This window comes from Syngnathus acus, chromosome 10 (assembly GCF_901709675.1).
Source record: "Syngnathus acus chromosome 10, fSynAcu1.2, whole genome shotgun sequence".
In the NCBI taxonomy this organism is placed as follows: Eukaryota; Metazoa; Chordata; class Actinopteri; order Syngnathiformes; family Syngnathidae; genus Syngnathus; species Syngnathus acus.
Window position 1 is genome coordinate 23,652,578 of NC_051095.1, and position 121,896 is coordinate 23,774,473.

The window sequence follows — 121,896 nt, forward strand, 5'->3', positions numbered from 1 at the left end:
TGAGCAATTCTGTTGGATCGTTCCATCACAATCTTAGATAAATGGGGTCTGTGAAATTTCAGAACAATGTTGGAATTCTAAAAGCTGTGAAAGTGTCGTCTAATTTTCCAAGTATGTTGGAGTCGGTTCCTGCCATTTTTTTCATATGAAAGGCCACTTTCAATGAAATGTATTATGCTTCCCTCCTAAATGTTTGTCGTAAATCTTGCCAAATGAATGACTAAAATTAATCTGGAATGCTATTAATGAAGCTTGAGTCAAAAGGAAAAACTCCCCAGCTTTCTGAATGAAACGTTTTTACAAAAAGGCCTGCTGACTTCTGTCTTTTCGTTTGGAAAAACAAATGTATTTTCAAGGGCTTCCGTTCTGCAGCATTCCTCTCTGCTTTCTCTGATGTTCAAGCTGATTTTGATTTTCACTTTTGCTTGCTCATTCTTTTTTCGTCTTCCTTTGAGCCAGCTATTTTCTGGTGGTAGATTGTGAAACAACAAGAATGTGTTTTAATCTCGTGTGGTCTGAGCCGGCACATTTGCTTTCAATTTGATTTGATTTTGGAAAAGACATCCATGGGAGAGTGAATGATGGCTGCATGATGGTTCACATGTAAAATCTTGAACCAAGGCCAGGTCATGTAGTCCCTGTTGTTCAGAGGCTTTCTGCTTTATTTCCTTCACATCCACTCCTCTTCTGGTTCTGTCCAAACAAAGTCACCTGGCTGTGTATTGTGGGAGATTGTAAAGTTTTCATTGAGCCCATGTGGAAGTGATTTAGCCGTAATCTCCAGTAATTGTGACTGTAACACAGAAACAGGCTGGAACACATGGGCCTCCTATTTTTCTTCAGGGTCACGACAGGCTTATCTCAATATTTAGCGTTTTGCCTGATTGAGTTATCATATCACATTTGCTGTTAAGAGCTGAGTGATGTCAACAAATGTAACCAGAGAGCATGAAATGTTGCTTTAAATCAGGTTGCCGTTTGAAGGGAGCGCACACAGCCATGTCAGTACGTCCCCAGTGAGTCTCAACTTTTTAAAATGCATGATATTTAAGGCCGCTGTGGAGATGTTTGACTAAAACACTTATGAAAAAAAGCCCTCACCATTAGTCTGTGACCTATCCTAGATTTCAACTCAGTGTTACCCCTGACACGCACACACGCACGGACAGAAAAGGGACACTCTGCTGAGGTGCAAATGGTTTGTCTCTACGCATCAATGAAGCAACATTGCTCCCTCACCTTCTCTCTACCCTGCCTGCTCCTTCTTGACTCTGTCCATCAAAACTCCACCTCAGTCACCTCTGTCTCCTTATAGCGTTGTCTTTTCCTCACTTTAACAGCGGTTCATCATGGGCAGGGCAAAGGGGTTGTAGGATTTCAAAAGAAGAAATAAATATGCTGTTGGAGTTAAGCAGAAACGGTCGTAATAAAAACACCTTTTTAGGAGTCCTTGTGAGTCAAATTGTTTGCTATGAGGTTTCCAAGGCTGATTGCATGGCTATTTTAGACACCAAACCCTGTTTATCAAAGGGATACATTCCAGAGCCACATATACAGGTAAAAGCAGCCACACATATGTAAGACTACCACATACTGTATGCGGAATTAGCAGCATTTGTAAAGCACATTTTTTAATTGTACAAGCTGGGAAATAAAAGGTTCAAACTGATAACATTTTGTGTTACAGTAACACTCCATTATGAAGAAGCCATGCTACCCATGTAGCAGCCGTTTACAGTGCACGTTATGTGGAGTGCACAGTGAGCGGCCGTGGTTTTGTTCAGAGACTCTGAGAGGGGATGGATTAGTGAAGTGAGACTATATTCAAGTTTTGCTAGCAGTTGTAAAACTGCAAACACAAAAAGCAGCAACACATATTGTACATTTATAGGTGTTGCTGCAACTTCTTTGCTGTTTAGCACTCCAAATTGCCCGTAGGTGTGATTGTGAGTGTAAATGGCTATTTGTCTATGTGTGCCCTGCGATTAGCTGGCGACCAATACAAGGTGTACCCCGCCCAATGCCCAAAAGACTGTTGGGAGAGGCTCCAGCATGCCCGCGACCTTCGTGAGGATGATGAATGAATGAACGACGTGCATTCTGTCTGCTCTGCGGGAACAATGACTCTTATTGGAGCTTATGATATTCTGAGATATCTGACTCTTTTATGGCTCCTAATTTTGCTGTAACTCTTCCATTAGAGATCAGCGCTAGCTGGTATGTTGCAGCACAACTTGGTACTGCACTCAAGACGTGCAACTCCAAATTCTGTCACTGCCTGTCACTTTTGACAGGGGATACATTCCATGATCCCCTTCAGTCAGTGAATTCCCATGAAGTAATTTACACACAACTTTAACTTTTAGACCCTTACTCTTAGTAGATTGACGCCTGTGCGCTGATATAAAAATTCTACAGTGTAAAGTGCTTTGTTCGTGCCTTTCTGGCTGTTCCGGCACACGACGTTGCCTCGCCCCAGACTCATTTGACTGTTAACAGCAAGTGGTCTGCGCTCAATGTAAAAAACGTCATTTTTTTGGCCAGGACAATACTTTAGTTTGGCATATTTGTGAATTTTTGCCTCACTGCGAGTTCCTGCCGCATCTGCAAATTGCTTACAAAAAGTAGACTAGATATTAGACTCCATCAGAGCAGATATAACTAGTGGCGCAGCTGGTGGGGCACCCCATCAAGTCTGTTTTTATAATGTCAAACTCGGGTGCACTGTGCACCGACCACCCTGATTTTGATGCAAATGAGGGATGCCCCTAGGATTGGAAGGGAAAAGACAACTTCCGTCCCACAATAATGTACAAAACCGCAAATGTCAGGCTATGCCCAATCCTACAGGTGCAAAGGCTAGCAAAATTCCTTAAGAAAGAAAACTCTACCCATGCGCACAGTTTGCACTTTGTGTTAGATTTGTGCTGGGAATATAAAATAGGGGCTTGAAAATGCAAAATACATTAACACATTGACCATCTTTTCTGCAATATAGCAAGAGCAAAACGATGATGTCACTGTATTCCATTTAAAATTGTCATTGACATTATATTTCTATTAACAAACGTGATGTGATATCGTAACTGCCTTTGGTGAGAGGTGGCGACACCTGGGAAAATGGCCAGTAAAATACTGCAGGGATCACAGGTTATGGAGCTCAAATACTTAATGCCACTGTTCTTGAACAGTGCATCATGTTTTCCATTTTTTCATGAGCCCTGTGGCCCTCACACGTTCTCTCACATGTGCTGATGAATGCATAATCTTGTTGCATAGCGTGCAGTCATCCTTGTCCATGTTTGATAATGACTCTTTTGATTCTTCCATTCCAGTGCTGTGGCGAATGACAAGGACATGGAGCTTGAAGCCATGCAGTTATCATATAAAACACATCAAGTGCGAAGCCACAAAGCCTACAAGTGATTAAAACCTGTCAACTCAGGGTTACTTCATCACAATCATTAGTCTTTTCTTGTCCTACCTTCTGGCTGTAAAAACCCACAGAGCCTTACCCCTCCCTGCGTGTTAATAATATTCACTCTGCCTCTGATACATTAGCCAGTGAATGATAGGGCAAAGCCCCGGCCTAATTGCTTTCTTCTTGTAAAGTCTCAATTCATTTTTGCTGAGGAGACACGGCGATGTGTGCCTGTGCGCATACACACACACAAGCACGCACACAGACATGCGCACACACACATAGACACACACACAATACATGCACATGTGCAGTCTTCTGGCCTCCCCCCACCATCCCATGCATCCTCAGCCCCATCCATCATAAAACAGCATTGGGGAAGGTGGGGCTACGTGTGTGTAAGTGTAAGTGTGCGTGAGATTGGTGTGTGTGTATGCGTGTATGTGTGTGTGTGTGTGTGTGTGTGTGTGTGTGTGTGTGTGTGTGTGTGTGTGTGTGTGTGTGTGTGTGTGTGTGTGTGTGTGTGTGCTGCGTAAGTGCGCGTGTGTGCGTGCGTGTGAGTGCGTGTGTGTGTGCGTGCATGCGTGCGCGTGTGTGTGTGTTGGCTGGAAAAAGAGAAAGAAGCTGAGAGCAGAGGAGCTCTGATTAACGACACAGAGAAGGGGTCCCAGTGGAGCATGGCTGGGGAGGGGGGGGCAAAACTATCTATGGCCAGTTGAGAGAGTAAGAGAAAGAGAGAGGGAGGGGGGGAGCAAGGATGGGAGGGAATCTGTTTTCTTTTCATATGTTTCATTAAGGGAATTCGCAGTCGCATGAAACTTGTCGTATCCATCATTCCATTCATCACTAGTGCAGTAAGGCCTCTCCTCTCTTAGCTGCACTATCGTCATTCTGTATTTGACACACACACGTCTGATGAAATCCTCTCCTCTACCCTGCCTTATGATTGTGGCGGAGCGGCAGGCCCGAGGCTTGTATCCATAGTTTTGTCAGCAGAGGAAAGAGTGTTGCCAGAGCGTCGGCCATCACCTCTCCCTGATTGCACATGAGAGTAAAGGTAATGGAGGTGTAATAGCGCCTTAAGTACCCTGCTCTCACTGACACTGCCTGTATAGCATTACCCCTTTAAACTAGATGTGCGAATGAGAGGATGTGGGCATTGGCATATGTCCATGTTAAATTTGTGTGTGTGTTTGTGTGTGTGTGCGTGTGTGTGTGTGTGCGTGTGTGCGTGCGTGCGTACACGTGTGCATGCGTGCGTGCATGCGTGTGTCTACTGTGCAGTGAATCAGAAAAGAGTTTCCGTGCCTGTGTGTGTTTGAGCGCACACATGTGTGTGTGTAAGTGCGTGTGAGTGTCTGTGCTCAAAGACATTTGACGGAGGTTTGTTTTGTTATCCCAGCGGGTCGCCTGAGCGGCGGCGATCAAAGAGAAAGATGGAGGTTAACTGACCAGACCTGAGAAGCTCCACAGAGGGACCTGAGGGACTCGCCTCTGTTAGCCCAGGTAGCAATCATCTGACACACACGCACAATCAGCACAGCAAGGGAGGGTGACCCAGGGGAGTTTGAAGATCTGTTCGGTCCAAACTAACTTTGTCATTTCATTCACAAAGCCATAGCCTTTCACACAGGAGACGCGCACCACAAAATAAATTTGTCGCATCTCCTGCCGCAAAAAAAATATTCGCAATTCCTATAAAGTAAGTATGAATTCAATTTTGACGGTCCCTGGAGACCAAGCCAATGAGTAGTATTTTGGTTAAAAAACTAGACGCTATTCCGGTGTCTATCTCAAAGTAACGACACATGCACGCCCGAGGACAGAGTGCCGCATTTCTTTCTGGAAGTTAAGCTGGAAGTTATCAAAAAAGAATGCAAGGGGAAAAGAAAGTGTGTGCAAGTGTTTGAGTTGCAGGAGTGTGTGTGTGTTTGTATTTGTGAGTGTGTGTGTGTGTCTGTGTGTGTGCGTGCGTGCGTGCGTGCGTGTGTGTGTGTGTGTTTGAAAATGAATGAGAGATAACCATCAGAGGCAGCTGCTGTGGTGAAGAGAGACAGCAACCACCAGCTAGAAGTTTCCTTACAAACGACATTGACGACTTGTTGATTCAACGGATGCTTGAATATACCACATATAGTAGAAGTGGGATCAAAGCTTTGTAAGAGCTTTCATGCAATTATATGAATGAAAAGCAGGTAGTAAATCTGATAAATTAAATTGTTGTCTTAAAAAGAGCTAGATAGGGTCTCTCAAATGTTTTGCAACCAATCTTGTCACAATTTATATTGTGCTGCATTATACTATATGATACAGAGTGCGAATAGCATTCATTGTAAAATGGTACACCTCTTTACTCCATATAGTATGTAACATTATGATTATTGATAAGATATTTCATTAAGTCTACATTATGCCCTAGTTTTTTAAATGATGATGATAATATCAAATGAAGATAAAATTTGTTGTTGCTTTCGTGAGTGAGTAACTAGGTAGTTCGTAGCTTGTTGTTATTACAAGTGTATTACAACAAGTTACTGCACCTATGTATATGGCCTCCATAGATTATCTTTTTATCAAATCCTAAATGGTCTTTAATGACACTTATAGTGGACTGCCATTTATAACAAGGTATAACTTCCAGACTCGCGCGCAATAGGTGATCATGTGAATAAAACATGTGATATGGTTTTAGCCAAGTCACTGATGTGTAGGTTCAGTTCCCACTCAGTGATGATGTGTGTCAAGAAAAGCAAGGCTGCTATAGGCAACCACTTTCAAATACAGGCAAGAAGATGCGCCCTGCTCTGAGGTGAACACCAAAAAAATCAAGTGCAGTGTGAAAGGGCCTTTCAAATTATTAAAACAAAGTTAAACTCCTTCAAAAGCAAGCCTGGGTAAAGTACATCTCTGGGTCCACATCAGGCCTATTCACAGTCGCTGATTGGCCTTAAATGTGACCACAATGTCAGAATGAAAAATAAACTATGCAATGCTTTGAAAGTTGTACTTTTGTATTATGTGCACATGTGGGTACGCTGGTACAAGCAAGGTAGCGAGCAAGAGCTACAATGTGTGTTGCCAACTTTTCGCTATATTTCATGACTTTTCCGACCTCTCCCGCAACTAATTTTCCAAAACAGAGACTAGCATAAATTACAACAGTGGTCCTAATGTTAGCAATGGAAGGAAGAGACCTGACAACACTGTACGCAAATCTGCAGTTTCATAAACCTTATGTATTGGGTGTATTAAAAGTCATGATTGTTTCATCAATGTCAATAAAATTTTACTTCCCACTTCTCTGTATATTTGGTAGTCCTGATGAGTTCTCACTATCTCGAAGTGTCTTGGAAAACATTTGACGTGAATGACAGGAGCATGCTTGTGATTGGGAGTTAGTGTTATTGTTTGTTCCCGAGTCTTTGTTGTGGTAAAGTTGTGTTTGGTCAAAATGTGTCGTGGTGGTGTATGTGAGTCCACACTAAGCAGAAGGGGGAAGAAGGAGGTAACAGAGCGATGGAGAGACTCGAGTGCATATGAGCATTGCTATAAAGTTAGCATCTAAGGCAGGGGTGTCAAACTCATTTTTTTCGCGGGCCGCATTGCAGTCATAGCTTCTTTTGGAGGGCCATTATGACTGTCAACCCAAATAAATGTATGAGCACCTCATTATATACAGTAAAAGCTACAAAACAAACTGACAAATAACTCGTTTTCAAATCAGATGAGTAAAAACTGGTCAAATATTTAAAAAAAAGAGATTTTTAAAAGTGAAGACAATTTTCAATTCTAGTAATGACACACGAATTTGATGCACAATTTGTCTTCACGGGGCACATAAAATGATGTGGTGGGCCGTATCTGGCCCCCGGGCCTTGCGTTTGACACCTGTGATCTAAAGTGAAAGAAGGGAGCTTGAAATATAACTGTACAATGTAAATGCATTTTCAAGTTAATAGGCAGGAAGGGTGCAGACTTTTAAAATGAAACTTTCATATTGGGGCGGTGACATGAACAACCTGCATTAGGCATATGCCGACTTAAAGTTGACAAGCAAAGACAAGCAACAGAATTGTTGTTAATGAACCCACAAGTGTTTCTACCGCAAATGTTGCTGCTCCTGCAAAACTTCAACAATACACACGATTATTAAACAGTTTTGGTGGTCTTTGTGTTTGTATTTTAACGTTAATTATTCACAGCATTCCGTGTGTAAATTAATAAAGCGATGTAAATAATATATTGATATACTGTCTTCGACATGGTATTTTTTAAAATGACTAATTCATTTTGCACTAATTGGGTAAATAAATGAATTGGAGCAACGAAAATAAGCGAGGAGCCATTTGGGAGCTGGTTCTTTTTAGAGCGCATAACTGAAAGAACAGTCTCATGAAAAACTGTTGTAATTGATGTCACCTTTCTCTGGCTCGCACAATTCAAGTGAAGTTTTCTGTTAAACTGACACATCAGACAAAATAGAATTAAACATTGGATAGAGTTTGTTGACTAACACCAAAATGTCCAACTAAACTCCATAAAAGGAGTAACTATGTTATAACCATGTCATGTTTTCCGCCTCTTCTGCTTGACGACACTGCATCACTTTTTCATTAGACCTCGATGTGGCCGGCATGTTCCAGCACAGCGTGGTCCACTAAAGGCACACAATTCTATTTTAATTTTGATTTGAATAGCAATATTAAAAAACAGTCGTATACAAAAAATTGATGTGTTAATACATCCAAAAAGGTAATAAAAATCTTTAGAGGGGAATGCTCTGTTTTTATTGATTACGATTTTATGGAAGAATGTAAAAGAAAATGTGACGATGGGGTTTAGCTGGGACACTAATAACTGCATTACAGCACTCATTTGTCATTGAAGGTAAAAGTGTTCTTATTTTGTTTTGGTTTGATACTATTAATGGTGTTAAATTTATTTTTAACTTCAGAGTTAAGAATGTTACTTTGGTGGGACTCAACGAAGGGAACACAGTTGCAAGTTGACACTGCAGCGTGTCTGCGCATTACTTTTGGCAATATCAATCTAACTTCGTACCAAATAAAGAGCATATAGTTCATCCTCACGGTGTCAAAGGATGTCAGATTGACCACACTTTTTAAGATCCTCAAGTGTGAATGCAAAACATATTTAGCTCAACAACAAGTATCCCCTTACTCTTTAGTTAAATCTGATACTCTGACATTGAGAGACAGGTTGTTTGAGAATAGGTTCGAGTGTGTGCGCGTGTGTGTGTGCGCGCGCGTGTGTGTGTGTGTGTGTGTGTGTGTGTGTGTGTGTGTGTGTGTGTGTGTGTGTGTGTGTGTGTGTGTGCGCGCGTGTGTCTGTGTGTAGCCCGCGATGCCGCTGCTGGGTAACATCTCTGTCAGGATGGCTTTGGTCCATCACCACCCCACTTTTACAAGCACACACACACCCACACACTCCATCAGCACCCGCTCAAGGCTCATCAGTCGCAATGGAGCACATGTGGCCGGAGTATTCTAAACAAAGCTTTATAAAGAGCTCAGCTAAGACAGTCAAATGTGACAGTCAGGCTACTAATGATGTCTAGAGACCGCTAAATACGACAGTGACAGACCAACGACTGGCACGCCATGCACACAAACATCTCACTCAAACACATGCGCGCGTGTTTTCCTTTTGGCATGCATGGACAAACATTCACAATCACTGTGGAGGGGCGGAACACATGACCACTGGGACAAACACATACACACCTTGTGCCCAAGGGCATCTGTCCGCAGCCTAAGAGCTCCCAACTGTCGGAGAAAAAAAAAAAACAGCTCAATTAGCTCGGTGGAGGAACCAGCGAAATACATCCATAGACACATACACCGCCCACACACACACTCAGAAGTGCATTGATCCTTCCCAAGTCTGGGGCTCTAATTGGTGTGTAGATGATACTGTGAGAGTGTGGGATCCTTCAGGCAAGCAGAATGACTTCCACTGCTTTATTTCTCATTTTAAAGTTGAAATACACCCACAAATGTTCCCAGTCGCACTGTACCCTACCTGATATTCCTTTGGAGAGTCTTATCTTATCTCCCTGAGTTTCATCATTTTTCCTGTGCAAAGCAAACGGCGGAGACTTAAAATCTGAAATATTCCAATGCCATAAATATGTAATAGCTTGATAACTTTGCTGAAGAGAATTGAAAATATCAAGATTCCTAATAAGCGCATGTCCATTGCTCACAGTGGGGAGTGAATTCGAACAAGTACACACACACACACACACACACACACACACACACACACACACACACACACAACCTCCCCCACAAACACGTACAGTAAGAGCAGGTCGTTAGAGGCCGTTATCGAGAGCAAATGGAGTCGAGTTATTTCCACAAAGGGTCTCAGCGGGTCTTGTGGATCTCGACTCTCGCCGACTGGGAGCGATTTAGAGAAAGGCACACTGGTATATTAGTAACTGAAGACGTCTGGGGACAAAGCTGCTCTCTAAAATCCTGCGCCTGCACTGTGACCTCTACTGGGATTAGGACGTGCTCTCCATCCTTTTTTTTCATTCACTGACCACCAACTTTGTTCTTTTCCCTTTGACTTTCTAGGCCTTTTTTTCCACGCGCTAGGTCATTTCTCTTCTAGCGTTTTTGTTCCTCCTTTCACTCAATTGCGCTCATATTCTATCCTATTTTTCTCTCACTCCACTTCTCCGTCTTACATCCATCCCCCTCCCTCACTGGCCCCAGGGACGGACTGCTGATAGACTGTGTACACCAGCTGCCCAGGGGCTATTTTTAAGGAGCATTTGTCCTTCTCCTTCCCTCTGGAGAATGACTCAACCCAGCAACATCTCGTCCGCGCGCATTCACATACACACACAAACACACATTGGCATTAACACGTGCACTCATTAGCCCATGAGCATGCACACCCCATGCACGCTTTTTCTCACAGGCAGGCACACACTCCGTCCAAGGGCATTCTGTAAATGCGGGGGCAGCTTGTAGGGCCACAGCCAACTGCTTAACTACACAGGAGCCCTGGCGCTCCCTGGTCGGCCTCAGAGGGCTCATAAAGCCGGCCCTCCTCCTCCCAGGTAGCAAGCTAATACTCTCCCTTGTTCTACTGATGCTTTACGATAGTTTGTAAAACAATACTGTAAAACACTGTTGCAAAGTATTGCGTCAGACTGCTTTCATCTCTAAAGCCGCAGCAGCCAATAGTGCATTCTGGAAGTGACAAGATCCCCTGTCTTATTTAAATCTACCCCTCCGACATGTCAGGGTATCAAAAATGTTGTCGTGAAAAACGAGACACAAAAATAAACGATACAATTTGTCTTCGGTGAGGACATTTTCAAAACGTGACAAAAATTGGACCCTCACTTGTAACCTTGGAAGTGATAAGAAGGAGAATTTGTTTTGTTTTTTTATGTTAAATTCAAAGTCTCAAAATCTGGGTTGCGTCTGTGGCGCTCTCAACAACGGCTGCTGCTCAAAGCACATATAAGGCATAAAATGAATCCTAAAACAACTGCTCCGGAAACCTCGTTAAGGCATTATTTACTTTCATCGTTAGCCAAGGAAGAGGACACTAAAAATCTGTCAGCAGCCTGAAACGCCTGCTCAAGTGTCTCAGCGCTGCTTAATTGTGCCATTTATCAGCCAAAAAAGCCTACACGCTCATAAATAAACACAATGCCTGTGCAAAGGAATTATAAAAATGTCAGGGCTAATCCACAAGTGAGGCCAGCGTTGATGCATATTAAGCGATTTAGTCAGTGAAGAAGTGAAGCAAAAAAATATGATGGTTAATTTAAGAGTCATTAAAATTGCATGGATGTGCATTGCGCTTGCTTGGAGTGGGATTTTCTCTGATCGCTAGAGAAGAGGGAGAAAGAGCAATACAAGCTGCCACACATTGTGGGCTATAAGCTCACTGATTGATCACACCGGAGCCCAGCAAGCCTGAGAGGGAATCCAAATCAATGTTTCTGATACTGTGGAGCTAATGTATGTGACACACGTGTGTGTGTGTTTGTGTATGTGTGTGTGTGTGTGGGTGTGGATGTGCGTGCGTGCATGCGTGTGTGTCCATATGTGTTTATCATATTTTATCTGCACGCGTTTACAACCTGGTTTGTTTCATGCATATTGAAGTGCATGTGTTTGTGTCTCCCTCATTTGAGGAGAGACAATGTTGTACATTCCACAGGGGAACACAATCATTACCGAAGCAGGAACCCAATCCCGGAGGCCACGGCTCTGCCTGTAGCGTGAATAGATCGAGCTTCTTTCTCACCGAGACGTGCTATGAACACACAGTCCACTATTACCGGTGGCCTGCAGGTCAAACCTAACTGTCACCTCATTTCATCTGGGGGTAAACACTTAAGGACGACAAAAACAAAGTTATCACACCATGGCAGTCTGGCAGTGATGAACCGAACTTTGCCTCACGCACAAACCGCACCAGCCCTTCAATTATACTGAAATTAAGCAGCAGAAAAGGTTGAGTGGGTTTCTTCTGCGAGGTGACATTTACAGTAATTCCAGATAGTTTAGTTCAAACCCAAGTTTTCAAACTGTCCTCTAAGGGCCAATTCAGCTCAAAAGCTCTCTGCTGCCCTCTGTTGGTTATTACAACGCACCACTCATTCCCACGCATGGCAGCCAGGTACCAACATATGGCAGCTGTCTATCTCACCAAATAACAGGTGTTGGTAAGCGATTCCCCTCTTTCCCACCATGCCCATTCTCTTTTGTCAATTTCCCTACTGGCATAAAGCAGACAAAGTATGGCTGGGTTAATTTCCCCTGTTGCGCTTCCCCCAGCACCCACCCCACCCGGAAACACAAGAACACACTCACACACACCCATGTCGTTAGCATGTCCCACAGGAAACTATTGTTCCATCATAATAGATGGCAATCAGAGGTGATGCCAGCTGTCACCTGATACTATTTGTTTATCACACTCTTAGCTTTCCGTATGCAGTTGTGATGCAGGACCGGACTGTGCTTAAATCCTAGGACACCATTGCTAATTTATTATATATTGCTCGACACGGTCGCTTTTGACCTCATATTAAGGTGTCGTGCATGGGTCTTTAAATTATGGAGAGAATCTGATTAAAGGTGGACGTGTGGGAATTTGTTTTCACCATTCGAGTAATCGTATATTCATTATATCCTCCATCAACCAGTAGCTAGCTTGCTATAATTGTTTCCATTTTTTGTTAGCAGTTTGGCTAAGGTATCAACATATGCTCATTGGGGCAATGCAAGAAGAACAAATAAGACTTTTGCAGCATACTGTGAATTTCCTACGCAATGTGGTTATTTCTCTTGTCCCCCCAGCCACTAAATTAAGCATGACATATCTGGGTTGCGATAGCCCTGTACACAGAATAATGCTACACCACTGATTAGACAAATCTGCACATCCACACACTCACCAGCTTTAATAAACGCAAAGATATGTCTTTAATAACCTCCGTCTGTGCAAAGAATGTTCTTCCTATTGCTTCATGCATCCTTGGTACTACCTCATTCAGTCATTTTACACATATTTCTCTTGGTCCGGATTCCTTTCAGATTTATTGCCAGTGTGTTTCCAGGGCTTGAAGTCATAAAAATTGTTCCAGCGTGCTCTCAGTATGACACAATAGAGTTGATTTTGATTGACACCACTGGTGGGGTCTCAAAAATATGAATATTTACACTATTAGTATTAGTCATAGTCAAAATTCCAGTCACATCACATACATACGCTTAAACCACCCTTGATCTATAAACAGACTGAGAAGGGGAGGCCTTGATTGGCTGGGAGGATGATTGACAGTTGAACGAGTGGAACCTTTGAATGTAAAACTCAAAGGAAAGATGGGAAGCGTGTTTGTGCGGGTCCCAAGGGGGGAAATGCCTGGGTTTTACACACGTGCACACGCGTACACGTGCGCGCGCGCGTACACACCCCCTCTCACACACTTACACGAGCGCGCGCACACGTACACACAGTCTTGCTCTACTTTGAGCCGTGCTCCACTTGAAAGCATCAATGCGCCCCGTTGTTTGAGACTAGCTGAGTGTTGCACTGCAAAGGAACATACAGGTCTTTATATTCTTGTAGATGGACAGGTGTGTGACGAAATCCAACCAGGCGCCCTTCCATCATGGCCACTTTCTTACTAGTCTGCTTCATTCGCCAATTTTCCCCGTGCTGCCTTCTGTTTATCAATGTTGTGTTTTAATCTCCTCTTTTGTTGTTTTTATTCTCATCCCTAGAGATGGGAATGAATGCGTTTCATTCACGTCGTAAGCTTCAGGTAAAGCCCAGACCAGCAAATGATTTCCCATTCACTTTTCAATGCGCATTTTGTTTTGTGTATCATTCATATATAAGGAGGCGCTTTATCCAATCACACTAATAGTGATACATAGTCAAATCAAAATAAGAAAATACTGCTAATGCCGCATGCTTCACAATTGTGAAGGCACTGTGCCCTTGACTATCCCCCTGCTGAAAGTAAGTCTTAGCCAATTAACAGTGTCTTCCACTCGGGCTGCGTGCACACGCAAACACCCATGCGTGTGCACTCACACACGCTGAAATCCTCGCAGCTCATGGGACTAAACCTCATTAACTGCTCTCAGACAGACACTCGCTCTTTAATCAATCCTTTTCTAAGACTCCACGCACATGGAGGAGAAGATGCACGTGTATATGCATGTGTGTTGTATTGTCATATGACAATACAACACACATGCACGTACACGCGCGCGCAAACGTGGGGAGAGGTGTATCTACGTTCACACAGAGATCTCCCAGAGAGAAAAACACGGTCATTTGCCAGGTTGATTCAACTCTAAAACACCCTAATTACATCGACAAAGCCACTTTGTTTTGGTGCTGGATGAAATGTGAATGATTTAGCATATTATTATTATGCCTCTAAAATATTAACCAACCTCCAGGGAGTTGATCTGCTCGTTTAAATATATGCAAATGATTTTATTTTGGTTTGGTTTGTTTCCAGTGACTTTTGTGAATTGTGTTTGGATAATTAAATGAGCGCATGCAGATGTAGAATTGTAAACGGGGCCTGCGCAATGATCGACCAGATTAGCATACAAATTAGGAACAGCGCACCTCGACTGATAATCGACTAACTTTTGTTTTCGCTTCAACCTTGACCTATTTGAAACATCCACCAAGTGACTGGCCTTGGAGTGGAAATGTAAACATAGGCTTTTAATTGATAAGCTGAATTTGATATTGTCCTTCAATAACACTTCCTCTTGTGTCAGGCTCTTTCAGTTGTCCTCCTCTGCTTTCCGCTGTCTTTTCTTTCACCAGCTACCACTGGATTGATGTTCCGGGGTTTCTATCTACAATAGCAATTCTGCAATTATTTAGCTGCCCACCTGGATTAGTACAGTTGTTGAAGCATGACAGGTACAATTTTATCAATACGTGTCTTACTTTATTGATTGCCATGTCAGTGAGTTCTCCTTTTTACATTCTTTTTGTAAACTTGGTGTGTGATTCTATTAATGTAATAATTGTGTAAAGCTATGCAGGATTGTGAGGGCGCTGGAGCCTATCCGAGCTGACATGACACAGTCACACTCACATTCACACCTTTGGGCAATTTAGAATTTTCAATTAACCTAACATGCCTCTTTTCGGGCTGTGTGAGGAAGATGAAGTACCCACCCAAGTAGAAGGAGAACATGGAAACTCCAGAACCTGTGTCAATGCACATCGAAATCTGAAACTTCCTTTCTGAAGCTGTAACCACTCCGCCATTGGACTGTCCTATTGGTCTCATTACTGTTTACCTACACCCAAATGTCTTTTAAAGTACAATGGAGAGCTTTAAAACAACAAAGGTAGTGTGAGTCTTATACACAGTGGGTTATTTTTAATTATTCATGATTTTCTTTTCTCAGAATATTTTGGGGACGTGTTTTGTGAATAAATAGTGTCTTGCATAATGTTTAAAAAGGTATTTAAGAAAATCGTGTGTGCACCACCACCAACCCATTTCAGAAAGTATTTATTTGAATGGCAAGTATTTTTCAGCATTTCAGTAAACATTCCTTTTTATGCCAACGAAGATGAAATCCACTTGTATTCCTTCGATGCCCTCTGAAGCCGCGCACTCTGTCCAATTTGTGCCATTTCCCCCATTGCCTCGGGTCCTGCTTTGACACCTCTGCCATGGTAATGGACCAATAAGAGACACTGTCCTTGAGAATCTCACTTTGGCTCATTTTCATACCCCCCTTCCTCTTGCTCAGATTTATAACCTCTACTCCTTACAGCTCCAGATGTTTTGTTCTGCTTTTTACTCTCTGTAATTGCTAATTCAATCTGGTAGTAAAGGAGCAGATGCTCACTGGATTTGAGCGTACCTGCGTGGCTTGATGTCTCGGCAACGTTCAAGGGAACGGGATTTAGTCTAACATCGCGACTCGTAAATATAAGCTTTCAACATTACAACGAGCTCATTTCCGCATGTTGGAAAACACACAAATCCGCCCAGGTATCAGCTTTCATGATACAATACATAAGTGTCCCCTTTAAATCATAGTTGCTGAGCTTTGCCAGTTTAGTTCTCGCGGCTGACTTTGGAAACCCAAACTGTGGTGGGAGCCGCTCTCTGCACTGTTTTTTTTACTATTATCATCTCTCATCCTTTTTCTCACCAGAAAAAGTGGCAGTCAAGTCTAGTTTAAAGAGAAAAACAAACAGACTGGTTATCCACAGGAATGGGAATGCTGCTTTTGTCCCATTAGGAACATCTGTGTGTGCGGTTTAGGATCACAGCAGGATGTGTGCGCTCTTTGTGTGTGTGTGCGTGTGTGTGCGTGCGTGTGTGTGCGTGTGTGTGTGTGCGTGTGTGACTTTGAGCATGTCACAATTGGACTGATTTCTAAGGCACATTCAATTTTCGCATACTCAGCTATCTTCTAGCATAATTGGGCATATATCTGTGTGAAGCACAATAGTAATTTACAATGTAAACAAATTTGCGCACATACACACACACAAGCACACACACACAAGCACACACACGTACACGTACACACACAGTGGACCTGTCATGTGTCATGGAGACAGGGGTCAGATACTGCTTGATGTGTGGGGGTTATATCGCTTGGGAAAAGGACCAAAGATCTAACCGAGGCTGCAAACGGGCCAACAAAAACAGCACAGAATACAACACTGGAGAAAAGATACTCACATGGACAAAGGGGAAGTGGAGCCTCACAGAGTGACTCCACAGAAACACAGTTGTTGAATTATAGGTAATGTGGGGGAAACAGTATGCATTGTTATGAAATGTTAATAAAGAAATACAATAGTCACAAAAGTGCAATTTCCCTTCACATTCCAGAGGTGAGTTGATTCTAAGCACAAGTTTCTCGTCACATTTATTATTGGAAGTTTGGACATTTGAAGGCACAGCCTCGACTTTTAACCCTGACTGGCATTTACACTTCGATATGCTCACACAAACCATCGGAATGAATCTGCTCACAGTGCTCAGGAAAATGATGTCGGTTTTGGAAACGTCTGAGCGCCCCCTAGCTGCTAGAGTTATAATTACATATTTGTTTAAATTTGGGAAGCATGAAGGTGGCATTTGAGGTTAAACGAGAGGCAAAAAGTTTTATTTTCATTTTTACCAACATGTAACTAATAGCCAGTTCAATACCAATACAATTAAGAATGTTTTTCTACATGCAGCAATGCCAGCCCTACATCAGTGGACAGATTTCTGATCTTCCAAGACACATGGGCTTTTCAATCAAATCTTTGATTGAATACTTTGCTCTCCTCAGCATTCACACAATCTAAAAAACACACACATTGTTGATAGAGAGTGTCTCGAGCAACATCATTTACCACTTAGGCCCCTCCCAGAGGAGCAAGCCATGCCTAATGCGTGGCAGATAGCTTGATAGCCCGAGCTTGTGTCGAGAAGTGCACGTCAATCAACAGCTCGCGTCAACGTCACAGAGGCAAAGTGTTCCTGAAAGATCTTTTTACTGAGTGCCTTTCTATCCATCGTCTAACACACATTCACACATGCACAATCACACACGGCCATTTCCATCTCAGCAATCACTTCTCCTAGAGTTCTGCTCTTCGGACGTGTAACAGTAATTGAGGTTGCTCCCGTGGGTGCAGTGGATTCTGGGCCGTTAAGTGCTGTTTCTTGTTGTTCTTCTTCTCTCTAAAGGCTTGTATTTTGGCTATTGTGTTGTTTCCTCCTGCTCCCCCGTAGATGTCTAAGTCACAGGCCGATTTACGCGTATCATTAGAGCGTCCTCTTGGATGCTGGCCTTCTATCTTGATGCCGTATTAATCAATATGACAAAAAGGTTTTAGCTGTTTTTTGGATACGCACGCAAGTCACTTGAGAATCGGATGTGTATTTAAAAACATGACCAAACATCTACTGCCAGTCTTTTTATTCTCCTTCCTCTTCATGAACTTCTTCTCTATCCAAGCTGACACTCAAGTCAGTCAAGTGTTCACATGCCACGCTGACCTCACTCGTCGCCACATCAGGCCTAGCTTCAGTGCACCCCTATGACCTTTGTGTGTGTTGATGACGTCGACCGTCCAGAAGAGGGAGTGATTGATCTGGATTGACACAAACAGCCAGTACCCTAGCTGGCCTGTCACATAGCATCACTGGGTCATTGCATGCCTGAATGCCAGATGAGGAGGGAGTGAGAGAACACAGCGGCGATGACCTGCTCACTTTCATGTGGTTGGAGCACATTTGGACACAAATGAAAGGTTTTGGTTTGACGTTGGAGCGTGAGAAGTTTGTCGAGATGCTACAAAAACACACTGAAAACTACTCAATTAAGAGTGCACACCTCCAACAAGAACAGTCACTCAACCTGTTTGTTGTGGCATCCGCTCTAACTGCCTCAATGTGTCCACTTAAACTAAGAAATAAAACTCACCGTAAGCATCCGTTTCTCCTTCATAAAAAATACACCGTTGCTCATGAAGTGAAAATAAATGTCTTTTGCACCTTGCACTAAACAAATGGCCGTGACACATAATGTATTTATTATGGCCAAAAGTAATTACTGATGCATTTGAATAGGAAAAAAATCAAAAGAAAAAATATTCTAACTTTATGGGTTACAGTGTGAATAAATTTGAACAGGTGATGACGCAATGTAGCTGTGTCATTTTAACCACATGTTCAGCCAGCGGTAGAGTTTAGTTTGGTACAGCCCACCCTGATCTGGTAACAGGTTCAACTGCAAATGTTATTTATATGTATTATCTATCTATCTATCTATCTATCTATCTATCTATCTATCTATCTATCTATCTATCTATCTATCTATCTATCTATCTATCTATCTATCTATCTATCCCTCCATCCGTATCTATCTATCTATCTATCTATCTATCTATCTATCTATCTATCTATCTATCTATCTATCTATCTATCTATCTATCTATCTATCTATCTATCTATCTATATACATATATGGATCTATATATATATATATACATATATGGATCGATGTATATATATATATATATATATATATATCCATTATATATATATATATAAATATATATATATATATATTAGGGGTGTAACGATTCATCGATACACATCGATTAATCGATATAATGCTCTACGATTTATTGGCATCGATGCTAAACGTAAACATCGATTTATATCGCCGTGTTTGACCTCGGACATTAGACGCGACTTTATTTTGAAATCCAGTTCATTGTTGCTTGCTTCCTCTTTCCGGGAGCAGTACGCGGCGTGTTGTGTTGTGAGCAGAGCAGGCACGTGAAAGGGGAGCCGACAACTACGCGGCTCCTGGGCTGGTGCTATGGCTAGTGTCCAAGAAGACGAGGAAATTCGCTCCCCTTTGGGCTTCAAGTCATTCGTTTGGAAGCACTTTGGATTCCAAAGAAAAGATGGCTCAACAGACAATTAAAATTATTGTAAATAAATAGTTCAGTAATGCACTTTAAAGTTAATGGTATTACAAAAAAAAGAAAGAATATTCATTTTTCTTTACTTATATGAGAAAAAATATAGGAATTCGATAAAGTTCAATGTTAAAATAAGCACTTTGTATACTACAATACTCTTGTAATTTCCTAAATAAAGAGTTTGCAGTACCTTGTTGATTTTGCGTATGAATTGTTATAAATCAGGATATTGTTCTATATTTTTTATTTAAAAAATAAAAATATCGATCGTGGAGTACTATATCGTTATGTATCGTGAATGAATCACAGCAGGCTTTAAGATATTGGCAAATATCGTATCATGTTTCTTTGTATCGATAAGATATCGTATCGTGACAAAACCCGCGATTTACACCCCTAATATATATATATACACACACATACACACGCACACACACATATATGTAAAGTGCTTTGTTACGGCGAAAGCTGTTCTGAAAACACTAAATAGGCTAGATAAATGTACGGTGTGGTGTTGTACCTTTTTCATTAAAGGTATTCATTCATTTAGGGTGGAAGTAACTCCTTCACAGTTGAGTTACTTCCACCCTAAATGAATGAAGAGTTGGGGTTTAAAACTCCGCAACTACATGGAGAAATGCTCGGGCTGCTTTCTGACGACTGTTGATGTGTCCTTCAGCAATCTACCTTTTTCAAAAGTTACAGCACAGCATGCCCCTTGCACTGTGACAACGCTCACTACAAATATGTTTATTTGCTGTTGCTCTGGTTATTTGTCATCTAAACGTAATAGGTCAATAATAATGAGGGAGACTAAGTATGTTGTCTTTATGATCACATTTTGGGTCATAAGTTTAAGGCTGTGTGAGGTCAGTTGGTCGGTTTATTTGTCTTTTCACACTATTTGCATCCTCGATTCTACGAATGCACGTAAAAATGACTTCGTGGATTATTTGAAGCGGTTCCACCTTGCAGTAGTATTTGAGATGTTTGTGTTAAATGACATGCAGTTGCGAATTTCCTGACTGCCGGGTGGTGCTTTTTGCGCCTCCTATCTTGACCGAGAGGTGGAACGGCACTTTACTTTTCCCATTTCGAGGTTTGGTATCGGTGTTGGGCTCCACGAAAGCGTTTTAGCGAGGCGGAGAGTTCCTCATCACAAAGCCAAGATGCTGAACATGTGGAAGGTTCGGGAGCTGGTTGACAAAGCGTGAGTATCCCGCAGCTCTTTCGCCTGGTTTGTGTACGGAGTTTACCGGTTTGAAAGAGACACGTATCAAAAACTTTGACGTCACATCGCTCGGACAAGTTAGCTAGCTTGTACGCTGCTAACCATGGACGGCAGATAACATGCAGTAGTTCAACATATACCATTTATATGTAGGTGTTGCTTTTGTGGCGGTTGGTATATGACCCAGCCTGTGCCGTCACGGCATTTATGTGATTTGTTGGTGTATTTTCCTGGCGGGTCAAGCGAATAAACTTAGCCAACAAGCTAATTTCTTAGCGTACTGGCTAGGTGGCTAATTGACCAGGCTAGCCAGCTAAGCTAGTTTGACAGCTCTCATATTGAAGTAAAAACATTGGCATGGCACAAAATGGACGCCTAGTTTGAAAAGATATTATTTCAATGCATGAATTTACAATGTGACGCGTCAGTTATGATCATTGTTAAGTTCAAGTTTTACTTTAGCAACACTGTATGTACAGTATGTAAGCATATCATGCCGAGCAAGCCTGAATCGGGAAATCTTAGAACCCAATGACTATTCAATGATTCGAGGAATTCTGTCACACCAACACATATTTTCTCATAATATGGCACGAAAGACGTTATACTCGAGGTCCCGGGTTAGCCCACTAAGTCCCAAGTTTGGCGAAAATAAAAATGGCACAACCAAATAATATATGATAAGGAAATAGAGGAGCGTTATGTTTGTATAATCTAAGTTGTTGGCTTGTCCAACAATTTCAAAAGCCATTTGTGCTAACAAGATGTTGATATTCTCAGTATTATTCAGTTTAAGCAAGCCAGGTATAATTGCAGAGATTACAAGAGAAATGACTTGACAAGCAGATGCTAATAATTCCGCTTCACTCTTTGATTTTTCTGTCTGTCCATTATAATGTCAGTTATGTTTGGTGGCAAGCACAAACTAAAGGTAAATATTTATACTAGCTATGAATGGTTGTGTTTTTCCATTTTTCATTCATCGTACATTTTCCAGACAGATATTTTTGGTCTCAAAGTTTGCGTATTAGCTTGTATACAGGGTCTACATAGGAGAAAATGTTATTTTGAAATTATTTTTTAAAAATGGTCTTGGGTGAGTACTGTAATTTTTGGACTATAAATCGTGGTTTTTTTTCATAGTTTGGGTGGGGGGGTGACTTATATGTGAATTCTTTTAAAGATTTTCAAAAAAAAAAAGTGAAACCGCGATAAACAAACCGCGATGTAGCAAGGGATTACTGTAATTTGAATTTTAAGTGACGTCAGCAGCGCGGCGTGACGCGGCGGTTGTTTACAAAAAGGACAAAGATTGATCACAGGATGACGAAGATGACGAAGGGCCCCACGTACTACCGGCATCATTAGCGGCTTTGTTTCTAAGTGACACGGAGGACGAAGGGTTTGAAGGATTTAAGGATTTGCAGTGACACGGAAGGTTTGAAAAACTATTATGGCTTTTACGCACGCCCGGTCCTACTCTACGGAGCTCTCTTTCACCTCCGTGGATAGAAGTCGGGGGCCGGCGCTCGGCCGGGTGGCTGTCCGTGGACGGTGGATGGGGCTCAGTCATGGCTTTTACGCACGCCCGGTCCTATTCTATGGATGTCTCTTCCACCTCCGTGGCTGGAAGTCCACGCCGCCACACGCCTGGAAGTTTGTTTTGTTAAAAAAAGAGCCGTTTACCAAACCCACGTCTTTCCTTGTACTTTGTTAACGCTACAATATAGTTATATACTAGATCTGTGGAATAACGACGAGGCTGACGTCAGGGCGCACGCGCGGCGTTGACAAAGGACGAGGAATTTGATCGATGGATTTAATGATTTAGAGTGCACAGATGGTTTGATAATATTATTGGTTATATAATAGTTATTTGATATATAATTTATATATCGTTATATGGGCCTGTGGAACATTTTGAAGTGCAAGCGCGCACCCATTGTTGACAAAGGACGATTAATGGATTTAATGAATTGGAGTGACACAGATGGTTTTATAAACGTGTTATTTATGTAATAGTTTTTTTTAATAACTCTGAATGTTACGTCAGGCCCGTTCTCAGCTCTTCGTTTGTGTTTATGTCACGTTAGCATACCTATCGTTTAGCCTGTTGTTGCTCGTTCATGTCTGTTCTTGGTGTTGGATTTTGTCGAATAAATTCCCCCCCAAAATGCGATTTATACTCCGGAGCAACTCATATATGTTTTTTTTCCACATTATTGTGCATTTTATGGCTAATGCGACCTATATTCCGGAGCGACTTTTAGTCCGAAAATTACGGTAAATGTTCTTAGAAGTGTAATTTGATATTTTTTCAATATTAACACTGGTTTGTTGTGTGTCATTCACAGCGAGTTAATAGCTCACGTAACTTTTTGAATGTGTGCTTCCGTTAGAATAGAAGATAGAATAGATCTTTATTGTCATTGTCACACAAGTACAACGAAATTTAAAAAGTGCCAACCGATCAGTGCATAAAATAAAAAATAAATAGAATAAATAGAATAAAAAGATAAAAAAATACAAGCTAAAAACCCACAGAAGAACATACACAGACATAATCATCCCTTTTTAGCGGCATTCAATGTGACTACCGCTGTAGGGTAAAAACTGTTGGCGAATCTGCTAGTCCTTGACCTAATTGATCTGTAGCGTCTGCCTGATGGTTTAGCTTTTGTTTGTTTAGCTTTTTACATGTGGCTGGCTGTGTGAATAATAAAACACTTAGGTTCATGAAAATCTACAAACTTACGACAGTGCATCACTGTCAGAAGCGCAACTTCTACTTTATCGCTAATATCAAGGCACCGAGAATAAAGTATTGCATCACCACATCCTTTCTGAGTGCCTCTGTAAGAGAATGTAAGAATGTTGTGCAGTATTCGAACGGACCTCACAGGCCTGATCGTAGAACATACAGTACAAAGAAGTTGAATTGATGAATTGTCATAAAGATAATCAAGGAAACAATTGACAAATGGGGACTTCAAGTTCTTTCCAATAAAGGAAAACAAAAAAAAAAAAAAAAAAAACTTGACATAGCAGTCATGATGGCACTACAGTATTTTGTCGCCCTTCCAAGAACATTACGTCCTCCACGCGTTACCATCCTGTGCTGTTGGACATAGTCTGCACAACCACAGCAAAGGGTGTATCCCGCCCGGTTTGACTACCAGTTTAATTTTTTCTCTCCCTGTTGTAGCATTAAAATAATTCAGTCACCATTTTAAAACATTTGTTTTGCTGACAGGCAGTAGTTGAAGTAACGTTAAGTGTAAAAAGAAGTTAACGGTTGAGGAATGAAAATGAATAAAAGCACCCACACTTTGAAATGTTACTAAACATGTGACTTTTGAGACATTGCTTTCTGAGGACCTTGGGGGGGGGTTACTGTGTTTAATACAGGATGTCCCCATAATCTGTTTTTGCAAGTGTTTGATGTTTGGTGGTTTAATCTCTATGTACTCATCTGTCATTTTGTGACTCTTGAATGAGGTCACATTCTAACCAGAAACTGAAGTTGCATCATGTTGTGCTGAGGGCTCAAGTGGATAAATGCAACAAGTGGCGGCGTTAGTTTGTATTGTCATCACAATTTAACAACCAATGAACTATTTAACCCAAACAAAAGCTCACACTCACTCTTGCGCTCCAAGGGGGGTGCCTTTGCTTGCATCCCTGTACTGATCAGTGTCAAAGACCTTTTCATGTTCTATGCTGGAACCCAATTTGCTTTTACTCGTTCAGCGTCATGTTATTTTATTTTGAATGCTGGGTTCATCAAGCGAGTTCACTCCCCTTTGTCCCACTGTCCAGACAGCCAGAAAGAACAAGTGTTTGTGGGTCTGGGATTATTAAAGTCTTCTTTTTTATTGCCCAGTGTTTAAACAGTGAATTTGTTATTTGTATATTTGAATAAGGAACATGTTTTTCCACTGTACTTAAGCAACATTTCATGTGCATGTTTTGCATATTTTCTCTCTCGCTCTTTGCTGTCACTTTTTCACTCTCTCACTCTTGCTCCCTCACAGAACCAATGTGGTGATGAACTACTCAGAGGTGGAATCTAAAGTCAGAGAGGCCACCAATGATGACCCCTGGGGACCATCAGGACAACTGATGAGTGAAATTTCAAGGTTAGCCCAGCAATCACTATTTTAAAGATTTGCTGTGTTTGTTATTTTGCTTGTCTCTCTTACTTTGGAACAGCATAATAGTAAATTATTCCATTTTCATGTACTGTTGCCTGCTCTATTTGTCTCCTCCCGTATACTGCAGCCAATTATACAGCCCTAAGAAACATAGATTATATCAATTTTATATGCAAGTCAGTTAAATAGACTCATTGGAGGAGCTAGCTTTACTTCACCACCCGTCACTGCAGTTTAATAGTGGCTGTCTGGGCTGCACGAGACATCCGGGTTTGGTTGGTGTTGTATTCTCAAGAATCAGTCTTGTATTTCATAGCAAATTCAGACATTATACATTACACAATACATTCTTTCAATCAAGTACTCTGACAAACAAAAGGCTTTGAAAATGATGAGGCTTGCTTTGAGTATATAAACCCTCACGCCCCATAGCACAGAGATGTCCAACTTCAGTTCATCAGCTCGTCAGCAAGCTCTTCAGAAGCTTGATAACGATCCTGCTCATTTGAATCAGGTTCGTTGGAAGAGGAAAACATTTAAAGCATGCAGGATAGCAGCCCTTGAGGTCTGGGTTTGGACACCCCTGTCCTAGCATGATGCAGCATTTTCCATCTTTGTAACTACTGTATTTCATTTACTCGTATTGTCATTTCCTCTATATTTGTTCGTCTTTACCGTCTTCTATTTGTATTGATTGGTAAAAGTGGAAAAGAACGACCAAGACACCACAGGTGACTGAAATGGTGCCTTTAACGATAAGACAATCTTGTGTTGCGAAAACTGTTGTTTAGGACTTTTTCTTGGCACAGGATATTTGTCTTTTATCTTCTTTTTATTTTGGGGGAATTTCAATGCGTGTTCTATACAATGTAATATATTTTATGAAGAAATGAAATAAAGATATTAAAAAGATGCGACATAAAATGTTGGATATGACGCATTCTAGATCAATCAATGTTACTTATTTCTTGCCCCCTGTCAATGTGTCAATGTGCAGAGCGACCTTCATGTACGAGCAGTTCCCAGAGGTGATGAACATGCTTTGGACCCGCATGCTGAGAGATAACAAGAAAAACTGGAGGAGAGTCTACAAGGTCTGCTGGCCATGCACCACAAGCTCTTTGCATACATACAGTACAGCATGTAAAACAAGGTCAATGACCCATAGTCACATCTGATAGACCCTTTTAGTACCTTACTACTCATTAACACACCTATGATATGGTTAGAAAGCAAAGTTTCAGGCTGTTCAACATTTTTGCCATTCTGCTAATTTTGGGTAGTATGCTACCATATGTTTGTTCAGAATTAACTTCACGCTTGTGACAAAAATGATGTGTCCTGCCTTGCAGTCCCTACTGCTGCTTGCTCATCTAATCAGGAATGGATCAGAGCGGGTTGTCACTAGTGCCAGGGAACATCTCTATGACCTGAGATCATTAGAAAGTTACCACTTTGTTGGTAAGTGTTTTTCTTTGCAGATTGCAAAAGTTTGGTGCATACACCAGCATTTCAACTCGCCGCAACTCATTGTCACTTTAATTCAAAAGTTCTGCTTTGATAATAAGAGGCTTTCTTTGAACAGAATGTCAATTAACAAAAGCTTTAGTGTGGGCTATGCTGAAAGGTTTACTTACTCCACAATTACTCACATACACATTCACACAGTCCCCTAAAGCTGCTTTCATTATTTTCAACCAAGTGTGTATTTTCTGCTCAGCGATGGTTACATATAGAGAGAGCACTTCAAATTAATTTTTTTTTTCATCAATTCATGTTTCAATGCTACATATGTTTACTGTTTCTAGACGAGCATGGGAAAGACCAAGGAGTGAATGTGCGCCAGAAGGTGAAGGAGATGGTGGAGTTTGTCCAGGATGATGAAAGGCTGAGGGAAGAACGGAAAAAAGCCAAGAAAAACAAAGATAAATTTGTTGGTGTGTCCTCCGATAGTCGAGGATACAGAGGTTACTGTAAGTCCGTTCTTGGCAAATCTAAACAAATCTCAGTCCCTTCAACAAAAAAAGTCTTTCAATTTTCTGACCTAATCCCACTGATGTGATCTCCTCCAGCGGGGGACAGGTATGACACCAGTGAAACCCGTCACCGGTGGGATGATGATTGGGAGAGTAACAAAGGGCAGTTCCCTTTCAGCGATAAATTGGGAGAGATCAGTGACAAGATTGGAAGCACTATTGACGATACCATCAACAAGTTTAGGAAGAAGGAAAGAGACGACTCACCGGACCGATTTAGGTAGGGGGAGTGAGTGGCAATGTCCCAAATATCAACAATCGTCAAATATATCTACATATACCCACACCCCACTTACACCAGTAAGTGATTTTAACTCCCGAAAAAATTGTATATATCTTATTATTTCTATTCATTTTATTGCCCACAATAGTGTAAATGACTCTGGGCATGAAGTGGACAGCATTACAGTTTGAAAGATCTTTAGTTTGAACAAGATATAAGATCTGATGTATTAACTTTCTATTTTATCATATCAGCCGCTAGAAAATAGAAATCACAATTTGGAGTTTGGAAATTGGAGTTGGAGCTGGAATGTGCTTCTGTCTTCTGTTACATTGCCACATTTTGTTTTATTTTTTGAGATCATTTAGTCAGGTGTTTTGGCTTGTCCCATCAGATGTGGCCACAGCAAGTCTCTTGTAAATTAGCAAAAGCACGCTGAGCATACAAGTTTCAAATAAATAGAATTATTTAATACACTTCTAATGATATATCAATGAATGAATACTAGTTATAAAACTGCAATATCTTAGGTTTTTTTAATTAAGAAAAACAACACATCACATAAACTTTATATCAGAGATTTAGCAGCTAAATTATAAAAACAATTTGTATAAATGTAGTCATGTGAAAAACGACTACATTGGTGGATTGAAACTTCACAGTACAATTGAGGAAAATCAAGTTGCATATAAAACACTGCAAATTTTAAGGACGGAACAAAATAAAGCCAAGTGTTACATTTATCTATTCAGTTGTTCTGAATAGTTTTTTAGTGATGTGAATTTGACCTCATATACAGCGGGACAAAAAAGTATTTAGTCAGCCACCAATTGTGCACGTTCTCCCACTTGAAAGATGAGAGATGCCTGTAATTTTAATCATAGGTACAGTTCAACTAACAGACAAAATAAAAAAAAAAGTCCAGAAAATCACGTTCTGATTTTTGAAGAATTTATTTGCAAATTATGGTGGGAAATAAATATTTGGTCGATCTGGGGCTCCACGCAAGATCTCAGCCCGTGGGGTCGAAATGATCACAAGAACGGTGAACAAAAATCCCAGAACCAGAGGGGGGGGGGGGCTTAGTGAATGACCTGCAGAGAGCTGGGACCAAGGTAACAAAGACTACCTGAAATTCTGGAGTGCCAGACGTGTCCCCCTGCTTCAGCCATTAAATGTCCAGGCCCGTCTGAAGTTTGCTGGAGAGCATTTGGATGATCCAGAAGAGGATTGGGAGAATATCATATGGAATGTCGAACTTCAGACGGGCCTGGACATGTATATGTAAACATGTAAGTACTTATTTCCCACCATAATTTGCAAATGAATTCTTTAAAAATCTGACTGTGATTTTCTGGATTTTTTTTTTTTTATTTTGTCTCTCACGGTTGAAGTGTACCTATGATGAAAATTACAGGCATCTCTCATCTTTGAGGTGGGAGAACTTGCACAATTGGTGGCTGACTAAATACTTTTTTGCCCCACTCTAAATGCTGATGAGAATGTAGACACTAAACCACAAAAGAACAAATACAAGGAAGAATGAAGGGCTGTTTTGTCATGTACATTGATTGTGTTAAGATGTTCAAAGAAAATATATTGCGCAATTAACCCAAAATTTAAACAGTTTTTAATGTTTTTCTAAAGTCCAAGCTGTGGCACGCAAATTTACACTTGGGCAGATCCATTCCTGTGGCGCTTTCAGACAAAAACAAGTGCCTCTGGCACAAAAAAAAAAAAAAATTTCCTCGCACCCAGCGGATTTGTTTGTCATCACTTGCATAAAGGCTAACAGACTTTAAGCCAGTAGTAAAAATGTGAAGATAGCACAAGCAAAGCGCATTAGGCATTGGCTTTTTCTAATTTGTTCATTTGGCCTTGACCAGTGACGAGGAGGAGCGAAGCCGCTCATCTCAGAATGGCAAAGTGGGCAAAGAGTTTAAAGATGAAGAAGAGACCGTTACCACCAAGAGCGTACAAATAGTCCAAGCAACAGAGACTACAGCCACCCGCAAGAGAGGAGGAGTTCCATCTAAGAAAGTGGACTTGGGGGCGGCGGCCCAGTACACAGGAGAAGCCAGCCCCACCGCTTCCACCAAACAGGTTGTGTGTGAATACACTTAAGATAGGCTGACTTAGTGTGTTGTGGATGCAAGTGCCATATGTACCTCTTCTGATCTATCTGTATTCTGTATTGCAGCCACAATCCGCAGCAACGAAGGCCTCAAGTAGCGGACTAGCTGACCTACTAATGGTGGACTCAACACCTTCAAAGCCTCCTTCCACTGGTATAATTTTCCGGCACTTGGGGTAATGGTGGTTTAGAGGAGGTACTGTTAGTTTAGTTCAGCTAGTTGTGTGTAGTTGTCACCAACTGACCCTACCATTTATAAAATAAGTATAGATGCCGTTTGTAAAAAAGAGGTGTGGTCAGGCACATTGCTTATCGAGATTTAACCAAACTGCGTGCTTCAACTAGCAAAATGCTGTCACGTGCACCTAAAAAAAACACAGCGTTAAAGATCCGATTTACAAGCAGTTCGAACGCCATCAGAATAAGCAAAGCTTCACTGCTATTAAATACCTTCGACTAATAACCCAGTGTCGGATAACTTAGTTTGTAACATGCAGTGTGTCTGTTTGGGATGTTCTTTTTCCCTCACACGCGCACATTGCCACCCAATCCACCCAGGTCTATACAGTGAGGTTGATTTGTTGAGTCTGTGCACCTGGCTTTTCAAGGCAATGGGGAATGCTGATCTGATGGCCTAACAAGCTAGCTGTCAAGCTAGCTTGCTTCAAAGCGACAGTTGTGCACTTGTCACAATGTGCAGCTGCTGGCGCTAGCATCAGATTTTGGGGACAGTTGGAGGAGGGAGCTAATGTATAGGAACTAAGTGCACCAGATGTTTTTGGGAGTAGTCCCCGGTGAGTGAAGAGGGCGGGAGGACTGAACAGATGTCACCACCCCTCCTTTCTGCCAAACACTCCCGAGCACACTGAAGGAATGCTAACTGTCAGCTCAACACCTGGAGCTCTTCTCTAAAACGGACATCTTTATGACTCGTTCTCATTGCAGACTTAATGAGTGGATTTGCCAACTTTGCTTCACCCGCTGCTTCTGCCGGCCTTTCCCAAGTATCTGGTAGGATTCAAGACTTTCTTTTAAGTGTGTGTTGTGCCATTGTAGCTATTCCAGCATACTACTAGAATATTCAGAAGGAAAGCTGGCCATATGGCGCATGCTACCTGCTCTGCATAACAAGAACAGACACACATCAGCTCCAGTTATGGATGACAAGGAGACAGGGACAGAGGAAGACGGGGCGGGGGGTGAATGGGGGTGTAGTGGAAGTTGAGATGGAGAGACAACAAGCGGAATCAATTCAATTAAATTTTAAAATGTGGCGTCAGTTATCACTGAGAATACATTCATCAGAGTGGACTGAGCCGACTCAACTGTTGATTTGTTTGCAGTACGTCAGTTATTTATACTCCCATTTAGAGCAATATCACAGCAACCTTTGCTCAAATAACTTTTTTTGTGTTGCTTTCTATCCTGCAGCCGGACCAGTCTCCAGCAACAACGGAGACTTTGGCGAGTGGAATGCGTTCCCTGGTGGCCAGATGCCAGCATCTGCTCAGCCTGTTGACATCGGTGGAAATGACCTTTTTGGAGCTCCTGCCCCCGCCCCTGCTCCAGTTACTGCGGCGGGCTCCAGTTCATCATCAGCAGATCTATTTGACCTGATGGGGCCGGCTCAGTCGTTTACTTCCTCTCAGAGCCTCAACTTCAGCATGAACAGTACGCAGAGCATGAGCACCACAGGCCTGCCTCAGTCGAGATCACAGGTATGCATGGTTGCACTCATACATCAATGCATCTGTTCTTAATAATTGATCAATATGCTTAGCTTTACATGACATCAGTTTCATGCTTCGATTTTGGGGAAATTGCATTTGACAAATTTGGAGTGCTGATGATCAGTTAATGTGCTTGACTGACGATTCAAAATAGACTCCAGCGCATACATGATATCATCTCTTTGCCAGTGAGAGCATCACTCGGCATTTGTATAGTAATCTATATATAACCTGATCAATGTGACCATGTGACAGCAAAGCGTTTTGTGATTTGTTTTTTACCTTCAGAAAAAAACAAGTTTAACAAAAACGAAATAATCACAAGTACAACCAATGGGGACTCAAAGGTTTGATGTAATGAAACATGAAATACAACATATTGACTCAGGAGGCTAATTTGAAAGCAGCAAACCTTCTCTCACACTTCTTTAATGAGCTTGGTGTTGTACAAATAAATTAGTCATTGCAAAACCTAAGCAGAGACGACTGCTATTCTGCATTAAGTACGAGGACAGGAGACATGACCTTTTGTGACATCTGTTGTCGGAATTGCTAAAACAATGTTGCCTCTGGAGACGCATCATTTTTCAGCTATTTTTTTTCAACTGCAAAACCAAAAGAGAGAACATGATCAAGAGAATATGACAGTAGAGAAACAAAAGACATTAATTACGTCAACGCAGTCACATGATCAAAGCTGATTAGTGTGCATAATACACAGTCTCCCAACAAGAAAATAAATGAGGTCTTAGAAAATAAATACATTAATTGGAAAAATAGTAACGCCCATGCTACTTTTTACTAAATTATAATATTGAAACTTATTTCTAAAAAAAAAGATTCCTTCTATGTCAATTGAGCTATACTTTTTTTTCTTGTTGCTTGTGTGCAAAATATTACTTGTAGTTGGTAATATCAAATCAAATATACAGTATACTAATTGTCACACGACCGCACCCATTTATATGGCTCTGCAGCTAAACTGGGCAATATAAGCAAATCTTCCACTGAAACCACTAAGGCATAAACATAGCTGCTTTGCTGACGAAGATTAGCCTTTGCCAACTGTCATATCACCATTCCAATACAATACATCTTTATTTATATAGCGTCTTCACAACAGCTATTTTTTTTATATTGGGCACATTCTTGAATCCTGATAACACACACGCACAGACGCGCGCACACACACATGCACACGCACACACACACACACACACACACACACACGCACACACCAATAGCTTGCTCTCAATAGCTGCGGACGTGTCCACTGAATAAGCTGGAAACACACCCTTCTTGACTCTTACCTGCCACACAAATAGTACGTTCTCACTGAAGGTACTCAAACGTCTGTTGTCACATACAATATGGCCTCAGTTTACTGCTGTTTAATATACACTTAACTTTTCCTGAAGTTTCCTTGTTGTGTGGACCCACAAACCAACAACATCGAGCAAGGTGCTGACGTATTAGACGACTGACGCCAGGTGGTAAAATCCACCCGTTTTAATCCAGTTCAGGGGCGGCCATTTTGTCAAGGCTCGGGTAATGACCAATGACGTGCCATCTTACAAATATCACATGACCAAAATATGAAAATTAATGATCTGTGATTGGTTGTAACCTTAGACCTGGCAACTGTGATATCATTTTCAGCGAGTGGTAAAGTTGCCGCCACCTGAGATGATTAAAATCGAATGGCTTCGGCTGCCTAATTCATTTTCCACAAACTCAACGTTATTCGTAATACCACGTATAGACTACGGGGGCCATAGAGAACGCTTTGTGTTAAAGAAAAATTTTGACTCAACAAAAAGAGACAATCACCTCACCTTTAAAATTATGATCAGAACTTGGACTTACAGAACTTCATCTATTAGTACTGTAGAGCATTTTACTGTGATTGTAGCATATACTATTTCCCTCACGGATTATTATTTTCCCTGCCAAGAAAAATACCTGAAGATTCATTATATCAAATTAATATTGCTTACATAGTCTCAAGTTTAAGATTGCTTTAGTATTTTAAAAACATGATATTTACTCATATCTTGGCATAGGACTTTGTGGTGATAACTGCACTTTTAAGGTATGTTTTTATTTATGAATTCACCAGCCCCTCCAGAACATAGGGGCACCTCTACAACCGCAGACTGCTCAGCAGGGAGTCGTTTCTCAGGGTGCTGCAGCCAAAGCGTCGCTGCCCTCCACCTGGTCAGACCCCTCGGTGAACATCAGCCTCGACTCGCTGGGACCCGGCATGCAGGCGCCCAAGCAGAGTCAACCCTCCCTCAACACACTTCAGCAAGGTAACAGAAAGATGTCCACATAAATTCGAACTCTGCGCCCCGGCTGCTTTTCAAGGAACCCGTCAATAATACAGTGCAGGATATGATAGCATTCAACAAGGAATTCATTTGCATCTTTGTTGGCGTAACCACATGGTTCAACCTCAACATGAAAGGCTTATATTCTCGCAAGTAGGCTAACTAGGAAGAGGCTCATAAATAAACAATCATTAGCATCATTAAGAATTTTGTCAATCTGGCAATCTTTTGGCAATGTTGTCCCCCTAATGAATGTGGCAGCAAACACCCCAGCCAGGCTTGCACTTGATTTTATTTCATCTACCGTGGAACCTCTAATCCATTCCAGAGCGAAACAAAAATAATGCAACATTAGTAGCAGTACTACACGTGTAAAAATATGAAACCCCTGCTATTAACAAAATGTACAAATGTAATGGGTCACCGATGCGGCTCATGCATTCTCAGGCCGGGCAAACACAAAAACAATCGGGCTCTTTTTGTTCTGATTTGCCTGATCCAGACCAAGGATGGCAAATGCCTGACTATCTTTTATGTTTTAAAGTTATGTCTGACTGTGTGAGGTGTGCTAATACAATACATTATTTTTTTATTTATATAGCGCTTTCACAACAAGAGGTGAATTGTCTCGATAATACGCTCCAAAAACAAAGTCAGGCCGACAATCAGAACGAACGGGTTATATATTTACGATCACAAATCTTCCTTTGTGTGTGGGGGAAGACGAAGTCTCCCGAGTCATTTGACTCCGTGGACTGTGACATAAATGGAATGTTGCCAAGCATAGAAGCGAACGAGGAAGCAGTGGTAAATAAAACAAAATATGTTCTACTCATCGTCGTTTTTTGTGTATAAAAGCGTGTTTCCAGAGACACCAAGAAATATTCGTCGTCGTTTTACAACACTGCACCTATGGTCCTTTTTGGAAACGCTAGCTAACAATAGCACAAATCTGGGAGCCTCTCTTTATTCTTTTTGAGAGCCTCATGTTTGTAATAATAACTTAGATTTTTATTTTCACAATCTTAGGAACCCAAGGAACTTATTTTTCAATGAAAATGTTGATTGAATTTCGGGACTTTCGACATGCAGTATTTTGCTAGGTAATGAAATGAAGCTTAGTGAGCCCCGCCTATTGCATTGGGTCACAACGCGCCATCAACGTCTCAGTCATTACCTGCTGCTACATTCCTGATGGCTATCAAGTGAACTTAGCGGCCAAGATTGAGTCATGTTGAAAGATTCATTACCAATAATTTGCTCTTAAACAGTACTTCCATACAGTCAAACCTCAGAACCTCCCAAATTAGTTTTATGGACAAGGTAATTTCTAATAAAGGCCTGTGTCCTGAAATGAAACGTGACTTGTTGAATACGTTGCAGGCAACCAGGCCAGTGGAAACATGCTGTCACAAGGATTCTCTGCAATGAGCCTCGGACCCTCGGCAGCGAGACCGCCTGTCACTGTAATGATGCACCCCGGTGCTGGAATGGGAATGGCGCCCAACGCTGGCATGATGGCAATGGGGATGCCCCCAAACCAGGCAATGATGGGGATGTCTATGGCTTCCAACCAGGGCATGATGGGGATGGGCATGGGTATGAACATGGGAGGGGTGACGATGGCGATGCCCGGTGCCATGGGAATGGGGATGAACCCGGCAATGGTTCAGCAGGCCAAACATGACGCCTTCGCCGACTTTGGTAACTTTGGGAAGTGATGAAGAAGAGGTGAGCCGAGGGGTCATTGGTGAAGGATTGTTCCGAGCTTCAAACAAAGAGTACTTGAAAAATGTCAACTCTCACAATACCAACGCCCTGCAATCTCCTTATTTTAAACAAATAATGCTGTGTAATGAATGACATGGATCGAAATGGATTTGTGCGAGCGTGCGTATGCATGTGTGTGTAGTTTGAACCAATGATCGGTGCGGTCTTCAGACAGCTACTGTAAATTGTGTGCCTTGCCGGTCATGAATGTCAGGTGTGTGTGCTTTTATAATCTCAATCAAACGGAATCAGCAGAATAGCAAAAATGTATATACTTATATATCGCTAGATATTTTTGAGATGCCTCCTATTGAATGGTGAGTTTGGAGAACGTGATCAGCCATTTTAACTTTCTAATATATCAAATTACCTCTCATTTTGTCCTCTGTCTTCCTTTAGCTTGGAAATAGAAATCTACATCTCTTTGCTCTTGCTAGAACTTTCATCTGCAGTTGCGGAGGAAGAGCACATTGTTACCTTCTCCACATGCTGCCATCACTATTGGCCAACAAGAGCCGTTTTCCACGGCCAGACCATCTTTCAGTCGTGGTACAATATCATGGCTCTTCTTGTTTGCATTTAAAGAAGATAATCAGTTCTGGGGAAAGTCCTCCTCCCTCCCAAGTACAAGCCAGAGTGCCTGCAAGATCTTTGCCTTTTCTGTTAACTTCCATAAAGAAGACAATGTGACCATGCAGTGTTGAAGGCAGCAACCACACCATGTACAAATAATCCGTTTGTACTCGTGCCTCAAGCCAAGTAAACTGTCAGTACACAATATGGCAGTTTAGTCTTAATTAGTTCTTTCATGCTGTTTATCTCAAACAACTTTACTTCCTCTCGTTAGTTGTGTAATCCTGTTGGCGCAGACTGTTTGACGATTGCATCACATTGTGTTTAAATTCTTATTTTCACATTTCCAACCGCTCGTGTGCAGTATTTGTCAGCTAGCGTGTCCCTTACGACTAAGCAGGCGAGAGGACCGACCGTGGTGCTGATCTGTTGGGTGTAGAAGAAAAAGAAAGCACTGCTCCTTGTTGGAGACCAAGTGCCTCCTGACCCTTGTAACTGTAATATTACATCAATCTTGGGTGCCTGGAATTCCCTCAGCCACCCCCAGTTTGCCAACGATGTTATTAATAATTCACACGCCAGAGTATAAGGAAGTGGATCCTGCAGCCTTGTGGGCCTCGGGAGGTCTTGCACACTGATACATTGTAGCCTTTTATTGAAGTCTGGAACATTACAATGACCAAAATCTGTTTTCTTACATTAGTTTGTGTTTTGCAGCTTTTCTTTTTTTTCTACTTTTGATCTCCTGTAAGTAGAAATGGGGTTGTTACTGAAACACTAGTATATGCAAATATCAAAAAGAAAGTCCTATGAAGAAATTTTGCATTCCCATTTTGATTTACACAGCAATATAGCTTACAACATTAAACCGTTGATTGAAATGATTTAATGGTGTGTGTTATTTGGTGAGTTGAGTCATTAGCGTCATTCGAAAGGACTTCAAGCAGCAAAATCTTATTCAACATGCAAATTACTTCCAGTTGATGTAAATGGTCTCTAAGCTGTACGGTGCTTTTCCACTTGTTAAGTGTTAAGGGCTTAACACTGAATTCATCATTCACCTTCTGGCAGTATCTTGTACCGATACTTCGATAAGGTAACACAATTGCTGAGGATCGAACCCCGAGCCTCTTGAGTTGGGAGCCTATCACTGAGCCACGTTGCCCCCTTCTACTGACCTACTTTCATTGCACTCCATATAAAATTAGAAAAATACACAAAAACACAATGAGCAACCTCTGCCATTTAAAAAGAAAAAAACTTCCACGAGCTGCAGTAAATTGTGCTTTTATGGGTAATGTGCCCATTAAAGAGTAAAAGCAATCCAAGACGTCAAGACAAATGACAGCTTTTGAGTGCCATCTGCAATCTCGAGCATCGCAAACTCAATTATTCATAATGCATTTATGAAGTCCGCTGAGACCGCGCTGTCATTCCTGTTCAAACTAACTGGAAAAGCAACATCAAGAGACAGGCAGGAAACGACGGCCCCGCCGGAAGCATCGGGTGAGTGCTGACACCTGCTGGATGGCCCAGGATGGACGTACATTCTACGTGTTTTACCATCAAACAAATTTCTGGAAACATTACACAAAAGTTGCTTGGAGGAATTTAGGCCCAAAAAAAATCTGGTATTTTTTTTATTTTGAATATTGACAAATAAAGGTCAGGAAGTTTGTAAATGTAATAAACATCTGTAGAATTAAACCATCATTTCATCACGTAAACGTTACATTTACTATTTCATTTTATTTACAACAAATCAAAATATTTTACATTGTACATGTTTCCCCCCCCCCAATAAATGAATAGTAAAACAGGAATATGTTAGTTTTAACAAATTTGAATGGGAAATGGTCAAGTTAAACCAACAGGCCCAGACAAAGAATCAAGTGTCAATGTGAAGAGCCTCTTGTGTTGGGAGGGGGTAGGGTCAGTCAATCAGTACCTTGCTCATGGGCAGGAAGCAGACTAGCTTCTCTGGAACAGCTAATGGCCGCTTTTGCATTTCTCTCAACGGGATTTGAACAGTGAGCCCTTCGGTCCTGTCGGCGCATTACAGAATTCCCATGTGAGAGAACAGGCGATTCTTAAACAGCAAGGTGATTTGTGTGGAACACGATGCAAATCTGACATCAACATATGTCCATCTCTCGGTTGTTCTCACCAGTAAAACCAGAGCTCTCCCCCAGTTCTTCAGCAACATACAACGTCTCTCAATGTAGATGGTAAAGTGCAAGATGAAGTAGCACATAAAACACCCACACAAATGCAGTCAGGGACTGTCAGAGTGGTTGAGGGTTGACCAGGAGAACATTCTCTCCCCTGATAAATAGCTGATTGATGTGGCGAGTGTGGACCTTGCCATACGCTCTGCACTCTTTCTCCTGACCTGCCTTGGTGCCCTTTGGTACCTCTGATGACTTGTCGTCACTTCGGTGCCTGGCAGGGCCGCTTTCTACCTGGACGCGGTGTTTTGTTGTTGCTCCTTCACCTCCTGAGCTCTCCTGCAGCTTCAGCTTCTCAAAGAGCTGTGCAACAAAGGTGTTAATAGAGCATACAGTCAATCACAAAGGAGTAAATGGTATACCCGTGAAATAGTGAGGGCCTTCTCATGGTACAACGCCTTTCCGAGAAGAGGCTCTCTGTACGTCTCATCAACGTCCACCATGGCCTGACGACGAGATGACAATGATCGACTGTCTCCAATCAGAAGCGCATCCCAATCACTCACCAAATTCCAGAACTTGTCAAAGGCCACAACAAAGCCAGAGCACACACCCCTCAGTCCTTTGAAGGTCCTGATGTGAACTTTGACTCTTATTCTCTGCTCCACACATCTATGCAGTTCTCCCAAAGGACTGCCTTTGCATACTGTAAACAAAAGAGATATCGCGTCGGCTCCAGCAGTAATACTTTGGATTTAGACACTGGACAGCAGGTGGGCATGTTCTGAGATAAGTCAAAATAAATGTCATGGATGTCCAGACATCCAGTGGTTGGCTGTATGTACGTATATCTATTGAAATACATACAGATGATAATGTATAGAGAATAAAATTAAAATAAAGATTGATTTGATATAACTAATAGTATGTGATTGTTGCTAGTCCAATACAAAAGTAACAATGATATAAGGAGTCTTTTTTTTTTTTTATTCCTCAGGCTATTAGTACTATATTAGTTCCAGTCATTTTGCACTAGCTAATGTACTGTAATCATTATAATTATAAAGTTAGGGACATTCAAATGAAATTTGATCAGGATGAACGTAAAACGTACTTTATGGAGTTCGGTTGGGGCCAAAAGTTTGGTAAACATGAACTGACCAATTTACTTCCTAGTATGTCCACTTTGCCTTTCAGTGACTCTTCAAGTCCTCTGTTGCAACCTGCTAAAGCCGATATGTCACTGAGCCGCCAGGGTTAGCACACGTAGCAAATGTTGGAATTTAGCCAGGGTTCCTAAAAGGTGGAATCAGTTCCAAACGGTGGTAAAAAAAAAAAAAAAAAAGTTTTCTTGTCACGCAGATATTTTGTCCAAAATTTCTCTGCGACAAGAAAAACAGTTGAAGACTATTCAAACTGTTGGCGACTGTTTGCAAACAAGCATGAATGAACCCTAACAACAACAGCTAAAATCAACATTCAGGACATGCACAAACACTTGCTACTCTGTGAGATGTAAGCTTGGTGATACTACTTAACATCTCGGTACTTGTTGATAGTTGTGAGATGTCTTGTTTTCATAATGTGAATTAACTGCGTGATGAAGAGGATGAATTCTAATTATGGAAATGAAGAGAGACGCAGTTTGCCGTGCAGGTCTCAGTCAGGGAAAAAGTTGTGCTTTACAATACAGTGCTTGTGTGTTGTCACGATGGTGAAGTAGCTTTTACTAATTGTGCATTGAACCTACACGTCATCCTAGTCAGCACATTTTTCTGAGGCTTGCGTCTCCGTGACTGCTGCGCGCGGCTGCTGCTGCTGCTTCCTCCCTCCTCCTCCTCCTCCTCCTCCTCCAATGACTTCTTGTTCACCATGAGCTTCTTGAGCCTCTCTATGCGCTCCGGGTCTGCGACTCCTCTCAGTGCCTTAATCCGCCTTTTCTCCACATTCTCGGGCTTGGCTCTACCACGGCCCCCCTTCAGGAAACTTTCGTACTCGGCGATGTTGTTGAAACATTTTATGTTTGGAAACGGTAGCGGCACCGTGGTCGAGTATAAGGCCAAAAGGGGGTCAAACCTTTCAGAACAAACGTCTATTTTTAACGTGTCATCATCCCGTGGACCCGATGAGGCACCAGAGTTGGAAGCGGAGTCTTTTTCTTGACGATGTAATGTCCTACTTCGTCTGTCTCTCTCTTTTTCCTCCATGTTTGTTTAAAACAACCGCAGGCACGGGCTTACACTTCTCAAAGCATTATGGGAAATGGATGGACTCTTAAGTTAAGGGAGCACACTCCACAACGGTCATTCATTGATTGTCGGGATAGTTTAAACCTGTTATGTGTGTTTTGAAATTTATAATAGAATGATTATGATAATAGCTAGCATAATGTAGTACAAAAAATGCCATCCGTATCGACACTTCAAATGCAAACTTTTATGCTGATGAGCTAAATAGACGATCTTTGCTTCCCTCGAGAAAACGTTATACGTTTAGTTGAATATCAAATGGGTCTTGTTACTTAAGCAAAATGTTAGAACGATTATAACGCATTTTATTCTAAATTTGTATAACACGCGGTGGAAGTGTTGTCTTGTATGAGGTTTTGGTAATCCGGAACCAAGTGCAATCATGTTCGAGTTATCAGTCGGACGAGCATAGTGCTGAACCAAGTAGATCCGGCGTCACATCATGTTCTTCGTAGTTTCTTACTTTTTATTTTATTTTAAGAAGACAAATTAGACTGACAATATAATACAACAACCAGAAGGCCGTTTTAACGTAACTGTTTTGCTTATAATTGGTCTGATTATTTTCCATCGTTTCTAGTGCGGTAAGCCTGATTCCCTTTAAGAAGACTGATGTAATGCTGATTAATGACTGTATTAATTAAAACATGATTGTCATTTTTGTCTTTTATTGTGTTGTCGGCTTGATAGATTAAACGCTCATACACAAATGACAGTGACTGTTTATGTCATAGATATTTTAAGATTAGTTAGTGGTTATTGGCATAATCATTGAGTGCCGTACAGGGCAGAAATAACACTAGGTGGCGAAATATACACTGCGTACAGTTTAACACTAACACTGGATGTTAGCATTGTTAGCATTTTTTTCCCAGGTTACCACTTGTAAACTGGTTGAACAAATGTTGAACCAATTGTTGATCAACCGTATTTGTCAATCTTGTATTTGCAGCAACAGACTGATGCAAATTATAAATGTCTGCAGACTTTGCTACGGTATCAAGTCTTGTGTTGTCAGACCCCTGGCCTGTTTATTTATTTCCACTTGTACCATGGCCAAGAGCAAGTTTGAATATGTGCGTAACTTTGAAGTAGATGACACCTGTCTGAGAAACTGCTACATTGTTGTGAGACTGGATGGCCGGAACTTCCACAAGTTAGTCTGCTTTTTTCGAATGCACATCTGTGATGTTTATCATTTTATGGTGCTATTGTTCAGAGTTAACAGTGTCATCGTTGCGTTTTAGGTTTTCAGAGCAGCACAAGTTCACCAAACCCAATGACAACAGGGCCCTGGGCCTCATGGCCCGCAGTGCCCGCTCAGTCATGGAGGAGCTTGAAGATATTATCATTGCCTATGGACAAAGTGATGAGTTTAGTTTTGTTTTCAAGAGGACCACCAACTGGTTCAAGAGGAGAGCTAGGTAAACATAAGTGAGATCATATGTTGTTGTTGTTGTTATTGCTGATGTTTGTCTGACTTTATTTCTCCTTGCAGCAAGCTGATGACCCACGTGACCTCACAGTTCTCGTCCTCTTATGTCTTTTACTGGAAAGAGTTTTTTGAAGAGCAACCTCTCCTCTATCCACCAGGATTTGATGGGCGGGTGGTACTGTATCCTAGCAACCGCAACCTGAAAGACTATCTGAGCTGGAGGCAAGCAGACTGTAAGCATGTTGTTACAACTGTCATTGCACTGTTGATGGTGATGATGAAAGTGTCCGACTCTTTTTGTCATTTTTTCCAGGTCACATAAATAATTTGTACAACACAGTCTTTTGGACCCTTGTACAGAAAGGTGAACTAACCACAGTTCAAGCAGAAGATCGCTTAAAGGTGACTATTCAACAAGCAATATAGCTATTCAAATATAGGTTGTCATCCAAAACTTTTTTTAAAATTTGTATTAATAAGTACACTATATGGAATAAGGGCGTCATCAGGTCATCAGGTTCCTCTCTTACCAATTTGGCAATCCCAATGCACTTGTTAAGTCATGATTACAGTAAATATTTGAATGAAACTTACGTTTAGGTCTTAAAAGTAATCGATTCAAAAGCAGTTACAAAATAGAAACAAAAAATACATACTTCTACTAGTGTTATTTCAATTTCAAATTGTCACCTGTAATGAATAAAAACATTGAGATTTTGCAAGATTTTTTCAATACCCTTTTCCAATAACCCTCTAGTGCTGTGCACGAATCAGGGGTAAACTGTTAATTCAAATTGAGTCGCGAGTTGGCCATAAAAAGTGAACGCCGAATTATTTTAATGGATACTTGTTGCCACGATGCATTTGCTTAAAAAGAAAATCCAAAACATTCTCTTGCTTGTCTGGCTGTACTTGAGTGTCGAAAAGCGGAGCGATGCGACGTTTCCCATGCACAAATAAACCTGATGGGTTAATTTCTCTCTTAAGGGAAAAAAACTATCATGGCTTTTGCGGCATTTGTAATTTGTGTGGACTTTTAAATAATTACATTGGACTTTTCATTAATTGGTCTACAACAGTGGTTCCCAAAGTGGGCGGTACCGCCCCCCTGGGGGCGGTGGAAGGATCTGGGGGGGCGGTGAGGAAGAAAGGGGCGGTAGGGGGGCGGTAGGGGGGCGGCAGTCGATTTGTACACAACACGCCGCTCTGGCCCAGTCAGATCCGACAGCATAGACTACAAAAGCAAAAGCTCAGGTTTGTAATTTCAAGCTTGTAATGTTCAGAATTTTATCTTATAATAAAAACCGCATTCTGGCGGTCAACATCATCTTGAGTTCAAGTCAACATGAAATTGGGGACTCGCCAGAACGCGCCGTGTTGTGTTGTGTTGAGCTGGTTAGGGCAGTGGTCCCCAACCACCGGGCCGCGGACCGGTACCGGTCCGTGGGTCACTTGGTACCGGGCCGCCAAGCCGCACAGAATTTTTTTTTATCGACGATCAATTAATTCAGGTCAAGACACTCGTCCCGGTCACGTGACATGTTTCCCCAGTCGAGCCCGCAAAGCTAATATGTGGCGACAGGCTAACTAACCAGGCAGTGAAGCATTCAAAACTGCTTCAACACATGGAGACCAAGCATCCTGCAATAAAAGACAAACCTTAAATCACTTCGGGTGTCATTGTCTCCGATTACGTCTAGATGGGACCGGCTCGTTTCTGAGAAACAAACTCAGTGCTCCCACTAATTCAACGTAATGGTAATGATATTATAAATGTATTATTTATTTATTTATATAAATGTATTATTTATTTATATAAATGCCGGTCCTTTGGGGGGGGGGGGGCGCTAGGAATTCACTGGGGAGCCAAAGGGGGCGCCAGCCTGCAAAAGTTTGGGAACCACTGCTCTACAACATGACACGTTTCAATGTAAAAACAAAAAAGGGAAAGCCGTAGCAACAAACTGGCCCCCGACAAAAATGTATTTGACATTCCCTGCTGTAAAGCAAGGTGTCCGACCCACTGCATTTTCGCTGCATCCGCACACTTACTGCATATCATTTTTCTCAACGCATGAAGGACATATATTGGTGGTATGAATAGTTCTATTGTTTTTGGGAAGCTATATAACAAAAACATACTCAATGCTTCTTCTCTGTAGTGGTTAGAAGTTGTTAGCCTGGTCCTGCCATCAAATTTATTTACATTCCTTTACCGATCTGTGAGTTACAATGCAGTGAGTTACCATTGGTAAATAACAGTGCATGTAAGAGTTGACAACAGGTGAGACAACATGCTTAAACATCTTAAACGTGGTAGAAAAAGACATTTTTGATGGTTATGCATTAAACATTTTTTTCTTCATCCTTTTCACATTTGTACAGCTCTACTTTTAAAATTTGAAGTTTGTAGTTATGCATTAAAAATGAACTTCCCGTTCACCTAATTTGATTTATTTTACACACACGATATCACATTTGTGTACTCATACAGGGAACGTTAGCTGCTGCCAAAAATGAAATCCTGTTCTCCGAGTTTGACATCAACTACAACAAAGAACCGGCTCTCCATAGGAAAGGCACCACTCTCATCTGGGAAAAGGTCAGATGATTTGAGACTCATTTATTTATTTCTGCTTGCGATATTGACAATTTGGCTGTTTACATGTTAAGATACATCCCTAACATTGAACAAAAATTTGGTCACAATTTGTTCATTGACTGCAAAGAAAAAAAAATAGAGGCTTAAACTGGAAACCTTTATTTATTCTATAGCAGTGGTTCTTAACCTTGTTGGAGGTACCGAACCCCGCCAGTTTCATATAGGCATTCACTAAACCTCTCTTTAATGAAAAACAAAATATTTTTTTCAAATTCAAGACATAGATGTTTTTTATTGATGCACAAAATGAGCCATGAATGAAAATCACCTTGTACAAAGAACAAAACCAACTCAATACAGAACTCACAACAAATTAAATACTCGCAAATCAGTGTGAATTCTGCCTTTGCCTTTTTGAAACCAGTTCAGATATGCGTCATCACAGATTTCCACGATAAATCAGGTGTGTTCGGACCTCCGCAATGGAGGCTCTGCCGAACCCCTGAGACCGACTCACCGAACCCCTAGGGTTCGATCGAACCCAGGTTAAGAACCACTGTTCTATAGTATACAATAGGGCTGAATGATTTGTCGTTTTGGGACATCAAAGCGACGATTTATTTAAGGGCTATTATCCTCCACACTCACCAATCAACAACATGCTAGTGTGGACAAGTCATATTTAAAAGCGCCACAAAAAAAAAGAAAAAAACTTGCATCTATGTCCAATAAGTGTTTTCTGCTTGGCAATGCTACTTCTTGGCTCTAAGATAGTTTACGCAGCTGCAACATGGATTTTATGATATCACATGTAGTAAATCGTAAACAAGTCACAGTTTTACCCAAGAGGCAGACGTGTACGCTCATTGCTAAAATAAAAGAAAAATTCCTCAGTCTTAACCATCCATCCATCCATCCATTTTCTGTACCACTTTGTCCCCACGGGGGTCGCAGGCGTGCTGGAGCCTATCCCAGCTGTCATCGGCAGTAGGCGGGGGACACCCTGAACTGGTTGCCAGCCAATTGTAGGGCACACAGAGACAAACAACCATCCGCACTTGCACTCACACCTAGGGGAAATTTGGAGTGCTCAATTGGCCTACCAAGCATGTTTTTTGGGATGTGGGAGGAAACCAAAGTGCCCGGAGAAAACCCACGCGGACTCGGGGAGAACATGCAAACTGCACACAGGGAGGGCCAGAATCGCCGGAGTCTCCTAACTGTGAGGCGGACGTGCTAACCAGTGCACCGCCAGTCTTAACCAACTCTGGCATAATATAAAAATAAAGCTCATAATAAGTGTTGGCGCCTGTGCTGAGGACACTTCTTTGTCGATGCACCTCGGTAATAAGTGTCGAAAATGAATCACGGGAAGAGAAACAATTGTTCTGAGTTAAGCCTTTGATGCTCATTGTGTGACATGCTTATGACAGACATGATGTTTTGAACTATGAGGCATATTTTGGTCCAATTCTTGCGTCTACACCCTGGGGAAGACCAAATGCTTTGTAAAGCAAGTTTCTTTAATGAAAGAAGACATAATGTGCAACCCCCTACACGCACGTTACAAAAGCTTTTACGAGCATGTCCGTGACATGCTTTTGTCAACATACTTCAAGAATTATAGGACACTTTACATGTAGTGTTTCTTGTATTGCTTAAAATAGCCAGTTTTTGGTCATCAGTCCTGTCTCATATGCATGAGCATGTCACGTCTCCGCTCTGCTCTCGCCCTTCTGGCTGGCTGCCACGCCCCCCGCGCTTGTCCTCGAGAGCGCACTGCTAATACGGAACTGCGTGCGCCAATCAGCGCCGATCACCACCACCTGTGCCCTTTTTACAGGCTTGTTAGAACATGTATATAGACGCCCGTCAGTTCTGGCGCACGCCTGGCACCTGTCCCTGCTCTGTTCCTTAATGCCTGTTTACCTGACTCGCTCGGTGGCAAGATCCCTGCTCTGATCCGCTGCGTAGCGGTATGCCTGGCTGCCTTGACACGCGCATGCCTGCTTCCCGACCCGCTGTGTAGCGAGATGCCTGTACTGTGTTTGGCCCGACCTTCTGCCTCTCCCCAACCACAAGCTTGCTTGGCCCCTGTCTGCTTCGACAACACGCATCCGCTGACCGGCTCGTTGCACTTGGTTGTCCTGGCTCGTTGGTGGCGGAGCAACTGTATAAGTTGGCCAATGGCCCTTTCGTTAAAAGGGTAGCCACCCCTCTACCACCCTCTTGCTGTACACCTCACTAATACTCACTAAACATTGGGCTTCCAAGGGGAGAGACGGTTGGGCGTGGTCCAGCTAAACTGCAACTTAATTTCGATACAATGACAAGCTATGCTAACTCACCAAATTTTATGCTAATAAATCACTCACCTGAAAATCAATACAAAGATGCCCACAATCGCAACAATTCCAACTCACTATGGATGCGTGTATGAAACTGACCTACATTTATGCCCCACAGTAGCAGAGTGACCGTGTCAAGATTTTGGAAGTGACGTCAAGATACCCTGCTAGTGAAATCAGAGGATAGAAAGCCAAATTCCCATGCAGTGCAGTGTTTAGTCTCAAGATGGCATCACACAGAATGTTTTTGCCCCAAATTCAAAAGCTTTCAACAAACATGCACTAAAATGTCAAAATAATGACCAGGACATGTAGAGAGCACGAGTAGGCACCTGTTAATGCAGTTTATCTGCAAAAAATGTGTTGCGTTAATAGCATTTTTACCCATGATCCATGACCAAAACACACACACACACACACACACACACACACACATTCACCACTTAGAGCATATAAACACACTTGCGCCTGCACACACACGTAGGGATTAGTGTCATGCTAATGATCTGACAGCGTGGCCGAGTCAGCTTCATAAGCTGCTGATGCAGAATGAAATGCAGCAAAACACTCACACTCGCACACATCCACCTAACAATCAACTTCCATGTGCCACGTATCTGAACCTAATGCTTATTAACACAGCAAAAGTGTGCATCCAACTAAACTGCGTTTATGCATTGAAATGTTGCATGGGTGTCACACCAGTCAGGTGTCTGGGTGTTTTTCAATGATAGCGTTTCAGTCAAAAAACAATGTTTATAGTATGTAGAGGACAAAGCTTTTTAACTTGTCTTTATCATTTCTTATTTACCAGCATGATGAAAGTCTCTTCAAACAAACAAAAGGAGTGAATGACGAGAGGAAGGATGTGCATGTGACTCGGAGCAGAAGGAGTGTGCAGGCCTACCACTGTGACATTATAGGAGAAGAGTTTTGGCAGCAACACGCAAACATTCTGGAAGATGACGGCTGCTAGTGTTATATATATATAATAATAAACACATATCATGGTGAATGTGAGAGTGGACATTCAATTTGTTTACCTAACGCAAGCAACATCATGTACAGTGGTGGCCCTTACAAACATGTTTCATATCACAATGATTTATTATGAACTCATCAAAGTGAGCCAAGGAATAGTTTGTGTTAGCATGCTGGGAGTCTGACAACCAAATCCACCCACAGTTCCTCTGTGCCCCTTGCACGTATGTCACACATTTTTATTTTTTTTTTACCAGCAAAGGATTTTGTTGCAGTGGTGTGCCAAATTATTTTAAGTAATCATTATTTGTGTTTTGATACTGGTCTTCACTTGACCCCAAAAAGTCCACTAACTGCACGTTTGTGCGTATATACAAAAGGTCAAACCATCATAGAAGGGCAAAGCTAAGTGATTACCTCAACCCATGGTATCATGCACTCACATCTTATCATATCAAAACTAAAAGATCTCTTAAAGCATGTGTTTGGGCCGCCGATATTTGCATATGACATTCTAAATTGTGTCACATACCTCCCACAGTGTGTTTCAAGTAGACACTAAAATGCTTGGCACAAGCGCTCAGTCTTGTATCACTGCCAGAATGCCATTTAGAGAAGTGAATGGATTTGTGGGCCATCAGTGCTAAGAATACCTCCACACACCCCGAGTACACTCGATCCCCCTGACATGTGTGTGGCATATTTATCATTGCACTTCCGAATGACCGTCTCAATATGAATGGCTGCTGCGGATCAACCCGGCTGGATTTCATTTCTGTTGTAGGCTCACTCAGTGCTTAACTTTGGGGTGGGGCAAGCTCTTTCAAGATACTGTAACCCACAACTGTTTCAGATCTGTAAGACCAGTGAATTAATGTTGCATTGCTTAATGCACTTCTATGCTTACTATCCTAAGAAAAGAAAAAATGCAGCTGCGTTCAGATGTTTCACTTGGCACACAGCCAAACTCGACAGTTTCTGGCAAGTGGATCACTTATTTAAAGGCACTATGCGGTTACATTTGAGCTCGCAGGTTGAAACTTGTTCGTAATATCATATTTACTTCCCGATGTAGTGGCCGGAGATGTTACTAATCCGTGAGTACCAGGTGTCCACTAGGTGTATGAAATAATATTGTGCAATTACAGTTTTGGAGTTATAATGAATAAAGGTACATGTTTTACCATCAACAAAATATGTTCCATTGTACTGTTAGAGGTGCAGTGATCTTTTTTTGTACTTGGACACCACAAAATAATAATTCAGCTAATTTAATACCTGATCTTACTTCTAATTTCTGATGTGTCAAAGACACATTTAATTGTTGATATTATTTTGAGGGATAACAGTTAAACCGATAAAAGTTCAATTTGATAATCCCGACTGCCAGTAAAGAAGAGCTTTATAAGAGCTGCATAATTTAATTTAAACTTTACAACTACAGTACGTATAAGTACTGTAGAAATGACTTCAAGAGCAAAAAAGAAGACCACAGATTCTCTAAGCAGGGGTCGTAAAACGAGGTGGCCTGTTCTAAAAAGATCTCCGCGGTGATGGGACGTTATGATTTTCTAGCAGTGTTGAAAAAGTGGTCATTTTAAAATGTAAACACTGGCAATGATATGTATTAATGAAGTTGTATTAATAGAGTTGCACTTTTTTTCAAATTATTGTGTGGAAATATTGCTGGAAAACCACTTCAAAAGTAAACAGTATCGTTTTTTATCATTCGGATTTCTACCCGTCGTGATGTCTTGTTGAACGCTAAATACAGCGATGTCTTGTCTTGGTTGGACGCGCGCATGCGTGTCAACGCGCGTGCACTTGAAGGGGAGGGCTCAAGCAGAATGTCCATCATCCCCCAGAGGAGCGGCACCTCGTCATGTCACACCGACGGAGAATCTCCTTGGGTCGGATGTGAGCAATCTCAGCCAGCGAGTACATTGATGTCTCTCCCGTCCGAGTCGACTTGGAGCCTCTTGCGTTTAGGATGCGTCCTCCTCCTCCGCGTCCTCTCCATGGCGCGCCATCCTCTCTCTTGTGCTTCTGCCTCCTAGCGCTCCTCCACTGGGTTCAGTCGGCGGCGCAAGCCGCTGTTGGCCGACGTGAGTCTCTCTTGTTTACATCCATAAATTGAATTATCGAAGGTGCGTTCACTCTTCATTGCATTTGACGCTCATAATAATATAAAGGAAGCAATAGACTGTGACTTCTATGTAGCCTTAAACAGTTAAATGCATTAAAGAGGTAGGGTATTTATAAAAGTTGCATGAGGAAAATTGCTGCTTGTACACTCAGTGGTCTTAAGATAATATCGCTTTTGACAAAAGTGGCAGCATGCCCTCGCTATGTGCAATCTACAATCTAATCCTACATAGTGCAAAGTCAACTGGTTTTGGATATAGCATCATTCCTGTGGTGCTTCCAGAAATATCCCAGCAATGTACTAGTAGTACCACAATAGACAAGTGGTGTGCTATTACATCAGCTGTTAATGTAAATAATGCACGTGCCTTGCCATTAAAGCAGTAGAACACAGCTCTCAAAGTCAAGGTCCGGGGGCCAGATACGGCCCGCCACATACTTTTATGTGGCCCGCGAAGACAAACTGTGCATCAAATTCGTGTCATTACTAGAATTGCAAATTGTCTTCATTTTTAATAATATATTTCTTTTTATATATTTGACCAGTTTTTACACGTCTGATTTGAAAACGAGTTATTTGTCAGTTTGTTTTGTAGCTTTTACTGTATATAATATGAGGTGCTCATACATTTATTTGGGTTGACAGTCATAAGGGCCCTCCGAAAGAAGCTATGACTGCAACGCGGCCCGCGAAAAAAAAGAGTTTGACACCCCTGCACAGAGGCGTAGCCAAGCCGGGGCGAGCCGGGGCGGCGCCCCGGTTAGGACTCCCTGCGCCCCGGTTGAAAAAAAAAAAAAAAATCGAGCTTTTTCGATTCTTCATTTTCATGCCGTTTTTTTCTTTCGGTCTTGCGCGAATGTGCTTGCGCTATTCTATGTGCGCGATGTTATCCATTCACCGTTTGCCTCCCGGACTCGGATGTTGTTTTAGCGATCAGCGAACGGCGTGGGTGATGTTCGATTTTTTTTTCCTGTGGGCGCGCGCCCCTACTGGAAAAATTCCTGGCTACGCCTCTGCCCCTGCAGTAGAACCATGTAGTATCACCGAAACAATAAACAGGAACAACAGCAAGATTTTTCTTTTGTTTGCGTTTATGTGCCTATTAATTGGCCGGCGTCTGCCACAATGTACCCTGCCTCTTGGCCAGTCAGCTGAGAGGTGAGAATAAGCGTTAAAGAATATAGCTGGATACATCCCAAAGAGGAACCACTTTTCTAATTTGTGTCCTGAGCTACAAAGGAGAGACCTTTGCATTAATTAACTAAAATAAAGTGGTTAGGGTGTATATATATATTAAGGCAGGGCTATTTAGTAATTACTACTAATTCATCCATCCACCCACTGCAAACAGCAAGGTAAAAATATAGTGAACTCAAATGGTATTCATCTCTAATAGACCCTTTGACAGCATTCATCTAACCAGTGTGTACACTATGCAGCCATGTGAAGCTCCAACTTTTTGCAGGAGAAAGCGCTGCGGTGGAGAGCTATGAGATCACCTATCCCGTTTGGCTGCATCCTCGCAGGCACAGCAGGTCTGCCAACAGAGAGGTGAGGCACTCTCACTTTCTTAACGTCACAAGGTGATTAAAGACACAATGACATGTTTTTTTCATAGCTCTGAGTTGCTTCTATTTCTTTTCCAGCATCCTCCCGAGGCTGAAGTTGACATCTCAGTGGAGGGCCAGGACCTTCGGCTGCACCTGGAGAGAAATCAGTGAGTCTTTTGGACACGGGTATTTTTGCAGGCATTTATAGAGATGCTTGCGATTAGCTTGTTTGTTTGACCAGATTTTATTTGACGCTTTGACACCTGGATGATGTCAGGGCCTCCACTTTGCACAAATGGAGATGACCGGTGATGTGTTTGGACGACAGAGTGTTGTATTGACACCAGATCTGTTTGCTTTTTGGCTAACAGGAAGTCAGGCTGTGCCTTTAACATCTCACAATCTGTTGGTCTTGAGTGCTTCCTGTCCAATCAGAGTGATATTTTTCGACTGATAAGACAGTTTTATTTAATGGACAGTGTGGTAGTTTGGCAAGTTTTCATTTATCGCTCTTAAGATGTGTGCAGTAACAAACAAACACGCACAAGCAATCGGAGGTTTCACTGAACATTAGAAGAACCACTAATGTAAGCCCTTCATTCCTTCACCGTACCTCACACACACACTAATGTAAGCCCTTCATTCCTTCACCGTACCTCACACACACACACATACAAATACAATTAACAAGTCATGACTCCAGTCTGTCTGACTGACTTGCCCTTGGGGAATTACCCCCTAATGTGCTCCCTTCCCAGCAGGTGGTCATTCTCTTATATTTCCTTCTGGGCAGGGATGCTTCATCAATCACTCACTAGTGTAGCTATTGGATGGGGAGGAAAACACGCAAAAAAAGAGAGCATGTCTCAATGTCTTACATTAGTCAATTACTGCCCAGAAATGTTTTGAAACTATTTTTGAGCAACTTCTTGGTTTCTCGGCACATAAACCTTTTCAACATTTTACGAGCTTCAATTTAATTAACTGAAACTGGGGTGAAGTCAATAGTCGAGAAGTCATGTGAAGAATATGTTATGATTGTATCCGGAACACGGGTTTAATGCAGAACAGAGGTCTCTGTGTTGGGTCACATTAAAATTGGCTGTGTGCTGGGCAACATCAAGTTTTATAGCAGTTTGCGTCTGTCAGAGAGCTGTTTCTGATAGTTAAAATAATGTATTCAGACACATGAGAAGGGTTAAATTGTTTCTACAGCTCTTTAGGGGTGGACAGCGTCAAGACTAAATTTATTTATTATCTTCCTTTTTTCATTTGTTTGTGCATCTGCCTGAGCTTATATCTTAATGAACGGATGTGATTTGGTTAACGGCCAGCTATGGACTGGTTTGCTGACTCAAAGAGTAGGAAAAGTACTGTAAAAAAAGGAAAATGTAATATTTATACTAATATTACTAATTATGTAATAAAACATAATAATAATGTTACACATGGCAGCAAGGATTTCCTTGAGTGAGTTTAGCTATTTACAGCAGCATATAGCGTCCAGCAACTGTTTTTTTTAAAATCATTTTTAGGTGGTACCAAATGCTGAATCGAAATAATCCACACTTTGAACTAAATAGCAGACGTTTTTATTATTTATTGGATTATTTATTTAAATTGTCCTTTATAATTTGATCAATGCGTTCCATTGTCGATCACAAAACACGATCATCGACAGCTCATTATGTGATCCCCTTCATCCCCCCATTCCTTACAGCCAAAGCTGCAACTCAATCATAATATACTATGTTTGTGCATTTTAAACGCTGTCAATTTGAAATGATGTCCTGTCTTTATTTAACAAACGAAGGGAGATTTGGAAAGACTGTTTTGTTTTTTAATCAACAACAAAAAAATATTAATCAATCATTAAAACAATCAGTCAGCAGCTCTCAAATGGAAAAGCGGGCTGCCAAGCCATGTGATGGGTCCTGAAATCTGTATCGGTGAATCTCATTGATGGATGATCGGTATTGTAATCGGCAGTATAAAACCAATAACGGAAGACACCTACTTGAAGCAAATGCTCCCTTTCATCAGATGCGGCAATCATTGTCCCCTTTCCCATCCTGCCGACTTCACCTCGTACAAAAAAGGGGCAGCCCATCCGCCTCTCTTTTTCTCTCCTCTGACATTCCCCAGAGCTCTGGTGTCACGCTCTGTGACCATACACAAACAAAGCTAATGCTCACAGAATACACAAACAAGGCTCATAGCCTGGACCTGGTGGATTACTGGGGTTAGGGATCAGAAAGTAGGAGATGTCTTTGCTTGTCCCTGGTTCACTTTATGTTTAGTCTGCTCAAACGTCAGCCTGCAGACGTCTGCGCTTGGTCATGACTAACGCACGGGCCGAACGATTTGGCGTGCGGTCAAAGCTTATAAATCGTTCACTGCTAAGCATCGGCCTCCTGCCTCCCTGTCCTTGTGTGCGGTGATGTCATCTGATACGATGAGAGAATGCGACCCACTGACCCTAATGCATTAGCCCACACCGCCTTCCCTTCTCTTCACCCCCCCCCCCCCCTTTCACTATCTCAAAAGTACTTTCACATTGCTTCCCGCCTTCCCGACAGAAGCTGAACCGAGTCTTTGTCTCACTGAGAGACCAGGCAGCAATGTGCTCCTCACTCACAGCATCTGTCCTCATCCTGGACCACATCCAAACTCTGCAAAGTCCCCTAAGGCTTGCACATTTATTCACCCATTTGTTAAATAGTCTTCATTAGAGGGCTCGCGTCATTTAGCAGCATAGAATTAAATTGAAAGGCTTTTAGATTCAGACCCAGAAGTGAATTGGCATTTGTGCTGCGTGCAATATAAAGTGTTATAGAGCAAGTGAGCCTCAGCTCAAGGGGTTTGGTAAGATAAAGGAAAATGAAGAAATACGCGTTAAGTAACCTTTTTTTACCCAACTGGCTTTCTTAATCTTTCTCGTCACCGTACAATACAGGTAGTTTGGTTTTCATACTTGTGTTGTTGATTCTTGTGTACTAATTCGACCGATCCTTAGTTGAGCTTCAAGTTGAACCTATTTCTATTTTTCTGTGTATAAATATAGTTAAAAAAGAATATTATTTAAAATAATATTATTTTCTGTGTATAGATATAGTTGAAAGAAAAGTAATCTGGATGCTAAACTTAAATACACACATTTCCTTATACAAGTATTGAATAAGCCTCAACTTAATTTCGCTCAAATTTACTTTATTTGATGGGTGAGTACATTTTAGTTAAAAATGACAAAAAAATTATTCAAACGTCAATTTAAGAGATTTTAAAAAGTATTCATATCCCTGAAAAATTTTAGAAGATTTTCCGAGCAATTCGTGGAAACACCTAGAATCTGATTTTTCTATCCATCAATAAATTTTCTATTCACCAAATAAGAATGACATATGATAAATAACAATGAATATTTAAAAAATAATGCATATGTACATTGATAAATCTTCAGGGAATCAAGTTAAAAATGAGTCATGACCATTTTTAAACGATATGTTTAATTTTATTGTGTTTCTGTGAATTATTGTTTCATATTATTTTCATATCGTTTAGAACAGATAATTTCAAAGACCATTTTTTATGCCTTAGCTTTTACAGCAATACATAATTTAAATTGCAACCAAACATCAGTTAAATATTTGTAATGCAGCAAATACACGATTTCCTCATTTTAATTCGTATGTTAATTCAATAGTTTTTCTCAAGGAGTGAGTATATAATTTTATTAAAGGCATGTTATGCCTGTACGTCATGAGTTAGCAGTTTTAACAGCCCGCACTCCCAAAGGAGCAGTATAGGATAATAAATTTAGAGCGCAAGAGATCATCCATCCTGTGTGATTATGAAAACAGCACCGAGCTAAAACCCAGTCAATCATCCTTCGATTTATGTGTAATTCTGCCACCATGAGCGATGGTGAATATTACATGTGAGCTGAGAGCATGTTGGGAATATTTCGGGGGAACCAAAGGAAGTGTTAATGAGCTAGACTGGGACAGTGACATCATTGAGCTTCATTACTACCAAACCTTTTAAGTTCTCTCATTGGCCAGGTTTTTTGGAAACGTCTATTACCGTAATTTTCGGACTATAAGTCGCGTTTCTTTTAATAGTTTGGGTGGGGGGGCGACTTATACTCAGGAGCGACTTATATATGTTTTTTTTCACAAATCTTTACTTGATCATTAACACATTACTTACAAGTATAGTTGACCACTTCACATGTTATTTTTAGTATAGTTGATCACTTCACATGCTTTGATATCTTTATCTTGAACATATTCAAAACATGAAAAATAGAGAGAAAAAATCAAATAAAGTAACACTTTAAAGCGCCATATCCTCTGGACATCTCCTCTGTCACCAGGATGACATAAAGAACGAGAAATTTGATCGATGGATTTAATGATTTGGAGTGACACAAATGGTTTGATAATATTGTTGTTTATGTGATAGTTATTTAAAATATAGTTTATATATCGTTGTATGGGCCTGTGGAATAATTTGAACTGCGGCGCGGCACACGGCATTGTTGACAAAGGACGATCGATGGATTTAATGAATTGGAGTGACACAGATGGTTTTATAAACGTGTTATTTATGTAATAGTTTTTTTTAAATAACTGAATGTTACGTCAGGCCCGTTCTCAGCTCCTCGTTTGTGTTTGTCACGTTAGCATACGGTATCGTTTAGCCTGTTGTTGCTCGTTCATGTCTGTTCTTGGTGTTGGATTTTGTCGAATAAATTGCCCCCCAAAATGCGACTTATACTCCGGAGCGACTTATATATGTTTTTTTTCACATTTTTGGGCATTTTATGGCTGGTGCGACTTATACTCCGGTGCGACTTATAGTCCGAAAATTACGGTACTCGCTTTGTGATTACATCAACAGACAACCATTGTTTCAAGTGGCATTTCTTTTTGAAATCCTGATGGGAGGATAAAGAAAAATCCCGTAGTTCACATTCTTTCTTTTATTAGTGACTAAAATGATTTTCGGGAGAACGCAGAAGAACCTCTGAAGTTGAATAACCCTATGTATGTGTTTTTGATTGGCTCTGCTGTGATACACTCCAACTCAACCATGACCCTAATATAGGGAAATTAAAGGATGGACGGTTAAAAATGTTCCCCTGACATGAGGAAGAAGTCAATCTTAGGTTGCGACTCAGTCAGATGTAGTATGTGACGCCTCTTATACAGTGGTGAAGACGTAGAATGAGAGCTAAAATTCCTAAAACGTTCATCTCTGGCGCTCTACTACTTTTCATCCGGCAGAGCAGGAAAAGGAATATAATGATATTTAAGGAGATATCCCCCTGCAAAGCTTCCGACTGTGAAAGAAGCATAAAGAGAAATCCAAAATAAAAAGGAAGAGCAGCACCGTGGATGTGTTCCATATGTGCTTGAGACCCCAGTCTAATCCAGCATCTCTTCTTTGTCTATTCTCATTGCGTCATAGCTCCAGATGGTTTGATGGATATTAGCAAAACTATATGATAGAAGGAATAAGAAGTGAGCTATTTGGAGAGAGAGAAAAACAGCTGTTGAGCAGGGAAAGTTTGTGAATGAAAACAGGAAGGATGGGTTGATTGAGACAGGGAGGAAGACTGCATACAAACATCTGGATAAGTATAACGCTCTTTGTGTAAACCTTTGACATGTTCTGTTTTAGTATGCGCACAGCTCATCATACGTAAACAGTGCGTACTGCAGATGGTTTGATTACTGACCGTGTGGCAGTACACGATTCATTTTCTGCCCCTCCACCCATTCTATGTACTGCTTGTGGATGCGCCGAAGCCTCTTCCAGATGGCTGAATTGTTCGCCAGTTGGTGGCAGCAGGGCATATTCATTTATTTATGTTGCAGTTTATTCATAGTGAGTTGCATTCTTATTGGTGCATACCATTACAATTACTACCACTACTTGCACTTCTATTACTAATACAAATTCAATCCCATGCACTCCCTATCGACAGATGGCTGCTCCATCAATGAATTAAGATTTTTCTTTTAAAAGACCATTGTCAAAATAATACATTCTCTAAGCTCTCTTTATAGATTTAAGAGTTTTGCTCAAATTGTATGGAGCTTACATAGCATCTGAACCTCTTCACATTTTAAAATTGCCGATATTCGGGGACGTACCGGGACCAAAATTCAGCCCAGTAAGATTTGTGTACAGCAGGGAGTGGGGTTGTTGACACGTATCAAAAATATTTGTTGACTTGAGGGAGAAGATTTCCGGGATAAAGATCGTCCATTTGCAAAAATCAAGACATTTTCCTGAAATTCCCGCCACACTTCTACCTATATTATTAGATTAACCCTAATTATCTGGAAACAATTTAAAGTCAACATACCAAATTAGGAATGTTCTTAAAAAAATGACACACTGCAGGTAAGAGTGTTGCCGATAGGCCATACAATCTGAATGAATAAAAATTTGCCTGGGATATACAATTAGGCTCCAAAAATCATGAAAAATAGAGCCCTCCTTCCAGTTGTTGGACATGGCATTTCCACTTAATGTGCTGAAAACATCTTCCGCAGAACTTTTTACATGTCACTCAACGACATTCTTACAGTATGTGCTCAATTGTCAATCCGTTTTAGCCACAGCTGTGGTTCTGCATATAATAAAGTTACTTTTCCTTTAGAAAAAAACTCTGAACTAATTTGTTGCAAAACAGTATTCAACTCCACCCCCATTTCAGTTGATATTTTGGGACGTACTGTAGCTAAAACCAAGCTTGGGCTTTCAGATGACCTCAGCCCGCTAGCTAGCTAGTCAGCAGACCAGTATCAGTCATTCAGTAAATCAACACCTCAACCAGTTTTGTGTGTTGTGTGTGTCTACATAACACAGCTGACCAGTAAGCTAGCAAGCTAGTGGGACAACAGGCTAACAAGCTAGCATGCTAAAATTAGATATGCATCTGTTTCGTCTGTAAACGTGGCACTCCGAATCATACCAGAAAGGTCTTGGTTTTTAACTGCAGCATGTCCCCAAAAATCTGGACAACTGAAACGGAAAAAAGACATTAATGCCGTTTTGCAATAATTCAGTACAGAATTGTTCTGAGTCATTGGATGTTTTCAGCATCTATCTTCAAACATTTTAGCAATGTTTTAGAATCAAATCACGGTCTTTAACATCATAGCTTCTGCAGAGTTTTTTCATAGATACTCTTTTGTTGTTGACAATGTATCGCAAGTGACTATTTATCTTTAGTTGTGCAGCTAGCGGTTATCAACAGATCAGCTGCATCAATATGGAATGATGTTTGAAATTATTCATTGCAAGACTGATAGTGGAGGTGTTATTCCATCCATTAATTGTGATGGTTCAATGAGTTTTGGAACTAAAAAAACTATGGTCCAGCACTGTGCTCTGGACCATTTGCTGCATCATCTTTAAGTGTGTCCTACCCTGCTTTCTCTGACATCAATCCTATTAATGAAATTGGTTCAACAGAAAAAAAATGCATGGAGAGTTTCTGAATAAGCATGAGTTGACTGATCCTATTGTACAAAGTGCTGAGAAATGCAGTACTATAAAATCCTTCAATAAAATGAATGTCTGTTCGAATATTTACTCTCATGAAATGTCTTTCTTCAGGCAGCTGTTGACCCCCGGATATCAGCAAATATGGTATACTCGGGACGGAAGTCGCAGGTCCTTCTCCCCCGTCAACATGGTAAGTTGTGAAACACTTTGGAGATCCTTCATGGCAGCGAGGACATGAAAATAATCCTGTCATAAGTGACACGGAATGTTTCAGTTATGTGGATGACAATGAGGATTAACCAAGTATGGGGACGGTTGTACATTAATGAGCTGAATGTTTATATTCTTTTTTTTTTTTTGCTGTTCCAGAATCACTGTCTGTACCACGGAGAGGTTGTGGGTGTAGACGGTTCCAGTGTGGCGGTCAGCACATGCTCAGGTCTGAGGTAAGAAAAACCTTCTTTCAATTCATCACAGGAGGGGCCTACATGGCAGAAGCATAAACTGGCTCAATTGTACAATTGTACTGGTACATTTGTAAGAAACTGCAAAAAGAGCTCCACTTGCAGCTGATGTAAAGTTGGCCTCTGTGAAGTTGGCCCTTGCAGATGGTCTTCCAACCGCGATTGTGCGGCTGTGTGTGAGACTTGCGTGATTGATCGTGCCTACACAGTAACCCATGCCACTCATGCCATGGGCACTAACACACCCCCAATACCAATCATGACATGACATGGTAAAATGAAGCCTCATGAACCATTGAGGCTTTCCAGCCAATCGGTTTGCACGTGTGTGCATTCCTGAACATTCCCAGACTCTTGATGCCTCAGTCCCAGCCTTTTGTGGAGAGTGTTGCAGGCATCAATTTCAAAATGAGAGAATACACACAACATTCATCAGTTTGAACATGAAACATTAAATATTAACTTTAAATATTAACTGTATTGTTTATCCATCCATCCATCCATCCATCCATCCATCCATCCATCCATCCATCCATCCATCCATCCATCCATCCATCCATCCATCCATTTTCTGAACTGTTTTATCTTCACAAGTGTCGCGTCTTGTTGGAGCCGACCCCACCTGACTTCGGGCAGCAGGCATCGGATACCCTGAACTGCTGCCAGCCACTCACTGGGCACAAATAGACAAACAACCATCCGCACTCACATTCACACCTACGGGCATTTTGGAGTGGTCAGTCAGCCTCCCATGCATGTTTTGGAAATGTGGGAGGGGACCAGAGTACCGAGAGAAAATACACATCTAGAACATATTCAAACCCCAGACAGAAAGGCCAGAGTTCAGATTTGACCTCTGCATTGTGTATTGTGTGCATGTGTGTGCGTGCGTGTGTGTGTGGGTGTGTGTGCGTGCGTGTGTGTGTGTGTGTGTGTGTGTGTGTGTGTGTGTGTGTGTGTGCACGAACATGTGTGTGATTGTGTTTTCATCCTGTTGCTCTCCATTTACATGAATTCTAATAAAGCTTCTCAGGCGTGGATGGGCGCACGGGTGGGTGTCAGACCTCTCCAGATGTTTAGTGCAGCTGCTTGAGCTGCTTTTGTCTACAGTTTGTACCTGACCCCATTAAAATGTTTTTTGCCTCTAAACTCTTGTCAGATATGATCTAAGCATACATTTGGTTACAATTAAAATAAACGATTGAATTTTTTAAATTATGACTACCGAGAACAAAACGTTTTCCCACGTTTCTTTATTTATTGAAATGTTATACCACCGAAAACCCCCCAGCTTACACTTTCGACACTCTCTCAGTGCCAATAAATAGATGAGAAACAAAGAAAGATAGGACCGATGTTACAATAATGGGTATAAATTATGCTAGAGTCTTTTTTCCCCCGATTATTTGTAAAAGAATGGATTAGCAATGCACATCCATGTTGATTTGCAACTGCTGATTGGGACTGTGAGCAGACTTTTTATTTCCCTCAGGGGTCTAATTTCTCTAAACGCAAGCGTCAGCTACCTCATTGAGCCCGTCTCTACGGCAATGCCTCAGCACGCCGTTTTCCGAGCCGAGAGTCTCCATCTACCTCCTAGAAACTGTCTGCAGCGCCATAGTAACGAAGAGGCTCTTGGCACCTTCCTCCATGGGATGACATCAGCACAGAGCTTAAGGGTGAGTGTCAGCTGGAGAAATACAGTGCAGACTGAAACCAGAGATTTATTTTCTAACTATGATATCAATCAATTAAAGGAACGAAGAGACTTGAGTCTGAATATGAAATACGTGGAGCTGCTGTTGGTGGCAGACAAGGCTGAGGTATGAATAATGTCATTATTTTAGATGTGCATGTTTATAGCCAAACACTTGAGAAGATTTCATGAGAACACTAGATATTTCTTTTATTGCTGACTGTAATTATTTCAAGACATTTATAGTCGAATTCAAATATGATTCTTGAGAACTTGGTCACTTGTGTGAAATTGATTGTTGAGGGTCGGGAGGAGACTGGATCTTATATTATGTTTTGTATATGATTATTATTTGATGACAATATCGGTCAAGCCACAAATTAAGGTCACCCTGTATTTCATACGCACAGGTGCATCTCAATATAAACTAAACTATTGTAGAAAACTCAATTTGTTTCAGTAGTTCAATTCAGAATCGGGAACTATGCAAAATAATTTTCGTATCAGAATTAGGTAGTAATTGGCCTTCTGAAAAGTGTTTGTAATTTTGTATGTCTTTAACGAATGAATTTGTATAATAAGAGTTTCACTCTTGGGATTGAATTATTGAAATACATGAACATTTCTGTAAAGTTTAATTGTTTGAGCATAACCTGTATATTAGTATAAAGCTAGCATTGTGTCATGCTGAGAACTATTTCTAGTTTTTTGTATCGTTCTAATAAAGCTGTGCAATGAAGTTCTATTTACACCATTACAAAAAAGATATATTTAGAATGATAAACATTAAACATACTATTTGGGGCTCAAGTTTTTTTCATTCGAAAAATGAAGAATAATGTATGGGTGTGTCGTATTTGCTGTTAACCATATGTGGCTTTCAGTTTGACAAACATGGGAGTAGTCTCGAGAAGACCCAACTGAAATTACTGGAAGCTGCCAACTTAGTTGACAAGGTAACCTTTCTGTGTGAAGTCTACACACTACAAGTACTATTAGTATATTTATTAACATTTCTCTTAATGTCAATACACTGTATATATACACACACACACACGCACAGTACTACAAAGCTTTGAGCATCCGCGTGGCGCTGATCGGTCTTGAGGTGTGGACCAGCCAGGACATGATCAACGTGTCCGACAACCCGCACAGCACCCTGGCGGCGTTCCTCTCCTGGAGACGCAAACAGCTTCACACGCTCCACAATGACAACGCTCAGCTCATCACGTCAGTGTCCACCCGCTCAATGTTAACTTGATTTATGATCATGACAGTTAGAATTGGATGATGACAACAGGAAGTTGTTCTTGCGAGATACTTCAATATATCACACGCAGGAGTTTCAAGTTTGTTAGGTAGTAAGTTTTGAAGTTTTCAATCCAATCTGGAACTCTCGAACTATTGTGCACTTTGTGTCTGCAGGGGAAAGTCATTCCTGGGCACCACCATCGGGTTAGCGCCTCTCAGAGCCATGTGCTCTGAATACCAGTCTGGAGGAGTGAACACGGTGAGAAACAGATAGCCGATCACAATTTAGGTTAATTTAGGTAATAAAGGTTACGCACATTCAATGGAAACATTTTCTGCGCTTGTCTACGCTCTAAATACAGTGGATATAAAAAGTCTAAATATCCCTGTTAAAATACCACATTTTAGATCGGGTGTGCACTTAGGTGCTGAAGGGCCACGTTTAAGTTTTAAAACATACAGGCGGGCCGGGTCATTCGTAGATGAGGTAAAACAAAGTTAAATCTGTGTATGAAATAGTTTATTTACTATTAAACTAATTAATTGTCATCTTTTTTTTTTTTGATATTTTCAAGACATGGAATTTTAGCATACAGTTAAGTGTCATGAGGAGACTGCGCATCAGTTCAAATCATCAACGTTGAAATGTGTCTCTGCACCTGTGATTGTGGAAAAGGACCATTCGGAGTCAGCTGTTGGCGTCGCCGCCACCATGGCGCATGAGATGGGCCATAACTTCGGCATGAGTCATGACAGCGCTGGCTGCTGCCAGGCCAAAGCTGAGGACGGAGGTTGCATCATGGCAGCTGCTACAGGGTAACACTGGCTTTTTTTTTCGAGTGGTGGATTATAAACTACAATGAAGTGTCATACAAAAGTTTTGAGTTAATTATATAGCGACCATATTTAACTTAAATGCTTCGCAGTAGAGCGCTGATCATGAAATAACATTTCTTACACATTTCAGTGTTTCTTCAATTATGTCAACATTTTGATTTGTTGCTCTGTTCAGATCTCCAACAAGGCAGAACTGGCCTTTACAGCAGCATGTTTGCAACAAATAAAAAATAATAATGGAAAATTATACACACGGTTCTGTAAATACAGTATTAATTCAAAACTGAGCATTAATATCTTTTAAGGGCCAAATATTTGATATTCCTCTTACAGTCCATCTCATTTGATTGCACAGGTGTACCTAATAAAATGTCCTATTAGCATGCAATTGTTTTCATTTATAGCCTACTGTACGTCTCGCAGGCACCCATTTCCACGAGTGTTTAACACGTGTAACATGCGGGAGCTCAAGAGCTACTTGAGCTCCGGAGGTGGAAAGTGTCTCTTCAACGAGCCAAACACCAAAGCCATGTATGGAGGACAGCGCTGTGGCAACGGCTACCTGGAAGATGGGGAGGAATGTGACTGTGGAGAGGAAGAGGTCAGTTCGTTGGTATCAGTGCACTATTAGTTTTGATGATGAAAGGACTCACGATCATTTTCTTTTCAGGAGTGTACCAGTCCCTGCTGTAATGCAAACAACTGCACTTTAAAAGCTGGAGCCGAGTGCGCTCATGGTGTCTGTTGTCATAACTGCAAGGTACGAACCTTGTAAACATTGTGACAGCCATGTGACCAGTGCATTACATCCAATCTCCCCTACCTGTTAAGCTGAAGAGCCCAGGAGTGCTGTGTCGAGCCCCATCAGGCCAGTGTGACTTGGCCGAGTACTGCGATGGCAAGACTGAGTCTTGCCCTGCTAACTTCTACCTGGTGGATGGCACATCATGTGCAGATGGGAAGGCCTACTGCTACACTGGCATGTGCCTCACACTGGAGCAACAGTGCCGCTCACTTTGGGGTCGAGGTGGGTTACCCGTTCGCCCATTGACATGAATCATATTATGTACCATAAAGAATCTTTTGACAAGTCATTTATCAGAGGTACCTTTTATTTTTCTGAAAGTTCAAGTAGTCCATGGGAAACGATCAAGTCCCGAGCTTGTAGTGCTACATTAGCTCCCTCTTGTGGTTGATTCTAGCACTACTTGGAGTCTTTCCAAACACGCTGGACTGCAAAATATGTGGTGCCGGTCCAACCTGTTGAGAACCAAAACAAATTTGGGGAATGAGTAAAATACTATTATTATTATTATTATTATTATTGTTCTTATTTAATCCAGCACAGTGACCTAGTGGTAGAGTGTCCGCCCTGAGACTGGAAGGTTGTGGGTTCAAACCCCGGCTGGGTCATACCAAAAGACTATAAAAATGGGACCCATTGCCTCCCTGCTTGGCACTCAGCATTAAGGGTTGGAATTGGGGGGTTAGATCACCAAATGATTCCCGAGCGCGGCACCGCTGCTGCTCACTGCTCCCCTCTCCCCCAGGGGATGGATCAAAATCACACGGGGATGGGTTAAATGCAGAGGACAAATTTCACCACACCCAGATGTGTGTGTGACGATCATTGGGACTTTAACTTTAACTTTCAATGCTGCTTATTCTCTTTAGGGTCACAGAGCCTATCCCAGCTTTGTGCAAAAGGCAGAGTACCGTGGACTGTCAGGCAATCAATCACAGGGCACAGGCAACCATTACTTTACGTTTTCTGTACTTTAGCTGCACGGTGAAAGAAAAAATACATGAGCTCAATCAAGCCTCTTAAGGTTTAGTTAAATATGAAAAGATATTTATGGTTTATAAACTGAAAAAGGTTTTTGTTGAATTTACTCCATTTTATTTCCTCAAGTGGTTGCAAAAATTATAATCTGCATCCAGATATAATTTTTAAGGAGACTTAACAGCGACAGCTAAAAAAAAGTGGAGCCAGGATTTTTTTTAGGTCGACTATACATCCACTTCAAAATACATCTGGATCAAGGTGATTTTATTTTGTGCAACCACTCAATGAAATAAAATTGAGTAAGTTCAACATTTTTTTTTTTCAATGTAGACAAATTATTTTTGAGTACTACATGAAGTGCTTGAAGGTTGCAGCAGAGGTCAGATGTTCCCATCACTGGCAGAGCCTCAGGATTTGTTGTTGGCTGGTGTCCAAGTTCACACCGACTCCCCCGGGGCGTCTTTGTTGTATCACAGGAGTCCCACGCAGAACAGTGAGGGATGCCATCTGCTTTCCATCACTTAGCCAAATATCTCGCTGTGTGTGTCCTTTACAGATGGCCGTCCGGCCCACGACGTGTGCTTTAAGAAGGTCAATGAAGCTGGCGACATGTATGGCAACTGTGGCAAAGATCTGTTTGGGAAATACAGGAGCTGTAAGGAAAGGTGAAATACACATTATGCATATTTGACAACTACACGGGTCGCAATTGTATCATTTAATTGAAATCAAACAATATTTTCTATCCTATGCCAACTCACGATTTACATTAAACCTTTTCTTTGTTTTGTGTCAGAGATGCTAAATGCGGAAAGATTCAGTGTTTATCTTCAGCATCCAAGCCAATAGAGAGCAACGCAGTGCGCATCGAGACTACAGTGAGTGTGGGCAACAAGATGGTGCAGTGCATGGGAACACACGTTTACAAGCTTGGGCAGAGAGACGAGGAGGTGCAGGGAGACACTCTGGACCCAGGCCTCGTTATGACCGGCACCAAATGTGGAGATGACTCAGTGAGACTACAATATTATCAAATCACTATGCAGTGTCTGTGTTTTCACACCAATATTTGAGTTTAGAATGCAAAAGCCCATCCATAATGGTCATATGTCATTTTCAATAGATTTGCTTCAATGGCGAATGCCGTAATGCATCTTTCCTCAAAGCTGATGACTGCCATTCCAAATGTAATGGACATGGGGTGAGTTTTTTGTGAAACGCACTTTGGAGGTGAATTACCGTATTTTCCGGACTATAAGGCGCACCTAAAAACCTAAAATTTTCTCAAAAGCCGACAGTGCGCCTTATAGTCCGGTGCGCCTTATATATGGACCAAATTCTTAAATTTAAACTGGCCCGAAGCATTGTGTCATGAAATCAATCATAAGTGGCCCGCTGAAGACTATGAATCATGAATCAAAAAGACTATGGATCATTATTTTGTGATTATAAAGTAATTTGTTGCGTCTGAAGTTGAAATAAAAAAGATAAACTGGAGAATGATTTGATTTGGATGAAAAATCTGACATGATGCATTAATGGTGCGCCTTATAGTCCGGTGCGCCTTATATATGGCCAAAGTTTTAAAATGGGCCATTCATTGAAGGTGCGCCTTATAGTCCGGTGCGCCTTATAGTCCGGAAAATACGGTAATCAATTATTACACTCCCCGATTAAAAAACTGGCCTAATCATAAAAAAAGGATTTATATGCATTAACAGTGAATTCAATATGTTTGTTTATACGAGGAAACCATATTTGACAAACTTCCTTTTGGTACTATCGTGTGGCCCAATAATTGGCTTCTGGAGACCTAAGATGTTGTACAACTGCAAGATTCGGAGAGGAAATTGTTTTGCAAAAACTTGTCTCTTCATCTCTTGCCAGTTGTGTAACAACAACCACAACTGTCACTGTGAGAGTGGCTGGGCCCCACCACTGTGTAACCAGAGGGGCCCGGGCGGGAGTGTGGACAGCGGACCGGTCATCACTCACAGTGAGACGACATCTTTCAGCGTACGAATAGTATTTAATCGGAACGTCGCTCCTTTCATACTCTGTATTCCAACAGGCAAGCTCCTTCTAGTCCTACTGGTCCTTCCTGTCCTTTTCTTTGTTGTTTTGGCTGTTGGATTGTGGTGTTGCTATAAACATAAACTCCAGCCACTTAAAACATCAACTCCAACACCAGTACCGAGGTATCTAGAGCTGAATTTGTACTACTTTACTTGACTTGTCCAAACATTTTGTGGACGTGCCTGTGTTTGGCCCTCCAGTTGTTCAGTCCCAGTCGAAGCCAAGCCTCCGCATGCGGGCGGTCATGTGAATGGTCACACCAACCCAACATTCTTGCTCAAGAAACAAAACTCGGACCAACAGGTAACGAATCACACCAGAAGTGACTTTTGAAAGTTATTGTATAAACATACGTAATTCTGGATCAAGTTCCCTGTTAGGCATCATGGTGATTTACATGCGTAAGCACACAAATGAGCGGCACACTGTCCAATGAATTATGAAGCACAAACTGTTTAACTTGTTAGTTTCGCATAAATTATGATTCATTACCTTTTCATAATGTAAAATACCACAGGATGCTATCTTTCTTATAAAAAAAAATACAATGTTTATTGGTGTTTTTAGAAGCGCTGAAACGTATTAATTTCTATTCAATTCAATGGGAAAAGATGATTTGATATTCAGAATTAGTTTTTTGCTTACAAACATGGTCGTGGTTACGATGAATTCAACTTCAGTCAAGGCACCACTGTAAGGTGAAGCTCAACTGGACCCAACCACGAATTGCAAAAATACTTTGACGCCAGCCCAAAAAGATTTGGAATGGTTTAAAGCTTTTCAAAAAATGGAGGTAACACTCTCAGGCAAGGCCTTGCTGACTCAATGGCGCCAGAAAGACATGGCTTTAGCACACAAAACAGTGAATAGGTAAGATTTTCAGCAAATAACAGAGGACAGGTTAAAGACCAAGATACTTTTTTTTTTTTTTTACGAGATCCACCTGCCAAAATTATCAGCAACCACCAGTCGTTTTACATTATAAAATGCGTTTTTTGTTTTTTTTTTCCACAGGGAAAAGTCTCTCCTCCTCTCAGCCAGGCGTATCCAACCCGGCCCAAATATGGTGTCGTGCGTCCTACCGTGAAGCCCCCACCTGTGCCGGTGTTGGTTGTACAGCAGAGTGAGTCTCAGAGTCTTATCCAGAGACAGCCTTTGCACACTCCCTTTAAACCTGAGCTGAGGAAAAAGCAGGCTCCTATGCCACCTTCATCAGCACTTTCACCCTCCACACCTCGACCCGAGCCACCCAACAGGCCTCCGCCGACTTGTCCTGACAGCAGATCGGCAGCGGTGAATAGTATTTTGTGGATTTACACAAAGCCTTGTCTAAATCATGAACAGCATGTCTTTTTGTTGTGACTTACAGCACCAATCAAGAGGCCAACTGGTCACCGCTGATGCGCTGCTGATGGGAAAGGCTGCTTTGGCTCCATCTGTTGGATGTAAAAAGCCAAACAGGTAACTGCTGACGTTTTAGGCTGCGTTTACATTACGTGCCTCAAGTGAACCAATTCTGATTTTATTCTCTCTTAAATGGCACAATTTGTTTTTGCGTCATGGCAGCATAAATGCAAAATATTCATGGAATCAAATATCTTCAGATGCACATCAGATATCTGCCAATGAGAGTTTAATGTGAACAGACGGAGCAGATGATGAGGTGACGTGAGCCCAAAACACAAAATTAAATACATTAAAAGAACATTTAAAAAACCTCCCTCTGCAAATCTAAAAGTTTCACTATTTTCATAGTTTGGCCGGTCCTTCGACTAGCACTCAGGTTTGACTTGGATACGGTAGATTAAAATTAAATCACAGTTTTGAAACTCAACTCCTAACTAGGACTGCTCTGTTATGAAAAAAATATTTAGCATGATTATTATGTAATAATCGAAACCATGATTATTGAAACAATCATTGATTTTTTGGGAATATTGTAAAACAAGATCATGTTAAAACATGATAAATATTTAGACACACGTTTCTATATGAGTTACTTTCAGACCAAACCATTTTAAAAAACAAAAAATGGGTACAATAAATAAGTTCAAGCATGGATGCATAAATAAACACTGCATTGGACATGTTAAAAATCATTTTTTTTTTACAATTATGTCAATTTGTAATCGCTGAATGTTATAATCTTAATCGTAATTGAATTTTGATTAATTGCACAGCCAAATATATTAGAATGATGTGGTGGAATGTAAAATCCTAATAATGAACATGTTAAATGAATGACCATGTCTGTCAAAAAGATTTTTATGGTTGTGAAGACCTGATTTTCAATACACCTCTTACAGATCTTGAACTTCAGGGAGATGTTAAGGATCAATCTGATCATGTAAACCAAGATACTTGACAACCTGAACCTGTGGGCTACGTTGTAGTATGTGTGTGGTGGACAAGTGGAAAGAAATGTGAATGACTTCATATCTCAGCAGTGTAAAGTTTCCGGAGTATTTATTCCCAAAACAAATAGAAAAACATGAATGTTTACAGTAGCGATGGAACTTGGTGCCTCTGATAAAGCATCGAATATCTTACATTAAGAAAATACGCCAGTGCTGAAGTGCTTATGGTTTTTTTTTTTGGGTGGACGATATTGGAATTTGAACTGGACTCAAGGGGACCAGTCCGACACCTTTCAGAAGAGTTGCATGTCAATTGAATGAGAGTCATGTGTCGTAATTTTTTTTTTATGTCATTTTTAAGGCCATTCTTATATTTTCTGGGATTTTTTATAGCTTTATTGTAAGACTTTTGTACATACTGTAAACATTCTGTAGAACATTGTCATCTTTACCCTTTGCTGTAGTGATATTTTTGTTTTACCCAAAACCTTGCTGCTTACCTATAGAGTTTTATTTTTCATGTCTGCTAAACCTTCTTGAATTGCACCATTATTTTACTTCATTCAAATATGGACTCTGTCTAAATGAAGATTATAGGTCGCTTGATCTTTATGTGTATATTATTGTTGACGGGAAGCATTGCAACAGGGAAGTGTCATGATTAAGGTACTATTAAAGACTTTGGGAAATAACTGTGTTGTAACACAGATGCCATATTGTGTCTTCTCCAAAGATCTATGCAAACTCAGGCACTGCAACATCGAATTTTCAACTGGAATTCAATAAAGTATTTCATGTTTCACATTAGTGTTACCTTTTTGAAATTTGCTTGTTGACATTTGAACAGAACACTTCAACAAATGTTTTTAAAAAAATGAATCAAACACACATTAACAAATTATTGTAAGTGAATTTACACTCATATTCTGTTTTACTCATAAATAATTGGGAAATACTGTTACATAGCACTTTGAGTGTGTTGGAAAAAAGCACCATCTACTGTAAATGTGATTATTGTTATTATTCTCATAAAATAGTAATTTTAATATCAAAACTGTAATTTACTGTAAGTATACAGTACACAGTTATCCTACTCCCATGTACTGTATACTCTTAAGATCAACTACCGCAGGTGCATATTGTAAAATAATAGTAAGATAGTGGACAGTAAAATCCGTAGGTTAAAAACAAACAAAAACCTGATGTGCCAAAAAATGCTTTCTTTTTGTAAACAGCGTCAAAAATCAATTTAGACACACATAAAGCCATCTCTGATTAAAATTTGCCATTGACCAGTTTATTTAAATTGTATTAATTTATTTCATTTGTTTAAAGTAGCACCAGTGAATAAAATAGGTTCATGTGGATAAATCAATCTTGCTGCAGCAACATATTTTAAAAGGATACATTTTTCATTGAGCCATTTTCAGTTAAAATGTGTTCTAATAATTTGGTAACATGACTTCATTATTTTCCATGTACACTTAATACTGTACCTTTTGGCACTTGCTGTTAACTGAAAATGACATCACTGCTGCTCAGAGCTCAGACCAATCTCGGCTCACCTGTTTGGATCTGTGGTGTTTGCTCGTTGAGCCGTGATTGGTCGTTACCTGAGCCCAGAAAACACGAGGTTATTCTCAGACAACAGTAAGTAGATTCCGGCCATCCGGAATTTCAGAAGATTGCCTGCGTTTTCCCGAAAAGCCAATCTATATCCGGGCTGGTCAAACCATGTGATAGACACGGCCACCCCACCCTTTAGTCCAGGGGCATCAACCTAATTTCTTTCGTGGGCCGCATTGTAGTCATAGCTTCTTTTGGAGGGCCATTATGACTGTCAACCCAAATAAATGTATGAGCACCTCATATTATATACAGTAAAAACTACAAAACAAACTGACAAATAACTCGTTTTCAAATCAGATGAGTAGAAATTGGTCAAATATTTAAAAAAAAAAGACATTATTAAAAGTGAAGACAATTTGCAATTCTAGTAATGACACGAATTTGATGCACAATTTGTCTTCGCGGGCCACATAAAATGATGTGGCGGGCCGTATCTGGCCCCCGGGCCTTAGGTTTGACACCTGTGCTTTAGTCCTAGTACGTTCTTGGTCCAAATAATGAAGTTATCAAATTCATTGTAGACCAAATATTAACTTTTTATTGCTGAAAAATAATAAGTATCCTTTTATAGGTGTCTTTTACTGGTCTGTTCTTTCGTGTATTCTAATCAAAAGCCTCCTAAATGCCAGGCGCAGACCACACGCACACACGCACCTGCACGCACACACACACACATACACACAAGCACACACACGCACACACACATTTCTACATGGAAATGTGCACTCAAGATCCTTAATAGAAGCTATGCAACATATGAAGGACACTTGTCTGCTAATGCAGACAAGTTTAATCGCAAGGGCCCTCTCCCGCTGAGCACAATTAGTCTGACGAGCGTGTCACTTCCTGCAGTGATTCATTCATAAGAGATGATAATTGGCTGAGGGATGAAACAACCCCGCCCTTTTCTCACAGCAGGGGAGGGGGCACAGCCAGAGGTAAGTAAAGAGGCAACCAAACTAATTACATTTTTGCCACTTTCTATGTTGATTATTTCAACCTTTTGAAAAACATTTTCTCTCTGATTAAAGCTTGATTGTTTTTTTCATTCCTATCCCTATTATCAGCCTCACATCTGCGCCTGTATTATAAACAAATGGGCTGCAGACGCTTGCACTATGGATCCCAATTGTACTGTTGTATTATTACCCGTTGGACATCAGGGATTCTGGCCAACATAGAAAGCCCTCAGTGTTTATGGCCAAGTCTCCACTCCAGGGACTGAAGGTGGCTTACCTACTATATATACTGTAGTTAAGTTGCTCCCATTGAAGCACTTGCTTCAGGCAAAGAAAGGTCAACATCAATGATTAATGAGAAGGGAAATGTCACAAGCAGGCGAGGCCGCAGAAATACGTATTCAGGGTGAACTTTTCCATCCAACGTTTCAAATCATGTGGAAAACATTTTGCTGGGAGCATAATTTGAAAAATAAATTGTTATCCATCACAGATCAACAACCCAAGACAGTTTTCTTTCATATTGTTTATGACTTTGAGTGACATCTCATGACCTATCAGCTATGTGCAGATCAATGAGGAGCAGAGTCCATTGAACGGACTCCATCTGAGTTCAGAGGAAAAGCCCCAATTAAAAGCACTAATTAGAGATGCCCTTATGGAAATATATTTAATAAATTGATGTCAGCAGGGGATCGTCTGCTGATTTATGACCTGGCGTGTGTCATCTAAAGTTTGACAGACATGACCTATAAGACTCACTCATTAGGGATGACTTTATTGTAAACATGGGTGACTTGCACATACTACATGAATGCAAAAATACCTGGCTGGAATCACAGACGTCCACAAGCATTGCAATGTACTGACATTTAAACGAAACCAAGCAAGGCAATATCCAAGAGAACTAACTAACTAACTAACATGTTTCTCTGTGCATGTACTTCACAAAAGCTGCACTTTACTAATACCATTCATTGCAGGCAAATTACATGCTATGTCTATTGTACAGTTAAGCCCTGAATCAATATTTGAAAGGCGTTGGACACATGAAAGTGGCAAAAGACTACGTTGAGTTTAAACAGAACCTGGATTGGAAGATTGTTGGCTAATATCTACTGTCTGTGTTTACATTTTTCAAACAATAACCAATGTCTTACTATGTTCCATTTAGTTGTCTCCAAAAGATGAGCACAGGATTATACAGAACTCAGTGAATTTGCAGTGCAGTCCAATTCATGAAGAGAACAAAAATGTTGCCGAGATCATTCAGAGGATTCGCTGGTAGTTAATTTCTCTCCTGGTGGTCCTGATGCTCCCACGGCACCGGGTCATTTTCATCCAAATGTGAGCCGGACTCCCTCTCGTGCCAGAACTGTTCCACATCTGGCAAGACGAGGCCGTCTTTGTCGACGTCGCCTCCTCTAGCGGCGTCGTGGTCGAGCTGGGCATCTCCGCTGCTTCCCGGCTGGGCGCTTAATGTTTCAAGGCTCCTCTCGTCCCTCTGCTGGCCGGACATCTCCGGTCTGGGACAAGGCGACTGGAGCGAGGTGGGTTTGTGCGGTCCGGGTTTGGAAGGAGGTTGCTTGCGCAGGGTGAGGCGCCTCCACAGCCCGCGGTAGCCCTCCCGGAATTCTTCGGAGAGGGAGAGCACGATGAGAGGGTTGACGAGCGACAGCGACAAGGTAAGCATCTGAGCCGAGAGGGCGATGAGAAGAGGAGGGGATGAGACAAAGCTCTGCGATCCCCCCTCTGCCGAGTGGTGCTCCCAAATCCACACCACCCATTGCGGCAGCCAGAGGATGGCGGTGGCCACGGTGAGATTGAAGAGCATCAAGGTGAGCTTTCTGGACCTGATCTGTGTGCGCAGGTTCTGAGTCTTACTGGAGCGGCGCTGGCATTGGCCGTAAGCCTTCCAGAAGTATATGAGGGAAAAGCTGAGGGGGGCGCAGTAGACCCCCAGCGGGTAAGCCTTTATGTACACAGACATGAACTCCCATGCTTCAGGGGGGACCCACAGCACACACATGAGCCCGTGGAGCCCCCGTTGCAGCGTGGCAAAAAGCCACTGAGGGATGGGGACCACACAAGCCGACAGCCAGATGAAGAACAGCGCCACCAGGATGGAGCCCAGGTGGATGCTCACCTGCTTGGTCGGGTTGGACACATAGCGGTAGCAGGCTTTGGCCATGATGGCCACCGAGAAGCTCTTGGCCGCCATGCACGAGTGGAGGAACCAGTCGGACGTCTTGCACACGACCCAGCCCAGCGTCCAGCTGGCCTTGGAATAGGAGGCGGCCCGGAAGGGCACGCTGAAGAGCAGCACCAGGCCGTCAGCAAATATCAGGTTGAAGATGAGCGAGTTGATGAGGGACAGTTTGCCCTTGTGGGCACTGGACAACAAGATTGCCATGGCGGTCAAATTGCAAGCCAAGCCCAAGATGCAAATAATGCCCAGGACCGCCGGCACAAGAACCCTCAGTTCGCCAGGGTCCAAATGTTGGAAGGAGCCACCATCGTTGACTGACCACTTGCTGAGGGAGCTGTTCATCACCGTCGAATTGTTTCCGGACAGTTTATTCATCTCTCCCCAAAAAAACAATGAGACGAATTGAAAATTGTTTCAAATGACAAAAACAAAAGCCAGGACAACAATTTCCCCTTCTGAATGTTGTACTGATCGCCAGTCTGTGATCTCAGGGGAGCGGCTGTCTGTCTGTGGATTTATTCCAAGACACGACTCCGCAGCTTGGGTGGCACCTTATAAAGATGCTGTTTGATTGACAGCTCGGGCTCCCAGCTGACAAAAGGCGGTATAGATGCGTATCTCATGGGGCCAATTAAGGAGCCCACACAGTGATGGGGACCATTTCACGTGACTTAACTCGTAGTACTGAGAATTATGTCTGCGCTACATCAATTACAGGTCCGTTTTTATTGTATGTATTTCTATTTCAAAACCAGTAAACAACTAATAACACTTTATTGTTGTGTGGAAATAGTAACAACCTCCATTCTTTTAAGTGTCAGCAAGACGGTCTCTTTTTTGCTCAGTAAATGTCGTTAAACGTTTGCAGATGCCATAAAATTTATTTGTAAAGTCAATAGTACGATTAGATAATATTTTATCAAAATTCCCCAGCTACGTATATTGTACTTCTCCCCACCCACCCCAAAAAGGGACACCGGTTTTCTTTTTGCAATTAAAAGAATGAAGTTCATTTTGTTCTGTATTTTTTATCACAAGAATAATTATATATCCAAATATAATCATACTTTGATGATCTAATACTTTTGCACAATTCTGAAGGATTCTGAAAACTATGATAATCACCCCCATTATGAGCGATATTAACAATAATGTAGCGTTTTGTCCACGTGGAGGCGCCCTCACTCTAAATGCTGTTTGATAGAAATAATGACACGTTTGGTTTGAACTTGCACATGTTTATTACGGTTTTGTTTTTTTGTTTTTTATCAAAGAAAAGTCCAGTAAGCATAAAGACTGCATGGTCATTCGTATTACATTCTGAGCTATAAAAGTTTCACAAATCAAGGTCGTTTTGTTGAAAGGAAGCATATGTACATTATGAATTCCCTGATTTCACAGAGTTTTGCTTAGACCTTTTGATTTAGTGCTCACCTCATTGGACGCTGGCTCTTAACACAAAACCTCCAGCAGGTGCTAAAATCCAACCTGCAACGTGAGACCACACTCCACCAACAAGCATGGACAAAATTCAAGATTCAAGCAATCCGAGATTAAAAACATGACTTGAGAAAGCAACTATGATCTCAGAGAGTGCTTCAGAGACGGTCTGTCGAAGTTCAATTATTAAAATGTCCTCAGATTTCGCGTATCGCATGCAACACTTTTTCAATTGTAAATTGGTGTAACGGGGACATACAATAATAAGGTAAATTGACTTAAAAACAGCCTGATTTCAGCAAGACAGAAAATAGGGGGTAAAATGTGTGCTATAAGTCTTGACTTGCAGTATTTTGACTAAAGTCGATGTTATTTGGTCAGCAGGGAACTGCTTTATGAAAAAAATGCATATTATGTCTACTTGGAGGGAAAACTCCAAATTTGTCTTTCTTTGTCCATTTTTCCAAAACGGTGCTTTAATTTTAAGCAGGGATATGAGGTGGCTTTCCCCATGTCACTTGTAAACGGATCCCACATTGCCGGCAATTTTGTTTGTGTATTTACATTGTACGCAGCATAGTGTTAAAGCCACTGATGTCATCATCATTCTCATTGCCTTAAACATTGCTTTGCTTTAAATTAATTTTTGTTCAGATGGGAAAGACAACCAAACCTTTAGGTCACAACATTTACACTCCTGCCTCAAATCCCCCGCCCCCACCCGATCCTCGCCCTCTACATTGAACACCCACATACCAAAAGAAGGCACCACAGCAGCTAAACACACCCATCGACTGGTATTAAATAAAACCATTACAAAGCGCCTCATTCACATCACAGACTACAGTAGAAAGAGTGACTACGTGTCACGCATGGGCAGAAAACAGTCTCTCCTCCTGCCCTTTCAATTGAAGCAGCAGGTTGTGCAGTCCCAAATGATGCCTCACTTGCACTACAGCAGATTGATAGAGAAGGGGCGCTCTTGCTACATTATAATGAGTCACCATCACACATGCTCCCCCACCTTTTGTCTCCAGGGTCTTGCTACATCTTGCTGCTCATGCAGCTGTAATCGTGTTGCGCAGGATTCCCTTTTGTCCAAGCGCGCATGGCTAAATAAAGTAAAATGATCGGAAACCCCTGTTAAGATTTCTGATCTGTACGTCCACTTCCAGAAGGATGCTGCACGTTCTCAGCGCAAATCAGGTTAGCAGCGACAAGCTCCAGGGAGGTGCTGGATGTGTACATCAGGACTCCTGTTTCGATAAACACACCCAACGTGTCTGCACGTTTTAGTTGACTTTGTCCTGGAAGATGTAAAGGTTGTTGGTGGCTGCTACGGCAATGATGTTCTCGTGCGGGTGCCACGTCGTGTGAAGGATCTTCTTGCTGAAGTCTAAGCTGTCCACGCTAATCTCATCCTTTCGGCGTTTGCCGCCCACGCACACCTGTTGGAGAGCACAGCCAATGAGGAGGAGGAGTTTGAAGGCCTATACATACAGATACCAAGCACAATATGATTTGATACAAAACAGAGTAGGCTCAAATACAGTGAACAGGAACCACCCACAAAAAACAAAAATCTGCAAAGTAGAAACAATATATGCATACTTAGTCATTTAAATACCAACGTATTGAAATTCCCAACATATAGTGTTTCTTGTTGGCCGCTAGAGGGAATGGGTGTATTGTAGGTTAATTAGGAGTATAGCTTACCTTGCAAAGCAATGCAAATTCTCCATCTTCAGAACCTACACTAACCCGGGGGACATCATGCATAGCGAAACCAAAGTGAGTCACGGTTGCGCATGAATCTCTTCTAGCATTGTGGTCCAATAAACAATATTAAAGCTTTTTAAACCCTCCCCAATCCTTTCATAAAGCTTTCTTATTCCCTTATTAAGCATTCCCACACTATTCTGTGCATGTATTGCACATTTACAGTAAATAAAAGAACAAACACGTAATATTGTCATGTCCCGACTCCTTCTGCACCGGTTGGTGCATGTGGCCGGCTGTCACCTCCTCTGCTTGAATCAATCACCTCCACAATGATGCACATTGCTCAGAGGCACACCCCGCGCTATCAGCGCGTATTCAAATGCCGTTCTCCCATCACTTATATTCCCGGGAAGTAACACATTTGCGAAAGGTGAAGCGCGAAGTGGCGAGGGATCACTGTATTTGCTATTAAAAATATCTGCAAACAGTGAAAATCCGCAATATAAAATAGAGAACAAATTAAACAAATAAAAAAATGAATACAAATTCCGAGACGGCAGCAATTCCCATGATATGTTATTTTGCGTAGCCCGTCGTTATGTTGTAAAACATAGCTCGAATTAGAATTTTAGATTAAAATTTGAAATACAAAGTATGTAAACACAAAGTATGCCTGTTTTTTTTTTTTTATTTGATCCAGAACTGCTCATGTTTTACTCACTTTTTACTTTTTACTAACTTTTGCGAATGTTTACAAGGGTAAAGGATATTGATTTTTGGTCAGGGTTCATTCAAGGTCGCAAAGATGTTCACCAGACGTTCGGCAACAATTTTAATGGTTGTTAACAGGAAAAGATAAGAAACAAGAAACAACAAGAAACACTATATGCTGGGAATTTTAATACGCTGGTATTTAAATTACTAACTATGCATATATCGTTTCTACTTTCTACTACTACTACGATTTTTGTTTTTCGTGGGTGGTTCCTGTTCACTGTATTTGATCCTATTCTGTTTTGTATGTATGTATGTATGTATGTATTGTCACAAGGAAATTTTGAATGTTAACCTGACATTAACCCAGACAAGAAAAACAGTTTAATGGTTGCCGACATTTTTTCTTGTCACAAGGAAATTTTGAATCTCTAACTTACAGTAACCCAGACAAGAAAATTCCTTAAAACTATTGGCAAGGTCAAAAACCAAAATTGAATACTCAGTCTTCAATCCCTTAGGCAGCACTGCATTAAAAAAAAATCAGCACACAACACAACAGTGAACAATAGCTCAGTGGCCTAGTGGTAGAGTGTCCGCCCTGAGACTGGAAGGTTGTGGGTTCAAACCCCGGCCGGGTCATACCAAAGACTATAAAAATGGGACCCATTGCCTCCCTGCTTGGCACTCAGCATTAAGGGTTGGAATTGGGGGGTTAGATCACCAACTGATTCCCGAGCGCGGCACCGCTGCTGCTCACTGCTCCCCTCTCCCCCAGGGGATGGATTAAAATCACACGGGGATGGGTTAAATGCAGAGGACAAATTTCACCAGACCCAGGTGTGTGTGTGACGATCATTGGGACTTTAATCTTAATCTTTTTTAAACATTGTGGCTTTGTAGTAAAAGAGCACATTATGAAGCATCAAATATGAGAAAGTAGACCTCGGACTGTTGAGCAGCTGAAGCTGCATAACAGTCTGAGCTCTACTTCTAGGATGGGAAATAATTCCACAAGTTCCCAAACGGTTATTAGATGTTGTTGAAAGCAAAGGTGTTGTAACAGTGGTATACATGACCCTGTCCCAGTGATTTTTTTAAGGCTGCTTGCATCAAATTCTACATGAATATTTGCCCCCCAAAAAAACTGAGTTTATCAGCTTGAGCATTATAGGATTTGAAAATCATTGTAGTTTGTTTTTATTGGAATTTGGAATTATGGCTTGTTGAACTGAGAAATGTAAGGGTTATCCACATTTGAGTCCATAAGGCGTTTGTACCTTGCGAGGCTTGAGAATGGCTCTCGGTTTGCTGTTCTCTCTGGAGGCTTCCAGCGTGACATCCCGTTTAGTGTTACGGTCAAACATTCGGAAGAAGTTGTTATACGAGCCGGTCATTATGACGCTGAGTAGGAAAGAGAGAAGTATGTGAGTGGGATTTACGGTCCGATGGGTGGTGAATGTTTGGATGGGTCATGGAGGGAATCTCACCTGTCTGATCCATTCCAGACACACTCAAACTTGTCAAAGATGCAGTCGTTCTCATAAAGGGAGCAAAGTTTGCCTCGTAAGTAGTCATGAACCTAGAAAATAAACACAACAATTTAAATTTTACGACTATCAAAGAATACTCCCATATCACTTGATATGACTACATACAATGAAGATATTCAGTACTCTAAGGTGATGTGTGATATAACCGGAACAGCCATTCTGTTCATACGGTCACTGTTAGCGCCACTCGTCATCTGTTAACTTGTGCGGCAAATGGCAGTTGAAGGGAAAACCTACTTCCTATTAAGAAATCCTGCTTCATACTAATGTAGCAAGCAGCACGATCAGCCTTTGACGCAGTTACGACAGCCACCAAAGGGAATTTGATGACTTGTTGAATGCCGCCAGAGCAAGCCGGTTAGCTTTGCGCGAACTAGCAAATAGAATGACACCAGCATAAATTTAAATGGGGCCAAAAAAATTACCACTTCAGGAAATGGATTGAGGGTTAAATCAAACCACCCTGGGATTTGCTGCAATCCAGTGTATGGTGAGGGATTATGGAGATTAAAGCAAGTTATTTTAACCTAAAACTAATACGTACAATTGAGGCAGGCGGTTGCCAGTGTAGACATCAATGCATTGTGCTTTTACTGCGATGGTATCTTTGTTAAAGGCCTGATTATAAAATGACACATTTGGCTTATGTCATAGCTTCATGCGAATCTGCGTCGCTAAATAATTCACTCAGTTGTTTTAATGAACAAAGCCAAACACAAACACGAGTTATTGTACAGCTATGGCCTTCTTTGTGACCTTCTTTGACTTCTTCTTCATTTTCTTCTCTGTCTTCTTTAGATCAGCCACAAAGAATATGAACCACTAAAGACATCACTATTTAGCAACATCAACATGTTGCCGACACGGATTCGACCGTAATGTAAGCCATTTGGAATTAAAATTAAAAAAAAAAAAACGTAGTCAGAATATAAGAGCAGCAATTTGTTTAATGATTCAATTAATACGTTTTCAATAAATAATATATTTCCAAATAATTGAATGTCTGGCTTTTTAAAACGTTTTGGGTAATGTATGGTGTAAATAAAGCGCTGTATAAGTCTTCTGTAATTACTACCGTATTGCATTGAAATAAGACAGTGGAGGTCGTCTTACATTCGGGGTCTAGACATTATACCTATTCACAACGCTAGATGGCGCCAGATATCTTTAAAGCGAATGCTGAACTTAACTCCCCAGGCCAAAGCGAACCCCTGCCACGAAGAATAAAAATAAAAATAGCGGTAGCACGAAGAAGAAAAAGAAAAAATAGCAGTAAGAAAGAAAAGAGAAGAAAATAAGAGAAGAGATAACAGAAAATGGAGAAACTGTTAGAAAGGTTCCTATGTTGATGTTAAAATGTTGGACAGTTACGTCACCGCGCCTTAAGTCTCACGTGAGTTACATTATTGGAGCTTGTGCGCAGCGGTAAGTTAAAAGTTGCTGGTATCGACTGAGTGTGTTGCTGTGATCGTGTGCGTCTTTGACACAAAGTGAGTATATACATTTCAGTGTCACTACTGTCTACTGTTGTGCCGTTTGTCTGAACGCGGTTTGTTTCGTGTGTGCGCCGTTTGATTGATAGCTTTGGCGTGCTCCTTTAAGTTTGCCTCGCATCGTACGAGTAGCCGTTACGCAGCGCCACGTCAACTAACGGTCGCCAGCAAATGTATTTTGTTGTCTCAATGACTTATGTTTGGTGTGTTGCCGAGAGTATTTCATTTATGGTTATTTAGTATAGCGGAACCGTTACGCACAGTTAGTTGTGTAATGTGTGCCGTCTACTAGTGTTGTGTGACGTCAGAAGTTGAGCGTTGACTTACGTGCTGTATTTCTGTCTGTTGCAGAATCACACACACACACCCCACAAACCACACACACCCTTCACACGATTCACACAAGAATCACACACACAAGAATCACATTCACACACCCAAACACTCACCCATGTACACTACACACACCTGCTCTCACATTTTTACGACCAAACGTGTGCCTATACCCTTTTGCCAGTTTGCCTGTATGCCCCTATGAGCCACAGTGCCTGTTACTTTTTTGCCAATAATTCAGTAAAGCGATCAAAACTGAACCACGTTTTCCCTCCTGTGTTCTGACTGACACCCAGGGTGAAAAGAGCATAACTATCCGAGCCAACCCCCTATACAGTCCTCAGGCTCCCCAACAGAAACAGTAGGTTTATTTACATTTCAAAAACCAGAAGCCATTCATTTACAAATGTGATTGCACTTTAGTTTACATATTTAAATGTTCAGATATTAAGATGTGATAGACAGTTTTTGCATGATTTGAATGAGGCAAAATAACATGCTTTTTCTCTCGAATATATTGTTATAATCATTTGTTTCAGATGTACTGTAATTATTTTCTGTATAAAAATTTAATTTGGTGTTCAAAAAGTCTTTTTTCAAACTTGAGTCTTGAAAAAGAGGGGGTCGTCTTATAATCAGGGTCGTCTTATATTCGGGCCAATACGGTATTTAGGAAAATTTTTATTTATTTTGCAGGAAAAACTGCATAGGAGACATAAAGGAAAAAAGTGTTTTAATATACCGTATTTTCCGGATTATAAGTCACAGTTTTTTTCATAGTTTGGTTGGGGGTGCGACTTATACTCAGGAGCGACTTATGTGTAAAATTATTAACACATTATATCATTTCACATGTTATTTTCACAATAAACCGCATGAGGGCGCTCTAGGCCTGTGGAATAATTGGAACTGCAACTGACAGAGTCTGACGTAAGCCACTTAGAAGAGGAAGCACTGCATCTTCTACTGTTTATACTGTTTATATGTGACACCGAGGGTGAAGATTTTGTTGGATGTAATGATTTGGAGTGACACAGATGGTTCAATAAATTTGTTAGCATGTTATTTATTCTATAGTTATTCTATAACTCTTAATATGTTACGTCAGGCACATTCTCAGTTCCTTGTTTATGTAACGTTAGCATACCGTACCGTTCAGCCTGTTGCCTTTTCAATTTTTATTTTAAATTGCCTTTCAAGATGACATGTCTGTTCTTGGTGTTGGATTTTATCAAATAAATTTCCCCCAAAAATACGACTTATACTCCAGTGCGACTTGTATATGTCTTTTTCTTCTTTATTATGCATTTTACAGCTGGTGCGACTTATACTCGGTGCGACTTATAGTCCGGAAAATACGGTAAGTTTAAATCTGTTTAAGGCGTACATGTAAATCTACCGTTTCACTACAGATGACTTGGAAATGTTCTATGTGCCGTAACTCCTGTCACACTAACACAACTGAAGATTTTTACTCAAGATATTGGGAAAGTAAAAAAGATTTGGGTCAGTCAAATGTCTCTGTCAAATAGCTTTATTTTTTTTGGGCTACATGCACATGAAGGTGCACTTCCTTTATTTGTAATGCTACTGTTACTCTCCTCTCTCGCTCTCTCTCCCTGTCTTATTACTTACAACACAAGTGACAGTTTTGAATTTCTTTTCACCAATTTAGATGGTTGAAAAGGCACTAGGGACAAAACAGCTGGTCAGTTTACTTTTGTCCACAAGTTTCCACTGTTCTGGAACAAATAACAAAAGACATTGAAAGTTCAGTTTTCAACGAGTACTTCAAAAGCTTATAGTATGAAGCCAACTGGAATTCAATTTAAAGCCTAGTGAATATAAATGAGTCAGTCTTGAAAAGCTACAATGTTTTTATGTTCACGTCAACTTGCTGAAGTATAGCCACACTTTTGCACAGCGCTGCTTCCCAAGAAGACAACCAAGCACCCATAAACTGCAAGTCCACACGCTCAACTCCAAATAATCCCCCCATATCTGTTGAGGAGGGCGATACGGGCAGCAGGTGGAAAGGGAATTGAACTGAATCATCCCTGGAGCCCTGCAGACCTGATCAATCATGATCTGCCCTCAGATAGCTTCTCCTTGATCAGGCAGTGTGGATGTGACCCAAGTGACCCGCCACAGTGGGAGGTTTTGCCCTTTAGGTTGAATCAGTAGCATCGCTATCTGTCTTCTCACAGGACGGCAGCTCAATAAACACTCCCGGCTTGATTGCTAAATATGGTGCAGTCATTGCATGACAGTGAAACAGGATTATGTTGAGCCATCGGCCCAAAATCAATACGTGGTGATTGCATTTCACAGCAATATTGACATGGTTGTGCGCATGCATACCTGGTACGTCTCAAGCGGCTTGTTTTCCATTTGCAGGTCCCACACCTTAACAGTGAGGTAGTCCCTCGTCATCAAGTAGCGGCCGTTGTGGCTGAACTTCACGTCTGAGATGGACGAGATGATTTCGGAGAAAAAGGAACGTGTGGCGGGATCCTCCGGCTCCTCAAAGTCTAAACAAGACCCAGGAAAAAAAAAAACAATATTTGACATTGAAGACATTGAGATTTCACTGCGGAGGAGTCAGATGCTGACAATAAGCGCACGACAATGCCGGGGTATTCTGCAGCAGCTGCATCCCCTCAGACTATGTACGCGCGCGCGCGCGTGTGTGTGCATGTGTGCGTGTGTGTGCGTGTGCATAGGGAGACAGCCAAGGGTCAACATGATGTAAATATTGGTTATGATTCATATTGATTTTGGCAGCAGCTCATCGGCACGCAGGGGATGAGATCCAGACATTCCACTGTGAGCTGTCAAGTTATTGTTATTCGCTCTTCTTCCTCCTCTTCTTTTGCACTCCCATGTTTCCTCACCTCTCTCTTTTTGATCCCCCCCCCCCCCCCGCCCCACCACCACCATTATGATCCACCTCCCGTCTCCCTTTATACTACGATGTGCCAGTGGGGAGTCTAATGAAGGATGCGGAGTGAGAGATAGAAAAATGATCGGGTGAAGGGGGGCTTAGAAGGGGATAAAAATAAGAAAAAACAAATCAATGTCTAAGTGTTGGACCATTCGAGCCCCACTGGATTTACGCGTGTGTCAGTGATGCATGTTTGTATGCATGTGTGTGCGTCCCTTCCGCCTGGCGCCCCCCTCTAGGGGCACATAATGGGCTTCCAGGGGAGTTGGTAGGGAGGGGGCTGGTGACCCCCCTTATTTCAGTACTGAGGCTCACTATCTTTGGCATTTGCTTCTCCCTCTGTTCATCCTTCCATTCATCTTTTGGCTAACACTGATTAATTTCACCTCAGTGAGTTACGGCCGTGCGTATGTGAACGTGAGCACATTATGATTAATATGCTTTTTTATTTGCCATACTTGGAAAATTATTGCATGGAAATATGGCATTCATGAGGCTACATATGGATTTTTATCATAGGGTCAATGTTACTAGTCCTGGCCTGAGGCTAACACCCACCTACAATGCATGTGTGTGGATGCTATTTGTGGCGCACAGTCACTCCATGATCCTCACAATTCCAACATTTCCTACTGAACAGAAAAGCACCGTGCATCCCAACAGGCCATGTTAGTTAACGCATGCTCCAGTCAATCCATCGGAGGAAACGACGGACATGATTGGACAATAAGGTGTCCACGAAGGCTAAATGTGGTTCCTCTCAAGCTATCGATTCTTCCGCCCGCTTAAAATGTCAATGTATTCATTATTTATTCAATTTAGGTGCTTGCATGTGATGTTAAGCCTCAGAGGCTTGGCCATCCATTGTTGGAGACACACACTGGGATTCATTGATGGGTTATCAGTGGTGGCATATTGAACAGAGGAACGGCTGCGTGTCAGTCACACAAAGCCGAGCTGAAAAAATGGACTGTCAGAGTGCGTGCTTTTCTCCACTCACTTCCAGCTTTTTATTTAGCAGTACACAATAACTTGCAACAATATGACGCCACACACACAATAATGTATGTGGCTCACTCATTTCACACAGTATTTCCTGTGTCTTAGCTGAATCAACCAATTCCCTACTGTACGCTCTTCTAATGAGTCTGTGCTTTCTATCTCCTTGCTTATTGTTTGTGTATCTTCCAGCACTGTTTTTTTCCTTCTTCTATTCTTTCCAGCGGACATTTTTTTGTTATTGGGCTTGTATCTCTTGTCTTGAGTTATTCTCTGTTCAAAGTAAACAAACTGTTTTGACCATTGAGGCTGCATTGGTTGTTGTTGTTTTGCCTCTCTGCCCCGACACTAGAGGATTTGATTTTACAGCTGTCAACCACCTCTTTGGGGAGGGAGTCCAAGTTTTTGGCATGTTGAAAATCGACACTGTGGTAATTTAAATGTGCTGAATGTTTTCTATTTCAAATGTGAAAGTTGTTGGGAATCTGTTTTGTTGAATGTGTCATTGGGAATGAAAAGGGAACGTTTTTGTGGGGATTTTGGTTGTGAAAATGTTGATTTTGGCGACAGTGGGAAATTGTTCCAAAAGTAAACTGAATAAGCTGAGTGCTTAAATTTCAAATGGGAACAATGCAAATATTTTAGTTGAACGGCCCAAATTTTGGGGGGGAATTTTTCATGTGAATATTGAATTTTGGGAAAACTGAGAAAAATAAGAGCCTGTAGCCATGAATGGTTTGGAATATGTTGAAACAGCAATTATGTGAATGGATGGATAATGTGGATGTAGAAGCATGTCAAACAATGAGTGGACAAAAAAATGTAATAACACTTAAATGGCGAAAGCATTCACGCATTTTATACAACACTGCATTGGATGACAATATTACAACAAATTCATGTCAGATTATCTTGACATTGTGAAAACATATCCGTTCAACAGTATATTTATTATTATAGCTTGGAACTTACTGCATTGCTCCCTGAGAGGTGTTTGAAAAGAAATATGCCGCGTCATAAAATATCAAACGAAATACCTGACAATTAAAGTCAAGCCTTAGTGTATTCAGCATGATTATATTTAATCCAATTTGTGAACTGTATCTCTCTGCTGGTACTCACATTTGCAGTGCTTGTCACAGAGTGCAGCTTGCCTCATGTCGCAAAGTCTTATTGAGCCTTTGCTGCTGCTGTATGCAAAAGTGTGACAGTGTTGGGGATGAAACTCTGCTGAGGTGATCACTTCAGTCAGCTCCTCCATATTAGCTGGTTTTATGTCCACAATGTCTGAAAAGGAAGATCTAAGGAAGAACTGCAATTGCTAAGCGAGAGCTTTTGTATAGTATTAAGTTACGAAGCTGAACGAAAGCCAGCATTCGAAACTTAGCGAGCAAAGAGGATACTGAAGCTGCGGTCAGTGATCTCCAGATTCCACAGGTTCACTCGGAGGTCATCGGTGGAGATGAACGTCTGGAGGTCAGAGTTCACAGAGATGGAGTTGATGTGGTAGGTGTGGGCGTTGCTGAACACTCGCCTGGCTGTGGCTTCAACCATCAGATCCATCGGTTGCAGCACCGGCACCTGGAAAGATGGAGAAACAAAAAAATAACGGAAAAGACATGTTATGAAGGCTAACGTGTGGTCAGTATCACTGATCGGTCATGTTCTCTGAAGCTAGCTTTGCTGGAGGTCTGATCTGTGTTTTTTCTTTTCTTTTTCGAATTGCAGACGACGCGTGCAAGTGTGTGTGTGTGTGTGTGTGTGAACCCCAACCTTGTGTTTGCATGTGACATTTAATGACGGGCAGGGAGCCATGCACGCGCTGGAGGCAACTATTTGATGAACTGTATTTATCAGATCTATCAGATTTATCAAATATAATAATCTCCTATGATTTATGTGTGCACGAGGAAATAAAGGGTGCAACGTTAGAAGAGAGAGATACCCGAAGGGTGTCAATAAGTGCCGCTGAGGAATGACAACTGAAAAATAACGCTCATGCAACCACAATCACACACATACTTTGTAGTACACAAACACGCTATGCATATAAACAGTTGCTGCTTTAAAGCTTCAAAGATTCCCCAGCCCATGTGTGAAGACAGCCCCCCTTGGCCAGATAAAACCCAAACAAAGAAAGAGGGTAGGGGAGCGAGCGGGTAGAACAAATCGACAGCTTCTTCCCTCCTTTTCTCTTGTCCGACGCTAGCACTGACAGAGAGGCGCGCCACCTCAGCGGGCTGCTGCATCTCCACGGCCGTCACTTCATTTCCATGTCTTTCACTGGCTGTCCAGAGAGACGTGGGCCACATTAACCCACAGACACCCTACGCTGACACTTACACTGTGCTCAGCTGGCCCGTACCACTTCTCAATAAACTTCCTCCTCATAGAAGACTACATGCAAGATTTTGCAGTTTGCTCAATACAGCATCACATCACTTGGAAGTGTATTTGTATATTTTTAAGCACTGTATGCTCATATTTCCCAAATATATGGTATGAAATTCCAGCTACACTCTACCGCCAATGCCTCTGCACATGCAAACAAGATTTCCACAGTCGCAGCCTGTCCTCCATGATCCCCTAGCAAGCCAGACAAAGAGGTACAGACACAGCACTAATCTACAATGACACACACTGTCCTACGTGAGTTCCCTCTCATGATGAGAAAGGCAGCAGGGCAGATTACAAGAGCGGTGGTGAAAAGGTGATTCCTCCATGGTCTTCTTCAATGCACATATCGATCATTCATTTCTTGTCTTTTCACTGTCTGTGACCAGAAAAAGGTAAAGTGTAAAACTAAAAAGTAGGGATAAGATTAGATCAGATCATACTATGTTATAAGAATATGACAGGGAGTCAAGAGTACACAAAGAACCCCCCTGCAAGCACAGAGAGAACATGCAAACTCCACACAGAGCCAAGATCCGAACCCAAACGGTCACAACTGCAGGGCAAATGTGCGAACCACTTGTCCATCATGGCGCCACAAAAGCCAGATCATCAAATAAAGACAATAATGTGGCAAATGGATCAAATTACCCAATATAATTTGCCCTTAATTCTTTGACATTTTGGTGTAGATGTAGAAAGAGTGGATTAACCGGAATGTAGAAATGTCGACTAAAACAAACAAACAAACAAACAAACAAACAAACAAACAAACAAACAAACAAACAAACAAACAAACAAACAAACAGGTGAGCATTCAGATCTTCCCGCACGTGCTTACTCGTAGTGATGTGATGGTGGACGGGTCTCTGATGCGCCCGTCGTCATCCTTTAGGTTGTAGCCCTCTGGCCGTTTGTCTCGTTCACTGATTTTCCACAGCTTCACCGTTTTATCTGAGAAATGAAAAAAAAAAATTGCTTCAAATCACACGGTCGCACGATACAGTCAATCTTGTATCCAAGACGGATGTGCGGGGGTTGGGGAATCCAATCTGGCATGTAGTGCAGGATGATGAATGGTGGCGTGGAATGTGATGTCACTGATAGCAATCTACAAGTTGACGACATCCCCCGCCCTAAAAGAGCCATCTGGTCGCATTCCAATTTTGCATTCCAAACATCAGTTACATCTCATCTTCTCGGTCCAGTGAGGAAGATGGTGGCAGCGCAGCAGTCAGATTGTCCCTGTTTTTTTTGGGTTTTTTCAATATCTGTCATGTATATTGTGTCAGTGCGGCGGTGCTATCGCCGCAGGACCCTCCGCCATCTGCTCCACCCTCCGTCAGCGCTTCCGTAGCAACCATGCATGACGGCCGCAATCTGCAAGATGTCTCCTCCGCTGATGTTGAGGCGCAAGTGCAAAGATGATATGATTTGATGTGCGCGTGTCTCAGTGCACTGCTGTAGTCATGCATGAAACTCTCAATTTAAAGCCTTCTGTCGGTGGCACGCGCTTGACCGAGTGGAACACAAACACGTTCACACCAGCAGGTGAGATCATTTCTGTGACATTAGTGTCACCAACCCTTTTTGTTTTGACTGGAATGTCAGAATCAATGACTGACCATTAGTTGAGAGCAGGAAGTAGGCGGCGTTCTGCTGCGGAAGCCATTTGATCTTGTTGATCTTCTCCTCTATCTCCAAACTCTTCAGGTAGTCAAACTCGGGCTCGTGGCTCTGGAACGTGCTGTAAACGTTGTACTCCCCTCGACGCTGGGGCTGACTTTTACTCTGCAAAGTTGAAAAAACAATATAATAAAAAATTAGATGGACCTTTTTTTTTCTGTAGATTTCAGGTAACTACAAAAACGACATTTTGCAATGATCAATTAGGCTCTGCACTTGATCAAGCTGCAAACAGCAAAACCTCTTTGTGATATAAGATTCATGCAGATCTAGATACCAAATATTATCAACTGCACAATCTAATGAGATCGACGCAAACAAAAAAGAAGTATGCATTTTTTGCAATTGTTCTTTGTTGTTAATAATGCTAAGCAACTTAATGTCATCCAGTTGACATGATCAGTATGTTTTTCGCGTTCCCTTTTTCAAAACAAGTTTTCTGTTTGGGATTAACATACAGTCTTGTTGAAATGAATTTGTATCATTTGAACTGCGCTGATTATTTGACATTCTTTACAAGCACTTTGTGTATGTTTAATATCAGCATCTTGAATTTCAGACATTGCTGTCAAGGTATATCCAAGTACCACGATGACCCGTGTTGCTTCCTACCTCCTGCTCTCTCTGGAAGACAACCACTCTGCCTCCTTTGTCCCCGGTGGCCAACAGCTCCCCCGATGAGTTAAACTCCACTGTTGAGATAATGTCAGCTGCAGCGCAGAGAGAGGGAAGAGAGAAATGTCAGTATGAATGTGCACAGGGCGCATCAGCCTGTAAAACAACAAACGTGTATGAGAGAGTACAGTAATTTTGAAGAACTCGGGCATTAACTCGCAAAGGACATATTCAGACACCCTCAGGCAAAGAGAAAGACTAAGTCAGTCATTGGCTGATATCCTAAAGATTATTTCTGGAATAAGAGCCAAATGGGTTATAAAATGATACTCTTGTGTTTTGGAAAGGATGTTTGCTGTCACACTAATAGGTCTATGCTTTTGCAAGTCCCTGATTTCAGCCCTATTGCAGCTTCATTAAAGAGATATCTAGTAAGATGTGCATCATACCCGTTATGTCCACCTGCACATTTTAATAAGAGTCAATACAAGATTTATTATAGCTTTCGCAGACAAAGGGGACAAGATAGGAGATGAAACTGATTTTTTTGTGAGACTTTTTAATTTGGAGAACTACAAGTGTGCAGTTTGCCCTTTGGGCTGGACAGATTATCGGCATCAAAACTCACTCAGTTTTATGCTATTTCTAACTAGAGTTCATAATTCTACGCCTGCAGGAAAAATAACCCACACCTCACCTTAAGGTACAGTCGCTTTTCCTCTCCTACCACAAGAAAATATTTGTGGTGTGCTGTGATGGTCACACAGCCCAGAGGCTACTTTTGTAAGTGTTGCGCACATTGCACAGCAGAGGCTTCCTCCCTCTTTAATTATTTTTAGTCAGAGGAGAACGCGAGACAAGGGCTATAGTTGTTTGGTATCTCCCCACACCCTCTGTGGACCTGCTTGTGAACAGAAAAGGGGGATGTTGCTATGGAGACCATTTCCATATCAAGCAGCAGTCATAGTGGTTGTGTGTATCATCCGTGCGCGCGCCAACAGCGCTCAGACTTTGTTGCTGATGCGAGCTGAAATTCAGCAAGAGTGCAGAAATAGAGGGAAAATATTCGTATCCAATTTTATGCCAGCGTAGGATTGCTGATGTCCTCGCAAGACACTACCTGCGGACCAGCTTATTATGTGTGTGTGTGTGTGTGCGTGTGTGCGTGCGTGCGCGCGCGCGTGTGTGTGTCCATGTAAATCTGGTCAGCATGATGGAGAGGCTAGTAAGAGACTAGGAAGGATAGCTTCACATGTGCAATATAGTATCTTCATAAATGGTAACGTGCATGGCCTTTTTGAATTGCACGTTTTATTGTTAAAGCCTATTCAGACTAGACTAGACTGGACTAGACTAGACTAGACTAGACTAGACGGGGTAGGAGTAAGACCCCAATCACATTTCAATCAGGAAACTAACATTTTGCAAAATGACCAGCCAGTCAAAGATGTGCTGCACAAGTGGCACACGCCCTAACAAATGCTCCGTCTTTGTGCATCTGAAGGTCGCCACCTAAAACGCACACACACATGCACAAACACACACACATCAAGGTTTTCTTTTCAACCCCTTTAACGCTCTCTCTCACTCCCCCAGTCTTCCCCTGCTCCTCCTCATCATTAACCCATTAAGCCACTGAGGAGAAACAGTAATTGATGAACGCCATTGAACAAGTTTACACACCAATACGTCCTTCAGTCTTTTCATAAAACGAACAGACAGCAAAAGTCAGTGAAGCAGAAACTCAGGATGAAACCACTAAATGACTTTTTTCCCTCTCTGCATGCAAATGTATTCAAAGCAGACAAGATTGATTCTATCTCAGGCACTGATGGAATTCGTACTTGATTGGCTGAATCCTAAAGTTATTTATAACCTTGTCAAATTTTAAATTAAACAGGATTTTTATTTGCTGAATGGCCATATTGTGGCTCCACAGAAAAGTGGGAAAACAATAAAACTGGGTTGTATTTAGATCACTATTTTCACATTTTACTGTAAATTCTGTATATTTTTTATTTTGTTTTTAAAGGACAAATGCTAAGAACATTAGGAGATGTCTAGCAGTTTAGCCCCCCCAACACACACACACCAACTCCACAAATTACTCATAATTTAGCCAAGGACTGACTAATGTCAACTTGTAAACCTTGGCAATATTTTGCAATCATAATCATGATGGATAAATTGCAAGTCAATAAATTCTGATTTGTAATCATCTGTAGGTTTGTGGGAAATTAACAGCATTGGTGATGATTCTGAGCCTCACATATAATTCTATAGTGTACTCACACATCCACACTTGCGTGGTTCATCAGCACACCACAACCAGATTAAGGCTATAAATTGTGTCCAGCCAGGTCTGACATGGGCAGATCAGTGCTTCTGTCTTGACGTAACACACATCCATCACCAGTAATAGCGTCAGCCTGCCGCTGTGACCTGACAAGCCACTATAAATCTCTTCTTGTTTCCATTCATCAGTCTAAAACCTGCCTATGCCGACCATTCGATATGGAATTGCGATTCCTAACTAACTAGATGGAAATATAGATATGTATTATTGATTCTGAAATACAATAAGGAGCCAGGAAAATAAGCAGGGTGCTGGGATATTGAATGTATTTATAGACAGCAGTGTATGCGGCATCCATCAGGCAAACAGAAAAGGACACCACACAGAGAATTGTTTGTGATGGAGAGGAGGGAGGGGGAAGACTGATCCAGTGTGGGTGGAGGCGGCTTGTTGCACTAAGTAGGTCAATGAATGCTCGCACAGATCCTCTCCTTGGTACATACCCAGGTGAAAATAGTCACACCCTGGCTCACATCAAGACAACCCTGAAATCCAGATCAGAGTGGAAGACAAACCGATGTTTGAGCCAGTCTCACCCCGAGAGGCTTTGCTGCTTGAGACACGCAGTCCAAATTGTGCGGCTGCACGAGAAATGATTTTGGTTAAGAGAGCAACATGGAGTTGTGTGAATGCTTTGTTGTAGACGTGGTGAGGGCAGGATTAAACCGCTTGTGTTGAGCTGCCGACGTCAAAGGATCAGACTCGTGGGGAAGATTCACGTCACGCTCTCTTTCCTTTCACTATGACGACCATGCATGTCGTCTTCTTTTCTCTATCAAGGAGCACATGAATGCAAGATACTTCAAAATAGGAAAGCCCCCCCCAAAAGGTTACATTACTTAGAAAATGAACACAATTTTGTGTAAGTTAGCCTGAAAGGTTGCCCCAAAAACCTGTGTTCTACATCATTGCAGCTCAGTTCTACAGGGGATTAAATGTGTTTTGATTTTTAATTTTGGAACATCAATTTGCATGCGAGCATTGAGTCTATCTAGACTGACGCTTGGTTTGAATCATTTAAATCAAATTCTTTTAGAGGATTTTATGATTTTTGCAATGTCGTAATAGGATTCTCTTTCTGCAATACTTTGAATGTTTTATACAGTGCACATGTCTTGTACATTGAAGTCCAAGTGTTGGAGTATACCGCAAACATTAGCAATTAGCAGCTCATTTGCTGCACTTATAATCAAAAGGTAGTGTGTTTTATTGATTTGGTAAATTATCATGGTTAGCGTAGCCCTTCTCATTTGTCATTAAACTTAATTGCAATTATCGACAGCAGTGGTCAACAAATGTTTACAAAATGTTTTAATCTGAGTTGTAAGTAAAGTTATCTCAATGTTTTTCTCCGATTTCAAATTTGCCCTTGAGTTTTCTCTCCGACATCGTTTCAATAATAATAATAATAATAATAATAAGCAGTCAAACAAAAAATTTAAATATCTAAAAAAAATGCTTTGGTACAAAAAAGTAAAGCATCGGTGTCAAACTTTAGGGATCCATAAAGCCATCTCTGATTGAAATTTGTTGTTGACCTGTTTTAAGTGATGTGGAATTGTTTTGGAGCAATGAAACACACACACACACACACACACACACACACACACACACACACACACACACACACACACACACACACACGACTCCTCTATGTATGCTTATTTGAGCTCAAGCCAACGCTGGCATCAAAACAGAAGCTCAGAATATTCAGAGCTTATAACAGCATTATAAGTCCTATTTATCCATTTGTCCATGTTGTACACCACTGATCCTGTTTAAGGATACAGCGGCTGGGACCTTTACCAGCTGACTTAGAAAAAAAGGCAGACCGCACCCTTTTACAAGGCACATTTCTAGCCTGCTGCCTACTGGCAAGTGATCCATAATACCATCAGTGACAATGAAACACTTGGGGAAAAAACTTTTCATTAATTCTCCACATAGTCAATCAAGGAAATGTATTCAAATAATTAAAAAAAAAAACGTTATTTTTTAAAACATTGTATTTGCCATTTTCATGTGACGACACTGAAGAATCGACCCTACTACAATGTCAAGTGGTCAGTGTACTGCTTGTGTAACAGTGTAAATATACTGTCGCCTCAAGAAAACAGGAATTCAACACACAGCTATTGAAGTCTAAGCCACTGGCAACAAAAGTGAGTATAAAAGTGAGAATGATGAAATTATGTTCCAAGTTTCAAAAATTTGTGGCCAGTGGCCACCAATATTCTCCCACACTGCCTTAAAGGCATGGAATATCCTCAAGAGGGGAAAAAATTTGAATTATCGCCTGTACATTTGGAAATGAACCTAAGATTAGAGGTCGACCAGCGTACCAGAACCAATTGTGTTTGGCCTTTAAGATTCCACTCTATCAACACATGCAGCATATCAAGCGTCAATTCATTCATCATTTTTCTGTCAAGAATAAACAGTTGATCACAGCATCCTTTCAGAGGCACGTTACAAAAGAGATCAATTGGAATTTTGAGCAAACCCTGCTGCTAACCCACTGGCGTGGCAACCATACGATTAAGGGCTTTATTCCGCTTTGTGAGCTCCACACAAAGCAAAAGAGCATAAAGCAACTATGTTCACGAGGAGCATGACTCTTTGTAAAAATCTGATGTGAACAAGCTAATTAACCTGGTTTCTCCTCCATCAGCCCCATGAGAGCGAGGCGGCGTCTTTTGTCCTTTCGTGCATGTGTGTGTGTGTGGTGTGGTGTTGTGCATCGCCACGCTCCAGAGAGGGATGGGTGAAATGGGTGTCACTGCCTCATTTCTCCAACTTCATTAACACATGGCAAATGACTGCAGACACAACATAGGACAGACGAAGCCAGTGATAAATGTAGGCACATTTTAAACTCCAAAAGGCTTTCTATCCTTTTTGGATGATTCTGCATGGAAATTTGTGGTGGAATGGAGGGAGGAGTGATGTATTAAGGGGGGGAAACGGGGGCACAGTGAATTTTAATCCACCAACAAAACAAAAGCCGCCTCTCGCTTTCCATCTGAAATCCTTTCATCTCGTCTTCAAGGGCGAAGGAATCAAAGATGAGATGTCTGCAGGAGAGTCGCAAATTGTGTTTCTACATTGACTTAATCACCAGAATAGAAAAGACACAGCAATCTGCTATCTAAAGGTGCTCATGCATTCATCCATTGTTGAGCTCGGAAGGGTCAAACAGTTCAGCCTTCTCGCTAGCAGCACCAAAGCGAACCCATCGCCTAGCTGACCAAGAAACGGGCACAGAACTGAGATAGAAATATATATATTTGCAATTATGTAGCTATGGAGCCTCGGGTACGCTTTCATAAATTCTCATTAAATTTTCATGGAGGTGCAGACTTAATAAGAAGCTAATCAGGGCAAGAAAGCAGCTGCTGGATAAGGAGTGCGACTTGCCCCAACTTCACAGCTTGCCATTAAGACCCCCCCCCCCCCCCCCCCTCATCTGCTCCATACGCACACACACATTATTCGACTGGCACTACATGGCGAGGCGAGGTGTTATGAACGTTTCACGGTGAATAATGGATGGGACCTCGGGGTATGGTGGACTAAGTCTTTTCATGCCGGGGTCCTAAAGTGTAGCCCCCGGCCGTTTGCCTTGGCACAGGCAAGCTGAGCTGCTGCTGCTCTCGCAAGCGGGAGCAATCAAGATTGGGAGCTCTGTGATATGGGGGCTGCCTCAGCATTCAGTGTGATGAAGGCTTCACATCACACAACGCCTTGTAAGCGTATGAATAAGATGCGAAAAAGTGGGGGGCAGGGGAGAGATGGCGGAAAGGATTACGTGTGTCCTACCAAAAGATTTTCAGGTCATTCTTGTGTAAAGGAGCAAAAATCAATACCAAAGTCGACATTAGGCTATACGTCCTGCCTTACAGCGAGGAAGCTATTCAGATCTCTTTTTTTATTTTTTATTACCCTTTTAGGTTGAGACTATTAAATTGATCACTGGTCTGTATTGTCAGGGCATAACATTAAGTTTGCGCGCACATTAACAGGCAGACATGCAGTCATGAATCCAAGAGCCATTTATCCAGTTGTCATTATCCATTGATGTGCCATCTGCAGGTGGCTGCTGCAGGGTCTAGCAAACCAGACCATAATATCATTTTCCTCCATTGAAATAATGCTGATGCTCAGACAGGAGGTGCGTAAAGTGACTGGGAAAGTATAGGTGCTGACATCTCGTCTCATCAGTGTAACTGGCCACAGACTCAGCCAGGCATGGGATTGGTGCAAGGCAAAGGTCAGCGCCATTGACATCATTAAAATGTGACATCATTACAGGCTCTTGCTGCTATGGGCAAGCATAGGGTGTTGAGGGTGGGGGGTTGGAGGGGGTGGCAGTCAAGCTCGCTTACCACTCATCAGAGACTTGTCTGTGTGTGTGTGTCGTGTGTGTGCGCGCGTGTGTGTGTGTGTGTGTGTGTGTGTGTGTGTGTGCGTGCGTGTGTGTTTGCGTGCATCTGTGTGTGGTCTGAATGGGCTAGGCCTGATGGAACATACGTGTGTGTGAATCATGAGGACTGGATGTAGACCCTGACACCTGCTCTTCTTTGGCTGAAGTCTGACTTCATATCACTTAGGGAAAGCAAGGAAAGGACAAATAGACACACGCACACCCACTCGTGATCTATGAGCTGTGACGATCATAAATTAAAGCAATAAAATGAAACAAAAGTAGGCTTGGTGTGTTTGAAAAGCACAGATGGGCCACAGGCTGGGCAACGTTTACAACCTGTGTCCTTTTCATCCACCTTCTTTTGATAAAACAAGGAAAAGCCTGGGACTCATTTGAAGGTGTCAGACGAGATCACCAACTGGAAGAAGCTCCAGTATTTAATCTCGACGCAAACAAAGATATCCATTACGTCCACCCCCAACTTCACACTCTCCTGCTCTGGGTGCATGAGGAATCCCAGTCAGCCAGTACCTCAACTACATTGAAATAAAAATACTGTATTTCAGCCTTTGCCACTCCTGTAGCCTCAGTGTGGCTTATGAGCCACCCTGCAAATCAGCACACGCCCAGCAACAAAATTTATCGTTCAAAAATGCGCCAAAAAACACTTAGGCTGTATCTAAAATGAAAGCCTGGAAAGCCGTGTGTCAAAAAAATTATTATCTAAATTCAAATAAATAAATTAAAATACGATGAGAAATTTGATCGCCTAATAGCCTGTGATTCAGCCCCTACTTTTTAATCCCACGCAATCTACCCACATTTCCATCGCGATTGACCAGGAGATCGCGATTGACGTATTGGGCACCCCTGCTGTAAGCTATACATAAAAAAAACTTCAAAATCACTATTAAAATGATGCATGACATCATGACCCATTTAGTTAATTGCTGCAAGTTATTGTTGTTATTTTACCCATCCCACCTCAGCCATGAAAATGTACAAACCAATCTGCATAATTATGGAGGCAGAGCAAGACGAATGATTTGATGAATGAATGTCTTTAGCTGAAATGTTTTTATGTTGAGCGAGCAGCTTGCCAAAATGATTGGTGGAACATGAGGGAACTATTAAGCATCAAACGGTTAACAGGCAGATAATCAAGAGCCTGATGCGTGGTCATGGAGGATAACACGCACACACAGGAGCAGCAATTATTGGTCTGAAGCAGCAATAACAGCTATTGTTCAATGCTCTTTTAACAGTGTATGTGCTTGCGCATGCGAAGGAAAAAATGAGGGAGTGAGAGTGAGACATTTATTGCTTCCATTTTCTCTGAAATCAAAATGATACAAATGATTCCTCACTCTATTATATCAGCACTGAAGGAAGCAATGGACAAGCTAAAAAACTAGTTCGGACAAATTTAGACTTTTATGTTTTCTTGCTTCATAATATGCGTCATTCTTTATTCAGGATCTTCAACAGCATCAAGTGTTCACAATGGACTCCTTGGAAGATTTATCCCCCTATGCTTAGGCGGTCGTCCACACAGATTACAGCGTGGCTCATCCTAAAATAACCTGACTGCCTGGACAGTACCTTATCATCTCTAATTTTCCCCCAGGCAACTCCCTGATGATGCTTCGTGTGAATGCTACCTTGTGTTATCACATTAGCAGAGTGACTAGACAAATGTAATTGATTTCTTAATTAAAATAAAAATAAAAATAAAAAAGAACCACGCATACGCACTGTGAAGGGCTATTATTGAAATACCTTCTGTTGCATAGTTGTGGTCGCGAAGGAAGCTGCTGTTAATTTTGCGGGTGTCGCTCTCCTCCTCCATTGATAAATCGGCTGCTTGGAGATCCTGACAGCGGCAGACCTCTCTCCCATCCTGGCAAGGTACCGTCAGCAGGCGGGCCGTGGAACCAGCGGGGCGCCTGTCATGGCTCCAGATCTGTGGTGGAACGACTGCGATCAAATAGTCGACTCACTGATCAGGTGATGTTCCCCACGTCAAAACGCATCAAACGGTGCCCGGTGGCGCTTCGAATAATTGTTCCGCAGACTCTTCTTCAATGGAAGTGCTTTTGAAATGTCGTCCTCTGCTTCACGTTAATCGCCATTGAATGATGCGCGACCAAAAAAAAAAAAAAAATGGAGAAAGATCTCAAGTGAAGGTGTTGCGGCGCAGTCATAAATCTCCTTTCCAGGATTTGACTTCAGGTCTCGGATGACTCTGCTGCCACCTCCCAGAGCCAGCAGGGCGGGCGGGATTATGCGCCAACACAGCTAGCTCTCTCCAAGTTCGTCACCCCTACGGTGATTTCGTTACAATTCATCCGAGTCGAAAACGGCCGTCTTGTTCTCATTCACGGACGGAGCTGACTCACTATGCATGCAGCGAAACCCACGCACGTAAGCACGCACTCACGCGCGCGCGCTGCTGCCTCCGCACTTTAGCAGCCCCTCCCATGCAGGCTGGGAGACACGCAGACGCAAACTGCTAATGTGATGCTCTAATATGCTGATGACCACAAGTCACGATAGCGCGTATTAAGCTGACAGCAGCCTTATGTTCTAGTAGCAGGTTGCCTCTTAAACCCTGCTCGACCATTTATAAACCCTTCTGCACGGGCCAACTACTCTCGCTGCACGTTTCTCCAATTGACTGTTAGCTCATGGCATTTGAAATGAACATTCATTAGGGAAACTTGAAGGAAGTGGCGCGGTGGCAGTTTTAGGTCCTAATGTTTTGGGGTGAAATGATCAAATGTCACAGGCACCTTAAGGTGAATGATGATACTGACTTGAACGTCCCTTGGTTTCGTATTCACTTGGTTCGCATAGGGTACAAGCAAGGGAACAAAATGCAACATAAAACTGCTGAGGTTATGTGGGAATATAAAAATGAAAGCTCAACAGTTTAACTCTTCCTTTTAAGAAAATGCACTGTTGGTGATCATTCTTGTAGCAGGAAATGAAGGATGCAGTTAAGTGCAACAGTGACATTTTGAATAAAGTGAATTATTATGACATAAAAACACCACTAATGACATTGGCTCTGGTTCATTAAGCTGTTTAAATTCTGCTTCAAATTGTCTTTGTACTGCCCACGAGCCAGATGGCCTGTACTTTTCTTTACTGATAAGGCGTGTGGCTCGTTACACTTCGTGTCTCTTACCTATGACGTTCTGTGTTAATAATCGCTCATCGAACTTGCAGTTCCACAGCCGCAAATTCACATATTCATCAATGATTTTTTTTCATCTATTTTTGGGGAGCAGGGGTTGGAAGGCAACCTGGGCGTTAATCGTGGGCCATATCCCTGTGAATAGCAGGTGTCCACTGGGCATAATGGCCCCTACATCTACTGACTCTAAAGTTGCATGAAAAATGCCATCACACGAGATCACATGGCTCACACGCCCTCAAAATACGTTTGAGAAGTTTTGAGGTCAAGGTTCTGTGCCAGTTGTCCAGGTGAACACAGACTACACTGAAAAGCTGTTCAAAACAGATACGTCAGCAACAAACCTGATCCTTAAACACAGATGAAACTTTCATTCACCATTTTGCATTCACCATTTTGCAGAAGATGTGAATGCACATGTATTCAGTTTTGATTCAGTCACTAAAATGTTAGTAGCAGCGTGCAAGGCTCTATTGCATAGGTGTCAAACTCAAGGCCCGGGGCCGGATCTGGCCCGCCATGTCATTCCATATGGCCCACAAGATCAAATTAAGTCAACTCCCATGATTCTTGCTCAAATCTGTACCATAATTCTTAATTTGCATGTGCAATAAATAATAACGTTGAGTAATTTGAACTATAACTGGAGAAAATATTAGTTCTGATTTCAAAACTAGTAATCAATCTATTAGTTGTGTATATGTAATAATACGAGACAATTAAACATTTATTTGGTATCACTGTCATGACGGCCCTCTGATGAAAGCCGTAACGACGAAGTGGCCCACGATAAAAAGGATTTTGACACCCCTGCTAGTATTGTTACTTTTTCTAAAGAGACATACTCATATTACGTACGTATTCATTCAGAAAAGAGAACAGAAGCTTTCAGAAAAAGTGCCTGGTAGTGTATTCAAACAAATGTAAGCACAAAAGCTTGCAAAACAGACACAGAAAAACGTGTTTGTTAAGAAAAGAGGATGCAAAAAAAGAAAAACAAAGGAGCCCAGACGCTGATTAATTAGATTAGCAGGGCTGCCGTCTGCAGCTCAAATTCGAAAGATCTCATTTACAGTTTAATAATGTCACTATGCACCCACTACTGGGCGTCCCATAATCTTTGACGGCTCTTTGTGGATGTGAGAGAAGCATTGCATCCCTGCTCTTATCTGCTCATTTAAAGCTAAATCTTTTCGCTTCCACAAAGGGACTAGGTATCACCCCTCGTGCGAGCCTCCCCCCCCAGTACACAGCAGCAGCAGCAGTAGCAGCAGCAATAAAGGGATTGGGGACCCCCCTCTCTTAAATGCATTAGCTCTCTAATCCACAGGACCATTTGCTCATCAGATCCTCTGCTACACCTCTAATGGGAATCTGGCTGTGAGTAAAGGAGGCTTTAAAAAAAAGAGAAAAAAACAGTTCCTTCCAACCTATGCTATTTTACACACCATCAACCTGCACCTTCACTGGAATACATTATCGGGCATTATCCATGCAGGGAATAATAAAAGCTGTTGGAGAATTGGGAGGTTGTGTGCTTCCCTCTCTACTCCCATAATGAAATTTGTGGAAAAACGCTTCCATCCTTGACCTCTCGGATCTGACTGAGTGGTCCGCGGTGTTTCCCGGCTCTATCAATATTTAAACAGGATCTCCAAGGACAATAGGGATACTCTGCCACGGAGAAGTCAGCTGAGTTCCAGTTGAGCTGCGCAAGTGAATGGAATTGAAATCAGTTAGACAATGGCGAAATCACTTGCACAATATGCACACTTATGCACATATATTTCAATCAGATCTCCTCTCATCAATTCCGCCCACCCCCTCGCACTTGTCTCGAGCCGGTTGCAAATGTGACGGCACCAAATGGCCGCCGGACTAAAGGGAAGTGGCTCAGAACAATAACGCTGTTCCTCGTAAATTGGCCCCCTTACATGACCTAACATCGATAACCATTTTCTCATGAAGGACCTCAAGTTCTGCATCCCATGGCTCATTACTCCTTCCCTCACTTTCTCATTGCACTGCACGTCTGCTGGGTAAAGACCTGTGACAGCGCATCTATACGGCACGGCCGCTGTGCTTCACCCTTGCAGGAAATGCTCAGGGGGGCGCACAGGAAAATTGGAAAGCGTGTCCTCAATTCTCCCCGACAAAGTGGGTTAAATTAGATTCTACCGGTCCAAACGTATATAGGGACAATCACAGAGCATGATATTTTAGTCATGCTCAATTGCTTTCCTTGATGGGAGGTAATTGCTTGACTCAGGGATTCGGGTGCAAGGGCGCTGTCTGCATACCAAGCAACATACTGTAGGTGCACATCGTATGTAGGCGTAGGAACATCAGCACTGACAGCCCACATTCACTTAGAATTTCGTCCAGATAAGTGTAGCAAGGCAATTTAAGAACCACAGAGATTGTAGAATCATAACATAGAAAAAGATATGCTTTACTATGCCAATATACAAGCCAAGAGTGTACACTGACTAGTCACTTATTATCATTATTATTATCATTATTATTATCATCATTATTATTATCATTATTATTGTTATTGCACTGGTTGTCCTGTTCAGGATCAAAGATGAGTTGGAATTTATCTCAGGTGGTTGCATGCATGTTTTGGGAATGTGGGAGGAAACTGGACAGGAAGAGCAAGCAAACACCATATAAAAACCTCTGAACTGAGATACAAACCAAGAACCATTAACAATGAGGCAGTCGTGGTCTCTACATTCCACGCTATCCATTCACAATACACCAACAATATGAAAAAATGAGTCTTTAATTAGTCAAACAGCAAGCCTGGAGAAAACCCACTCAACTCCACTATAAAAGCTGCAATTTAACAATTACGCGATGTGTGCTGGGTTAATGCGACTGTTTTGTCCTGCTAAATAACACCACAGCACAACCATAATTGACTGTCTCAGTTCTTTTGTTCACGTGACATTGGCTGTTAGAAAACTATAAACGTCACAAATTTGGAGAGGGTGATAAAAAGGTGGATCCTAGTCCAGGTGTATGAAAATGGACTTATTCTCCAAAACCAAACAAAAAGTGAAACAAAACACTTTGAAACAATCAAACCATGAACCAAAGTCTAAACACAAGTAAAGATTCTTAAGTAACAAAACACACAGTAGGAATAGAACCACCATAACTCTGAACATGACAAGACTGATAGCGGAAACAATAAAGAGACAAAGACAAAAAGAAACCAGGGAACTAAATACAAGCAAGCTGCCAAGACAATGAGGAACAACTGGACAAGACACGGGTGGATGAAGAAGCTGATTCTGAAACACGAGGGACAAGGCGAACACAAAATCCTAATGAGCAAGAAAAAGGAGGCACAGGAAAACAATTCATCTTGACCGAAATAATTCTATATTCTCACTTGAATCAATCTTACTTCCCTATTCATGTTGCTATAATTCTTTTTTTCGGTGACTTCAGTGAGATTGCAATTAACAATAATAAATGCAGCTTTTCTTCAGTAAACATTGACTCAAAACACAGAAGAAATCAGAACAATCAAATCACAAGTCAGAAATAGTGCAAGAGGTTAAGATTTAAAAACTTAAAATACATAAAGCTAATTTGGTATCGCATTTTTTAGTTATTCAACTGTACAATGATCAATGTAAAAACGCTTGTAGTTTTTTGCATGATTACCAGGTGACAGATCTCCTCTGTGTTATCAAACAAATGAGGATGATTATCATTTAGTAGCATGAGATTGGACGAGCAAACATGCACTGCCTTCCATTAACTATGCAACCCACCCTGGCATTAAAAGGAGCTCAACACATGGGGGTAATAGGATTGCCCTGCCAGCCCATCTGTCAGGGGACTGAGCAGCAGCAAAGCCCAGCGACCAAGCACCCTGGCCCGGATCCACCTGCTCAGTCTGTCCTGGCTTTGCACTTTGCTCCGGAGATTTTTACTCAGCATTAAAACCTAACCCTCGGGCGCGCGCTCAGCCAAGTGTGTAAGGAAACATGGGGGAGTTTGTTAGCTTCTAGAGATGATGTGCTGCTGTAGTGTTGTGCTAAGTACAGATGGAGCTGGATGGCAGAGTGTGAGTCGAGGAGGGGGAGGTAAGGAGATCGAGAAGTGAAGAGGAGAAAGATATAAAGGGAGGGGTAGCTAGTTTTGGTATGGGCATTAAATCAAGCCTACAGGCTGTGCCTAAACCAGCAGGCTTTACTCTTGCTGCCATTCCAATTACATCAGCATGTGACTAATGCTCCATTGCTAGGAGTCTTCAGACCAGCAGGATTGGATCCCCCACACCCCCACCACTCTACTTTCCCCTCCCCCCAAATCCCCATCTCCAACTCCCTTGATGGTGAATTAATTGAAAAGAATGCATGTACAATCATTAGCTCAGGATGAATCACTCTGGGACACAATTCATCAAATGCACAGATTGTGTTTTGGGCTTCGTGCACTCACCATGACCAAGAAAATATTAGCAGTAAAATGTAAATTGACAAACAGATTAGCCTAAAGGTGTAAAAGCACACACACACACACACAAACACACACATGCACGCTCACTGTGGATTTGTGGAAATATACACTCAACATCCAGAGTGGAAATGGTGCCACTTAAAGCACAAGAAAAATCATTTCATTGTACCTCTGTGGTTGCTAGGAAACTGCAACTCAATTGGCATTGCAATGCAGTACAACAGCTGTCAACATAATTGGACAATTAACATCTTCAAATGTCTTTATGTTGCTCATATTCATTTCAATAAAGGCCCAAACGTGTCCCAACATGTTTTATACCGGTTGGGTTAATGGGCTGAATATCAAGAACATGTTCTCAGAGGTTTCATCAATCAAATGATCAGCGACCCGTCCAGGGTAAAGGCACAGACAACAGTCAGAAGCATTTAGGTCTCTCAGAACACATGGACGTGCATGTTGTTAAGCATGCTATATTTATCCAATAGCACTTTTATCTCTGGGCGGATGTAAGATAGCCAAGTGGAAAGTGGGTTAAGCAGGTTAAAGACTGAATACAAAGCCACAGCCCCATACATTACATAAATGAACTCCCACACTCACATTCAGAACCATGGACAGTTCTCTTCACTGCAGCAATGAGAAAAGAACCCCCATTTGAACCTTGCCTTGTGATACGACAAAATGTTTTCCAGGTAAAGCTGCCAAAAATTGCTGTTGGCTGATTTTTTGCTTTGACTTGCAAGCAAAAATTTGCCATTTATGTTGGCAGTGAACTTTACTCAAATCGTTTTACATGCATCACTTCGGCAAATCGTAAAAAATTTGTCAAGAAAGAGGCCACCACTCCCAGTTAAGTTGATTGTCCAAATAAACATAAAACAAAGAGAATTGCTAAGTGTTGTGTGTTTAAAACAACGTTGTTTTGCCTTATAAAAGTCAATTCAACTTAATGTATTTAACATTTTAAGCAATGGATCTGTAAAAACAAATGGTGGAGCAACACATGCAGAAAATATACCAATACTCAGACTGTGTGTGTGCGTGTGTGTGTGTGTGTGTGTGTGTGTGTGTGTGTCTGTGTGTGTGCGTGTGTGTGTGTGTGTGTGGGCGCGTGCGCGTGTGTGTGTCTGTGTGTGATGTCATGCTCCTGTCATGCTCCTGAATGACAAAGGACAGCATGCACTCAAGAAGCAAATGTTGTATGGATGGACAGGCGGACGGACGGACAATTGATGGCTAAATAAATAAATAAATAAATGAATAAATAACGTTTTTACAGGGGCGGCTCGGTGGAGCACTGGGTAGCACGTCCGCCTCGCAGTTAGGAGGGTGCGGGTTCGATTCCACCTCCGGCCCTCCCTGTGTGGAGTTTGCATGTTCTCCTCGGGCCCGTGTGGGTTTTCTCCAGGCACTCCGGTTTCCTCTCACATCCCAAAAACATGCTTGGTAGGCTGATTGGCCACTCCAAATTGTCCCTAGGTGTGAGTGCGAGTGCGAATGGTTGTTTGTCTCTGTGTGCCCTGCGATTGGCTCAGGGTGTCCCGCGCCTACTGCCCGATGGCGCTGGGATAGGCTCCAGCACACCCGCGACCCCCGTGAGGACTAAGCGGTACAGAAAATGGATGGATGGACGTTTTTACAGGGAGGAAATGACATAGGGCTAAACAACATCGTTGGCAAGTGAAATTGTTCCCTGATGGAAAACAAAAATCAATCAATACAGTTTGTCGGACATCTGGCGTGTACTGCTGGTTTCCAGCTGTTGAACCAAGATTGAATTAACAGCTAAAAAAATACAACCACCGGCTACCAGAGTGACTAATGATATTCAAACGTTTCTGTGTCGCTGAGAAGGAGGAGCAGCTCTTTTTCTCCGCTCCAAAAAAACATTGTGAACAAACGCATGGGAAACAATGCGATATTATGCGGTTGGTCTTAACCTAGCATTAGGACTTTATTTTTGTTCTAAGTGCAAGTCGGCTACAGAGAGATGTCTAACTGTGTGGAGGCGGGTTAGACTGAGTGTTGATATATTTTAAAAGGTGGGCAAGGTGGCAAATTTGAACACGACTGGTTGGATTCACCCCAATCAAAGTGGCCCCTCTCACTCCCTTTATGTGTGACACACTCGGGCACACTGATAATTCTTGACATTAGAGAAGATTTGCTTAACTCAGGCAGCAGGTCAAAGCAAGCAAAATGTGTTTATAAGGAACAGCAAAAAGACTTCTGCAAGCAGACGAAAATCTGGTCAGCGAAAGTACAGATCCGTGCTGTGAAATGGGGATCGGCTCTCATTATGGAGAAATACAAGGTATTTAAGTTACAATAGGAGGCAAAAAAGTGTCAAAAATATTCACCAAAAAACAAAGGTTAGGGTTAGCAAGTAAAGGCCAGTGCATGTCTATTTAACTTGAATGTATACTTTAATGCACTTTTTTATGGTCTAAAATAACTAATTTTATCAATTTTGTTTGGTCTAAAATAAACTTACATTATTATAATGTTTCAAATAATTGTATTTGTCTAATTTGTTTACATTTAAACATTATCTTGTTTTGTTTCGAAACACAAATGACTGCTTGAGTAACGGTGTTTTTAATTATCACCAAAATAATCGTGATTAATATTTTTTGTAATCAAGCAGCCCTTGTTCAAACCCCTTTTAAAAAAAAAATTATTAATAGTTTTTTTAATGTTCTACTCATAGACAGTGAATGCCTCTGACATCTTACGGGAATGGCGGAATACACCCCATTTATTAGGAGGGTCCAATATTTACAGCCAGTGCAATTTAAGAATGCCCACTAAACTGTCACCAGTTTTGTACATAAAAGAACCCCTAAAAGACAGGGATGTTTCCTTTGGTCTCATTTAGTATTTTCTGGTTGAAGAACAAATCAATATTACAAAAAATGATTTTATCAACTAATGAACGATTGTCTTTTATGTATACAACATGCGGTACTGCTGCTAAAAGTGTGTGTGAGACGCCTGCTGCCACATCCCCTTTTAGTACCAACACGCTGCCATGGAGGTTTTCCCTCCAGCCATTCAGACATGTTCAAACCATTCCCTTGTGACCACTGAGCATGTTTTCAGTGCACCTCGGACCAAGAACTCTCTCCCACTCAAATACAAAAACACACAGCTTTATTACAATAGTCCACAAAGCACTCTGTAAATAAAAAAGGCAAACACTTGCAAGCTTGTCTCATTTAGAGGCTGTAATCTCCAAGAAAATCCCATTTGGCAGAGCAGCTGCCAGCGTGGATCACAGACTGGAGTTTGGGTGCCCACAGGGTGGCAAGCTGTCCAGCCACACTTTTCTCTTTATTAGGGACACATACACACGCACTTGTTTTAATAGAAACATGTCACGGGATCAAAGAAACAGATTCTCATCGGGCAAGGATTTTATTTTTATTGCTTGTGTTATTGATCTGGCATGAGGGATCACGGTGGCAAAGTCACCTCGGGGAGTGGTTATTTGAAACATAGCAGTGTGAGCAGTATTGCTCGCAGCAACGGCCTGTCCATCTGCGTGTTTGTCATCTTGGCTGTTTGTTGACAAAATTGCCTGTTGTACGATAGCTGTCAGGGCACAAGTTAAAAAAGTAAAGGTAATAAATCCTGATCATCGATGACTTGAGCTACAAATTATTCATACTGTCTTCATTTTGATTTGATCTTTATTAATTTGGCCAAACAATCAAAAGGCACAAATAGACAAACAACCAATCATGCTCATATTCAAATTCATGGACAATTTCTTAAAGACTTCACCTAATCCAGGGGTGGGCAAACATCTTGACTCGCGGGCCGAACTGGGTTCTAAATTTGTACCGGAGGGCCGAACCAGGAGCAGATGGATGTAGTGTTTGTGTGAAGTAATATAAGCGACCTGTAAAGGTCATTGCATAAAAGATTTTGGCCTTTAGTAGGTAGTAAAGCATGGATATTCCAAACAGGTTTTTTGAAAACAAATGCATTTATTAACAGCATTAAAAAAATATATAAAAATTTCACTAAAAAACTGCTATCAGTGATTCTCATAAAATACGACACTGTTATTATGAATAACAGTCTCCATCACTTCAGTGCCTGCAGGTCAGATTAATGAAAGATGTTTATCTTATGAGATCACATCAAACAGCAAACATTCTGACCAAATATATCATCTTGAAGAATCGGTGAAAGCATACATCCAAATAAAGTAATCAAAACGGCAACACGGTGAGGGGTATCTGAACATCAGAGCAGAGTTTTAACTCACAAACACCTGGTAACAGAGGTGAGGAAACGGGAAACACTTCCTTAAAGTAAGCCTTAAGAACTTTACAGGTTAAGATTACAAATCATATTCAAAATGCATTTTTTTACAACAAACTTGAGAGCCTCCCCTTCATTTTCAGTGGGAACAGTGTTGTTGGTCTCCCTTTTTTGCTAGTGCGTCATAGTCTGGAGTCAAATTTGTCGTGGCAATTCTTAGGAGAGATCCGTTTACCTCGATCTGTGACGGGTTGATGTGGCTGAACGTCACGTCGCGTACGTCGAGCCAAATTGGCCACTCTTTTAACATTCGGCACTCACTTCTTTTCTTCGGGCCACTCATTTTAATGGAAGGATTCCAGGGGAAGGTTTGTGGGTGGCTTTAGCGTAAAACTGTATCTGAAAGCTCAGCGAGCGAATTACAAGAATGCTGTCGTCACAGCCCACGCTCTAAATTCGGGACTGATACAAATAGAGCGCGAGTGCGCCATGTCCGTACTACTGAGTACGTACGTACACGCACTTGTGAGTGTGCACCGAGCTTTCTGACACGGCTTCCGGTAGTAAATGCGCAGGCGAGCGGTTCCCCATCTACTGGGGAAACGCAGTCATTGCAGGCAAAATGACAACAAAAAAAGTTTAATAATACAATTAATTCAGGGTTGGCGGGCCGGATTAAACGGTCCCGTGGGCCGGATGTGGCCCGCGGGCCGTAGTTTGCCCACCCCTGACCTAATCGTACATTTATGTTTTTCAAACGTAAGTGGAAGCCAGAATCTAAACAAACAAAAAAAAAAAGATCAACAAGCACCTGGACAGGGGGTCACGGCCGTGCTGGAGCCTATCCCAGCAGTCAGCGGGCGGTAGGCGGGTGACACCCTGAACCAGTTGCCAGCCAATCCCAGGGCACACAGAGACAAACAACCATTCGCACTCACACTCACGGCCAATTTGGAGTGCTCAATTGGCCTACCAAGCATGTTTTTGGGATGTGGGAGGAAACCAGAGTGCCCAGGGAAAACCCTTGCAGGCACAGGGAGAACATGCAAACTCCATAATGGGAGGGCCGGAGGTGGAATCGAACCCGCACCCTCCTAAATATGAGGCTAACCACTGCGTCACCGTGCCGCCCTAATCAATATCATCTTAAAAATATTTATTAGCAATTTAATTATGTATGTATGTCTGAATGTATGTATATATACGTGTGTGTGTGTGCGTGCGTGCGTGCGTGCGTGCGTGCGTGCGTGTATGTATGTATGTATGTATGTATGTATGTATGTATGAACATATAAACAATTGAACAATTGAACATTTATATATATTTGGTATTCTGTGGCTGTTTGTGTCAAGTAAAACGAGTGGCTCACAGGGCGACTACAGTGTTGTTCATCATTAGAAGCAACTGCGGGAGCAAAAGGTAAGAAAACTTGATCATTGGCGTTTGTATAGTGATTTTGCGCCCCCTTGTGGACTCATCCAAGATTTGTGCTCACTAAAAATGTCATGTACCTCAAGCACCGAGAGAGTGACAGAGAGGGAGATGGATCAAAGAAACTCAGAAGGAAACACTTTTGATCTCTTTATCAAGCTAATGCTTAAAATAAAGGGAAAATTGCACGCATGGGAAAAAATTGGACTGTCGTTTATTTGAATATATTTTATTGGTATCTGGAACCCAACCCTTTATGACTTCTCAAAGAAATAAAAAAAAAATGGCAATCGTCTGAGACTGCGCGCGGAGGGACTGGGCGGGCTCATTTTTAGCATACAAAAGCACAAGGATGCATGAGGGACAGCAACGCAATAACTAAGTGATACTGGAGCACCATCGTCTGGTCAAAAAAGGAATTACACCACACACTTGCACAGTATATTTGGTAACGCGATTAGGCGAGTTGTGGCCTTGACATGGTAAAGATTTAACAGTTGATAGCCTTGTGCGTGCTGCGTGCGTGCATGTGCGCGTGTGCGTGCATATACACGCACGTGTGTGTCCTCCCGGGCGAGGCCAACAGTAGCAATTTGGTTAGACTGATGTGACAGTAACAATTATAGATCCGTGTTTGATCTGCCTGTAGCCACACAGTATGCAGAACTAATGTCCAGCAACACACGGAGAGAAAGGTGACAGCTGAGGACTGCATAAAGAAGCTTGGGGACAGGACCATGTATTCATACGCAAACATAGGGGTCAGGCACAGGCCCACCAGAAAGGTCCTTGACATATTCTGAGACATCTGTGGCTGAGATAAGCCAGGTAAAGTGCAATGCATATGGAGAAATCGAGCACTTACTTACATAAATGCAATCTTGGACTAATCACACTGGACAAATATTTATAACATAATAATAATGATTCAGATGCTTCACATGTCCCCATAGTGAAGAAAAGAATAACTTAAAAGAAGGGTTGATACTTTTTCATGGCACTGAATGTTGTCATGCACAAACCTCTAAATTAATGTTTTAAGTAAGTGTAAACAATAAACAATCCCAGTGCTATAGAACAGCTTGGCCCAGTTGCACACTGTCAATACTAATGACATCAGGGCACAAAGTATCACTATGGTAACCTGGAGGCCCTAACCCTATCCTATCAGCCCTCTGTACAAGCGGAAAGACTGGCGAAAAGTCAATGAATGGAGAGAGACAGTGAGGAGGCAGACTGGGAAAATGATGAAGCTGAAGAGTGAACCTAAGAAGCAAAAGAAAGCTATCAAAAGCGAAATAAAAGAGGAAACAGGTGGTGTTAATAGGCCAGCGCCAAGTGCTTGGTATGGAAGGAGGCAACTCAGTGTGCCACAGCCAAGCCCAACATTCAACTCCTTGCCCCCTTAAATCTTCTCACTTATCTCCACCCCTCCCCCGACATCCATCCCCACCGCTCTGTCTGTCCAACCATTTCGACTATAGACTTGAGTAGCACTTTCGAGTTGACCAGATGGGCTTATTCACATATCCCCACCCCCAAGTGAGCTGTCATCTAAATCATGTCAATGCTATATACTGCCCTTTTGGGAGGCCATTTACATGTCCAACTTTTGGGAAACAACTGTATGTCCTAAACCAGAGATCACCAAACATTGTGAAAGCACCTACTTCTTGGGTACTGATTACTAATGATTATGAATTAACAAATTTGGTCAGAGTACCTTTAATAATATTAATAAATATTATTATGAACCTAGGCAGCATGGTGACGCAGTGGTTAACATGTCCACCTCACAGTTCAGAGGGTGGGGGTTTGATTCCCTTCGATTGTCCTCCCTGTGTGGAGTTTGTATGTTCTCCCCGTGCCTCTGTGGGTTTTCCCCGGGAACTCCGGTTTACGTGTGCCCTATGATTGACTGACTGTAGCCTGCATCTCTCAGCTGGGATAGGCTCAGCCATGTTGCATCTTCACATTAAAAAATCATAAATTTGTATTTATCCTTGTTATTGCCAAAGTTGAACACAGTCCACTGCTCTGGTCTAAAAAAAAATCTACATTTAAGTCTGTCATGAATGAGTGAAGCGGGGCGACCAAATGCAGCTTGGACCAGGGTTTATTGAAAGGAAGAGAGGTGGGCAAACAAAGACACAAGCGGGACAGAGACTCACGGACAGAAGACAGGCAAACAGAAGTCCACTCGGACACGGAACAGATTCTGACCGTGAGCCTCCACACAAGACCGGGGGAAATGGACGATCAGGACAGGAACACTAGGCGCAGGCGCGGACGGAAAGCAACAGTAGACACCGACGGGGAGAAACATACGGGCAGGGTTTAAATACATGAGGGAGCAGGTGACAGACATTACAGTAATGAAGGGGTGTGGCTGAGGGAAGTTGCCGGCCGAGCGTCCTCTGGCATGGACGTGACAAAGTCCATCATAAAACATTTTTAAAGACACTATAAAGTACTAAATACAATCTATTTTGAACATGCATAAAATTGAGAGAACAGTACAAATTACAATAGAGTAAATTGTGAAAACAGAACATCAAAACTATAGAAAAACAAACAGCAAAACAGAGTTGAAAATAACCAATACAACATTGGTAATAACTTATAATAACTTATAACTAATAAACTGATTGCACATGTTCGAAAATGAGGAAGTATAAATTCTTCTATCCTCATCCCCATATATCCATCCATCCATCCATCCATTTTCTGTACCGCTTTATCCCCACGGGGGTCGCGGGCTTGCCGGAGCCTATCCCAGCTGTCATCGGGCAGTAGGCGGGGGACACCCTGAACTGGTTGCCAGCCAGTCGCAGGGCACACAGAGACGAACAACCATCCGCACACACACTCACACCTAGGGGCAATTTGGAGCGCTCAATCGGCCTACCAAGCATGTTTTTGGGGATGTGGGAGGAAACCGGAGTGCCCGGAGAAAACCCACGCGGACATCGGGAGAACATGCAAACTCCACACAGGGAGGGCCGGAGGTGGAATCGAACCCGCACCCTCCTTACAGTGAGGCGGACGTGTTAGCCAGTGCTCCACCGAGCCGCCCCTCATATATTTATTTGATTAAATATACACAGTGTATAATTTAAATTCCCAAGTGTTTTTTGTGTTATTCACCAATTACTGGAGGTATATAACTAGCTGACAGTTTTGTTTTGTTTTGTTTTGTTTTTTAAAACAAATTACAAGTGTGTCGAACTGGTTGACATTAAAAATCAATATAAAAAGGTAACATTTCAAAATATTTTCCAATGATAGCTTACAGAGTTTATTTTGTTGATGGTTGCCATCCTTTCCAAATTGCAGTGTTTTTAAATCATCAAATAAAACCATGCTTGGCTTAATAAATTACATGACTCAAAAGTGGATTTTGACAGCTTATCAAACAGCTGAGTAATTTTCTGTGGTAAACATGACAAATTACAATGATGCATCTTAATGGCTGCAAGTGTGGAATATCCTGAATTTGACAAAAGTAACAAGTAGAAAGCATTTTACAAGCTTAGATAAATTTTGTGACCAAAATACTTCATGCCAGGTGGTCGTAATTTTTTTTCTTTATTGCTTGCCAATAAATGAGGTGGCAATCGAAAACGATACACATACACATACACCAGCGACAGACAGAGAATTAGCTTGCCGAGTTATGACTCCACTTGTCACGTCGTGCGTCATCTTTCCATCTGCACATTGAGCCTGACTCTTCATGAGATTTGTTGTTGTTTTAAAAATTAATTTAGGCTTTGCACCTTTACCTTTGCACTTTCTGTCCCAAATTCTAAACGTTTTCTGATTCTTTGGGAAAAACATTTTAAAAAATAATAAATGCACAACAAATGTGGGAAGAAACCGGAGTGCCTGGAGAAAATCCACATGGGCACGGGGAGAACATGCAAACTTCACACAGGGAGGGCTGGAGGTGGAATCAAACCCGCATCCTCCTAACTGTGAGGTGGACGTGCTATCCAGTGCGCCACCGAGCCACCCTGTTTTTGTTTCACTTCATTAAAAAAAAAAAAGACAATTCAAGCAATATTCTCGTAGTTTAAGATTTTAAGGTGATAGTACCAGAATGGAAAGGGTGAAAACAATGAGAAAATGCCAATATGCCAGAGGGTAACAGCTCGCAGCAATTTCTTAATTTTTTTTTGAAAGGGGAGAAGAAGAGAACTATGAACTTTTCATTTATGGAACGCTGAACATAGTTAAAAAAAATTCAATTATGCCCTGAACAAGTTTATTTTAAAATCTGTGGACTGAACTTTGAACTAGTTCTTGTAGAAAAGAAACTTTCCCAACACTGCTTGTTCGCTTGCCCTTTTTTCTTTTGACAATAAACTCCTGTTTTTGAATACAATCTTGGCTCCCCCCTTCCCTGCTTCTGCGTCCTCAATCACACACAGTGACACATTTCCGTACTGTAAACTACGGGTTGGAATAGACCGAGTTACATGTTGACCAGAGAGCTTCTGGAATGAAAAAGACGTTTCTATGTACACAGTAGTGTCCTTGCGACGTCTAGCTCTGCACACTATACACACTATGATATAATACTATGTCCACAAGCGATCATGTCTCCTCATCCAAACCAGATATCTGTCATTTGAAAACACTTCAAGGAAAATGCTATCATAAATATTGAACCCGTGTGGAGGCTCACGGTCAGAACCTGCTCCTGAATCTTTTCCTGGCCCAAGTGGACTTCTGTTTCCTGCCCACTGTCCGTGAGCCCCTTTCCCTCTGTGTTTGTTCACCTACCCCCCTTCCCTTCAATAAACCCTGGTCCAAGCCGCATTTGGTCACCCTGCTCCACTCATTCCTGACATTCTCGTCTTGTCCTTTCCCCTAAAGAACCAAGACGTTTCCCAATTCTCCATGATCATTATTCTAAAGCAGAAGACACGACTTGCTCTTCTCTCAAATAGGCACAATTACATACGACATGTTGTCCATGATGCTGAGTGCTGACATGACAGCTTTATAATAGTGCATTCATTCTGTGTATAGTCACACCTGCTGCTGCAGACCATGTTTTTATTCTTGATCCATATCGACCCCGTTACACAGAGGTTATTCTGCGCAAACAGAGGAGTGATGACTTTGCAAGGCTATTTTCAGAGGCAGATTGAAAATGGTGTCAGGGAGGGAGGGGAAAAGGCATTAAAAGTCCAAGATGGAATGTTGCCATTACCCCAGTAGGTGCAGCTAGCTTTACAGGGTGACAGCATTAACTCACTTCAAATTACACTTTTGGTTTTATTTTCAGGGTCTTGTTTCAACAAGGTACTGTTTGTGTCCGGCTTGTGTTAGGACACTTACTATATCACTCAATTTCTAGTGGGGCTTCCTAATATGTGAAATTGAGCCTACCTTCCTCTTCCTCCCCAGGGTATCTCAGATAGTGAGCTGCCATCTGGGGCCACATGCTCATCTAATGTTTTTGGAATAATCCTCTTCTCTTATTAGTTGCTATTTACTCAAGGAGATTTATTGAATGCAATTAGACTGGGGTTTGTATTTTGCTATTTGACTGTGAACGTTTGAAACACCTTCAATAAAACTGAATTCTTGATGTTGTCCTCAGAGGGCATTTTGAAAAGCACCATTCTACTGTAGATCCGCACTTGTCCGACCATCTCGACTATAGACTTCAGTAGCACTTTTGAGTTGACCAGATGGACTCAGTCACATATCCCAAAAGTGAGCTGTCACCTAAATCACTTCAGTGTTATATACTGCTCTTTTGGGAGGGGTCCACTTTTGTGAAAATACTGTATGCCTTAAACTAGAGGTCACCAACTTTTGTGACAAAGGTTCTGCTTCTAGGGTTCTGATTACGAGTTATGAAACATTTTTTATCAAATTACTTTTAATAACATTGTAAATGACTTCTGACAATAGGAAACAGAAATGGATACATATCAATGGGCAATACTGCTAGAAATCTCATTCAGTGTTCATTTTCATTGTCATAATTTCTATAACATCCCAAGAAAATCACAATGCGCTGGTGAGCTATTTTTGGAACAGGTCCGCAAGCTGGAGTCTATCCCAGCTGACTTTGGGTAAGAAGTACACCCTGGAGTAGTCGTTAACCAATCATACAGCACACAAGCACATTTCACACACACTTTCACACTCACGGACAATTCGGAGTCTTTGCTAGCGTTCTTCTATGCATGGTTTTGAATGTGGGGAGAAGGACAGGAGAGAACATGCAACTTCCACAAAGGGCCAGAACCAAGATTCGAACCCTGCACCTCTCGACTTTGTGACGGATCACACATTCTGCCACTCATCCACTTTGCTGCACTTAGATTCAAATGACTTTAAACAAATGATATTTCTTGTGTAAATAAAATATACTCAGTTTACATAAACACTTAGTATTCAGTATTGTACAAGTTTACCATGCTCCTCATTCAATTAGCTGATTTTAAATGCAGAAGCAAAAGAATTAGGAGCAACCTGTCTTGCTCACCCCATCAGGACCTTTCATAAAACCACTGAAACAGATGGGCGGGGGGGAGGGACTGCACATCCTGGTGTTCTATATATAAGTTTCACTCCCAATAGTAGTGGTGTCTGTGGTGCAGCCTGTCAGGCTCAGCAGTCCGGCTCGATAAAGAGCCTCTCTGTCCCATTATAAAGCTACTGGGAAGAGCTCACTCAATAATGTAACAAAGGGGATCACAACGCTGAGCTGTATGGAGGAGTGAAAGGTGCATTCATTTATTCAATGAAGGTGCATTTATTTATCTATTTAATGGCACATCTATTTATTTGTTTGATTTTTTTAAAATCCGTATTTAATTAATGAATGAACATTTGATTAATTAATGACATGTTTAATTAAAAGTTTCATGGTGGATTTATTTATTTTATTTTGGCACTTTTGGTCCTCCATAGAGCTGCACCATCAAGTTGAATAAGAGAATTGAAAAGAAAAACAAAAATCCACTTTTCACATTTTGCCAAAGACAGCTTGCATCAGTGTTAACTGTAATACAAGGTGTACAGTGGGTGAGTGGAGTCACGTTGATACCGTGACTGTCCATATCACTCCTTGTTTTCATGTCGGCTCGCTGCGAGAGACCAAGCGGGAAGTGTTTGTGGTAATGTGAGACTGCAGATTAGTGCCGTGAGAGAAAAACGCCAGCATATTCTTCTTGTGTTTTCACAGACATCTCAGCTCCCTCCAGAGATTCACCTCATGGGCTTTGGATACCAGCTTGGGCCCATTAAAATCACATCATGTGCAGTTAGATTACTGCACTGCAAGCACGATGACAACCCTCCCACCACAAAGCCTACACAATCAATCTCCTTGATTTTTTTTCCACTATTAAATGAATGTCGCATTTGCCTGACTTTTTATCTTGATGTTGCAGGATGGTAAAACTGCATTAATAATATCCTTATTTTGTGTTTTACCATTCAAAGCCACTTCGATCACCTTAAATCAAATGTTTCCAAATACAATTTTTTAGCTCCGCAACACTGCACAGGATGAGTGGTATGGATAATGGATGGATCTTATAGTAGGTTACCTAAATAAAGGCTCTTTTTCTTACACTCTGGATGGATCAATCCCTTTTTCTTTTATTCCAGCTGCCGCAAACTGACATTTTTTTCTATATATTACGAACAGTAGCATTACAAAGTAAAATTTCATAAAGAAAAACCCTCAGAAGAGAGACCTTGCAAAATAAAAGCTGTAAAGTGGCAACAACGTTTTCATATTTTTGGAATGAACCAGTTACCTATCTCATCTGTCACCATAAGAGCAGCACAATGTATTTGTTTTGTCTCAACGAGCTCATGATGGAGCCTTTTATCTAATCACTCTTCTTATTAAGTGCTAACTTGGACCTTAAAAGTTATAATGTACCATTTTGTCACAATGGCTGATAAGGTCCATCCATCTATTATGTTTGTCCTCATTATAGCTGAGCTGGAACTTATCCCAGCTGACTTTGGGCAAGAGGCCTGAACTGGACTGGCAATCAGTCAATCACAGCATCTGGCAAGAGTTTAAGCAAAGCAGTAAAACGAGAAATTATTTTATTTTGCATTATCTGAACCACATATCCTCACAAGGGTGTGCTGGAGCCCATCCCAATTGATTTTGGGGAGAATACCCTGGATTGGTTGTTAGCCAATTGCAGACTGTTCAACTTCCAGTTTGAAGCGGAGAAAATTTTAACATATGTGAAATGAAGTGACCAGCAAATCAAGTTTTTTTTTTATTATTATTTTAAACTCACTATCATAACTAAAATACTGTATGTGACAGTTCCAGGCAAGTTAGCTTAGCGCTTAGCATCCCGAAGGACGCGTGTCTATGCGACATGATGTACCTTTATTTAACCAGTTTGGTGCTGACTTTTTGTGCCACTATGTCCAAAAGATTGTGATCTTGGAGGGATAAGAGCTCTGTAACAAAATGTAGCTTCATTGATCACGTGATTGCGTTATCTGAAATTATGATTTTGTCCAAAACCAGCAAATAATTCAGCCCGACTCAACACTAAACTGACTTGAGATTTCTCTTATGCTGAGTCACGACAAGCAAGTATCATATTGCATATGATTCTTTGATCCAGTGACAATAGATATTATTGATTCATTCCACTGTAATCTGTTTTGCCGGGAAAGAACAATGTGATTGGGTGAAAGCTAGAGGTACAGTAGATAACCGAAGGAGGGACAACAGGACCATATAGTTTACGAATATATATAGTAGATACTATATATATATATATATGCTATACTGTGGCTGCTTGATGAACGATGTGAGACATGACAAGGTATCACAGATATTGGCGAGGATACCTATTTTCCATTACTCATGCATAACAGACTCCAGACTCAATGTGCTGACATAAAATAGGAGGAATCAGAGGTGTGTGTGCGTGCATACGTGCGTGCGTGTGTGCATGTGTAACTGCATGTGCTGCCAGCCCATCACAGCCATTCTAATAAACAGGGAACACTGTGGTCGACAACCACAATTATGTAATGCATTTTCCACTAACATGATAACTTGCACACTCATCTTCCTAGGGGGCAAGCGGGTTTTAGTGGGTAGCCGATGGAAGACTAGAGTTGCATGAATGCTACAAGTTTTGTCAAGGTTGGTAGGTGTGATCACATTGGGAATCGCAAATTTAAGTGTAAACGCACGTGTCTCCTCTGATTTGCACAAGTGTTTAACAGTACACACACGCACGCACACGCACACACACACACACACACACGCACACGCACACACACGCACACAGACACACACACACGCACACACACAGTTTCCAGTAGTGTGCGTGCAGGGGGCAGAGGGCTGGCTTTCCCAAGGTCATCTGCTGTGTCATCATACTCCACTAGATTCCACTATATAACAGCTTACATTTGTTTTCTGCAGCTAACTGCTTCTTATTCCTCCATTTCGACAATAGCAGTAAAACATCTTTTGTCTCAAACAAAGTCAATTAAGACATAACATTTCGGGGCTGTTTGTAAAACAAAGACACCTCACATACTGTACAGTTAAATGTCACAACAAACATTATTATTGGATACGTTTACATGGACGAAATGTCTTCAATCCGATCAGAGTTTGGATTGAAATTAGGATGGGATGCACTGTTTTCATGGACACTAAAAAAGATTGGTCTGATTAGGGCATGAATGTTCATGCGTCACACTTTCGGGTGGAACAAATTATTCTGACATGCACATATACACTAGTAGTAGAAGAAGAAGAAGCAGTAGCGACTTCTGCGTCAACAATACATGTCTACTTTAAACGTTAGCATTATTTTTGCAAATTTGTGCCATTTGTGGTGTTCCGCCAAGTTAACACTTCCTAATGGAGCTGGAATGTATCCTCCAGGAGGACAACTATGCCATGTCTTGACTTTCGCTCGCTCTGCTTCTACTAGCGACCGGGAATAACAGCACCATGTATACTGATGTCACGGACGGTAAAGACGGTTTGTTCCGACACTCTGGAATAAGTGTCTTCGTGCGCGCCGATCGGAAAATCGGATTATAGATAAACCACTCCTCTCAGAATATTCTGAATGGGGTGCGTACATGAAGAATTTTTATTCCAATCATGCTTTAAATCCGAATAAATGCATCCAAGTAAATGTAGCCATTGTCACTTCGTGAGAACTGAACCCACGCTGCCTGCATTGAAGTTAGGCAAGTAAACCACTACTGGTGACTGAGGTTCTCAATGTTGCTTTCAAACTGACGTCGAAAACGTCGGTCGCCGAGTACAGGATTTGATGTTGTGTGTGCCGCCCAAGGTAAACAGGTTTGATGACACTTCTTCTGTTGTGTGTCAGATAGGGCGATGTACACATTTGCTGTACTATGTAGGTTGGGTGGTAGGCTGGCAGCAGATGATGAATGTATAAAGTACATGACCTGAATTTAGCCCCCAAAGATATACTTTTGGGTGAACATGCATGAATGGCTTGCATGTCTTGTAGCGTAGCTTTGACCATAACATACTGTCCTGTGTCAGTCTTCCTTCCTGAGGGCAGAGCATTCTGGAAGGAGGGCAACCATGCAAAACTAAATAATGCAGCGGCCCAGTCTCCACATGATGACCTAGTAATCGGCTCCTTATAGCAAACACCAATACACTCATGGGCTGCGTAGTCTGACCGTACAATCACCAGCGGGATTAACTGACCAGCTATTTAGGAACTTTCGACATACCACTTTTTCTCATCAGGGTCATGGGTGAGCTGTCGCCTATCCCAGCTGATAAGCGGCAAGGTGCACCCTTGACTGGTCACCAACCAAGTACAGACTGTATAGACAAACAATTACTGACAAAGTTGTCTTTAATTGAAAACATGTTCTACAATTGACAACATTGGTCACAATTTCAACTTTGCCCAAACACTTTGTTGACGTTTCTCCATAAACAAATTACCTCTGAGTTAGTGGTCTGAAATGGTTTAGTTTAAGTGTGATTTTTGCCATCTCTTCACATGCTGCAAACACCACAGAGGAGAAATTGCATCTCTGTGTCCAAAAAAACAAACACACTGAAGTCATTTTCAAGCGTGATGGAATCTCCCCACATTTACATTTAAATATGCCCCCCCCCCCCCCCACACACACACACACAACTTCTCCATCTGTTTAAATCCGCAGTCGCTTGCAACTTATACACGCATGATGCGCAGATAACAAGATAGTCCGTCTCACAAAGTAAACAATTTACAGGCTTTCTGTAGGTCCCCTCAGTGTCCCACCCTACCTTCGGTGTGGCAAGTGGACGACAGAATGGTGCTCGGCGGCCGGAAGATGTACGGAAGGTAACGGGAAAAACATTTCATCTTCTCCTTCGCCGATGCTTGCCAACGGGTGTGGAGTGTTTGCTCGCAGGCTCCACATGCGCACTGCCTCCACGACAGCCAGCCAGAGAGGAATCAGTGGGGTGCTGCCTGCGGGTCGCTCGGGAGGGGAAACGACGTGTCCACGACGCGGGGGGCGATTACAGCACCACCTCCCCTCCCTTCCCCTGAACTGTGACCGGACTTGACCCAATGTTACTTGACGTCCGCAGGAAGAAAAGCATGCTGTGTGACAGTCTATTTGTGTCTGTATTCTGTATGTACGTGTGTGCGTGTGCGCGTATGTATATACTGCATGGGAAGTTCCCTCTGACTTCACTATTGTAAGTTGAATCATTCATTCAAAGTATATTGAAAATTACATAAACAAAATATTTATTCAGACTTATAAACCAAGTATTTATTTTGACTTCATTTTTCAGATGGATATGTCACTTTTGCGGCAGTAGTCGTGTCCTAATGGAAAACTTTGACCTTGAAAGGTGAAACTATAAAGACCTTCATATTTTATTGTCCATCCATCCATTATCTGTACCGCTTGTCCCCACGGGGATCGT

General features: G+C 41.7%; 6 protein-coding genes across 10 annotated transcripts; 3 read left to right on the plus strand and 3 right to left on the minus strand.

Annotated features, from left to right (window-relative positions):
* Positions 1-20,442: 20,442 nt before the first annotated feature.
* clint1a (clathrin interactor 1a) lies at positions 20,443-36,485 on the plus strand. 3 transcript variants are annotated; one of them, XM_037261476.1, is made up of 12 exons: positions 20,444-20,630; positions 24,686-24,790; positions 25,803-25,899; positions 26,158-26,266; positions 26,614-26,778; positions 26,878-27,061; positions 28,951-29,170; positions 29,265-29,352; positions 30,144-30,209; positions 30,630-30,916; positions 33,048-33,240; positions 34,642-36,485. In XM_037261476.1, the coding sequence occupies exons 1-12, from the start codon at positions 20,590-20,592 to the stop codon at positions 34,977-34,979; spliced, it is 1,893 nt and encodes a 630-aa protein (XP_037117371.1). In that variant the 5' UTR covers positions 20,444-20,589; the 3' UTR covers positions 34,980-36,485. The 3 variants fall into 3 exon arrangements, with proteins under 3 accessions (XP_037117373.1, XP_037117371.1, XP_037117372.1); XM_037261477.1 differs by having other exon boundaries at positions 20,446-20,630; positions 28,951-29,167; XM_037261478.1 differs by lacking the exon at positions 30,144-30,209 and having other exon boundaries at positions 20,443-20,630.
* Positions 36,486-37,825: 1,340 nt separating this feature from the next.
* On the minus strand, positions 37,826-40,011 carry lsm11 (LSM11, U7 small nuclear RNA associated). Its single transcript, XM_037261479.1, has 4 exons — positions 39,520-40,011; positions 38,336-38,475; positions 38,192-38,275; positions 37,826-38,132 (listed from the first exon to the last, which is right to left on the minus strand). The coding sequence occupies exons 1-4, from the start codon at positions 39,974-39,976 to the stop codon at positions 37,887-37,889; spliced, it is 927 nt and encodes a 308-aa protein (XP_037117374.1). The 5' UTR covers positions 39,977-40,011; the 3' UTR covers positions 37,826-37,886.
* A 381-nt stretch (positions 40,012-40,392) lies between these two features.
* thg1l (tRNA-histidine guanylyltransferase 1-like) lies at positions 40,393-47,423 on the plus strand. 2 transcript variants are annotated; one of them, XM_037261481.1, is made up of 7 exons: positions 40,393-40,602; positions 41,004-41,174; positions 41,266-41,442; positions 41,517-41,686; positions 41,767-41,855; positions 43,948-44,055; positions 47,218-47,423. In XM_037261481.1, exons 2-7 carry the CDS (start codon positions 41,071-41,073, stop codon positions 47,377-47,379), a joined length of 810 nt encoding a protein of 269 aa, XP_037117376.1. In that variant the 5' UTR covers positions 40,393-40,602; positions 41,004-41,070; the 3' UTR covers positions 47,380-47,423. The 2 variants fall into 2 exon arrangements, with proteins under 2 accessions (XP_037117376.1, XP_037117375.1); XM_037261480.1 differs by having other exon boundaries at positions 40,406-40,602; positions 40,971-41,174.
* A 1,804-nt stretch (positions 47,424-49,227) lies between these two features.
* On the plus strand, positions 49,228-69,878 carry adam19b (ADAM metallopeptidase domain 19b). Its single transcript, XM_037262202.1, has 23 exons — positions 49,228-49,489; positions 50,996-51,081; positions 51,177-51,247; positions 58,716-58,794; positions 58,974-59,050; positions 60,561-60,747; positions 60,826-60,891; positions 61,649-61,720; positions 61,828-61,994; positions 62,190-62,274; positions 62,692-62,831; positions 63,276-63,453; positions 63,523-63,612; positions 63,684-63,879; positions 65,195-65,303; positions 65,435-65,651; positions 65,762-65,839; positions 66,526-66,634; positions 66,710-66,836; positions 66,915-67,017; positions 67,729-68,007; positions 68,084-68,175; positions 69,021-69,878. The coding sequence occupies exons 1-23, from the start codon at positions 49,375-49,377 to the stop codon at positions 69,025-69,027; spliced, it is 2,730 nt and encodes a 909-aa protein (XP_037118097.1). The 5' UTR covers positions 49,228-49,374; the 3' UTR covers positions 69,028-69,878.
* A 2,541-nt stretch (positions 69,879-72,419) lies between these two features.
* gpr151 (G protein-coupled receptor 151) lies at positions 72,420-74,374 on the minus strand. Its single transcript, XM_037260970.1, has one exon. The coding sequence runs from the start codon at positions 74,241-74,243 to the stop codon at positions 72,948-72,950; it is 1,296 nt and encodes a 431-aa protein (XP_037116865.1). The 5' UTR covers positions 74,244-74,374; the 3' UTR covers positions 72,420-72,947.
* A 716-nt stretch (positions 74,375-75,090) lies between these two features.
* LOC119128501 (serine/threonine-protein phosphatase 2A 55 kDa regulatory subunit B beta isoform) lies at positions 75,091-121,510 on the minus strand. Of its 2 annotated transcripts, XM_037260969.1 has the most exons (11): positions 121,243-121,307; positions 98,323-98,506; positions 89,759-89,856; positions 89,086-89,251; positions 88,302-88,414; positions 86,470-86,647; positions 86,189-86,353; positions 83,485-83,654; positions 79,235-79,326; positions 79,025-79,148; positions 75,091-76,756 (listed from the first exon to the last, which is right to left on the minus strand). In XM_037260969.1, exons 2-11 carry the CDS (start codon positions 98,390-98,392, stop codon positions 76,601-76,603), a joined length of 1,332 nt encoding a protein of 443 aa, XP_037116864.1. In that variant the 5' UTR covers positions 98,393-98,506; positions 121,243-121,307; the 3' UTR covers positions 75,091-76,600. The 2 variants fall into 2 exon arrangements, with proteins under 2 accessions (XP_037116864.1, XP_037116863.1); XM_037260968.1 differs by lacking the exon at positions 98,323-98,506 and having other exon boundaries at positions 121,243-121,510.
* Between the last annotated feature and the right edge of the window lie 386 nt (positions 121,511-121,896).

Bases quoted from the DNA above. Each gene is read 5' to 3' on its own strand.
- adam19b (XM_037262202.1), top strand. From the start codon at position 49,375: ATGCGTCCTCCTCCTCCGCGTCCTCTCCATGGCGCGCCATCCTCTCTC. The intron at 51,248-58,715 runs GTGAGTCTTTTG...GTCTTTCTTCAG, and splicing joins CTGCACCTGGAGAGAAATCA to GCAGCTGTTGACCCCCGGAT. The intron at 61,995-62,189 runs GTCAGTGTCCAC...TTGTGTCTGCAG, and splicing joins GACAACGCTCAGCTCATCAC to GGGAAAGTCATTCCTGGGCA.
- LOC119128501 (XM_037260968.1), bottom strand. From the start codon at position 121,321: ATGAAATGTTTTTCCCGTTACCTTCCGTACATCTTCCGGCCGCCGAGC. The intron at 88,415-89,085 runs GTCAGTCATTGA...TTCATTTCTCAG, and splicing joins CTTCCTGCTCTCAACTAATG to ATAAAACGGTGAAGCTGTGG. The intron at 86,648-88,301 runs GTAAGCACGTGC...CCATCTTTCCAG, and splicing joins CCACCATCACATCACTACGA to GTGCCGGTGCTGCAACCGAT.
- clint1a (XM_037261476.1), top strand. From the start codon at position 20,590: ATGCTGAACATGTGGAAGGTTCGGGAGCTGGTTGACAAAGC. The intron at 25,900-26,157 runs GTCTGCTGGCCA...CCTGCCTTGCAG, and splicing joins ACTGGAGGAGAGTCTACAAG to TCCCTACTGCTGCTTGCTCA. The intron at 33,241-34,641 runs GTAACAGAAAGA...AATACGTTGCAG, and splicing joins CCTCAACACACTTCAGCAAG to GCAACCAGGCCAGTGGAAAC.
- gpr151 (XM_037260970.1), bottom strand. From the start codon at position 74,243: ATGAATAAACTGTCCGGAAACAATTCGACGGTGATGAACAGCTCCCTC.
- lsm11 (XM_037261479.1), bottom strand. From the start codon at position 39,976: ATGGAGGAAAAAGAGAGAGACAGACGAAGTAGGACATTACATCGTCAA. The intron at 38,476-39,519 runs GTAGGTTCAATG...TTTTGTTTACAG, and splicing joins TGTGCTGACTAGGATGACGT to TATGCAAAGGCAGTCCTTTG. The intron at 38,276-38,335 runs GTGAGTGATTGG...TCTCGTCGTCAG, and splicing joins TTGACAAGTTCTGGAATTTG to GCCATGGTGGACGTTGATGA.
- thg1l (XM_037261480.1), top strand. From the start codon at position 40,981: ATGCAAATTATAAATGTCTGCAGACTTTGCTACGGTATCAAGTCTTGT. The intron at 41,687-41,766 runs GTAAGCATGTTG...CATTTTTTCCAG, and splicing joins GAGCTGGAGGCAAGCAGACT to GTCACATAAATAATTTGTAC. The intron at 44,056-47,217 runs GTCAGATGATTT...CTTATTTACCAG, and splicing joins CCACTCTCATCTGGGAAAAG to CATGATGAAAGTCTCTTCAA.